The sequence below is a fragment of the Lycorma delicatula genome, chromosome 10 (genome assembly GCF_047948215.1).
Source record: "Lycorma delicatula isolate Av1 chromosome 10, ASM4794821v1, whole genome shotgun sequence".
NCBI classification, from domain to species: Eukaryota; Metazoa; Arthropoda; class Insecta; order Hemiptera; family Fulgoridae; genus Lycorma; species Lycorma delicatula.
In genome coordinates, this window is record NC_134464.1 from 58662356 (window position 1) to 58806534 (window position 144179).

Here is a 144179-nt window from a genome sequence, read left to right on the forward strand (position 1 = left end):
CATTAGCCCACCCGGTCTAGTCTAGCGGTTAACTCATCATTGCAAATATTTGGATACTAGATTTTGGGTACCAGTGATATTTGTGGTTGGGTGTCAATTATCCACATATCTCAGGAATGGTCGACCCGAGTCTGAAGAAGACTATATTTAATTTACATTCATACATATCGTCCTCTGAAGTAATACCTTATGGTAGTTCAGGAGGCTAAACAGAAAAAGAAAGTGATACTGCAGTTACTTTTATTTCTAACTTTTTTTATATTTTTGGTAGATCCATTAAATGTCATGTGAAAAACAGAAATTTTGTGTGGCAAATTACAATAATTAGTATAATAAAGAGAAGAAACTTAGTAGCATTACATATCAAGATATGCCAGTATCTGGTCAATGCCTAAGTTATCTCAGATATATATATATTTTATATGAAATATAAACCACCAAAACACAGTAGTTAGATATGTTAAACTTTATTAATTTCCACTAACTGTTTTTCGCAGTATCCTAAATTCCATTTTTATTACATTAAAACTTACTCTTTTTAATGATTTCACCATAAATTATAATGTTATTTATTGTGAAATTTGAAGTATTATGAACAAAAATGTAGTTGTGAAAATATTTATAATTAAAAAAAAATAATACAAATCAATTAAAAAGAATAAGCTATAATTTACTACAAACTGAAGGTGCAAGATACTGCACAAACCAGTTATTGGAAATAAATAAGCTAAGTATAACTAATCTAATTATTGTTTTAGGTGGTTTATATTTCATATAATGTTAAATTTTATATATATATATATATATATATACATACAAATTTTTATGAATTTTGTTAGTTATTGCAATGAAACTTCTCTTGTACATTTGTTGGCTTATATTTTAAGAAGACTGTGTTAATCATATTTTAAACCTTTCTAATAATATTTTGAGTATTTATCAATTAACAGTACATCACTCGATTTTTCATCGTTGTTAATAAAATTGAAATTTTAGTAAATTATTCTTTTTGTAGACAATAATTATTTGTTTATAATTATTATTTATAAGAATAGCCATGAAAAGCAATTGATTTTGAAAGATTTCATCGTGTAAAATAAATGAAATAATCAAATTATTGTCGTGACATTCTTCTTTTCACCAAGATACTCCAAAACGTTTAATTATAATTATAATAAAAACCATGGCACGCCAATGGGTGGCTGAGCACCAGTTCAGACACTGGACTCATTGAGCCCCGCAATTGAGTGACGAACGGAATGTTTCCCGTGTACCGCCCGGTCAAGTGTGCTTGCCACCGGGTGACTACTGAAAGAAAAAAGCCGTGCATTGCACGCAATTAAAATAATCCGAATCTTATATCGTAGCGTGTCGACAATGCACGACTGAGCCATGGGCTTTTATCTTTCACTGGCAAGCAACAGCTTGTCAGGACCGGTATCATTCTAAGGTATCATTCAAGCCTAAGGTAAAAATAACGGTTGGTTGAGCCGTAGCTCATCAATAGGCGACATATTTTTAAAATAAAGAAATAATTTTATGAATTACTGGAAAGAACAAATGTAATTTCAGTGAAAGCTACGTCATTCTGTGAAAAACCAACGAAATTATATTTTTTATTCGATTCTCGTCGTTTATCATTATCTTCATTCATCTCAAAACAATTTTTTATTTATTTAAGCTTTCAATTTATTTCTATTATCTCTATTTTAAATAAGATATCCACCTTAAAGTTAAGAAAAACTTCAAATTTAATCCATACGACAAGCCCACTTCTTACAATTCCAGCAATATTTTTGTCATCCCTTACCGTAAGGGTTGGTCATATCAAAAATTGCCTCAGACAAAAGTTTTAGGTAATATTTCGAGGATAAGGGCCGCTTTAAACCGATACTCTTCCAATTGAGGCAGGTATAATTTCTTTTGTCTTCGAAACTCCATTTCCCCCCGGACAATGGTTGGTGATATCTCCGCCTTAGAAACATCGTCTATACAACAAAAGAAAGTAATTGCGTTGTCATTTTGCGTAAATGAAGTCGAGGATTCAAATTTATCACTTGCTGCTAAAATACTATTACCAGGTGGCGAATTTAATATGCTGTGAAACAGTTCAGATTGTATTATTTTAGAATTTTATTTAACAGGTAACAAATTTGATATGCTTTTACACAGTTCAGGATGTATTGTTTTAAAATTTGTTTTACAGGTAGCAAATGTAATATGCTCTGCCAGAGTTCAGAGTGTATTATTTTAGGTTCTTACTTAACATGTAGCAAATTTAATGCACTCTTGACACTGATCATGGTGTATTATTCATATATTTCCTTATCAGGTGCCAAATATAATATACTATGTTTTTTTTAAAATTATAACATTTAATTTCATAGTGACATCATAAATAAATATGTTGTATGCAATTATAATACCTCTCAGGAATGCAGGGTATGCAAAGTATTTGTACCCCGCCAACTGCGTGGCGTCCGACTTTCATCATCCTGGTATCGTTGATCGGGTTTCGGGTGCGGGAATTTGTGTATAAACATGTGGGATATAAATTAAATGTGTGCAATGTAAATATTTTAATGCTACAAATAGTTGTATCATCCTATTTATAATTTTTTTCTATATTTTTTCCCTTTGTTGTTTCAGCTCATCACTTCACTGCCACTGGCTGAAGTCCTCCACTCTATCTTATAAATCAATTTTATTTGTATTTATTTTTTTAGTATTACTTAGAGTACTTAAAAATATATTATTATTTTATTTTTTTTAATTTTATTCATTACATTAAATAAATTAATCTTTTAATTCAATGTAAGTTTAAGAAGTTTAAAAAGTAAGTAAAGATATAGTTTCAATTGTTTGATTAAATATATATTTAAACAAAATAAAATCCAGGCTTTAAATCTTGTTCTTATAGAATATAATATATATTTCTTTTTATAGTTTTTATATTAAAGTTTTCATTCCTTTTTTTACTTTGATATTTATTATTTTATGTAAAGGTTATCTTAATTTTTTTTGGTAGATAGCTAACCAAATTAAATGTTAAAGCATACCTATATTTATCTAATTACAATCTTAAAATTCTTCTATTTTATCTTTTTTGAAAATATTTTAAATTTTGAATGCCCCTTCACTTTCCCTAGTCAGCGTTCAGCCATCTCCCATCTACTTCAAAGAAGTTGAATGAATTAAAATCTCATTTTATTCACTAATTTTTTTTTTATTAAAACAAAAAATTAAGTTACTTGCAACTATGTTGCACCATTATTTTATATTGCAAAGAGGCAGGGAGGCCGAGGTATTTGGGATGCAGTTTCAAGCCAGGCCTGTACCGGAGCGGAACTGATCTCAATGCACTGGTTCTAAATTTCAAACAGTTGCTCATTTTCCACCTGTGGAGGAGGCTTTACAGCCTCACGATGGAAGCATGGCAGCAAGAATGGTACACCACAACTAAGGGAAGGTCCTTGTATAGATTTATACAAGATCTGGGGGGATGGTATGCTCTCCGTCGTTTTTAAGGGCAACGTGAGCCTGAGTGCTCTTCAACAATGTAAATTTAAACCAATATTTGTTTCAGTTCCACCTGGCAACTGATGAACTGTGTGTCTATGAGGAGGTCTGGTAGAACAAAGATATGATGTTCAATTGCCCAGCTCTTGGAGGGGGCCAGAACTCAGGCCACGCTAGAACTTAGAGGTCAACGGGAATGTGGCGAGAGCCGCTTTGTCATACCATGTTTGCCTAAGGGAAAAGACTCCTACTGCGCTGCTATAGAAAGCTAACAGAGAGATATGGCTGGCTACCAGCCAGATTAAGACTCCAAACACTTGAATGGTGGACAGAAACTTGCTGGCCTTCAGCGGCCTAGGCATGGCAGCGTTGATAGTCATATGTTTTAGTAGTTGACGGGGTGCGCCTACTCATTTTAGTGATGTATGACAAGTGGGTTGTGGGACACACAAGTGAGTGGTGTATGGTACCATGCTTATTCCGCTCGTGCTTTTACGTTAGCTCTAGGAGGTAGTTAGGAAACTGGTCGCTAAACTGTTTTGAGGCTCAGTAGCCGTTTATGGTACAGACATTCGATCTTATGCTTTAGGGCAACCGAATGGAGTGGTGGCAGGGTAAATGCTAAGCAAACCAAATTACCATTCTTTTTATGTAAAAAGCTTAAGTAAAATCATTATTTGAAAAACTCATCTAGCATAACTGAAATCTAAATTACTTCAAAATTTAATCATTTTTAAAATGTAATATAGTTGTCTTGCATATTATAAAGACATGAACTGATCCTGGTATCTTGTACATATCTTAAAATTGGAGGGGAAATAAAGTGATTGGTATAAATAAAGTATGAAATTGAAGTGTGATCAAGTTCAAAGTGTGTGAATTAACATTATCTTCCTCACTATAAAAATACACAAACTATAAATGAAAATGTGACATGTAAAACTCTGTAGTTTACCTCATTATATTCAGGGTCTAAGCAACATATTAATAATCAATGATTTTGGATTGATCAGGTTAAATTCATGTATATGGGTACGTTTATTAAAATAAAATTTGTTTCAGAAACAAAAGAACTACCTGATAATGAGATCATAAAGGAACCTTACTCCATAAGTTTTTTGTAAGGGGATGGTTGAAATGTGAGGATACAAATAAAAGGTTAGACAAAAATGATGAACTGATCTCTTCCAATGTCAAAGACTTCATCAAGGAACACAGAGACATCATTAGTTTGAAGACAGAAAATGTAAGCAAACGAGTTGAAAACTCCATTGAAGTCAAGGTAAAATTTTTAAACATTTATTGTAAATTTATACAGTATAAATCACAGTAATTTTTTTAAAAGTAAATTGAAATTATTTTAATATTTGAAAGGTGTAAATTTATTATAGTATTACAAACAGCTGTTTTTAATTTTTATAAATTCATAACATTTTGTTATGAATTTTCTTAACATGTTTGTTCTGTTTTCGTGTTAACATTTTTTTTTTTTTTTTGTTTTGGATTTTATTAGATTATTTCTCTCATAATTAAATTGGCTAATTTTTATAATAAAATTGTTACATCTGTTAGTCATTTAACAAATTTATCTTATTTCTTACATAAAGAAATGTGTTTTTTGTTAACCAAATTTTTCTGTTTTTGGATAGATATCATGCAAACTACAGGAGATAAATGTCTGGAACTGTTTTATTCCATTTTTCGGGTCAGAAAATATATGAAATCTTCAAGTTTTTACCCCATTTTTAGAGCCTTACAAGTTTCACTTTGAAGTCATTTCATCTGTGGAAATGAAATCCGGGCGAAAGTTTTCGCTAGTCCATTCAATCAAACGGGGAGATGCACAACTAGATATTACAACAGTCCTAAATCCAAAATTTCAACATTCTACGGCTAATTGTTTTTGAGTTATGTGAGATACATACGTACAGACATCACGCCCAACTAGTCAAAATGGATTCTGGGGTGGATAAAATGCATTTCCGTTGATATCTGTAAACTGAAATCTTTTTGCGATTACAATACTTACAAAGTAAAAATTGGCAAGAACAGTTTAGTAATCTGTGCTTGAGGTCTGTTGCAAAGTTTTTACCAATTATTTTAAATATTTAAATATATAGATGTTTAGAATCCAACCTGAATTAATATGAATTTCTTGCACAAAGTTTTATTTAATTGCCTCCAAGATTTGCAGTTTAATTAATTAAAAATACGTGGATTAATGTGGCTTGACTGTTAAATTATTTTGAGATGTTTCAAAACCACTTAAGACACACTTTATTCTTAAACCAATGTACATTTTAGACTTATGTATGTTAAGCCTTTTTAGCAGATTTCCAAACAATTTGGAAATCGCTACTGCCTCCAATCTTGTTTATTTACATAACACGTATATGTATGTATAACATTTTTTCATCCGCTCTATGGAAGGCAAATCTTAACCGATTTTGAAAAAACTAGATAGGGTGAAGTAAATCTATTGAGAATAGAGCCTCGTTGTTCTTCAAGCGAATTGGTTCACAGGAACTGGAGTTAAAAGAAAAAAAGTATTTTTGGATGTTTTCAAGGTTATGTAAAGCAGGAAATCTGTTGTCATGGAAAGAGTGCTGGAACGAGTTGTCATGTAACGATCACCTAACTACTAACATTTCCATAACAACTGTTTTTATATTTAAATTTTATTATTAATAATATTAAAGGTTGAATCATCAACCTTGCATTTTGTGATTTCACTATCATAAAATATATAAATAATTTATTTAAAAAATAATAATCAGCTATAAAAAGATTAATAATTGAATTTTTTAAGCAGCTTGATATGCGCACTCTTCCAGTTAAGTAAGTAAATAATGATTAATTTAAATTAATACATATACTAATTATAGCATTAATTTAACTAAAACTTCTTTTCAGTATTTGTTCAAAATAATTATCTTTTCCTTTCACTGATGTTTTGTTTTGATATATTATATAATTATTTTGAGCATAACTCAATTTTATTTCTGACCATATGAAATTATGTTATTTTAAACATAACCATTAAACGATTAACGCATTGATTCCCAACGTGGTCCAGGTGGACCCCCAGGGTTCCATGGGAGACTTGTCGGGGGTCTACGTTGGCGTGACAAAAAAATGGGGGTTCACAATTCGTAAGCGGGGGTCCACGAAAATTCATCTGGTTGTGATAGTGAAAAACTAAAATGTTGTCAAAATCAGATTTGATGATATTCTGACGATGGAAATACCACCATGGATCATAAATCCATTTGATGAAATGGAAGTGGAGAATGTGATATTACAAGAGGAGCTACTCGAGCTTAGCACTAATCAGGAGCTGAAGGTGAAATTTAAAAGCGGGTATCAAACATTTTGGCTGCAGGCAGAAATACCAGAAAAATATCCTGGACTGTGGGGAATTGCGAGAAAGCTTTTGATAGCGTTTCCCTCGTCATATCTCGTTGAAAAAAGTTTTAGTGTCGTTACAAATCTTTTATTAAAAAAACAGAGCAGATTCAATATCACAGAACAGGGAGATTATGCTTATTCCTAACAAAACTGAAGCCAAATGTTGATAATTTGCTGTTAATCCATCAAGTACATCCCTCCCATTAAAATTGTAACTATTTTGTGATTTTCATTGTAGAAGTTACATTACGTTATTAATGTTTAATTTTAATTATATTACGACAATTTTATTATATTACATTGCAATATGAATTGATTGCTTTCTTGTGTTGTGAGTAGATGTCAAAAATGTAAAGTTGGATGGAAGCATTTTTTTTTATTGGCCAACTTTACTTTTTTGATATCCACTTACAGCACAGTCAATCAAAAATTAACAAATCAATTCTCACTTTTTTTTCGGAAGCTGTTAGTTCGTAGAACTCAGCCGTAACGCAAATTTTCATAGTTAGATCTAGTCTTCATATTTTCCGTAAACTGGAATTATGGTAGAAATGTAGCTGCAGCGGGTCCACCGGAACAAGGTAAATTTTGAAAGTGGTCTATGAGAAAAATAAGTTTGGGAACCTCTGGATTAAAGAAATGTTTTTAAACATGGAGACGATCCTTTGGTAATGTCTCCATAACATTTGATTTCCAAAGTCTTTGATTTCCTGAGTCTTTTATTTCCAAAGTATACACGTTTAGATTGTAACTCAAATCTTTTATAAATTACACTCCCATTACAATTACAATATAATTAATAATATTCATATGTTAAAAAATAATCATTGCCTCTTTAAGTAGCTGAAAATTAATATTTATTAAAGAAAATCTTAATATTAATCTTTATTAAAGAAAAACAATTTTTATCTGGAAATGATTTGTGTTAATCATTTCCAAGTAATTGGCAGATAAGGGGTAAAGATGAAAGAAATATAAATAATTATTCTTTATTTTCATAATCCAAAATATTTATGTTACTGTGATTTTTGTACCTTATTTCCAGGGGAAGAAGAAGCCGCAGAGCTGTTAATTCTGCACCATATCAGAGGCCAACGCCGTTTGAAAATTTACATTCACTCAGTCCAATCAGGACCAGGTATGTTAATATGTTATCTTTTTCATTGCAGTACTTTAAGCTCAAAATTGTTCATAATTTTCCATAATCTATGTAATACTGACACAAGCTTCTTAAACTTTCAGCAAAGAAATGAAAATGTAACTGACCCATAGATGCCTTTATAGCTGACCTTTATAACTTTATAACTGAATAAATCAGTTTCTAATCTAGCAAAAAATAATTTTAACACAAGTATACCATAAACTACATCAAGAAAATATTTTAATTCATCTAACACACTTTAACTCGTCTTTCTATTCTGTGAAAGTATTCTGTAAAGTATACCTCGACACTACTTTTAATTAACATATTTAAGGAAATTTTAACTTTTCTATTTAATTATTTTTTATTAATGATGATGAATTATTAGACTATAATTAATTATTCATTACCGTATCAGTAAATACTACCTCTTTTTTGTCATTCAATTTAAATTATGTACATTACTCTAATAATTGTCATTCGGAGCTTGTCTTCTCTTTTGCTTTGTTTTTTATTGTTAGTTTTTATAATTGGTATTATTGGATATTGTAATTCATTTTGGTGTCATTAGCTGTGCTATCCACTATTATGTAATATACAGTCCTTTTTTATTCGCGGAATTGTTATTGTTTATTTGGATTTATTTTATTATATTACTTAACATTTTCATTAATTCTAACAAGTAATTCTTTATATAAGTATATTCCTAAATAGTTAGTCGCTGATATAAAGAAACCCTTTTTTCCTTTTAGTTGGAAACGATTTTTGTTAAAAAAAGTTTATAATTAAGCAGATGAGATAAGGCAAAACAAGAAGAATTGTAAATATTTACTTTTTAATTCTGTAATTTAAAAATATATATGATACTATTATTTTTATATAATTTATTTATTTTTAGGGCAAGACCCCACAAAGCTGCTGTTACTTCTACACCAAACCAGACGCCTCAACCAGTTCAAAACTTAGCTTCGGGCTCTCAGCTCATAACCAGGTATATTAACTAATTAAGTGCAGTACTTAAATCTCAAAAATGTTTATCCTTTTTGTAATCTATGTAATACTGACTGATGCTTCATACATGTTCAGCAAGGAAATGACGATGTTATTCAGTTTCTTAGCTTATCCTAAGATAATTTTCAAGACTAAGTGTACTTGAAATTACATGAGAAAAACATTTTCTTTAATCAAATGTTCTTTAAGTCACCTTTCAATTTTATCATGATTACATTTACAGATTCCTGTACTGTAAATATAATTATTATATTATTATAATATTATTATTCACATATTATTCAATATGTGAAACTTTTGACAGTCCCTAACACTGGGGAATATGTAAATTGTTTCCAAGATAAAAGAACAATTTTACTGTAGATCGTTATTTACCAGTTTACTGTTTGTTACATGTTACTATCATAGATTTTGAAGATAAATGATTTAGCTACTCAATTGTCCAATGATATAATGATAGTTTTTTCAACTATTTAACCAATTTGCAGAAAAATGTTTTTGTCGAAATCTAAAATTCTGTTTAGTTCTCCATTTATTTTATGGATAGATTGCCATTAGTTTTTAATTTTATTATGAGCTACATCCTACAAAATAAGTGAAATTTCTAATGCTGTTTGGATATACCTTCACTTGTATTATCTTCTGTGAAGTAATGATTGTATATTGACCTAATCAGTATTGTATTTTATGTTTTTGTATCGGTAAACATAAATACACATTAAGTAATGAAAATATGTAAGCTCTTTTAATTTATAAATTAAGCTTTCTTAATTCTAGCACATCTGTTGAAGCCCTGTACCTAATCTGAATTTTTTCTCTACTTCATTCGAGTATTTATAATATACAGGAAAAAATCTTACTTTTGTGATAAGATTAAATAGTTGTGTTTAGATATTTTACTTCATTAACTGCTTTTTTGTTGAATTGAAAAAATAACTTTTTCAACAAATTTTATATCCATTTGTGTAAATAATCATATTTTATTTTTGAAATTTAAAAATATTTACGTTACTGCTATTTTTATATATTTTTCTTATTTTTATGTATTTTTATTATTTTTAGTGAAAGTGTCAACAAATCATTAGTGAAAGGCTCTCAAATCATTAACAAGTATGTCTACTTTTTAAGTGCAGTATTTTTATTTCTTAAATGTTCATGCTTTACATAATCTTAATAATACTGATTGAAGGTTCATAAGTTTTCAGCAAAATAACTGATCTTTATTCATTTTCTAAGCCCATACTAAGGTAATTGAACAAATATTTACCTTGAAGTACATCAAGAAAATATCTATTACCTGGTTCGGTTGTTGCCAAAATTTTGAAAACATTTTAATGATTCATAAATAAAATGACTGCTTACTATTATTATCTGATATGTTAGTCGAACTGTAATTTGATCGTCATATATTCAAAAATCTTCAGTTGAAGCTATATACAGGCTGGAGTCCTGTAAACATAAGCTCTCTTATTACATGACTTTGTATTCTAAAACTCAATGCAACTCTACCTTACTGTTGACAGGAGAGGTAGTAAGATCAGATAGCAATCTATAACAACCCAGAATTAAAAAGATATAAACTAATGCCCAACGTGCAGCCTAATTGTCAATGGAAATTAGAATTCACTTGCTTTTGCAGTTTAAATCAGTACCATTTCATTACACTGATTTACACGCCTTATATGCAATGCTACAACTCTTAACCTGATAAGCTACTGAAAAGCTATAGAATTCTTATCAAGGCTTAACAATAAAAAACTCCTTATCTTGATACTATATATATTCCCACCCCTGCCTGTCCACTATACTGGGTGGTTAAAATATAATAAGGAGGTTGAAAATTGCTATTATCCATTTTAAGGTTACCTTAGCCCTTAGATTTTTCTTTCATATCAAAGGAACTGCTGCTGACTACTATAGAGTAATCCCTAGTGTCTCTTTCTTGAACTAATATTGGGTGTTGTTTTAAACATTGTTCAACATCTCCAACTTTATACAGACCAACTTCCATTGAACAAGATCAATATGATCGTATGCATAGCATTTTGTGTGAAATCTTGGAAATACTATTATTTTTCTACCATCTTCCGTGGTTGTTCAGTAACACAATGCTCAATCTTTTCTTTTTATTCTGATTAGTAGTTTGGTTTTTAATTAACATTTTCACATCCATGTATGGTTACTACTTACAACACTGAGTATGTATGTGTCTGATGAGTTGCTGTTTAAGAAGTCGTAAATGATCTACAAATTGCAGTTCTGCCTTCAAATCATCTGTGATAGACTTATCATGAAGTTTGTGAAAGGAGGGTCCAAAACAACTCACAAAGCAGCATGAACAAATGCCCTTTGATAACTGACCAAAATTTGACTTGCTGTGATAATGTAGGTGGTGATGATGCTTTATTGGACAGAATCACTGGTAACAAAATATGGGTCAACCATTTCAAGCCAGAGAGAAAACAGCATAAGGTATAGAGCTATCCTCTCTATAATTCTGTTCTACCTCCTTCATACTATCACTTGTTTGCCTGCCTTTGAGGAAGCAGTGCAGGTTGCACTACTACAAAAAACATATATACAAAAACCATGTTAGTTACAAAATACATTTTTTTTAATAAATCATAAAGAAATGTAGTGTTGGCAACTCATGCAGTGCTGGAAAAAAAGCAATAAAAATCAATGGGAACTATATTGAAAAATGAATTTTTTTATTTTTAATAAAATTAAGTTTTTAGCTCCATTATGGATAATTATTCACTCACTTTCGCATATAAATTTTTTAATAGAATGGTACAAGTGTTTTTGAATAGCTGTGTCTAATATAGAGTATACTTTTGTATTAATTTCCGGATAAAAAATTCATTGTTTTACTTATTAAAGCAAGCAAACTGACCAAAGGTCTTGACAAAATTATAATCTACAAAGCTTAAATACTTGAAATCTGAATGAATTTCCAGCAAGTAAAACAAAATGATCCAGAATAAGAATTGAGTCACTAAAAATTTACGTACATCAATAATTATGGTAGCATATATGGTTATCTGGGTTCAAGCTTCGAGTACCACCTGGAAGCCATGTTTAAAACAAATTTCTTTTAAAAACAAAGGTTAATACAGAAGGCAAAAGTTCTTACAAATTTTGTATCATTACTAATTACTATACATTAATAATAAAAAAACATTAATGATTTCGCTATTATATCCCTACAATAGGGCTATATTTTGGGTAACCCTATTATAATCAATTTAATTTATTATTTTTATATTTTCATTCTGTTGTGTATATAATGCTTTATCCTAATTACTAACAATGTGTTTTTTTCTGTTTGCCATTTAGATCACCTGCTATCAATCACAATAATAGTAATGAGACCAATAGTTTCATGATGCATTTATCATTACTATCCGTTGCCAAATTAAATGAAGACGGTTATTTATATTTTGATTTTGAAGAAACCAGCAGAACTGAAGAGGATTTAAATGTAAGTTGGTTATTTTTTTAATTTTATACGTACATTTTTTTTATAAGCATATTATTATTAAATGATCACTAGTAAGAAGAGCTGAAGAAATTTGATTTATAATTGAGTGTTTGTGTAATTTTGTTTGGGCCATTTTTTACTAAAATAATTTATTTATTATCTAAATTATTGTTAATGTAGTTAGAATTCAAATTTAATTATAATTAAAATTATTTTAAGTTCTAATAAAGTGATTTTTTTAAAATATAAGTGAATGAAATTTTATGCATATTTAAGTAGTAATTGGTTGGTTCAGTTTTTTATTTTTTTATTTATCATTATCATACTTATTTTTATTTTAGTAATTTCCTTTCCACTCATTTATATAGGCTGGTAGTATTTCTTCTGATACAACATCTCTATTGTTTATTTGCATATTCGTGGTATATAAATATGTTTAGATGTAATAATTTTTAGGTTATCATTAGTTGTTAACTGTTCATTGTATACTTGCTTAATACTACAAAAGTTCAAAACTTTTAGTTTAATTTATGAACTATCAAATCATTATCTGGTGTGAACAGGATTTTCTCAATCTTAGAAGTGGTACACTCTGCCTAATAGATAACCAGTTGCTGCAAATAACAGAAATTCTGAAATGCTTTTGTCTGTTCTGTTTTGTATTAATTTCATGTATCTGCAAAGTAAGATTCAAAATATTTGATTTTTAACAAAATTTGCTTAATTAAAGATTTTATTTTTACGATTATAAAAAAATATTTTTTAAATTAATATTTTTATGAAAATTAACAAAAAATGAATTGCACACTTATACTAACAATATTCCAGTGTTGGCAATGTATATCTATACAGATGTAATAAACCCACCTGCTGTTCTTTTGTGTTTTGATGTACGTGAGGACTGTGTAAGTCATTCATGCAAGAAGTGTGGCTAGAAAATTGGATCTTGCATTTTCAGATTATGTTGGTAAATTTTCAGTGTGTGTGTGTAGGCTCCTTGTTCAGATTTTACAGTAATCATCATCAGTATTCTTTCGACATAAAAAGCAGTAAATACCATTATGATTGGCATATGTGTGGATTTTAATCATTGAAGTACCATTTTGTAAATTATTACTTATTATTACCATAATCAAATTATTTTGCAAATCTTAGCATCACTAATATTTTAATGTTTTATTAATTCATTAATATAACAATTTTAATATTGTTCTGTTACAGGACCATGTTGACCAGAGTGCAAAAAGATCATATAAATCTCGTCAAGATCATAATAAAAAACATAAAGGTAGATAGATATTTTGATTGGTTTTCTTACACTAGCATTGCAGTTTGTGTTTAAAGATTATAATTCTTTTTTCTTTAGAGACAATTGCTTTATCTGCATTTGGTATTAAATATCTCTGGTAAATAAATATTGAGACTGTGCGGTTGAATGTAATAGGTACTTGGACATACAAAAGTATTAAATACATTATGAAAACCTAAATGTTCACTCTAATCAAGTGAAGGAATCTTAAGTTATATAGAAAGATAAGAAAATCTTTATTGAAAAATCTTAATATACTTTTATGGAAAATAGGGGACTATTTTTCAAATGACTATTGTACATTGGATTTATTTGAAAAAATATTTAAATCTAATTAAAAAATATAATTACTTCTAAACAGACTTGAATTACCACTACTTATTTCATCACAAAATATTAATTCTATCTAATTAAAAAATATATAACAAAATTTTGTTTTTTGTGATTGTTAACAGCTGATAATAATCCATCCAGTTTTTCAGTCTTTTGAAAACATTCAAGTTTTCTGTCATTATTATTATTATTATTATGCTTTTACGGCCAACATGGGACCACTTAAGTCAATTTTAGTTGGATCTTTTCTGAGAAAAGTGTGTTATTTTACTCTTTCGAGCTGCCCAGTATTTCTTCATCCGTTCAGATCTTGCTTTCTTTTCTTCATCCGTAAACACCCTCTTCGTTGTATTTTGTCGTTTGTCTGTCTTTTGTTTAAATCTAATGCTTTTATCTTTTAGCTTTGTAATTTTTCCAGTTTTATTCTGTAGGTCAGTCAGGGAAATTCCCAATTCTTTCATATCTTCTCTAATTTCTTTGACCATCCTACTTCTAGCTTTTGGAACAAGAGCTTTTCAATGATATTTCTTGACAGTCTTGTTTGCGGTGTCCTTATGAGATGACTGAAGAAAGAGATTCTTTTTTTCCGCATAGTATCAGTAACGGGCTCTATTTCTCGATACACCACCTCATTTGGCACAATCCACCATTGGCCTTCTTTTTGGTGTTTTTTATTGATACACGTTCTGACAATTCTCCTCTCTATTTTCAGAATTTTTTCAATTCGGTTTTTCTGAGTGATTTTGAAAAGGGTCTCGCTTCCGTAGGTGACTTCTGGCTGTACTACAGTTTTATAATGTTTAAGTTTTGTTTTAGCAGAAAGGCATTTTTTGTTATATGTTGACCAAGTTAATTTTTGGGATTTAATCATTTTATTTGTCCTGTTTTGCCATGTCACTTTTTCATTTAAATTATAAGTTATTATTTCCCCTAGATATTTAAATTGTTTTACTATTTTAATTTTCTGATTGTTTACCGTAATGTGCTCTATTACCAGAGGATCTATGGCCATTAGTTCAGTTTTTTCGAAAGAGATATGAAGCCCTATCTTTTGTGCTAGGTTTTGAAGGCTCATGATTTGTGTTTTGGCTTCTTGAATATTATTTGCTAAAAGAGCGAGGTCATCTGCAAATCCTAGGCAATTTAGTGTGATGGAGTTTTTCTTAGTACCCATTTTTACATTTTTGGGATTTATTTCATACCATTTTCTCATGACAAATTCAAGGGCGCAGTTAAAAAGGAGTGGTGAGAGGCCGTCTCCTTGCCTCAATCCAGTTTTTATGTAGAAGGGTTGAGAGAGTTCACCTCTGAATTTCACTCTGGACTGGGTATTGGTTAAAGTTAATTTTATCATGTTTACGAGTTTAGGGTGAAGGCCCAGGTTTCTCAGAATATTCAGCATGGATGGTCGGTGTATACAATCATAGGCCCTTTTAAAGTCGACGAAGGTGATTATTAGTTGTTTTTTCCGTCTTTTATATAAGTCCATCATAAGTTTTAGGGATATTATTTGCTCCGGGCAACCTCTCCATGGCCTAAATCCCCCTTGGTATTCCCCAAGTTCCAGTTCAAGTTGGTCTTTGCATCGGTTGTATATGATTCTCGACAGGATTTTGTATGTGCAATCCAGGAGAGATATGCCTCTGTAGTTTTCAGGATTAGTTTTATCCCCTTTTTTATGTAATGGATGGATGAGGGCTGTGGTCCAGTGTTCTGGAAGTTTTTCTTCGTTCCATATTTTCACGAGGCATAGATGTAGGGAAGTTTTGACTGAATAAACTGATGAGTGTTTCCAGAGTTCTGCGAAAAGCTGGTCTTCTCCGCTTGCTTTGTAGTTTTTTATTTCATTTAAGGCTGCGAGAACTTCTTGAATTGTTGGCGGGTTGATATGTACTGGTGAAGTTTTAACTGGAGTTTCAGTGTCAATCTCAAAAAGCTCTGGGGGGTCATCACAGTTGAGGAGTCTATTGAAGGTTTCTGCCAAAATTTCAGCATTTTCTTTATTGGTGTGGGCCATATTTCCTTTTTTTCCTCTCAGCATAAGGGTGGGTGGTTCATATCTTTGAAGAGCCTGACCAAAAATGTTATAATAGTCTCGGAAATTAGTTTTCTTGGAACTTTCTTCTATTTGCTGAATCAGTTTTTTTGGGCTTGTTGTTTGGTTCCTCTTATAATTTTCTGAGTTATTTTCCTTTGTTTGGTGAATTCATGGTTAGATTCTTCAGTTTTCTGGGTTTGGTGGTTGATCCAAGCCCGGTGTCGGCCTTTGACTGCTTTGTCACATTCTTCATTCCACCATTGGTGTTTTTTTCTTGGGTTTATAGGGGCTAGTTCTTCAGCTATTTCTTTCAGTTGGGATGTCAGTTCTTTTAAATTATTAGTTAATTTGATTTTTTTTTTTGTTTCTTCAAAGATGGCATTGTTTATTAATTTATGTGGATCATAAGCTCTTTTGTTTTTAGGTTGGGATTTTTTCTTTTTATGCGAGGTGAATTTTATTTTAACTTTAATTAAGTAATGGTCCGATCCAGTACCTGTTCCTCTCAATCCGGTCCTGTCTTCCGGTCCCAATCTTCCTCTCGATCCGGTCTGTTCCTCTCAAGACTTTTACATTATAAATCTCCTTGTGATAATTCCGGTCCATGCAAACATGATCCAGTTGCCATTCTCCTTTTTTCCAATCTGGGTGTTTCCAAGTCTTCAATTTGTTTGGTTTTCTCATAAAATAGGTGGATTTTGAGATCATATTATGGTTTCTGCAAAATTCGACAAGTCTTTGGCCGTTCTTGTTAGTTTTCTTTTGGGCAGGCCATTTTCCGATAATATCACGATATCTTCGTTCTTTACCAAGTTGGGCATTAAAGTCCCCTATTAAAATCTTCGTGTGGGTCTTATTTATGTTGTTTGCAGTTTGGTCAAGAAGTTCCCAGAATTTGTCCATCTCTTCTCTATCTTTTTTAAGATTGTTTTTGTCATTGGTGGGAGCATGGACATTTATTATGGTGTAGAATTTATTGGCTGATTTTAGGGTTAAGGTTGAAATCCTGGGGGGAGTAAGACTTAAATTCTACGACTGAGTCAATTATTTTAAGTTTGATTGCAAATCCTGTTCCGAACTGTGGGCAATTCTTCATCACACGTTTCCCGGGGATTCCTTTGTAAATTCTGTAACCCTGAGATTCAAACGGCTCTCGATCGGTGTTTCTCATTTCTTGAAGTCCTGCGATTAGGATATTTTGTTAGTCCATTATGTCTGTTAGAGTTTTTAGTTTGCCGGGTTGAGTTAGAGAATTAATGTTGTGAGTGGCAATGTAGTTTATTTGCTTGTGTCTTATCCTCAATTTTGAAGTTGTGTTGTTTTTGGGTGTTTCCAAACGCTCCGATTCATTGTTATCTTTTAAGCAGCTGCCCACCGGATCCGAGTGCAGCCTTCTCTGGTATTTACCAGACGGTGGATTTTTTCTTAAAAGACCTTCCATATTTGACTTTCAAAGGTAAGTCAGCCTTGGGTGGGAATAAATTCCCGAGTTACAACTCTGGATGTGATCCAGAGAGGTGATTCCGATTTAGTTCACCAGTAGAAATCTCCACGTTTCGATTGGTTATCCAGACGAACCAACGTGGAGGCGCAAACCGATTTTTTTTAATTGAGATTTTAAGTATGGAGAAAGTTTAAATCGGTTCCGAAATCATTTCGTCCTTTTCTGTCATTATATCAGTTAAATTTGAAAAAAAATTACAGAAAAATAATTTTTTCCAATATTATTAATATACTAAGGTGTACATTGAAAAATGTTGATAAAAAATAACCCATAAGCGTTTGTTTTAACACACAACAAAAAAAAGCAGCCCAATTTAAAGAAAAATAATGTCCTATATTTAATACGATTCGTTATAAATATTACAATTTATAGCCATATTTACAGCCATAAGCCACCCTGTATTACTCTTTCACCAAAGAAATTTGTCAGAAGGTCCATTGTTGCTCTTGCGTGTGACATATGGCCCCATCTTGTTGAAACCACGAATCTCATTTAAATTTTCAATAACTGTTACAGTTTCTTGGTAGAGGTCTACCTTAAGAGTGTTTTCAAAGAATAAGGAGCCAGTTATACTTCCCCTGTAAATTGCACACCACACACCAGTTTTATGTGGGTGTAGAAGTCATTAATAGATGAGTGAGCATCATCTATCTAAAAATCACAAATCTATCTAAAAATTACATTATTTGTTTAAATTACATTTTGTTTAAATCACATAAAAGGAATTTTATCTTCTAAGAATGAATAGCTCATAATAAAAAATATAATGGATAAACTACCAGTATTTTTATAATTTTTGGAGAAGATTCATTAACATAAGTTTTTTTTTTTAGGTAAACCGTACTCTAGAACATCAAAAAAGTCTTCAAAAAATGCTGGCCAATCTGTACAAACAAATACATTTTATCTTTGCCCTAAAAAGTTGTCTAATACAAGTACTAACAGTGAAGATGATTTTATATTTAAAAAACCTCAAGTACCACCAAAAAGAATCATCAGAAAAAAGAAAAATAGGAAGGAGTAAGAATATACTAGGAGTATGACTAAAGTAAGTAATATGCTAGTTGAATATTTATAAATAAAGTTAATAGCCGAAGCAGGTTCTAATAACTGTATGCATTATATTAATACTACATGACTGTGCACAAATAATGGGATCTTATGTCTAAAAAAAAATCAATTTTCATTGTATGATGGTTTTATTACCTTGTAATCTTTCTCTGTTGAATGCAATTTGTTGCACAATTATCAGTTCAAGATTAAAAACAATACTGCTAATTACAAACAAGTAAGGGTTAAAAATTAAAGAAATCTTTTGTTTAAATATATCTTTAATTGGTTTAAAGATTTTTGTTTCTTTAATATTACTGTCAAGAATTAAATCCATCTGATTATTTAGGTCCCCTCAAAATAAGGTTTTTGTTTGTTTCTTTTTTTGTTTTTCTTTCAAATCTTCATTTAATTATGCTTGTACAACACAATGCAGTACATCCTTATAAGTATCAATATTGGCATTAATGTATTTCTGTTTAATCAACCGTAATATACCATCAGATGCAATTCCATTATGACCGGTAAAGAGAAACTTAAAAAAAAAAATTTCTTATTTCTTCCAGTTTTATTTGCTAGTCAAGGTATCGTAAGATTTTACTGTTTTTGTTTCGGTCCACACAGTTATCAGCAAAGAGCCGTAATTCGTCAACTTTTTTTATTTTCTTAATAATAATGCAATGTACTTGAAGAGAAGAATTCGAATATAATTCCCCTCATCTACAATGACCAAACACTACTGACCTAATCCTTCATTATAGATACTAAAAAGGCTAATTTTTTTCACAGATGTAAAGTATGCAATATCTATCATTTGTGATGATGGATAGCTTAGTTTCTGTCTGTAATCAAATGATAGAACTGATTTTACTATTCACATGTGCTTTTGCAACCTTAATATGATAAATTGAGTTGTGGCTTTGTCCATCTCTAATTTTTTTTTATCAGACAATTATGAGCACAATATATTTGCCTAGTATTCATTTAGCACATTTTAGAAAAATCATATGATTTCATTTTTACTGCAAAGGGCACTGCTGTTTGCCACACCTGATAGAAACTATATTTTCCCATCGGTGTCCACATTACCACAGAACAGGATTGTTGATATTTTCTTTAACCGCCAGCGTTCGTTTCATATGTAGGTAATTGCATCACTAAATAATTTTTGATGCTTGGAAGCCTATCCTGCAAGGGAATTGCATGTTTCTCTGCAAACAACATAGTAATTTTAACTACAGCTATGATATCTTATAAAAAACTGAATAATGAAAAGAAAATGAGTAATGAGTATTATTTGCCATTCTCAAACTTATCTAAAAAAGAATTCTTTGCTAGAAACATAGAGAAATAACATTTTATAAATAAAGTCGTGCAAAAAAATTGAAAAAAGTTACAAATATTCATCCATCATGGAGAGTTGTTTTTTAATGTGTTCATCTACTGATGACTGTCTTCTCTTGTTGTCTTATACATTAGCAAACATTGTTGTTTTTCTTCTTTTGGTGTAAAAAACCAAATACAAGATATTACGTTCTTGTGTAATTTTTAGGTGGATAAAATATCATGATTGGTAATACTTTTTTAAATGATTGCTTTCTCATATAAATGAAAATCATGAATTTATTATTAAAATGCTGAAATAGAAATCTGTTTTTTATAAATGATAGTATATCATACAAAACCGCCATTCAAAACAAGCTACTAAATCATTAAGACCAGCATTTATTTAGTCATATTATTTTGCTATATATTATTGTTTAATTGGAACAAAATATATATATACAGTTTGTGTAAAATAATAAATGATGAAAAAAGAGTAAAAATGATGTAAAAGAGTAAAATCAGTTTGTGCTTAACAAAGCGGTATTATGGATTATGTTAGTGTATAGTTTTAACCTATCATAAGAAGCTTAACTATTACTATAAATAACTCTTGTTTGTCATTTACTTTTCTTTTTTTTAACTCTTGTTTTCTTCTTTTTTTTCAGTTTTAAGTAGAGATTTCATCAAATATAACTAGAAAAATTAAAACCTTAATAATTTTTAAAATCATCAAAATTAAACTCTGTGGCTTCTTCTACTGCTACTACTAATGGATAACTTATTATAATTAGAGGAAAGGCTAAGTGCACTAGGCCTACATGGGATAGCACTATAAAAAAAAACACGCCAAATCCTGTACCTCAAAGGTGTTGTGGAAATCAGCTACCAAAATAGACTAAACACAAATTTTTGTACTTCATATAAAGATGATTAAGATGGTAAAGATGATTCTGGTATAATATTTGAAATAGAGTTCTTTCCAGGAAATTTATTCACTTATTTTGTTGTCATACATTATTGTAAAATCATCACTCAGTGCATGGATTAACATCAAGGAGATTGTGATTTGTAATAAATATTTTACTGTGTATTTCTCTGTTGAAATTGCTTTTTTATTTATTTATAAAATAATCGTAGTGTTTAAATAAAATGGGATAAAATAAAATGGGATATGATAAAGTAACATACAAAAATAGGTTGTCAGGTCATTGATTGATGCAATTATATTATATTCATGAATGTGCAATTGTTTGTTAAAGAGTAATTACTTATCCTTAAAAAATAACAATGTCCACTCCTTGATTTTTTCATCAATATATTTTAAATACAATTGAAAGTTATTTTTTTTTACAGGAGCAATTCTGTCTATTAATTTTAGATAATAATTATTGAAGAATAATCAATCATAAGAATAATAATAATAAAATAATAAAAATCAAAACCTGATTTTTACTCGATCTTGTTCAATGTAATTGTAAGTGTTCAAAATAATTCTCAGTAGCGCGAGGTGTGTGAGAAAAGTAATGAGATTTGTGCTAGACTGGTTTGTTCATCCCTTCCATATGCTCAGTATGAGTTAACACATTATTTTTGACAGCGCCATCAGTGAAGTTTTGTTTTGTTGTGTCTGTAGCAAACTATAGATATAAACCCCCTTGTTTTAGCCTTCCATTGTATGTACCTTATCTTGCCTGCTGGTTATCCACTGTAATTATTAGTTTATTTCTATAAATGTATATGTTTAATAAATCATTTTCCCAATTCGTGAAAAACTAAAATTGAGCACCTTCTCTTTTAAAACCTTATATGTGATTATTATTTGTCATTTAATTGGTACCTGTCACCTGTTATAAATCGTTCTGCACCTCCCACTATTCACATAAATAATTTCTTTCTAATTACGTTTCATATCGTTGTTGAAAAAGTACCTCTTTATCGATTACTGTATAATACGATTTAATTTTTTCTATAATCCTGCAGATAAAGATAACTTCAATATTGAATTTAATATTTATATCCGTTTTCACTTGGATTGTCATCGATCTCAATTTGATTCCATTTGCTATTCATCAACTTTTAATTTACAAAATTTCAATTTAAAAATTTAAAATCATTTTATCAAACATCTTTTTTTTCAATAGAATAATTTGTAGAGCTTTTTTTAATTCCTACCCGGATCGTCTATATTATACTGTGAAAATGCATTCTTAAGGAAATCTTAAAAGGGGTAATTAAGAGGTTTGGATAGTAATGCAAACTTCTGCACAAGTATAAAAGGGGAAAAAAGAAATATGGAAAATATAAGTAAATTCATTATGATTAAGAGTAATTTATTCCTATGAAAAATCTAATTTTTTTTAAATATCAAAATAATAGAAATTTCTCCCAAAGTTATACTTGTTCAAATCTATAATATTTTTCTTTTGACATTATAAAACAATAAAAATCGTCTGGATAACTCATATATTCCTCTAGGTCAATGTTCTAATTGGGTTTAATTTTTAGGATTAAAGTTTTAAATTATGTAATTGTAAAAAGGGTTATGTGTAATATATATTGTATAAATGTATATATATATATATATATATATATTAGGGGTGATATATAAATGTTAAAGTTAGAAGTAGTTGTATCATAGTATTTATAATTATTCTATGTTTATTATTTTTCTTTGACTTTTCAGTTCATCACTTCACTTCACTTCAGTGGCTGAAGTCCTCCATTCTACCATATAAATCAATTTTATTTATTTATATATATATACACTATATTTATTTATACACATACTTTATATATACTTTATATACACATACACATACTTTATATATATATATTTTTTTTGTTTTTTTTTATTAGACCATATAAAAAAACATTTTTTAGTTCAAATTGTTTTTATAAAATTCTCTTTGAAATATTAAGGATCCGGTTTTTAAAATGACACTTTTTTATAAATTATTTAAATTTTATTCGTTTCATTGACAAAATTAATCTTGTTCAAGAAATTTAAAACGCAAGTAATGATATAGTGGCAATTTCTTGATTTAATGTAGCTTTTAAATCTGGTTCAGGTATATGAAGTATATATATTATATATATACTTTTACTTAAATTTTTCTTAAATTTTTTTGCTAGCTAGTTAACACAATTGAAGGTTAGAGTACATCTATACTTATCAAAGAAGATGCATGCTTGCATGTTAGTTTAATTTTTTCAAACCAGGGTCAGCTGATTTTAGAGATTCCATAATAAATTATCCTGTTTTATTCCCTAATTTTTTTATTAAAAAATTAATTTGCTTGCAACATTTACCAATTTTTTTTATCGTAAAAACATGAGAATGATTTTTTAAAAAAAATTCCAAGTAGCATAACAATAATCCAAATTACTTCAAAACTTCATCAATTTTATTTCTAATATATTTGCCTTGTATATTAAAAAGGCATGAACTGAACCTGGTTTTTAGAGTGTAATTATTTTATCTTTTACATATTTTAAAATTGTGGGGGAAATAAAGTGATTGGTGTAAATGAAGTGCGATCAAAATCAAAGTGTGAAATTAACATTATATTCCTCACTACAAAAATATACAAACTGTAAAAAAAATGAGACATGTAAAATTAAACAGTTTACCCGATTATATTCAACATCTCATCAACTTTTCACTTCTTGCTGCATCCTATATCTTCAGAGTACCAGATTGACCGATTTTTTTCAGCTGCTTGATGGATTTGATCTTTGGATTAGCTGTGGTGATAAATGCAATACTGTGTAGCTAAATGGTTAAATATTAAGTTACTACTAATTCTTTACAACATTATATATATTTCATGATAATACTAATATTTATTAAAAGACTCCATCAATTTATGTACTTGATCGCTCTGTGACTTCAACCAACCATTATCACTTACCGTGTACCAGGGGCCAGGGTCAGAGCATTAGCCCACCCAGGCAAGTCTAGCGGTTAACTCATCATTGCAAATATTTGGGTACCAGTGATGTTTGTGGTTGGGTGTCAATTATCCACATATCTCAGGAATGGTCGACCTGAGTCTGAAGAAGACTATATTTAATTTACATTCATACATATCGTCCTCTGAAGTAATTCCTTGTGGTAGTTTGGAGGCTAAACAGAAAAAGAAAGTGATACTGCAGTTACTTTTATTTCTGACTTTTTTAAATATTTTTGATAGATCCATTAAATGTCATATGAAAATCAGAAATTTTGCGTGGCAAATTACAATATAAATGCAACATTAGTATAATAAAGGGAAGAAACTTCGACGAATTACATATCAAGATATGCCAGTATCTGGTCAATGCCTAATTTATCTCAGATATATATATTTTATATGAAATATAAACCACCAAAACACAGTAGTTAAAAATGTTAAACTTGCCATATTAATTTCCACTAACTGTTTTTCGCATATCCTGCATTCTATTCTTATAAATTCTATTTTTATTACATTAAAACTTACTCTTTAATGATTTCCCTTTTTTACCATAAATTATAATGTTATCTATTGTGAAATTTTAAATATTATGAACATAAATGTAGTTGTGAAAATATTAATAATTTAAAACAATAATACAAATCAATTAAAAAGAAAAAGTTTTAATTTAATAAAATAGAATTTAATAACAACTTAAGGTGTGGCGCATACTGTGCAAACTGGTTGTTGGAAATAAATAAGGGATATTATATTTTATATAATGTTAAATTTTATTAGCATGGTGGTAAAAAATGTTACTAAATTATTTGAATAATCAAAAAACAATTTTATATATATATATATAGATACATACACACATACATACACATGCACATAAATTTTTTGAATTTTGTTAGTCAGTGTAATGAAACTATATGCTTATCTTGTACATTTCTGTTATTCATATTTTTAACTTTTCTAATAATATTTTGAGTATTTATCAGTTAACAGTGGTAGATAACTTGGTTTTTTTTCATCATTGTTAATAAAATTGAAAAACAACATATTCTTATAATTTAACTAAGTTATTCTTTTCGTAGACAATTATTTGTTAACAATGTAAAGAATAGCCATGAAACGCAATTAATTTTATGAGATTTCATTGTGCAAAATAAATTAACTAATCAAATTATTGGCGTGACAATCATCTTTTCACCAAGATACCCCAAAACATTTAATTATAATAAAAATTAATTTTCTGTACTTTATAGATTGAGAATGGGTTTTGATAAATGAAGCAAAGCGACATCTACGTTTAACAAGTGGTTTCACAAGCTTTTTTTTTTGATATGGAAATTTTGTTTAGTCCTGTATTGTTTTGTTTGCTTTGGCGATGAATCTGTTGCCTGACAGCAGTTTGAAAGTATAATGAAACCATGCTCATGCCTCATTTTTCAAAAACCGTAGAATATACTTACAAAATAGATGGTACATAAATATTTCATGAATTTTAAATACCATAGCAAACAAAGTTAGTGGAAGCCTATATAAAATTGTAAAAATAATAATAAAATAAATGATTCAGTTCATACTATAAAAAACTCAAGTATGATGCAAAAAAACAGAGTATTGAAAATTACCAAAAGGAAGATCAGGTGGTGTGCCAATATACTGTAAGTTTCGATTTTTGTTACCATTCAACATTATTCTTAGTTGAAAATTTAAGCTCGGCCGAGTTGGTTCATATAACATACATTCCTGGATGCGTTATAGATCTGTTACCATCTATATCAGTGGAGCTTAATTCAGAATGACTATAGGATACTTTAGATACTATAGTATAGGATACCCTTTCACTATAGGATAATTTTCCACTAAAGTTACTTACTTTTGTTATTATTGTTTAATATTATAAATTTGCATGTTACAATTAAGTTGTGTAGTTTTTAAGTTGATAGTATAATATTCAGATAAAATCGCGGTAGGTCCCAAGTCCCAGTAGGGTCCATTGGTAGGAACTTTCCTGTAGGGACTTTTTTATGTGTACTTTTGTGTATGTTTCTGTTTCAGATTCAACATAAATTTTACATTAAAATTAATTACATAAGCAGTTTAAATTAATTCTTATGAATATAGATGTAAAGTTCTGTATATGCTGTGTATGTTTTTTCAGCTTCAATGTAGATATAATTTTATTATTACTTAGTTAAGTCGTGTCCACGATCCCAATCCCTAATAGGGTCCCAGTAGGTTTACCCATTGATAGGATATGATTTTTTCACCATATTTGTGTCGTTTGGCAACTAGGTGCAATTCTTATTTCATAAAGGGGGAGGTTTTTTGGTCGGTGAGAGCCTGACACTACCGTTGTGTGCGCAGACGGTGGCTGGTAGAGCCTTTTCCTTCTCCTAGGCAAAACAAAAAAAAAAAAAAATCAAAAATTGTTTTTGTATTATCTACCTTACTAATATTTTTGCCAAGTGATTTTGAGTTGTAGGTGCTGTGTGGGGAGTACTTTTAAATTCATGGAAGCTGTGGCAAAAAAAATGATTATGTTTACTAAAATGTAATGTTGAATGTGGAATATGATTGTGGAAGTGAAAAGTATTTTAGTCAAAATGACTATCACCGTAGCTTCAAATCTGCATTGAATAAAAACTGAGTATGGTCAGAATATCCTGACTGAAACGGTCTCCCTGTTCATCACTGACAGAACACAAATTTTCAGGAATAAAGTCTAGGTGGTAGTGTAGGAAATGAATTATTAATGACTAAAAAATATACATAACAAGGCCATAATTAATAATAGAGCATTTAGTAGTTGCAACCTGGAATTTTGACAGCTATGCAGCTGTCAGGAAAAATAATTTTAAAAGTTGTACTGATATCTTCCCATGAACTTATAACTTATTTTGGACAACATTGAGGACCCTCATAATCTCCACCTTAGAAGTATCGTCTTTATAACAAAACAAAGTAATTGCGTTGTCATTTTGCGTAAATGAAGTCGAGGATTCAAATGTATCATTTGCTGCTAAAATGCTATTAACAGGTGGTGAATTAATATGTTGTAAAACAGTTCAGATTATATTGTTTTAGAATTTTGTTTAACAGGTAGCAAAGTTGATATGCTTTTACACAGTTCAGGATGTATTGTTTTAAAATTTGTTTTACAGGTAGCAAATGTAATATGCTCTGTCAGAGTTCAGAGTGTATTATTTTAGGTTCTTGCTTAACATATAGCAAATTTAATGTACTCTGACACTGATCATGGTGTATTATTCATATATTTCTTTATCAGGTGCCAAATACAATATACTATGTTTTTTCAAATTATAAAATTTAATTTCATAGTGACAATTTAAATAAATATGTTGTATGGAGTCATAATACCTCTCAGGAATGCAGGGTATGCAAAGTATTTGTACCCCGCCAACAGCATGGTGTCCGTCTTTCATCATCCTGATATCGTTCATCGGGTTTCGGCTAGAAAAATGTGTGTATAAACATGTGGTATATAAATTAAATGTGTGCAATATAAATATTTTAATGCTACAAATAGTTGTATCATTCTATTTATAATTTTTTTCTATATTTTTTGCATTTGGCTATTCAGCTCATCACTTTCAGCTCCTCTACTCTATCTTATAAATAAATTTTATTTATATTTATTTTTTTAGTATTACTTAGAGTACTTAAAAATATTTTTTTAATTTTATTTTTCTAAATTTTATTCATTACATTAAATAAATTAATCTTTTAATTAAATGTAAGTTTAAGAAGTTTAAAAAGTAAGAAAAGATAGTGTCACTTATTTGATTAAATATTGTTTGATGTATATTTAAAACAAGTAAAATCTAGGCTTATAAATCTTGTTCTTATAGAATATAATATATATTTCTTTTTATAGTTTTTATATTAAATTTCATTTCTCTTTTTTACTTTGATATTTATTATTTTATATAAATGCTTTTTTAAATTTTTTTGATAGATAGCTAACCAAATTAAATGTTAGAGCATACATAAATTTATCTAATTACAATATAAAAATTCTTCTATTTTATCTTTTTTGAAAATATTTTAAATTTTGAATGCCCCTTCACTTTCCCTAGTCAGTGTTCAGCCATCTGCCATCTGCTTCAAAGGTGTTGCACGCTTGGATGTTAGTTTAATTTTTTGCAAACCAGGTCACTGATTATAGAGAAATAGCCAAAATGAATTAAAATCTCATTTTATTCACTAATTTTTTTTTTTATTAAAACAAAATAATTAACTTACTTGTATCATATAAACTTTGTTGCACCATTATATTATATTGCAAAGAGGCAGGGAGGCCGAGGCATTTGGGATGCAGTTTCAAGTCGGGTCTGTACCGGAGTGGAACTGATCTCAATGCACCGGTTCTAAATTTCAAACAGTTGCTCATCTTCCACCTGTGGAGGAGGCTTTACAGCCTCACGATGGAAACATGGCAGCAAGAATGGCACACCACAACTAAGGGAAGGTCCTTGTATAGATTTGTACAAGGTCTGGGGGGATGGTATGTTCTCTGTAGTTTTTAAGGACAACGGGAGCCTGAATGCTCTTCAGCAATGTAAATTTAAACCAATATTTATTTCGGTTTTGTTTCAGAAACAAAAGAACTACCTGATAATGAGATCATAAAGGAACCTTACTCCATAAGTTTTTTTTAAGGGGATGGTTGAAATGTGAGGATACAAATAAAAGGTTAGACAAAAACTGATCTCTTCTAATGTCAATGCAGCTGCCTTCATCAAGGATCACAGAGAGATCATTAGTTTGAAGACCGAAAATTTAAGGAAACGAGTTGAAAACTCCATTGAAGTCAAGGTAAAATTTTTAAACATTTATTGTAAATTTATACAGTATAAATCACAGTAAGTAATTTTTTAAAAGTAAATTAAAATTATTTTAATATTTGAAAGGTGTAAATTTATAGTATTACAAACAGCTGTTTTTAATTTTTATAAATTCATAACATTTTGTTATGAATTTTCTTAACATGTTTGTTCCTTTTTGGTGTTAAAATTTTATTTTTTTTTTGTTTTGGATTTTATTAGATTATTTTTCTCATAATTAAATTGGCTACTTATTTTTATAATAAAATTGTTACATTTATTAGTCATTTAACAATTTTATCTTATTTCTAACATAAAGAAATGTGTTTTTTGTTAACCAAATTTTTCTGTTTTTGGATAGATATCATGCAAACTACAGGAGATAAATGTCTGGAACTGTTTTATTCCATTTTTCATTTTATTATTCCATTTTTTCTTTCTTTTTTATTCCATTTTTTTTTTTTTTTTTTTTTTTTTATAACCCTGTATGAATGAATATAAGTACTACTTATGATATATCGTTGAAAAGCTCTCAATGATAGCTTATTACTGCAGTTAAGAAACATATTTTGGACACTTTTGGTCCAGTCGATTCAGTCAAACGGGGAGATGCACAACTAGATATTACAACAGTCCTAAATCCAAAATTTCAAAATTCTATGGCTAATCGTTTTTGAGTTATGTGAGATACATACATACGTACAGACATCACGCCAAATGTGTCAAAATGGATTCAGGGGTGGATAAAATGCATTTCCGTTGAAATCTGAAAACTGAAATCTTTTCGCGATCACAATACTTACAAAGTAAAAATTGGCAAGAACAGTTTAATAATCTGTGCTTGAGGTCTGTTGCAAAGTTTTTACCAATTATTTTAAATGTTTAAATATATAGATGTTTTGAATCCAACTTGAATTAATATGAATTTCTTGCACAAAGTTTTATTAAATTGCCTCCACGATTTGCAGTTTAATTAATTACAAATACATGATTTAATGTGGGTCGACTGTTAAATTATTTTGAGATGATTCGAAACCACTTAAGACACACTTTAGTCTTAAACCAATGTACATTTTAGACTTATGTATGTTAAGCCTTTTTAGCAGATTTCCAAAGAATTTGCAAATCGCTACTGCCCCCAATCTTGTTTATTTACATAACACATATATGTATGTATAAAATTTTTTCATCCGCTCTATGGAAGACAAATCTTAACCGATTTTGAAAAAACTAGATAGGGTGAAGTAAATCTATTGAGAATAGAGCCCCATTGTTCTTCAAGCGAATTGGTTCACAGGAACTGGAGTTAAAAGAAAAAAATTATTTTTGGATTAATCAAGGTTATGTAAAGCAGGAAATCTATTGTCATGGAAAGACTGCTGGAAAGAGTTGTCATGCAATGATGACCTAACTACTAACATTTCCATAACAACTGTTTTTATATTTAAATTTTATTATTATTAATATTAAAGGTTGAATCATCAACGTTGAATTTTGTGATTTCACTAATTTATTTAAAAAATAATAATCAGCTAAAAAAAGATTAATAATTGAATTTTTTAAGCAGCTTGATATGCGTACTCTTCCAGTTAAGTAAGTAAATGATTAATTTAAATTATTACATATACTAATTACAGCATTAATTTAACTAAAACTTCTTTTCAGTATTTGTTCAAAATAATTATGTTATTTTAAACATAACCATTAAACGATTAAAGCATAGATTCCCAAAGTGGTCCAGGTAGACCCCCAGGGGTCCACGGGAGACTTGACGGGGGTCTACATTGGCGTAACAAAAAATGGGGGTTCACAATTTGTAAGCGGGGGTCCACGAAAATTCATCTGGTTGCGATAGTGAAAAACTAAAATGTCAAAATCAGATTTGAAGATATTCTGACGATGGAAATACCACCATGGATCATAAATCCATTTGATGAAACGGATGTGGAGAATGTGATATTACAAGAGGAGCTACTCGAGCTTAGCACTAATGAGGAGCTGAAGATGAAATTTAAAAGAGGGTATCAAACATTTTGGCTGCAGGCAGAAATACCAGAAAAATATCCTGGACTGTGGGGAATTGCGAGAAAGCTTTTGATAGCGTATCCCCCGTCATATCTTGTTGAAAAAAGTTTTAGTGTCTTTACAAACCTTTTATTAAAAAAAAGGAGCAGATTCAATATCACAGAACAGGGAGATTTATGCTTATTTCTAACAAAACTGAAGCCAAATATTGATAATTTGCTGTCAATCCATCAAGTACATCCCTCCCATTAAAATTGTAACTATTTTGTGATTGTCATTGTAGAAGTTACATTACGTTATTAATGTTTAATTTTAATTATATTACGACAATTTTATTATATTACATTGCAATATGAACTGATTGCTTTCTTGTGTTGTGAGTAGATGCCAAAAATGTAAAGTTGGATGGAAGCATTTTTTTTTGATTGGCCAACTTTACTTTTTTGACATCCACTTACAGCACAGTCAATCAAAAATTAACAAATCAATTCTCACTTTTTTTTCGGAAGCTGATAGTTCGTAGAACTCAGCCTTAATGCAAATTTTCATAGTTAGATCTAATCTTCATATTTTCCGTCGACTGGAATTATGGTAGAAATGTAGCCGCAGCGGGTCCACCGGAACATGGTAAATTTTGAAAGTGGTCTGTGAGAAAAATAAGTATGGGAACCTCTGGATTAAAGAAATGTTTTTAAACATGGAGACAATCCTTTGGTAATGTAATGTATGTCTCCATAACATTTTGCCATCTGAGTTTTTTATTCCCAAAGTATACACGTTTAGATTGTAACTCAAATCTTTTATAAATTACACTCCCATTACAATTAGAATATAATTAATAATATTCATATGTTAAAAAATAATCATTGCCTCTTTAAGTAGCTTAAAGGTACATTTGGAAGAATCTATTAAATGCTGAAAATTAATATTTATTAAAGAAAATCTTAATATTAATCTTTATTAAAGAAAAACAATTTTTATCTGGAAATGATTTGTGTTAATCATTTCCAAGTAATTGGCAGATAAGGGGTAAAGATGAAAGAAATATAAATATAAATATAAATATTATTCTTTATTTTCATAATACAAAATATTTGTTACTGTTATTTTTATACCTTATTTGCAGGGGAAGAAGAAGCCACAGAGCTGTTAATTCTGCACCATACCAGAAGCCGACGCCGTTTGAAAATTTACATTCACTCAGTCCAATCAGGACCAGGTATGTTAATATGTTATGTTTTTCAGTGCAGTACTTTTAGCTCAAAAATGTTCATAATTTTCCACAATCTATGTAATACTGACAGACGTTTCTTACACTTTCAGCAAAGAAACGAAAATGTAACTGACCTTTATTCAGTTTCTAATCTTATAAAAGAAAATTTTAACACTAAGTATACCATAAACTACGTCAAGAAAATATTTTAAGAAGTAAAGATGAAAGAAATATTATAATTATTCTTTATTTTCGTAATCCAAAATATTTATGTTACTGTTATTTTTTTAACTTATTTGCAGGGGAAGAAGCCGCAAAACAGTTAATTCTGCACCATACCAGAGGCCGACGCCATTTGAAAATTTACATTCACTCAGTCCAATCAGGACCAGGTATGTTGAAATGTTATCTTTTTCAATGCAGTACTTTAAGCTCAAAATTGTTCATAATTTTCCATAATCTATGTAATTCTGACACAAGCTTCTTAAACTTTCAGCAAAGAAATGAAAATGTAACTGACCAAGAGATGCCTTTATAGTTGACCTTTATAACTGAATAAGTCAGTTTCTAATCTAGCAAAAAATAATTTTAACACTAGGTATACCATAAACTACATCAAGAAAATATTTTAATTCATCTAACACACTTTAACTTGTCTTTCTATTCTGTGAAAGTTTTCTGTAAAGTATCCCTCGACACAACTTTTAATTAACATATTTAAGGAAATTTTAACTTTTCTATTTAATTATTTTTTATTAATGATGATGAATAATTAGACTATAATTAATTATTCATTACCGTATCAGTAAATACTATCTGTTTTTTGTTGTTCAATTTAAATTATGTACATTATTCTCTAATAATTGTCATTCGGAGCTTGTCTTCTCTTTTCCTTTGTTTTTTATTGTTAGTTTTTATAATTGGTATTGTTGGATATTGTAATTCTTTTTTGTGTCATTAGCTGTGATGTCCACTATTATGTAATATACAGTCCTTTTTTTTATTCGCTGAATTGTTATTGTTTATTTTGATTTATTTTATTATATTACTTAACGTTTTCATTAATTCGAACAAGTAATTCTTTATAAAAGTATATTCCTAAATAGTTAGTCACTGAATTAAAGATACCCTTTTTTCCTTTTAGTTGGAAACGATTTTTGTTAAAACATTTTATAAGATTAAGCAGATGAGATAAGGCAAAACAGGAAGAACTATATTAACTTTTTAATTCTGTAATTTAAAAATATATACGATACTATTATTTTTATATAATTTATTTATTTTTAGGGCAAGACCCCACAAAGCTGCTGTTACTTCTACACCAAACCAGACGCCTCAACCAGTTCAAAACTTAGCTTCGGGCTCTCAGCTCATAACCAGGTATATTAACTAATTAAGTGCAGTACTTAAATCTCAAAAATGTTTATACTTTTTGTAATCTATGTAATACTGACTGATGCTTCATACATTTTCAGCAAGGAAATGACAATGTTATTCAGTTTCTTAGCTTATCCTAAGATAATTTTTAAGTGTACTTGAAATTACATCAGAAAAATATTTTCTTTAATCAAATGTTCTTTAAGTCACCTTTCTATTTTATCATGATTGTATTTACAGTACAGGAATAATATGTGAAACTTTTGACAGTCCCTAGCACTGGGGAATATGTAAATTGTTTCCAAGATAAAAGAACAATTTTACTGTAGATCGTTATTTACCAGTTTACTGTTTGTTACATGTTACTATCATAGATTTTGAAGATAAATGATTTTGCTACTCAATTGTCCAATGATATGATAGTTTTTTCAACTATTTAACCAATTTGCAGAAAAATGTTTGTGGAAATCTAAAATTCTGTTATTTTGTTCTCCATTTATTTTATGGATAGATTGCCATTAGTTTTAAATTTTTATTATGAGCTACATTCTACAAAATAAGTGAATTTTCTAATGCTGTCTGGATATACCTTCACTTGTATTATCTTCTGTGAAGTAATGATTGTATATTGACCTATTGTATTTTATGTTTTTGTATCAGTAAACATAAATACACATTAAGTAATGAAAATATGTAAGCTCTTTTAATTTATAAATTAAGCTTTCTTAATTCTAGCACATCTGTTGAAGTCCTATTCCTAATCCGAATTTTTCCTCTACTTCATTCGAGTATTTATAATATGCAGGAAAAAATCTTACTTGTGTGATAAGATTAAATAGTTGTGTTTAGATAACTGCTTTTTTGTTGAATTGAAAAAATAACTTTTTCAACAAATTTTATATCCATCACTGATTCTATTGAATATTATGAGAAAGATACATCAGTAATTGTGTATTGTTCTTTTTATTATATGGAATCCAACACTGTTATCTTAGTATTTCTCTGAATTTCTCTATTATTTGTACGTTATCTGTCCCTTATTATTTAATTTGTCGCTTATTGAAATGATTAGATTCAATAAAGCTAAAATTTTTAATTAATTTAATAATTTAGGTAAATGATAAATTCTAAACTTTGAATATAAACTGTAAAAAGAGCTGGTGCTTTTATGAAAATATAAAATTACTTATTTTCAAAACTTGGATAATAGATGGCAAGTTCAATAACTAAATATACTTTGTGACTTAATAAAAGCTGTTCTAACTATGAATTCAACTTCATTAGTTTATTGTATAGTTGAACATCTTTAGTGAGTTTTAAACTAATGGATTTTAATGTAGAAAAGGAAATAACAGGCAGCATAAAAACTAGAAAAAGGGAACTTTCTTTCTTAGAATAAGAATGTATATGAAAGAAAGATCAAGTATGATTCAATAATAATACATTTGATTTGTTTAAATAATCATATTTTATTTTTGAAATTTAAAAATATTTACGTTACTGCTATTTTTATATATTTTTCTTATTTTTATGTATTTTTATTATTTTTAGTGAAAGTGTCAACACAACTGTTACTTCTACATCAAATCAGACACCACAACCGGATCAAAACTTAGCTTCAGGCTCTCAAATCATTAACAAGTATGTTTACTTTTTAAGTGCAGTATTTTTATTTCTAAAATGTTCATGCTTTACATAATCTTAATAATACTTATTGAAGCTTCATACGTTTTCAGCAAAATAACTGATCTTTATTCATTTTCTCAGCCCATACTAAGGTAATTGAACAAAACATTTACCTTGAAGTACATCAAGAAAATATTTATTACCTGGTTCGGTTGTTGCCAAAATTTTGAAAACATTTTAATGATACATAAATAAAATGACTGCTTACTACTATTATCTGATATGTTAGTCGAACTGTAATTTGAACGTCATATATTCAAAAATCTTCAGTTGAAGCTATACACAGGCTTGAGTCCTGTAAACATAAGCTCTCTTATTATATGACTTGGTGTTCTAAACCTTAATGCAGCTCTACCTTACTGTTGACAGGAAAGGTAGTAAGATCAGATAGCAATCTATAACAATCCAGAATTAAAAAGATATAAACTAATGCCCAACGTGCAGCCTAATTGTCAATGTAAATTAGAATTCACTTGCTTTTGTAGTTTAAATCAGTACCATTTCATTACACTGATTTACATGCCTTATATGCAATGCTACAACTCTTAACCTGATAAGCTACTGAAAAGCTATAGAATTCTTATCAAGGCTTAACAATGAAAAACTCCTTATCTTGATACTATATATATTCCCAACCCTGCCTGTTCACTAACAATGTTTAAATTGTTCACCTCCAAACTTATACAGACTAACTTCCATTGAACAAGATCAACATGATCATATGCATAGAATTTTGTGTGAAATCTTGGAAATACTATTTCCTTCTCTACCATCTTCCGTGGTTGTTCAATAACACAATGCTTAATCTTTTCTTTTTATTCTGATTAGTAGTTTGGTTTTTAATTAACATTTTCACATCCATGTATGGTTACTACTCACAACACTGAGTATGTATGTGTCTGATGAGTTGCTGTTTAAGAAGTCGTAAATGATCTACAAATTGCAGTTCTGCCTTCAAAATCATCTGTGATAGACTTAACATCATGAAGTTTGTGCAAGCAGGGTTGCAAGGAGGATTGTGCTAGGATTGAAGAAAGCAGTACATGCATGGCTTGCGCTAATACAAAAAACATATATACAAAAACCATGTAATTTACAAAAAACATTTTTTTTTAATAAATCATAAAGAAATGTATTGATGCCAACTCATGCAGTGCTGGAAAAAAAGCAATAAAAATCAATGGGAACTATATTGAAAAATGAATTTTTTTATTTTTAATGGAATTAAGTTTTTAGCTCCATTGTGGATAATTATTCACTCACTTTTGTGTATAAATCTTTTAATAGAAAGGTACAAGTGTTTGTGAATAGCTGTGTCTAATATAGAGTATACTTTTGTATTAATTTCCGGATAAAAAATTTGTTGCTTTACTTATTAAAGCAAGCAAACTGACCAAAGGTCTTGACAAAATTATAATCTACAAAGCTTAAATACTTGAAATCTGAATGAATTTCCAGCAAGTAAAACAAAATGATCCAGAATAAGAATTTACGTACATAACGTAATTAAATTACATAATTTACGTAATCCACTAAAAATTTACGTACATCAATAATTATGGTAGCATATATGGTTATCTGGGTTCAAGCTTCGAGTACCACCTGGAAGCCATGTTTAAAACAAATGTCTTTTAAAAACAAAGGTTAATACATAAGGCAAAAGTGCTTACAAATTTTGTATCATTACTAATTACTATACATTAATAATAAAAAAACATTAATGATTTCGCTATTATAACCCTATAATATGGCTATATTTTGGGTAACCCTATTATATTATTTAAATTTATTATTTTTATATTTTCATTTTGTTGTGTGTATAATGCTTTATCCTAATTACTAACAATGTGTTTTTTCTGTTTGCCATTTAGATCACCTGCTATCAATCACAATAACAGTAATGAGACCAATAGTTTCATGATGCATTTATCATTACTATCAGTTGCCAAATTAAATGAAGACGGTTATTTATATTTTGATTTTGAAGAAACCAGCAGGACTGAAGAGGATTTAAATGTAAGTTGGTTATTTTTTTAATTTTATATGTACATTTTTTTTATAAGCATATTATTATTAAATAATCACTTGTAAGAAGAGCTGAAGAAATTTGATATATAATTGAGTGTTTGTGTAATTTTGTTTGATACATTTTTTAATAAAATAATTTATTTATTATCTAAATTATTGTTAATGTAATTAGAATTCAAATTTAATTATAATTAAATTTATTTTAAGTTCTAATAAAGTGATTTTTTAAAAATATAAGTGAATGAAATTTTATGCATATTTAAGTATTAATTGGTTGGTTCAGTTTTTTATTTTTTTATTTATCATTAACATACTTATTTTTATTTTAGTAATTTCCTTTACACTCATTTATATAGGCTGGGTAGTATTTCTTCTGATACAACATCTCTATTGTTTATTTGCATATTCGTGGTATATAAATATGTTTAGATGTAATAATTTTTAGGTTATCATTAGTTAACTTTTCATTGTATACTTGCTTAATACTCCAAACAACGACTCTTGTATCTTTGACTAGTTCAAAACTTTTAATTTAATTTATGAAGTATCAAATCATTATCTGGTGTGAACAGGATTTTCTCAATCTTGGAAGTGGTACACTCTGCCTAATAGATAAATAACAGAAATTCTGAAATGCTTTTGTCTGTTCTGTTTTGTAATAATTTCATGCATCTGTAAAGTAAGATTCAAAATATTTGATTTTTAACAAAATTTGCCTAATTTAAGATTTTATTTTTACGAGATTTAAGATTTTTAGATATTTTTAAGATTTTTTTATTTTATTTTAAAATTTAAAAAAAAATGAATTGCACACTTATACTAACTATATCCAGATTATGTTGGTAAATTTTCAGTGCGTGTGTAGGCTCCTTGTTCAGAGTTTACAGTAATCATCAGTATTCCTTCATACATAAAAAGCAGTAAATTCCAATATTATTGGCATATGTGTGGATTTTAATCGCTGAAGTACCATTTTGTAAATTATTACATATTATTACCATAATCAAATTATTTTGCAAATCTTAGCATCACTAATATTTTAATGTTTTATTAATTCATTAATATAACAATTTTAACATTGTTATGTTACAGGACCATGTTGACCAGAGAGCAAAAAGATCACATAAATCTCGTCAAGATCGTAATAAAAAACATAAAGGTAGATATTTTGATTGGTTTTCTTACACTAGCATTGCAGTTTGTGTTTAAAGATTATAATTATGCTTTATCTGCATTTGGTATTAAATATCTCTGGTAAATAAATATTGAGACTGTGCGGTTGAATGTAATAGGTACTTGGACATACAAAAGTATTAAATACATTATGAAAAGCTAAATGTTCATTCTAATCAAGTGAAGGGATCTTAAGTTATATAGAAAGATAAGAAAATCTTTATTGAAAAATCTTACTTTACTTTTATGGAAAATGGGGTACTACTTTTAAAATGACTATTGTACATTGGATTTATTTGAATAAATATTTAAATCTAATTAAAAAATATAATTACTTCTAAACAGACTTGAATTACCGCTACTTATTTCATCACAAAATATTCATTCTATCTAATTAAAAAATATATAACAAAATTTTTTTTTTGTGATGATGTTAACAGCTGATAATCCATCCAGTTTTTCAGTCTTTTGAAAACATTCAAGTTTTCTGTCTTTATGTCAGTTAAATTTGAAAAAAAATTACAGAAAAATAATTTTTTCCAATATTATTAATATACTAAGGTGTACATTGAAAAATGTTGATAAAAAATAACCCATAAGCGTTTGTTTTAACACACAACAAAAAAAAGCAGCCCAATTTAAAGAAAAATAATGTCCTATATTTAATACGATTCGTTATAAATATTACAATTTATAGCCATATTTATAGCCATAAGCCAGCCTGTATTACTCTTTCACCAAAGAAATTTGTCAGAAGGTCCATTGTTGCTCTTGCGTGTGACATATGGCCCCATCATGTTGAAACCACGAATCTCATTTAAATTTTAAATTTTCAATAACTGTTACAGTTTCTTGGTAGAGGTCTACCTTAAGAGTGTTTTCAAAGAATAATGAGCCAGTTATACTTCCCCTGTAAATTGCACACCACACACCAGTTTTATGTGGGTGTAGAAGTCATTAATAGATGAGTGAGCATCATCTATCTAAAAATCACAAATCTATCTAAAAATTACATTATTTGTTTAAATTACATTTTGTTTAAATCACATAAAAGGAATTTTATCTTCTAAGAATGAATAGCTCATAATAAAAAATATAATGGATAAACTACCAGTATTTTTATAATTTTTGGAGAAGATTCATTAACATAAGTTTTTTTTTTAGGTAAACCGTACTCTAGAACATCAAAAAAGTCTTCAAAAAATGCTGGCCAATCTGGACAAACAAATACATTTTATCTTTGCCCTAAAAAGTTCTCTAATACAAGTACTAACAATGAAGATGATTTTATATTTAAAAAACCTCAAATACCACCAAAAAGAATTATCAGAAAAAAGAAGAATAGGAAGGAGTAAGAATATATTAGGAGTATGACTAAAGTAAGTAATATGCTAGTTGAATATTTATAAATAAAGTTAATAGCAGAAGCAGGTTCTAATAACTGTATGCATTATATTAATTACTACATGACTGTGCACAAATAATGGGATCTTATGTGTAAAAAAAAAATCAATTTTCATTGTATGATGGTTTTATTACCTTGTAATCTTCCTCTCTTGAATGCAATTTGTTGCACAATTTTCAGTTCAAGATTAAAAAAGATACTCCTAATTACAAACAACAAGTAAGGGTTAAAAATTAAAGAAATCTTTTGTTTAAATATATCTTTAATTGGTTTAAAGATTTTTGTTTCTTTAATATTACTGTCAAGAATTAAATCCATCTGATTATTTAGGTCCCCTCAAAATAAGGTTATTGTTTGTTTCTTTTTTTGTTTTTCTTTCAAATCTTCATTTAATTATGCTTGTACAACACAATGCAGTACATGCTTATAAGTATCAATATTGGCATTAATGTATTTCTGTTTAATCAACCGTAATATACCATCAGATGCAATTCCATTATGACTGGTAAAGAGAAACTTAAAAAAAAATTCTTATTTCTCCCCGTTTTATTTGCTAGTCAAGGTATCGTAAGATTTTACTGTTTTTGTTTCGGCTCACACAGTTATCAGCAAAGAGCCGTAATTCGTCAGCTTTTTATGTTTTCTTAATAATAATGCAATGTACTTGAAGAGAAGAATTCGAATATAATTCTCTTCATCTACAATGACCAAACACTACTGACCTAATCCTTAATTATAGATACTAAAGAGGCTAATTTTTTTCACGGATGTAAAGTATGCAATATCTATCATATGTGATGATGGATAGCTTAGTTTCTGTGCGTAATCAAATGATAGAACTGATTTTACTATTCACATGTGCTTTTGCAACCTTAATCTGATAAAGTTGTCTTTGAACCCTCTAAACCTCTCCAATTGAGTTGTGGCTTTGTCCGTCTTTAATTTTTTTTTGTCAGACAATTATGAGCACAATATATTTGCCTAGTATTCATTTAGCACAATTTAGAAAAATCAATATGGTTTCATTTTTACTGTAAAGGGCACTGCTGTTTGCCACACCTGATAGAAACTATATTTTCCCATCGGTGTCCACATTACCACAGAACAGGATTGTTGATATTTTCTTTAACCGCCAGCGTTCGTTTCATATGTAGGTAATTGCATCACTTAATAATTTTTGATGCTTGGAAGCCTATCCTGCAAGGGAATTGCATGTTTCTCTGCAAACAACATAGTAATTTTAACTACAGCTATGGTATCTTATAAAAAACTGAATAATGAAAAGAAAATGAGTAATGAGTATTATTTGCCATTCTCAAACTTATTTAAAAAAAATTCTTTGCCTGAAACACAGAGAAATAACATTTTATAAATGAAGTCGTGCAAAAAAATTGAAAAAAGTTACAAATATTCGTCCATCTTGGAGTTGTTTTTTTAATGTTCCTGATAACTGTCTTCTCCTGTTGTACATTATACATTAGCAAACATTGTTGTTTTTCTTCTTTTGGTGTAAAAAACCAAATACAAGCTATTACGTTCTTGTGTAATTTTTAGGTTCGTAAAATATCATGGTTGGTAATACTTTTTTAAATGATTGCTTTCTCATATAAATGAAAATCATGAACGTATTAAAATGCTGAAATAGAAATCTGTTTTTTATAAATGATAGTATATCATACAAAACCGCCATTCAAAACAAGCTACTAAATCATTAAGACCAGCATTTATTTAGTCATATTATTTTGCTATATATTATTGTTTAATTGGAACAAAATATAACAAACAACTCGTTTGGAAGGACCAAAATTCAAGCACTTTACTCAATGGTTAACAGCGACTCTATTTAGAGTAACATTACTGGGATATTTCATTTAGGGATCAAACGTTTTTCCAAACCACCAGGATCGACCGTTTTCAAAATATTTGGGATTTTTTTTCAGAAAATTGAGATTCGATTGTAAATTTAAAAAAATATTTTTCACATTGTACAATATTTTATCGCTATTGTACATCATAAATGGATTGTGTACACATGCACACACAAAAGTATTTATTTAATTTAATTATTATTTAATTTGTCTTATAAAAAAAAAAAACGAAAACAAAGACTTTCCTATTCTTTAAGAAACTTTTTTCGTGGCTTATGTAGAACAAATCGCATTCTTGACTTGGCAGATGGTGTGGTCGTCAGGCTTAACAGTTTTGATTTCTGAAAAAAGTAAAATGTGCAATTGTAGCCTGCACAATATGATGAAATATTGTTTGTGGTAAAAGAATAAATGATGAAAAAAGAGTAAAAATGATGTAAAAGAGTAAAATCAGTTTGTGCTTAACAAAGCGGTATTATGGATTATGTCAGTGTATAGTTTTAACCTATCATAAGAGGCTTAACTAATACTATAAATAACTCTCGTGTGTCATTTACTTTTCTTTTTTTTAACTCTTGTTTTCTTCTTTTTTTCAGTTTTAAGTAGAGATTTCATCAAATATAACTAGAAAAATTAAAACCTTATAAATTTTTAAAATCATCAAAATTAAACACTGTGGCTTCTTCTACTGCTACTACTAATGGATAACATATTATAATTAGAGAAAAGGCTAAGTGCACTAGGCCTACGTGGGATAGCACTATAAAAAAAACGCGCCAAATCCTGTACCTCAAAATCAGCTACCAAAATAGACTAAACACAAATTTTTGTACTTCATATAAAGATGATTAAGATGGTAAAGATGATTCTGGTATAATATTTTAAATAGAGTTCTTTCCAGGAAATTTATTCACTTATTTTGTTGTCATATATTATTGTAAAATCATCACTCAGTGCATGGATTAACATCAAGGAGATTGTGATTTGTAATAAATATTTTACTGTGTATTTCTCTGTTGAAATTGCTTTTTTATTTATTTATAAAATAATCATAATGTTTGACAAATATATATATATATATATATATATAAGAAAAAGAGTTTTATCATTTCATTGTTATTGTTATCATTATCACTATCATTATTATTTATTATATTTGAAAATTCTTTTTATCATAAATGATACCCCAGTACCGTTTTCACATGATGATTCCCTCTGAATTTTGGCCCTATATTCAAAAAATGTTTTTCTATGAATTTCCACAAACCTACTTGTTCCATATTCTGAATTATAATTATGAATTTCTAAATTAAACAAAATATATATATATATATATATATATATTAGGGGTGATATATAAATGTTTAAGTTAGAAATAGGTGTATCATAGTATTTATAATTATTCTTATTATTTTTCTTTGACTTTTCAGCTCATCACTTCACTTCAGTGGCTGAAGTCCTCCATTCTACCATATAAATCAATTTTATTTATATATATATATATATATATATATATATATATATATATATATATATATATACACACACTATATATATATTTTTTTTTTGTTTTTTTTTATTAGACCATATAAAAAAGCATTTTTTAGTTCAAATTGTTTTTATAAAATTCTATTTGAAATATTACGGATCCGGTTTTTAAAATGACCCTTTTTTATAAATTATTTAAATTTTATTTGTTTCATTGACAAAATTTATCTTGTTCAAGAAATTTAAAACGCAAGTAAAGATATAGTGGCAATTTCTTGATTTAATGTAACTTTTAAATCTGGTTCAGGTAGGATGAAATATATCTATTTATATATATTTATATACTTTTACTTAAATATTCTTAAATTCTTTTTGCTAGGTAGTTAACACAATTGAAGGTTAGAGTACATCTATATTTATCAAAGAAGATGCATGCTTGCATGTTAGTTTAATTTTTTCAAACCAGGGTCAGCTGATTTTAGAGATGCCATAATAAATTATCCCATTTTATTCCCAAATTTTTTTATTCAAAAATTAATTTGCTTGCTACATTTAGCTTTTTTTTTTATCGTAATAACATGAGAATGGTTATTTAAAAAAAATTCCAAGTAGCATAACAATAATCCAAATTATTTCAAAACTTTATCAATTTTATTTCTAATATATTTGCCTTGTATATTATAAAGGCACGAACTGAACCTGGATTTTAGAGTGTAATTATTTTATCTTTTACATATTTTAAAATTGTGGGGGAAATAAAGTGATTGGTGTTAATGATGTGCGATCAAATCAAAGTGTGAAATTAACATTTTATTCCTCACTACAAAAATAAAAATATACAAACTTTAAAAAAAAATGAGACGTAAAATTAAACAGTTTACCCGATTATATGCAACATCGCATCAACTTTTCACTTCTTGCTGCATCCTATATCTTCAGAGTACCAGATTGACCGATTTTTTTCAGCTGCTTGATGGATTTGATCTTTGGATTAGCTGTGGTGATAAATGCAATGCTGTGTAGCTAAATGGTAAAATATTAAGTTCCTACTAATTCTTTACAACATTATATATATTTCATGATAATACTAATATTTATTAAAAGACTCCATCCATTTATGTACTTGATCGCTCTGTGACTTCAACCAACCATTATCACTTACCAGGGGCCAGGGTCAGAGCATTAGCCCACCCAGGCAAGTCTAGCGGTTAACCCATCATTGCAAATATTTGGATACTAGATTTTGGGTACCAGTGATTTTTGTGGTTGGGTGTCAATTATCCACATATCTCAGGAATGGTCGACCTGAGTCTGAAGAAGACTATATTTAATTTACATTCATACATATCGTCTTCTGAAGTAATACCTTATGGTAGTTCTGGAGGCTAAACAGAAAAAGAAAGTGATACTGCAGTTACTTTTATTTCTGACTTTTTAAATATTTTTGATAGATCCATTAAATGTCATATGAAAAACAGAAATTTTGCGTGGCAAATTACAATATAAATACAATAAAGGAAACATTAGTATAATAAAGGGAAGAAACTTCGTAGAGTTACATATCAACATATCAAGATATGCCAGTATCTGGTCAATGCCTAATTTATCTCAGATATATATATTTTATATGAAATATAAACCACCAAAACACAGTACTGTTTTTCGCATATCCTGCATTCTATTCTTATAAAATTCCATTTTTATTACATTAAAACTTACTGTTTAATGATTTCCCTTTTTTACCATAAATTATAATGTTATCTATTGTGAAATTTTAAATATTATGAACATAAATGTAGTTGTGAAAATATTAATAATTTAAAAAAAATAATACAAATCAATCTGAAAGTGTGGCATACTGTGCAAACTGGTTGTTGGAAATAAATAAGGGATATTATATTTTATATAAAATATAATTATATATATTTTATATAATGTTAAATTTTATTAGCATGGTGGTAAAAAATGTTACTGAATTATTTGAATATTCAAAAAACAATTTTATATATATATATATATATATATATATATATATAGATACATACACACATACATACACATGCACACATACACATGCACATAAATTTTTATGAATTTTGTTAGTCAGTGCAATGAAACTATATGCTTATCTTGTACATTTCTTGGCTTATGATATTTCAAGAAGACTGTTATTCATATTTTTAACTTTTCTAATAATATTTTGAGTATTTATCAGTGGTACATTACTTGATTTTTTTTCATCATTGTTAATAAAATTGAAAAACAACATATTCTTATAATTTAACTAAGTTATTCTTTTTGTAGACAATTATTTGTTTACAATGTAAAGAATAGCCATGAAAAGCAATTAATTTTATGAGATTTCATTGTGTAAAATAAATTAACTAATTAATTAATTATTGGCGTGACAATCATCTTTTCACCAAGATACCCCAAAACATTTAATTATAATAAAAATTAATTTTCTGTACTTTATAGATTGAGAATGGGTTTTGATAAATGAAACAAAGCGACATCTACGTTTAACAAGTGGTTTCACAAGCTTTTTTTTTTGATATGGAAATTTTGTTTAGTCCTGTATTGTTTTGTTTGCTTTGGCGATGAATCTGTTGCCTGACAGCAGTTTGAAAGTATAATGAAACCATGCTCATGCCTCATTTTTCAAAAACCGTAGAATATACTTACAAAATAGATGGTACATAAATATTTCATGAATTTTAAATACCATAGCAAACAAAGTTAGTGGAAGCCTATATAAAATTGTAAAAATAATAATAAAATACATGATTCAGTTCATACTATACAAAACTTAAGTATGATGTAAAAAAAACAGAGTATTGAAAATTACTAAAAGGAAGATCAGGTGGTGTACCAATATACTGTAAGTATCGATTTTTGTTACCCTTCAACATTATTCTTAGTTGAAAATTTAATCTCGGCCGAGTTGGTTCATATAACATACATTCCTGGATGCGTTATAGATCTGTTACCATCTATATCAGTGGAACTTAATTCAGAATGACTATAGGATACTTTAGATACTATAGTATAGGATACCCTTTTACTATAGGATAATTTTCCACTAAAGTTACTTACTTTTGTTATTATTGTTTAATATTATAAATTTGCATGTTACAATTAAGTTGATAGTATAATATTCAGATAAAATCGTGGTAGGTCCCAAGTCCCAGTAGGGTCCATTGGTAGAAACTTTCCTGTAGGGATTTTTTTATGTGTACTTTTGTGTATGTTTCTATTTCAAGTTCAACATAAATTTTACATTAAAATTAATTAGATAAGCAGTGTAGATTAATTCTTATGAATATAGATGTAAAGTTCTGTATATGCTGTGTATGTATTTTCAGGTTCAATGTAGATATAATTTTATTATTACTTAGTTAAGTCGTGTCCGCGATCCCAATCCCTAATAGGGTCCCAGTAGGTTTTCCCATTGATAGGATATGATTTTTTCACCATATTTGTGTCTTATGGCAACTAGGTGCAATTCCTATTTCATAAAGGGGGAGGTTTTTTGGTCGGTGAGAGCCTGACACTACCGTTGTGTGCGCAGACGGTGGCTGGTAGAGCCTTTTCCTTCTCCTAGGCTAAACAAAAAAAAAAAAAATTAATAATTGTTTTTGTATTATCTACCTTACTAAAATTTTTGCCAAGTGATTTTGAGTTGTAGGTGCTGTGTGGGGAGTACTTTTAAATTCATGGAAGGTGTGGCAAAAAAAATGATTATGTTTACTAAAATGTAATGTTGAATGTGGAATATGATTGTGGAAGTGAAAAGTATTTTAGTCAAAATGACTATCACCGTAGCTTCAAATCTGCATTGAATAAAAACTGAGTATGGTCAGAATATCCTGACTGAAACGGTCTCCCTGTTCATCACTGACAGAACACAAATTTTCAGGAATAAAGTCTAGGTGGTAGTGTAGGAAATGAATTATTAATGACATAAAAATATACATAACAAGGCCATAATTAATGATAATAGAGCATTTAGTAGTTGCAAGCTGGAATTTTGACAGCTATGCAGCTGTCAGGAAAAATAATTTTAAAAGTTGTACTGATATCTTCTCATGAACTTATAACTTATTTTGGACAACATTGAGGACCCTCATAATCTCCGCCTTAGAAGTATCGTCTTTATAACAAAACAAAGTAATTGCGTTGTCATTTTGCGTAAATGAAGTCGAGGATTCAAATGTATCATTTGCTGCTAAAATGCTATTAACAGGTGGCGAATTTAATATGTTGTAAAACAGTTCAGATTATATTGTTTTAGAATTTTGTTTAACAGGTAGCAAATTTGATATGCTTTTACACAGTTCAGGATGTATTGTTTTAAAATTTGTTTTACAGGTAGCAAATGTAATATGCTCTGTCAGAGTTCAGAGTGTATTATTTTAGGTTCTTGCTTAACATGTAGCAAATTTAATGCCCTGTGACACTGATCATGGTGTATTATTCATATATTTCCTGATCAGGTGCCAAATATAATATACTATGTTTTTTTTTTAAATTATAACATTTAATATCATAGTGACATTGTAAATAAATATATTGTATGCAATTATAATACCTCTCAGGAATGCAGGGTATGCAAAGTATTTGTACCCCGCCAACTGCGCGGCGTCTGACTTTCATAATCCTGGTATCGTTCATCGGGTTTCGGGTGCGGGAATTTGTGTATAAACATGTGGGGTATAAATTAAATGTGTGCAATGTAAATATTTTAATGCTACAAATAGTTGTATCATCCTATTTATAATTTATAATTTTTTTCTATATTTTTTCCCTATGTCGTTTCAGCTCATCACTTCACTGCCACTGGCTGAAGTCCTCCACTCTATATTATAAATCAATTTTATTTGTATTTATTTTTTTAGTATTACTTAGAGTACTTAAAAATATATTTTTATTTTATTTTATTAAATTTTATTCATTACATTAAATAAATTAATCTTTTAATTCAATGTAAGTTTAAGAAGTTTAAAAAGTATGTAATGATATAGTTTCAATTGTTTAATTAAATATATATTTAAACCAAGTAAAATCCAGGCTTTAAATCTTGTTCTTATAGAATATAATATATATTTCTTTTTATAGATTTTATATTAAATTTTTCAGTCCTTTTTTTTACTTTGATATTTATTATTTTATGTAAAGGTTATCTTAATTTTTCTTGGTAGATAGCTAACCAAATTAAATGTTAAAGCATACCTATATTTAACTAATTACAATCTTAAAATTCTTCTATTTTGATAATATTTTAAATTTTGAATGCCCCTTCACTTTCCCTAGTCAGCATTCAGCCATCTGCCATCTACTTCAAAGAAGTTGAATGAATTAAAATCTCATTTTATTCACTAATTTTTTTTTATTAAAACAAAATATTAAGTTACTTGCAACATATAAACTATGTTGCACCATTATTTTATATTGCAAAGAGGCAGGGAGGCCGAGGTACTTGGGATGCAGTTTCAAGCCAGGCCTGTACTGGAGCGGAACTGATCTCAAAGCACCGGTTCTAAATTTCAAACAGTTGCTCATCTTCCACCTGTGGAGGAGGCTTTACAGCCTCACGATGGAAACATGGCAGCAAGAATGGTACACCACAATTAAGGGAAGGTCCTTGTATAGATTTATAGAAGATCTGGGGGATGGTATGCTCTCCGTCGTTTTTAAGGGCAACAGGAGTCTGAGTGCTCTTCAACAATGTAAATTTAAACCAATATTTGTTTCAATTCCACCTGGCAACTGATGAACTGTATGTCTGTGAGGAGGTCTGGTAGAACGAAGACATGATGTTCAATTGCCCAGCTCTTGGAGGGGGCCAGAACTCAGGCCACGCTGGAACATAGAGGTCAACGGGAATGTGGCGAGAGCCGCATTGTCATACCATGTGGCAGTTCCTTGATGAGGTTGCTTTGTTCAACCGACATCAGTAGTTTGCCTAAGGGAAAAGACTCCTACTGCGCTGCTATAGGAAGCTAACAGAGAGATATGGCTGGCTACCAGCCAGATTAACACAACAAGCACTTTAATGGTGGACAGAAACTTGCTGGCATTCAGCGGCCTAGGCATGGCAGCGTTGATAGTCATATGTTTTAGTAGTTGCCTACCCATTTTAGTGATGTATGACAAGTGGGTGGTGGGACACACAAGTGAATGGTGTATGGTACCATGCTTATTCCGCTCGCGCTTTTACATTAGCTCTAGGAGGTAGTTAGGAAACTGGTCGCTAAACTGTTTTGAGGCTCAGTAGTCGTTTATGCGACAGACATTCAATCTTATGCTTTAGGGCAACCGAATGGAGTGGTGGCGGGGTAAATGCTAAGCAAACCAAATTACCATTCTTTTTATGTAAAAAGCTGAAGTAAAATCATTATTTTAAAAAACTCATCTAGCATAACTGAAATCTAAATTACTTCAAAATTTAATCATTTTTTAAATGTAATAAAGTTGTGCATATTATAAAGACATGTACTGATCCTGGTTTTTGTAATGTAATTATTCTATCTTGTACATATCTTAAAATTGGAGGGTAAATAATGTGATTGGTATAAATAAAGTATGAAATTGAAGTGTGATCAAGTTCAAAGTGTGTGAATTAACATTATCTTCCTCACTATAAAAATTCACAAACTATAAATGAAAATGTGACATGTAAAACTCTGTTTACCTCATTATATTCAGGGTCTAAGCAACATATTAATAATCAATGATTTTGGATTGATCAGATTAAATTCATGTATATAGGTACGTTTATTAAAATAAAATTTGTTTCAGAAACAAAAGAACTAGCTGATAATGAGATCATAAAGAAACCTTACTCCATAAGTTTTTTTTAAGGGAATGGTTGAAATGTGAGGATACATATAAAAGGTTAGACAGAAATGATGAACTGATCTCTTACAATGTCAATGACTTCATCAAGGAACACAGAGACATCATTAGTTTGAAGACAGTAAATGTAAGGAAACGAGTTGAAAACACCATTAAAGCCAAGGTAATTTTTTAAACATTTATTGTAAATTTATACAGTATAAATCGCAGTAAGTAATTTTTTTAAAAGTAAATTAAAATTATTTTAATATTTGAAAGGTTTAAATTTTTAGTATTACAAACAGCTGTTTTTAATTTTTATAAATTCATAACAAAATGTTATGTTATGAATTTTCTTAACATGTTTGTTCTTTGTTGGTGTTAAAATTTTATCTTTTTTTTTGGTTTTTTTTGATTTTATTAGATTATTTTTCTCATAATTAAATGGCTACTTATTTTTATAATAAAATTGTTACATCTATTAGTCATTTAACAAATTTATCTTATTACTAACATAAAGAAATGTGTTTTTTGTTAACCAAATTTTTCTGTTTTTGAATAGATATCATGCAAACTACAGGAGATAAATGTCGAACTGTTTTATTCCATTTTTCCTAGTTTTCCGATAGTTTTCCTAGCCGTAACTCGATAACAAAGCGTTTTTAAGCATGTATTTGTGTGAACATAGTTTTCCTTTTAGTTTTACTTTTTTTTAAATCACAGGTTAATTTATTAATAAATCAATATAGTTAAATTAAAAAAAAAGTTAAAAAAAAAAAGGAAATGAAGTTGGATTTTCATTAAACAAACTTTTATTGGGGTATAACCCTGTACGAATGAATATAAGTACCACTCATGATATATCGTTGAAAAGCTCTCAATGAGGGCTTATTACTGCAGTTAAGAAACAATTTTTGGACACTTTTGGTCCAGTCAATCAAACGGGGAAGTCCTGAATCCAAAATTTCAACATTCTACGACTAATCGTTTTTGAGTTATGTGAGATACATACATACGTACAGATATCACGCCCAACTAGTCAAAATGAATCCTATCCCTGAATCCATTTTGACTAGTTAAAATGCAATTGACTAGATAAAATGCAATTTCCGTTGAAATCTGAATACTGAAATTTTTTCGCGATTACAATACTTATGAAGTAAAAATTAGCAAGAACGGTTCAGTAATCTGTGCTGGAAATCTGGTACAAAGTTTTTGCCAATTATTTAAATATTTATATATATTTAAATAAATGTTTTGAATCCAACTTGAATTAATTTGAATTTCTTGCACAAAGTTATATATATTTAATTGCTTCCAAGATTTGTAATTTAATTAATTACAAATACATGGATTAATGTGGGTCTGACTGTTAAAATGAATTTTATTTGAGATTTTTCGAAATCACTTAAGACACACTTTAGTCATAAATCAATGTACATTTTAGACTTATGTATGTTAAGCCTTTTTAGCAGATTTCCAAAGAATTTGGAAATCGCTCCTACCCCTGATCTTGTTTATATACATACGCGTATGTATGTATAAAGTTTTATCATCCATTCTACCAAAGGCAAATCTTAACCGATTTTGAAAAAACTTGATTGGGTGAAGTGAATCTATTGAGAATTAAGCCCCATTGTTCAAGTTAATTGGTTCACAGGAACTGAAGCTAAAAGAAAAAAAAGGATTTTTGTTTGTGTTTTCAAGGTTATGTAAAACAGGAAATCTGCCTTTCTTATGCACTTGATGAAATAGTCATTTTTAGTTATTTTAAATTGAAATATAATTAGTAATTTGAATAAATACAAACAGATAATTAAATAATGAATTTAATGATGCTTGTTATCAACATACCTAAATCTAAGTACTATTACTGACTTATGACCAATTTTCCCATTTCCCTGATTAACAAAACCCTGACAGTTGTATAGTTTTTCCTATAAGGGGTCTTTCATGTGTAAATAAAATAATGAACTGCAAAATAAATGTAGCTTCCAGTATGTATGACTACCAATTTTAATGTTTGCAGTATCATCATCAAAAGAAAATATTATTTATTTTATTTTTATAATATTATCAATCTAATATTAAATTTTTCATTATTATTTTGCATATTAAAAATTCCAATAATCAGACTTTGTTGTGGAGTTGTCATGTAATGATCACCTAACTACTACCATTTCCATAACAACTATTTTTATATTTTAATTTTTATTATTAATAATATTAAAGGTTGAATCATTATCCTTGCATTTTGTGATCTCACTATCATAAAATATATAAGTAATTTATTTAAAAAACAATAATCAACTATAAAAAGCTTAATAATTGAATTTTTTAAGAAGCCTGATATGCGTACTCTTCCAGTTAAGTAAGTAAATAATGATTAATTTAAATTTATACATATACCAATAATTGCATTAATTTAACTAAAACTTCATATATAATTACTTTGAGTATAACTCAATTTTATTTCTGACCATATAAAATTATTTTAAACATAACCAGTAAACGATTAAAGAAATGTTTTTAAACATGGAGACAATCCTTTGGTAATGACATAAAATGCAATCTCTAAATCTGATTCTTTTCATACTTACAGATAATTTAATTAAATACACAAAAACTTTTTGCCATCTGAGTCTTTTATTCCCAAAGTATACACGTTTAGATTGTAACTCAAATCTTTTATAAATTACACTCCCATTACAGTTAGAATATAATTAATAATATTCATATGTTAAAAAATAATCATTGCCTCTTTAAGTAGCTTAAAGGTACATTTGGAAGAATCTATTAAATGCTGAAAATTAATATTTATTAAAGAAAATCTTAATATTAATCTTTATTAAAGAAAAACAATTTTTATCTGAAAATGATTTGTGTTAATCATTTCCAAGTAATTGGCAAGATAAGGGGTAAAGATGAAAGAAATATAAATAATTATTCTTTATTTTCATAATCCAAAATATTTATGTTACTGTTATTTTTATACCTTATTTGCAGGGGAAGAAGAAGCCGCAGAGCTGTTAATTCTGCACCATACCAGAGGCCGACGCCGTTTGAAAATTTACATTCACTCAGTCCAATCAGGACCAGGTATGTTAATATGTTATGTTTTTCAGTGCAGTACTTTAAGCTCAAAAATGTTCATAATTTTCCATAATCTATGTAATACTGAAAGAAGTTTCCTACACTTTCAGCAAAGAAACGAAAATGTAACTGACCTTTATTCAGTTTCTAATCTTATAAAAGAAAATTTTAATACTAAGTATACCATAAACTACGTCAAGAAAATATTTTAAGAGGTAAAGATGAAAGAAATATAAATAATTATTCTTTATTTTCGTAATCCAAAATATTTGTTACTGTTATTTTTATACCTTATTTGCAGGGGAAGAAGCCGCAAAACAGTTAATTCTGCACCATACCAGAGGCCGACGCCATTTGAAAATTTACATTCACTCAGTCCAATCAGGACCAGGTATGTTAATATGTTATCTTTTTCATTGCAGTACTTTAAGCTCAAAATTGTTCATAATTTTCCATAATCTATGTAATACTGACACAAGCTTCTTAAACTTTCAGCAAAGAAATGAAAATGTAACTGACCCAGAGATGCCTTTATAGCTGACCTTTATAACTTTATAACTGAAGAAGTCAATTTCTAATCTTACAAAAATTAATTTTAACACTAGGTATACCATAAACTACATCAAGAAAATATTTTAATTCATATAACACACATTAACATGTATTTCTATTCTGTGATATATTCTGTAAAGTATCCCTCGACACTACTTTTAATTACATATTTAAGGAAAATTTAATTTTTCTATTTAGTTATTTTTTATTAATGATGAATTATTAGATGATGAATTAATTATTCATTACCGGATCAGTAAATACTATGTTTTTTTTGTTGTTCAAATTAAATTATTTACATTAATCTCTAATAATTGTCATTCGGAGCTTGTCTTTTCTTTTGATTTATTTTTTATTGTTAGTTTTCATAATTGGTATTATTGGATATTGTAATTCATTTTTGTGTCATTATCTGTTATACCCACTATTATGTAATATACAGTCCTTTTTTTTATTCGCGGAATTGTTATTGTTTATTTGGATTTATTTTATTATATTACTTAACGTTTTCATTAATTCGAACAAGTAATTCTTTATAAAAGTATATTCCTAAATAGTTAATTACTGAATTAAAGAAACCCTTTTTTCCTTTTAGCTGGAAACGATTTTTGTTAAAAAAGTTTATGATTAAGCCAATGAGATAAGGCAAAACAGGAAGAACTATATTAACTTTTTAATTCTGTAATTTAAAAATATATACGATACTATTATTTTTATATAATTTATTTATTTTTAGGGCAAGACCCCACAAAGCTGCTGTTACTTCTACACCAAACCAGACGCCTCAACCAGTTCAAAACTTAGCTTCGGGCTCTCAGCTCATAACCAGGTATATTAACTAATTAAGTGCAGTACTTAAATCTCAAAAATGTTTATACTTTTTGTAATCTATGTAATACTGACTGATGCTTCATACATTTTCAGCAAGGAAATGACAATGTTATTCAGTTTCTTAGCTTATCCTAAGATAATTTTTAAGTGTACTTGAAATTACATCAGAAAAATATTTTCTTTAATCAAATGTTCTTTAAGTCACCTTTCTATTTTATCATGATTATATTTACAGTACAGGAATAATATGTGAAACTTTTGACAGTCCCTAGCACTGGGGAATATGTAAATTGTTTCCAAGATAAAAGAACAATTTTACTGTAGATCGTTATTTACCAGTTTACTGTTTGTTACATGTTACTATCATAGATTTTGAAGATAAATGATTTAGCTACTCAATTGCCCAATGATATGGTAGTTTTTTCAACTATTTAACCAATTTGCAGAAAAATGTTTGCGGAAATCTAAAATTCTGTTATTTTGTTCTCCATTTATTTTATGGATAGATTGCCATTAGTTTTAAATTTTATTATGAGCTAAATTCTACAAAATAAGTGAATTTTCTAATGCTGTCTGGATATACCTTCACTTGTATTATCTTCTGTGAAGTAATGATTGTATATTGACCTATTGTATTTTATGTTTTTGTATCAGTAAACATAAATACACATTAAGTAATGAAAATATGTAAGCTCTTTTAATTTATAAATTAAGCTTTCTTAATTCTAGCACATCTGTTGAAGCCCTATTCCTAATCCGAATTTTTCCTCTACTTCATTCGAGTATTTATAATATGCAGTAAAAAATCTTACTATGAAAATTAAAAATTACTTATTTTCAAAACTTGTAGAGAATTGGATAATTAGACGGCAGGTTCAGTAACTAAATATACTTTGTGACTAATAAAAGCTGTTCTAACTATAAGAATTCAACTTCATTAGTTTATTGTATGGTTGAATATCTTTAGTGAGTTTTAAACTAATGGATTTTAATGTAGAAAAGGAAATGATAACAGGCAGGATAAAAACTAGAAAAAGGGAACTTTCTTTCTTAAAATAAGAAAACAATTTTAGAATAAGAATGTATATGAAAAAAGAGCAATACATTCAATAGTAATACATTTGATTGTGCAAATAAAAAGAACGAAAAAGGGAAAAAGTGAAAATAATCATATTTTATTTTTGTAATTTAAAAAATATTTACGTTACTGCTCTTTTTATATATTTTCCTTATTTTTATGTATTTTTATTATTTTTAGTGAATGTGCTCACACAACTGTTACTTCTACACCAAATCAGACACCACAACCAGTTCAAAACTTAGCTTCAGGCTCTCAAATCATTAACAAGTATGTTTACTTTTTAAGTGTAGTATTTTTATTTCTAAAATGTTCATACTTTACATAATCTTAATAACACTGAGAAGCTTCATACGTTTTCAGCAAAATAACTAACCGATCTTTATTCATTTTCTAAGCCCATACTAAGGTAATTGAACAATACATTTACCTTGAAGTACGTCAAGAAAATATGTAGTACGTGGTTTGGTTGTTGCCAAAATTTTGAAAACATTTTAATGATACATAAATAAAATGACTGCTTACTATTATTATCTGATATGTTAGTCGAACTGTAATTTGATCGTCATATATTCAAAAATCTTCAGTTGAAGCTATATACAGGCTGGAGTCCTGTAAACATAAGCTCTTCTATTACATGATTTGGTGTTCTAAAACTCAATGCAACTCTACCTTACTGTTGACAGGAGAGGTAGTAAGATCAGATAGCAATCTATAACAATCCAGAATTAAAAAGATATAAACTAATGCCCAACATGCAGCCTAATTGTCAATGTAAATTAGAATTCAGTTGCTTTTGCAGTTTAAATCAGTACCATTTCATTACTCTGATTTACACGCCTTATATGCAGTGCTACAACTATTAACCTGATAAGCTACTGAAAAGCTACAGAATACTTATCAAGGCTTAACAATGAAAAACTCCTTATCTTGATACCATATGTATTCCCATTCCTGCCTGTTCACTATCCTGGGTGGTTAAAATAAAATAAGTGAGTTTGCAAATTGCTATTATCCAGTTTAAGTTTACCTTAGCCCTTAGATTTTTCTTTCTTATCAGAGGAACTGCTGTGGACTACTAAAGGGTAATCCTTATGTCTCTTTCTTGAACTAATGTTGGGTGTTGTTTAAAACATTGTTCAACATCTCCAACTTTATACAGACTAACTTACTCTGAATAAGACAAGATCGAATGCATAGCATTTTGTGTGAAATCTTGGAAATACTATTTATTTCTCTATCATCTTCTGTGATTGTTCCATAACACAACGCTCAATCTTTTCTTTTTATTTTGATTAGTTTGATTTTTAATTAACATTTTCACATCCATGTATGGTTACTACTCACAACACAGAGTAACTATGTGTTATGGTTATGAAAGTCTGATGAGTTGCTGTTTTAAATGATCTACAAATTGTGATTCTGCCATCAAAATCATCTGTGATAGTCTTAACATCATGAAGTTTGTGCAAGGAGGGTCCAAAACAACTCATAAACCAGCATGAACAAATGCCTGTGGATAACTGATCAAAATTTGACCTTCTGTGATAATGTAGGTGATGATGCTTTATTGGACAGAATCACTGGTAACAAAATACGGGTCAACCATTTCAAGCCAGAGAGAAAACAGCATAATATGGAATAAAACCCACAGCCATCTACCAGAAAAAATTAAAAAGTAAGTCATCAGTAAGAAAATTGAGAGAACTTTTTTGAGAATTATTAGATCTAGTATTTGAACATTATCAGGAAAGGGATTTTGCAATGAACAGTAACATGACAGTGTCCACCTGCACTTTACTGCCCACACAGTTGCCTTCCTAATAATCAAAATATTATAGGTATAGAGCTATCCTCTCTATAATTCTGATCTACCTCCTTCAGACTATCACTTGTTTACCTGCCTTAAAGATATATTAGAGGCCACTGATTCACCTTTGACCTAGGATTGAAGGAAGCAGTGCATGCATGGCTTGCACTACTACAAAAAACATATATACAAAAACCATGTTATTTACAAAAAACATTTTTTTTAATAAATCATAAACTAATGTAGTGTTGGCAACTCATGCAGTACTGGAAAAAAGCAATAAAAATCAATGGGAACTATATTGAAAAATGAATTATTTTTTTTTAATGAAGTTTTCCAGCAAGTAAAACAAAATGATCCAGGATAAGAATTAAGTTGCTAAAAATTTTCGTATATCAATAATTATGGTAGCATATATGGTTATCTGGGCTCAAGCTTTGAGTACCACCTGGAAGCCATATTTGTAGCAAATGTCTTTTAAAAACAAAGGTTAATACATAAGGCAAAAGTGCTTACAAATTTTGTATCATTACTAACTACTACACATTAATAATAAAAAACATTAATGATTTTGCTATTATAACCCTATAATAGGGCTATATTTTGGGTAACCAAAAGACTAGCTATTATATTAATTAAATTTATTCTTTTTATATTTCCATTCTGTTGTGTATATAATGCTTTATCCTAATTACTAACAATGTTTTTTTTTTTCTGTTTGGTATTTAGATCACCTACTATAAATTACAATAATCGTAATGACACCAATAGTTTCATGATGCAATTATCATTACAACCAGTTCCCAGAGTAAATCGAAGTGGTTATTTATATTTTAATTTAGAAGAAACCAGCAGAACTAAAGATGATTTCACTAATATTAGTTTAAATGTAAGTTGGTAATTTTTTTTTAAATTTCATTCGTATATTTCTTTTATAAGCTTATTGATTATTATTAAATGATCACTTGTAAGAGCTGAAGAAATTTGATTTATAATGTAGAGTTTGTGTAATTTTGTCTGATACATTTTTTAATAAAATAATTTATTTATTATCTAAATTATGGTTAATATAATTAGAAATCAATTTTAATTATAATTATAATGTTCAAATAAAGTAATTTTTTTAAAATATAAGTGAATGAAATTTTACGCATATTTAAGTAGTAATTGGTTGGTTCAGTTTTTTATTTTTTTATCATTATCATACTTATTGTTATTTTAGTAGTTTCCTTTACACTCATTTATATTTGGCTGGTGGTATTTCTCCTGATACATCTCTATTGTTTATTCGCATATTTGTGGTATATAAATATGTTTAGATGTAATAATTTTTAGGTTATCATTAGTTGGTTAATTGTAATGATTCTGTGTCAATGATGCAATTTGTAAATGTTGATTATTTTACTGTGGACTGCTGTTAACTGTTCATTGTATATTTGCTTAATACTCCAAACATCTTTGAATAGTTCAAAACTTTGTTTAGTTTAATTTATGAACTATCAAATTATTATCTGGTGTGGATAGGATTTTCTCAATCTTGGTAGTGGTACACTCTGTCTAATAGATAACCAGTTACTGTAAATAACAGAAATTCTGAAGTGCTTTTGTCTCTTCTGTTTTGTATTAATTTCATGTATCTGTAAAGTAAGATTCAAAATATTTGATTTTTAATAAAATTTGCTTATTAATTTAAGATTTTTTTTACGATTATAAAAAATATTTTTTAAATTATTAATATTTTTTTGAAAATTAAAAAAAAAAAGAGTTGCACACTTATACTAACAATATCCATTGTTGAAATGTATATCTATATGGATTTCATAAACCCACCTGCTGTTATTTTTTGTTTTGATGTACATGAGGATTGTGGAAGTCATTCATGCAAGAAGTGTGGCCAGAAAATTGGATCTTGCATTTTTGGATTATGTTGGTAAATTTTCAGTGCGTGTGTAGGCTCCTTGTTCAGAGTTTACAGTAATCATCAGTATTCCTTCATACATAAAAAGCAGTAAATTCCAATATTATTGGCATATGTGTGGATTTTAATCGCTGAAGTACCATTTTGTAAATTATTACTTGATTATTACCATAATAAAATTATTTTGCAGTGTAGTTCTTCATAAATTGTTGAAGAATCTTATCATCACTAATATTTTAATGTGTTATTAATTCTTAAATGTAACAATTTTAATATTGTTTTGTTACAGGTCTATGTTGATGAGGATGAAAAAAGATTAATTGATAATTATCGTCGAGATTGTAATAAAGGTAGATATTTTGATTGGTTTTCTATACTAGCATTGCAGTTTATACTAGCATACTAGCATTGCTAGCATTGTAGTTTGTTTAAGATTATAATGTCGAGAGATTATAATTATTTTTTCTTTAGAGACAATTGCTTTATCTGCATTTGGTACTAAACATATCTGGTAAAGAAATATTGAGACTGTGCTGTTGAATGTATTAGGTACAAGGATATAAAAAAGCATTTAATACATTATGAATACCTAAATGTTCACACTAATTAAGTGGAGAAGGGATCTTAAGTTATATAGAAAGATAAGAAAATCTTTATTGAAAAATCTTAATTATATACTTTTATGGAAAATGGGGGACTACTTTTCAAATGACTACTGTACATTGGATTTATTTGAATAAATATTTAAATCTAATTAAAAAATATAATTACTTCTAAACATACTTGAATTACCACTACCTATTTCATCACAAATTATTCATTCTATCTAATTAAAAAATATATAACAAATTTTGTTTTTTGTGAAGTTAACAGCTAATAATAATCCAACCAGTTTTTCAGTCTTTTGAAAATATTTAATGTTTTTGTCATTATTTCAGTCAAATTTAGAAAAAAAAATTACAAAAAAATAATTTTTTTATATATTATTAATATACTAAGGTATAAATTGAAAAATGTTGACATTTGTGTTATTTTTATCAACATTTTTCAAACACAACCAAAAAAAAGTAGCCCAATTTATAATGTCCTACATTTAATGCGATTAGAATAAATATTACAATTATTTATGCAAACAATATTGAAATTAAATTTTTTCATAAGAATTGTGTTTAACTTTACAAAGCAAGCCTTTACCATCTTTTCCAATTTCTCATAATTAAGATGTGCTGGCTTTCAGTTGTTTAATGGTGTGTGGATTATTTTTGAATACACAACCTTTTAGATAGCCCCAGAGAAAAAATTTGGAGGAGAAAGATCAGGTAACCTAGCTAATCATAAGCCAGTCGGTATTACTCTTTCACCAAAGAAATTTCTCAAAAGGTCCATTGTTGCTCTTGCCGTGTGACATGTGGCTCCGTCTTGTTGAAACCATGAATCTCATTTAAATTTGCAATAAACTGTTACAATTTCTTGGTAGAGGTCTACATTAAGAATGTTTTCAAAGAATAAGGGGCCAATTATACTTCCGCTGGAAATTGCACACCACATACCAGTTTTATGTGGGTGTAGAAGACATTAATAGATGATGTGAGCAGTGTTGGAGTTCCAGTAGCGATGATTCTGACTACTAATGTAACCACTCGAATGAAATCAACACTCAATCTGTAAAAAACACATTATCCAACACTTAAAGCTCTCCTGAACAAATAAGGTCATTCTCATCTTATCCAGAATATGAGCTCTAATTTTTTTAAGTTATAAAATTGAGCAGTAATATACAGAATATATCAGAAACATGTTTATGAGTTTTATGTGTCCAAGATATTAATTAAAGTTGAAATTTTATGAAGTGTAATTTTAAGAGTACTTAATAAATTGAACCCTGAAAATACTGATACATGTACCACAGTACAGGAATTTTCAGGTCAGGAAGTAAGTACATGTAAGGGGTCCTGAGGAATTTTACCGTAGTCATCATATTAAAAATTACATTATTTGTTTAAATCTCAGTAAAGGAATTTTATCTTCTAAGAATGAATAGCTCATAATAAAAAATATAATGGATAAACTACCAGTATTTTTATAATTTTTGGAGAAGATTCATTAACATAAGTTTTTTTTTTAGATAAAATGTATTTTACAACTTCAAATAATTCTTCAAGAAATGCTGGCCAATCTGAACAAACAAATACATTTTATCTTTGCCCTAAAAAGTTGTCTAATAAAAGTACTAACAATGAAGATGATTTTATATTTAAAAAACCTCAAATACCACCAAGAAGAATTATCAGAAAAAAGAAAAATTAGGAGTAAGAATAGACTAGGAGTATGACTAAAGTAAGTAATATGCTAGTTGGATATTTATAAAGTTAATAGCAGAAGCAGGTTATTATAAGCAGGTATTATATTAATATAAAATATAATACTACATGATTGTGGACAAATAATGGGATCTTATGTCTAAAAAAAAATCAATTTTCATTGTATTATTGTTTTATTACCTTGTAATCTTCCTCTGTTGAATGCAATTTGTTGCACAATTTTCAGTTCAAGATTAAAAAAGATACTCCTAATTACAAACAACAAGTGAGGGTTAAAAATTAAAGAAATCTTTTGTTTAAATAATTCTTTAATTGGTTTAAAGATTTTTTGTTTCTTTAATATTACTGTCAAGAATTAAATCCATCTGAATATTTAGGTCCCCTCAAAATAAGGTTATTGTTTGTTTCTTTTTTTGTTTTTCTTTCAAATCTTCATTTAATAAAACTTTATTCTTTTTCATTATTGACTTGGTTCTTTCATAAATTAATCTTTTTTGTTGGAATTACTATTTAATGGCTGTACATTCTTTACAAGTACTGCTGGTGGTTAATGGATAGTTCTTCAGGAATAATATGTTCAGGCATTCCTTTTGGATGTTCAATACTAATTCTAAAATTATGGTCTTCCAAAACAGCATATTCACGATATGCCACTGGTCACTGAATCTAAAATGGTGAGTAATTGTAATTTTCAACAAAAATTCGTAAAATTGTGATAGGAACCTGTTCCAGTTATGCTAGGATACTGTCTTGAATTTTCCCCGTGGTACTGCTAAAGTGTATCCACCTGCTGATGCTTGTACAACACAATCCACTATATCCTCATAAGTATCAATAGTAACATTAATGTATTTCTGTTTAATCAACCCTAATATACCATCAGATGCAATTCCATTATGACCAGTAAGGAAAAAAAAATTCTTATGTCTCCCCATTTTATTTGCTAATCAAGGTATCGTAAGATTTTACTGTTTTTGTTTTGGCTCACACAGTTATCAGTAAAGAGCCGTAATTAATCAACTTTTTTTATTTTCTTAATAATAATGCAATGTACTTGCAGCACTACATGGGCCTTTTCCAATGTAATTCTCTTCATTTATAATAAACAAACCTACCTATAATAAACTACTGACCTAATCCTTCATTATAGATCATTTGTGATGATGAAGGATATCTTAGTTTCTGTGCGTAATCAAATGATAGAACTGATTTTACTATTCACATGTGCTTTTGCAACCTTAATCTGATAAGTTGTCTTTGAACCCTCTAGCTCTCATCAAGTGAGTTGTGGTTTTGACCAACTTTAATTTTTTTTTTGTCAGACAATTATGAGCACAATATAATTGCTCTCAACAGTCTCAACAGTTTTGATTTCTGAAAAAAGTAAAATGTGCAATTGTAGCCTACACAGTATGATGAAATATAGTTTGTGGTAAAAGCATAAATGATGAAAAAAGAGTAAAAATGACGTAAAAGAGTAAAGATCAGTTTGTTCTTAACAAAGTGGTATTACAGATTATTATGTTAGTGTATAATTTTAACCTATCATAAGAAGCTTAACTATTACTATAAATAACTCTCGTTTGTCATTTATCTTTCTTTTTTTAACTCTTGTTTTCTTTTTTTTTCAGTTTTAAGTAGAGAATTTCATCAAATATAACTAGAAAAATTAAACCCTACAAATTTTTAAAATCATCAAAATTAAACTCTGTGGCTTCTTCTTCTACTGCTACTAATGGATAACATATTATAATTAGAGAAAAGGCTAAGTGCACTAGGCCTATGTGGGGTAGCACTATAAAAAAAACGCGCCAAATCCTGTACTTAAAAGGTGGTGTGGAAATCAACTACCAACAATGACTTAACACAAATTTTTGTAATTCATATAAAGATGGGTAAGATTGATGGTAAAGATGATTCTGGTAATAATATTAAAGTAATAATATTAGAGTTCTTTCCGGGAAATTTATTCACTTAGGCTGTTATCATACATTATTGTAAAATCATCACTCAGTGCATGGATTAACATCGAGAAGGATGTGATTTGTAATAAATATTTTACTGTGTATTTTTCTGATGAAATTGCTTTTTTATTTATTTATTTATAAAATAATCATAGTGTTTGACAAATATATATTTTTTATATATTTTTTTTTAATTTAGACAAATATATTTTTTTTTAATTTAGAAGTTCATAATTATAATTCAGCTATGGAACAAGTAGGTTTGTGGAAATTCATAAAAAAACATTTTTTGAATGCAGGGCCAAAATTCAGAGGGAATCATCATGTGAAAACGGTACTGGGGTATCATTTATGATAAAAAGAATTTTCAAATATAATAAATAATAATGATAGTGATAATGGTAACAATAACAATGATATGATAAAACACTTTTTCTGAGATATAAAATGGGATATGATAAAGTAACATACAGAAATAGGCTGTCAGGTCATTGATAGATGCCCATAAATATGAATCAAATATACTGATATAAATTAATGTGTATATTTATCCATAAGTTTATATTCATGAATGTGCAATTGTTTGATAAAGAGTAATTACTTATCCTTAAAAAATAACAATGTCCACTCCTTGATTTTGTGTAACACAATACAATACTAATGATTAACAAGAAAATTATGCTTTTATTGCCATTTTTTATAAATTATCAAACTATTTGAAGAATTTTTCCATCAATATATTTTAAATATAATTGAAAGATTTTTTTTACAGGAGCAATTCTGTCTATGAATTTTTTATAATACTTATTGAAGAATAATAATTAAAAAACAAAACCCGATTTTTACTTGATCTTGTTCAATGTTAGTTTTGCAAGTGTGTTCAAAATAATTTTCAGTAGCGCCATCCCAATTGTGAATTTTACAAGGTGTGTGAGAAAAGTAATGAGATTGGTAACACTGCGAGCGATCTGGCAACGCTGTCAACTGGTTTGTGCTAGACCAGTTTGTTCATCCCTTCCACATGGTCAGTACGAGTTTCAACTCCGTTCAGACAACACATTATTTTTGACAGCGCCATCAGTGAAGTTGTGTTTTGTTGTGTGTTATGAAAATGGAGCACTGGAATTTAGAGCAACGTTGTGCAGTCAAGTTTTGTGTTAAACTTGGGGAATCCGCGACTGTGATCTTTGAAAAATTGAAACAGGCCTATGGAGAACATTGCTTATCAAGAGCACAAGTTTTCTGCTGGTGCAAATCATTTTTGAAAGGCCGAGAACACATTGAAGATCAACCTCGCTCAGGGAGACGTTCAACTTTAAAATCTGACGAAACCGTTGAGAGTGTGAGGGTTCTTGTGAGATCAGACCGTCGTTTAACAATAAGGATGAGTGAACGGTTAAATTTAAACAGTCATCGTACATCAAATTTTGACAGATGATTTGGACATGCGAAACGTTTGGACAATTGAAGAAACGCGTGCATAGATCGTCGTGAAAGGGTTGACAATGACCATTCTTCAGTCGTGTGATTACAGGTGATGAATCCCTGAGTATGATCCTGAAACAAAGCAGCAAAGCAAAGAGTGACACACTTCATCTCCTAGACTGAAAAAATGTCGAATAAGCAAATTAAAGATCAAAACCATGCTGATTTGCTTTATTGAGAGTAGGGATAAGAATTTGTTCCTCCAGGACAAACTGTCGACTAAGTGTTTTAGAAAGGCATCCTTGAAAGGCTTAGGAAAAGAGTGATTCACGTGAGACCAGACATTGCATAAACTGTGCAATGCTTTGTTTATATCAGTTATAGTAAATCAGGTATACAAATTATGCTTTGTTTCTTTTGGTGGTGTGTTACTGATGTTTATAGAGAATGAAGAAAATATGTACCCTGCAATGCAAAGCATATTTTTTATGTTGTAGATGGTAATGTATCAATTCCTTTCATGGCTGAAAATGTTACCTTGCAGAGCAGAGAACATGCACTGCTGATAGTGTAATGGCTGGAATAAAAATATAGATTTAGCTTTTTTTGGACTATCTGATTCAACAAATATGGTACAAATAAGAATACTCTACCTACTCGGTGAGCTCTTAAATCACAAATTTATTTATGTTTTCACGTTTCATCATTCTAGAAGTTTCCACATACTGCTTCAAGCATTGCCACTCAAACCCTCTTTATTAACCTACTCCTCAAACGGTACTACATTATGCGTTATTAGAGATTAATGAATTTTAATTAGAATTGTGTAAGTAATAAAATTACACTATAAAAAATTGAAATAAATAACAAATTACAAAGCAAATGAGTTCTCTCAGAAAAACAAAACGCAATCTTTTACAAAACTGGATAAATCTTTTTAAAATCATTTATACAGTTTTTGGTTTGCTAACTCAAGGTAAATTATGTTAAATGATATAACAAAGAAGAATAGCTTTTATATCAAATTCATGGTAAAAGAAAACTGATAAAAATCAAAATACAATTGATTACAGGGAGAAAGGAATAAAACAGAATATAAGATCTAATTTTAAATAAAGTGATGAAGATAGATGTGAATGGTGGAATATTATACCAACATCAGTCAATAAAATAAAAAATAAAAAGTCTCTTAATTCACAGGTGATTTGTACAACTCTCGCAGCAACTCTCGTTCGTGTAATTATATTATAAAAGGAAAAACAACAAAAAAAATCAACAAAATTTCTAAAAAATTAAATACGTTTATTAAAAATTACAAAAAAGGATCGTATAAAAATACACTACTCGGGTAATAAATATTTAAAAGAAATATTTCGTTTTTATGGAGGTCGTTATTTTTAAAGCAATTATCAATACCGTAATTTCAGGTACATATCTTACACTTGTTCTTTTTATTAATTTTCAGCTTCGATAAAGTAGATTTGCTTTTATATTAAATTGTTTAAAAAAAACCTTTGGTAATAATTTATCGATATTCAAAATAATATTTTTCATAAGTTTTTTTTAATCTTGTCACTACGTGGCACAATAATTTTAAATAAAAAGTTTTTTCCTTAATAATGGTGTTCAAAATGTTGAAACGGTACACCGTGGTGTGCATGGTGTGGTGCTGGTGCTGGTGCGGGGTGGTGCGACGGACCGATTTTTTTAACTACTGCGTTAAATCCGTTGTGATCATCTGCTGTATATTCAACGATTCTTATGCTTCCATCGGGTTCGACTAAACTGTATCCTCCCTTAACTTTATCACCATCTCTTTCCTCATACTGTTGTTTGATATCGCCGGTGTGCGGATCGTGGACGCCGTAGTTGAAAGAATATTTTGGATAAGACTGAAACAAAAAAGTTTGTTATTAAGATTAAATTGTATTTATGAAAATAAAATGGCAGATATTTTAAAATAACAATCGGTATTCGAGATAAAATAATAAATTTAATTATCTTATCGCATTATTGCTTTTGACCGACACAAATTAGCTCAGCCAAAATAATCTGTGTTACGAGTTTAAAGAAAGGCTAACTGAAGACCACCTCAAGAGTTGATTTCATAAATTATAGTAAATTAAATTGAAAATTTATTGTTAAAAGGGAAAGTATTGAAACCGGTCCAATTTGGTCATATGCGGTTTTTACCAGATTTTGACGTTTTGACACGTAAGGAATCCAAAAAAACAGTATGGAAATTTTCCGGATGTTAAAATTCGTATGTACGCGTGTGTGTGTGTTCGGTGACGGCCTCTAAATCAGCTTATATCTTCAGAACTACCGGACCAATGTTTAGCAAACTTGGTCAGATTACTTGTATATATGAGGCGTTGATGCCGTTAAATTTTCAACTTAAAAGGTCAAAGGGGTGAGGCTGTAGAGCAAGGTCACCTCAATATCTGAAGATTTCCCCTAAGTAAGGTCATATTTTTCTTAGGCGTTTTTTAACGATTAAAAAATAATTGCAAAATCGCACCACCACCCCAAAAAATGCTGTTCGTCATCTGATATGACGTCACAGGTGAGCGGTAGAATTAAATAAATGAATAATATTTAAAATGTAGAAAAGTAACTCGGTCTGGCTGGGTTTTGAACTCGATTGTTCGGTCGATTCGGTATCTCGTGCGTTAAGGCTCGTCGTCGACAGATCGGTCGACCGTACAAGCGAAATTTGTTTTATCTAAGTTGTGAAATTGCATTACTTTAGTTAGTTCCGACCGTCGCCGCTAGTACTGCCACTCCCAAGCATATTAAATACGGTGGTATGCGCGCGCGCTTTAGTTAGAATCTGTGAATTAAATAAACGAAAAAATATTATATTTAAATAAAATAAGTATTTTAAATTAAGTTATATGAGTATGTGTATGTAAGCCGTGCATCAGAATCTGCCCGTCATGCTGCTAAAGCCGCATTCCGGGAAAGTCCAACAGCTGCGTTGTCAGCATTTTTTTGTAGGCAGACTGTAACGCCGACTAAAATTATTAGTTTTTAACAATATTCCGTATCTGCCTTTTATCCAGAGGTTTCGGTTTCGAATTATTTTAAATTAGCGTGTAATTTTTCACACGTTTCTAAAATTCATTATTCTCTATTGGCAGTATTACAGGACGGTCAGCCTGTTGTTGGAAAGAGTAAATTGTTTCTTTAAAATGAAAGTTTGTAAAGGAGCCAAGAAATAATACTATTCTCATTAGAGGAAAATAAATTTTTGTTACTTATGTTATAAAATGTAGCGTTTTATTAAGAAATTTTAAACCGAAACTGTGTGATTCATCAAAATTTAAAAGGCGGTACACAAATAAATGCGTAGTAGTTGTATCAAGGGTGTCTGAATTGGTGGTGGGAATGTGTCGGTTTAGCCAGTTCTTATCTACGCGTCGTCAATTAACCTTTAAAAAAATCTTCGATTAGTTATCATATTTTACCCGCTAAATCGATTCATCGGTCGCAAAGTTTTTTAGAGAGAAAACAAAATAAGAAAAAGATTTTTTTTAACATTTATATTTAATTTAGTACCTTAAATAGAAGAAAAAAGAAAACAGAAAAAAATGAAAAAAAGTTATTCGAATAGAAGAGAATTTATTAAACCGTTAACGGGAAAGATCCGTGTTCCCCATCTTCTTTTTAGTCTTCGAATAAAATTCGGCGGATTTGCTAGACTTGTGATAGATTGATTTTTTATGGACCGGCAATTTCGAGTGAAACATCGAATAAAAATATCGTATAGCATCCTCCGAGAAAGAACATTTTAAATCATAATATTAAGTAATTGTTACATTAAATTATTTAGAGTAATGCTTTGCACAAAGGAAAAATGACATTGAAAAATTTATCCCGTCGAATCGATAAATCGTAGTTAAAATAATCAAAAACTTTATTTTGCGGTAACCGAGTTCTGCGTAAAATCGGTAAATCGCTATTAAAAATGAAAAATACATTTGTTAAGCGGGGGTAGTCCGGTAAGTAACTATTTTATTTATGTTTATTTGGTTTTGTTTGAGGTCGAAGTATTGCGTTCGGTTCCTTATTAAGGCGTAATTCCTTTCATATACGCGTAGCGTACCGTATCTCCTTTTGTTTGTTGTCGGTTCATACTGGAAAGTTATCATTCGCGGTTGATTTTATATTTTAAAAGTAACTGAATTTCTTTATTTAAAGTATTTTAATCGAATCGTCTTTTGATGTTCATCATCGTTCTGTAAAATAAATTTTCTTTTCGCACATGAGACAAAAATACGCACGCACATATACACGATATAGCAGTACGGGTTAATAAAAAATTAAAAAAAATATAACTTTTATATAATTTCCTTATATACTAGCACTAGTAGCTAGGCCTCTTAAATTAAACGCACTAAAATGTAAACAAATTTTTATTATTCAGTGGGATGCTAGTAGCACCCCCCCCCCCTCTTTAGGCCATTCATCACGCGTATGAAACAATGGCAAAAACACCAAATCTTTAATTTTGAGCTATGTCTATTACATATCACCATCAAAGTTTTTGTCAAATCCATTCTGAGATACCGTCCTAAAATTATATTTTACATTTTAGTGCGTTTAATTTAAGAGTGTTTAAGATTTTTAATATTTTTTATTTTCTACTTTTTATTACATTTAATATAAGTACATTTATTACATTTTATATTTTATACTTTTTAGTCTTCGTAAGTTTATACTTTACAGCCGCGTTAGCGCACAGAAATCAAAACATTTAATTTCCGGATAACCAAGATCCGGTTGATCAAGAGTGTACCCGATGCATTAAACAATTAGCGTTCGACCTCCTGATACATACGCCGTTTGAATCGTGAAAATCGGACGAGCGGTTGCCGAGATATTATGGTAACACCCCATTGCACCCCTACCCCAATTTCCGAACGGCGCCCCGGGGGCACTTGAAAAAGCGGAGTCGAAAAAAAATTTTCAGAGCGCTAGGACCGTTTTCGAGATATTTGCGATTTTCGTCCGAAAATTCGGATCCGGTTAAAAAGTAACTAAATTTTCCCAAAACTTCGATATATATTTCGCATAAATATCGATATATTTACGGTATATCGATAAATAATATAACAACGAGACATGTACTAACGAATCGGGATTTTCCCCTAGTGATCGGTACATCCGACGCTAAGCTAAGGGGACACACATACACATACAAATGCCGCTTAGTAGGGTAGGATATACTTTTTTTTTACATTTTAGAAAAAAGCACTCAAGCACGACGTGTCAAGAATTCAAATTTTTTTTCTCATCGTACAACATTCTTTTTTTATGACTTTTTTTTAATCATGAGAAAAATATTATGACCTAATGAAATAATAATATTGTACTCATGATGAATTCTGAAGGTCTAAAATCCTTTTAAATTGTCATATAGAAGGTTTTTCTTGTATTATTTACTTGTCAACATTAAATAAAATTGTTCTTGGAGGAATTATTTTGAAATAAATTACATTACACGAATATATTTTTTTTACTCGTTTACATTTCATAACAGTATTTTTGAAATGAATACGTTTCTCTTACTCACATGACGTGTTTGTAAGAGTGTTAATAGCGTAAAATTCTTTATTTTATAATTTAACGAAAATTACTTTCTTAAAGTTTACTAAAAACAGTATTTAAAAATTTTAAATAAATTTCAACGTTTTAACTCCGTGAATTCGCATTCTATTTGTAAGTAATAATATATTATTAACCGATAACGTTTAGTAAGCGATTTATTGAAATTACTGAAAATAAAATATTTAAAAAATTTCTGATACCCGATTAAAATTTTTATACTCGGTGTACGTACGAAAATACGATACAGAATATTATATGCTTCATTGATAAATAACTGAAATACCGATTGTATTTTTTCTCTATTATTATTTTTCTTCTCGCTCGCGTGATTGCGAACTTAATCTGTGCTGACGGCTGTGCCAACTCGGTACAAATACTATAATGAATCCGTATTAAAGAAAGATCTGACAATGTTGCATATTTTGAGTACGACTGATTTCTGGAAGTCTCTGTGGGTTTATCGAGTCCCAGTTGTACTAGGTGTGGTGTATGAGGTTTAAGGCCTGTAAGTGACGTAATAACGGGGACTATGGTTGCTTTTCTTGTTTTCAGAGCCTTTTTATTTTTATCGCTAGATTGGTATATGTGGTTTTGGTATCTGTGCCGTTGGGAACGGCAGTGTCGATTAGGTAGGTGATTTTTTTTTATTTTTTGGTTCGGAAAATGGATGTCTGGTCTATCGACGGTGATTGTTTAATCCGTATAAACGTCGTTGTGTATTTTTAGTAGGGATCTGTGTTTTCTATTGGTTTTTATGTTGCGGCATAAACCTTTAAACCTCGGTATAAACCTTTAAACGCTGCGTTTGACTGTGTATTCGGTTCCGGCTAGAGCTCTGCATCCACCTGTGATGTATTCATCCGTTTCTTTTTGTCGATGGCATCTCCTGTACGGATGAGTCACAGATTATGTACATTTAAAATTTCTGGTCGGTATGACTTTGTTTTGAATGGAAAGAAGGAAATCCTCTGTTTTGGGAAAGAGCTGACCATCCTGTAACTGGGTGTATGATTCTGTTGATGTAGTCTTGTGTAACGTGGTATCGGTCGTGGAGTGTTTTTTGTGACCAGACGTTCATCTTTTCTTGTTGTGATTGTGCGTGTATGCTGCACATGGCTTGTGTGAAGTTTTTGTCTGATTTTACTATCGCTGTATGTAGGCGGTTTTTCTTCGTATGATAGGAATTCCGGATTGTCTGTATTTGTTTTGTGTGTAGAGACTGTACGTCTATGAATCCTCACCCCGCTTCTTTTATTTTCTTCCTTCTTTTACAGTGTCTTTATTTTCATGCGTTGGGCGCATGAAAATTTTCCTCTATCCTAATATTTCAAGTAAGATTGTTGAATTAATAATTGTATAAATATTTATTTTAATAAAAACTAATATTTTAGCAATTGTGTAACTATCCACTTTATTAAAGAATTGGAGGATCATATTTCAATTTCAAGTGAAACAAGTTTAAATGAAGTGCAGTAAAAAATGTGTGTGTATATGAAATTTAATAGGCTTACAAGGAAGTTATGTGGTGTCCACATCAGATTGTTTTGTTTTCAAACGGCGTAAAATACTGTTCTTTGAAACGTATTCGCGGTGCGATGTTCCTTGCCGAAGGTTAAATTTGCGGTCAATTTTTTACCGGTTTAATAGATGAATCTGACATTTTTTAATTTATTTTTCATATTTTGAATAAAAAAATTATTACATAGGTCGTGACAGTAAAAATATTTTTCTCTTCACAAAAGGAATTAATTTTTAAGCTGTATGAAAGCATCAGAAAAATTCGGCGAAATCGTCGCTAGCTGTTATTTAGTGTAAATATTCGGCTAATTTTTTAATCGTGTAACAAAAATGAAAAAATTACGTCGTACAATTTATGTATTTAAAATTTGTAGCTAGTTTATAAATTTATGTTTCATAAATTTATTGCAATTTCTTACAACTTAAAGTGTTACATTTTATTAAGAAATCACGAATTATAGATTTAAAATAATAACTGGAAATAACTTTTAATTGTTCTAATAAATATAGTGGAAATATTCTACGAATAAAGTAAATGAGTGAAAGGAAAAAAATTTTGTTACGATGGTTTTATGTTCGTACGTTTAAGAAAGTTGTTAAACTGTACTAGTAATAGAAATCGCAATATATATTATTTTCTGTTAGACAAAAGACCGACGTAAAAATCGATCGATTTAAATTTACTCTGATTTAGATTCTTTTTAAAAGAGAAATAATCGATTATATACCACCTTACGAAATATCTAAACAAACCATTAATGAGATGTCGCCTATCTTTTCGATTTATCACCGTAAGCTACGAAAACTAATGAACTACTAGAAATTATGTAAATATTTTATTGTAATTTGAATTCGCGGTTATTTAAATGTATAACAAGGTAATAATTTATTAAACAAATTTTATTAAAAATTTATTTAGATAGAAAGGCGAATACCTCTTTAAAATTTCGTTTCGTTCATTTTTACTTTTCCGGCTCCGAGTGTATAGTATTTACTATACAGCTATACCGGTAAATTGGACGTATACTAATAGTTTAATTTTGCACGTCAATGTTTTTCACGATCTCCTCTGACTAAAACACAATTTGATTGAAATATTCCGAAGATATATATATATATATATATATATAAGATATATATATATATATAAGATATATATATATATATATATATATATATATATATATATATATATATATATATATATATATATATATATACACACGTAAGAATGAATATATAATGACCTGTTTTGCTAAATAACCGGACTGGATTGACCGATTTGGATGAAATTCGGCACGATGATTTCTGGGTACAGGGCGATGGTGCCATTTAAATTTGGTCACAATCTGTAGAAGGGACAGGAAGACGCGTACCTTATGAGAATTGTATCTAGAAATTTTATTCGAAGGACGGGTTACGTTTTTACCTAATTTTTTTTCCTCTGTAACTAAAATACTTTCTGATCTCGTTTGGTCTTATTCAAATCCCTATAAAGGGATAGGGTCTGAAAACAGTTTTTTCTTTTTTCGTTTCTAAACTCAAAATTTTCGGTTTTTGTACTAATTAGATGATTCCATTACATTAGTATGTCGTTTTGTTTATGTATTCGAGCGAGTTCATTCAGAGGTGGAAGGTTAATAAAAACCTCTTTTTGGGATTTTTTCATTTTTCATCCGTTATAGTTTTACTTGATGTCTTCAGACTGGATAAACCAATTTTTATTCAGTTTTACGATGAATAAGGTTGGGTTCCCTTATTAGGTGGCCTAAATTGTTCGTTTTATTTTAGGCGAATATCTGAATTTCTATGTTGCGTAAGACATAATTTTGATTGGTATGAGTGTAGCACTGATTTAACTTTAAATTCGTCCGTTTTCTGAGGCATTCAGAGTTAGTTTAAGGGAATCATGTTAAGTTGTATGTGAAGATGTCAGTTTGAGGCCTACGTGAAGGCGAAATTTGATATGTATTTTACTGATCATGTCTGCCGAGGAATTTACATCGGTGATATTCCGACCGAAGCCTGGCTGATGACTGTCAGATGTAGTCAGTTAGAGAGCCTAAAGACGACCTCCTCCGGTAAAGCCCCTCAGGGCTCGGAACGGAGGGGTGGTATGGCGATTGGTGACGTCACAAGGTGGATGTCTTCCTCCTATGGGATTGGGATGTCACTCGAAGTTGTAGAGTTTTTTTTTTAATTATTGCGATACTGGGTGGAATCGCTGACTGAAAGTTCCGTATTTTTATTAATTTTTACTTAATTTTATTATCATTAATTTTCTTTCAGTTTTATCTAGGATTAATTTAATTTCAAATTTTATCACTGCATTCTTGTATTGTATTTATGATTTTGAGTTCCGTAATCTCCGTGTATAAATAATTTCGTTACTAGTATGATTTTTTAGTGCTGCAAGACTTGTATCGTGTAATTAATTTTGTAATCGCTTGGAAATCTACACTCGACCATTTTTCAGTAATAAACGGTCAGTTAATTATCTTACTTGTCGAAAAATAATGGATGGTAACCTCCGATAGTTATTTCTATAGTTCCACATATAAAAAATGTATACTTTTATTATTTTATTTTTATTTTATATTATCGTTTGTTTGTGTTTTAAGAATTTATAATTGTAAATAATTTTATTTTAACTTGTAATCTGTTTATATTTTATGGAATAAAGATTATTATATTACTTCTGAATACGGGCCATTAATAACATTTAAATTTGGTTGCTATCGGTTAAGGGAGTGGGAGATCGGTCGCCGTGAGTCCAGAGATCTCAAATTCTTGTTCAGAGTAAATTAATTTTTTTTACATAATTTTTACTTGCATTCAGTATATGTTTTAATATTCCCCTAATTTTCCTTCTAAGTAGTAATCTATCGAGGACAAGAGCCTCAATAGTGGATATTTTAATAAAAAAAAACTGTTCGATTTTTTTATATTTACTAAAATCAATAACATTTTATAATCAACCTCACGGTCAAAATTGCTTTAAAAAAATCGACTAAACCGCGTACAACACTTCAATTGGTTATAAATTTACTTTCAAAATCGAAATCTATTTACTATAAAAATTATTTAAAATGTATTATTAATTTTACGTTTAATACTTGAGCTTTTTTCCAGTTTAATAAAGCGCTTCTATGTTATATCTTCGGCCTCATTTTTATAGCGATCGAATAAGCGATCGCATCGCTTAACAAAAATAAATTGTGTACCGTATATTAAGTACTATCATTGAACCGGTTATAGGCAACCTTACTTACAATTAATTCCTAAAACGGTTCTCGATGGATAGTAAGTATTCCATTCCCCAATTTTTTTAGGAAAAGTAAGAAGTGAGGTGAAGCTGTATGTATGACACTTCTCTTGATGGGTCAAAAGATGTTTCTTATGGAATGCGATCCAGTCGACGATTCAAGATATACTACACGAAAAATTAGCTGCAAAATATAATACGTTGTACGTTTTACTGTACACCTAATTTTGGCGTTATATGAATAAATTTACGCGCAAAATAATTTGAGTAAAATTGGTGATAAAGTAGTTATTTAATTCGGTCCGGCAATTCTTGAGCATTTAAAGCAAATACTGATACTTATTCGCATACGTAGGTTCTTATTATATACGTAATACGAATATTCCGTTTTTTTTATGTAATAAAATATACACGTTTGCTCAATCTGCTCTCTAAATGGTCAACTTAGTTTTTAGTTTTGTTTTATTTCAAATAAGTTTTATTTATTTTATTTTTAGTTTAAATAATTCTCACTTTTAATCATGTACATTTTTATCAGTCTTTTTATAGCTATCGATGATGATGGTAGTTGAACGATCGAATTGCGTATTTAAATCTAAAGATTTACTTCGCGTAAATGATGGTTAAAAATTCTTTTTGTTATTTTATTAATATGCTTTTCTTTAGTTTTTTAAATAATTTTCAAAAACATTTAAATATAAAATTATAATACACGACTTGATGTAGAATTATTTGGTATAAATAAGCTCCAGTTATTATAACGTAATGGTTTTTTTAAAATTTAATCTATAAAATGTGCGCGCGCTCGGTGTGTGTAAAAATCACTCTGAATTTGTTTAATTATTTTAAATAAGTACTAAAGTACATGTAGTAATTCGTTGTGTTATTTTACTACCTTATTACGTACATACAATAGTAATAACAGCAGTCAATAATAATAATTATAAAACTATAATAAACGTGCGTGACTGCGGAAGTTATCGTATTAAATTTCAAGGAACCTTAACTATTCTATTACGGTGGTACACAAGTCAACGCCACCACACACGTATACAGTACATACTCATGTATAGCCGAGATACTTGGGAACTCGCTAGAGACGTTATTTCATCGTTAACAATCATGAAGCCTGTTCATCGATTATTTATTGTAATCATCGTGTATCTCTATTTATTTATTTTTAAATTTTGTACACACTTATTTTGCAACCGTATTTTAATCTCTTTTATATGAATTTGATTACATATTATTTAATAATGCAGACAACACGACGTGTTCTATTTAAAGGAAAGTTAAAAAAAATATATATATGTATTTTAAGGATATATATATATATATATATAATAAATTATTATTATACTTCAAACAAATATGTTATTTTAAATATCGTAAGCCTGTAATAATTACACAATCGTTTTTCTATTGTTGATATTAGTCTATTATTATTGTTGTTATTGTTATTATATATTCAAACAATGAAAATTTATAGCGTATAAAATATAATTTTTTTAATATTCTGCATATTATGCATATCAAATCGATATATATTTAGATCTCGTGAAATATATCGAGAAGTCTATAAAAGATCTAACGTTAACAAAAATTAATAAATAATAACTAAATAAATATTTTCTTGTATTTTTGATTTGATACTATGATATTCTGGAAGTTTCCAGATGTGTAATGCAACTTTGTCGATTAGAAGTCCCGTAAACAGCTACAACTCTGTCTCTTGAAATAAATGTACATCTATAGCTTGTTAAAAGCACCGTTCGTCATCCGGAAATAACGTGATCTTAGAACCTACGACGAATTTGTGGTCAGAGATATCGAGAAGCCTTTAAATAGTGTTAAATAAGCGGTCAGGCTGGGTTTTGATATTTACCCACCTAGTAGTCTAGGGTCTAGTAGTGAACGCGTCTTCCCAAATCAACTGATTTGGAAGTAGAGAGTTCCAGCGTTCAAGTCCTAGTAAAGGCAGTTACTTTTATACGGATTTGCATACTAGATCATGGATACAGGTGTTCTTTGGTGGTTGGGTTTCAATTAGCACACATCTCAGGAATGGTCGAACTGAGAATGTACAAGACTAATACTTCATTTACACTCATATCATCCTCATTCATCCTCTGAAGAATTATGTAAACGGTAGTTACCGGAGGCTAAACAGAAAAAAGAAAGAAAGAAATAAAGGGTCTAGTAGTGAACGCGTCTTCCCAAATCAACTGATTTGGAAGTAGAGAGTTCCAGCGTTCAAGTCCTAGTAAAGGCAGTTACTTTTATACGGATTTGCATACTAGATCGTGGATACAGGTGTTCTTTGGTGGTTGAGTTTCAATTAGCACACATCTCAGGAATGGTCAACCTGAGACTGTACAAAACTATACTTCATTTACACTCAAACATATCATCCTCATTCATCCTTTGAAGCAATACTTGAACGGTAATTCCCGGAGGCTAAACAGAAAAAGAAAAAAATCTTGAACGTTTGATGCCGTAGTTATACTGCATTTGTTATTACTCTGTTCTGTTTGTTAATTTCCTCTACGCTCTAAATTTTGTTGATTTAAGCGTAATATCAAACGTAATTTTTATTCATAAATTAAAAAATTTACTAATATATATTAACGGTAAGTTAAAACAAGTAAATCATTTTTTTTTACAGTGTATGTCCCTTTAAATAACGACAAAATATACCATTAACTAATGCTAGTAGAAATACATTTACGCTATCTGGCGTACCTCCCTTCCACTTATTTATTATTGAAGCGCCCATTTAAAATATACTAAACAAATCTACTTTTTTCTTTTCTTTTTTTATGACTACCTTTGGGTATATTTCATAATATAAAAAACGCTTAATTTTTGTTCATAATGTTTGGAAATATACCTAATAAATTAAAATGTCGCAAAAAACAATAGCTATAAATTAATTTATGAACACGTATATATCTGTAATAAATACGGTATGCTACGCGATTGAAATGTCGAACAAGAACTACTTTTAAACAAGTTAAGTAATAACATCGTCGATATCCTGTTGTAATTAATGTAACTGAATTATCAGTATAGAATTAGGTTTAGCGTGATTTAATTCAATCGATCATATTAAAACAGGAAAATCCAGATATAAGAATTAACAATTGTTAGTGTATAAATATATCCGTTAACTTTTTTTGTTACGTCTATTTATTTATTAATTCGTACAACATATAAACAACAATGGATTAACACAGATGAAATCGTCCGCTTTGTTTTGTTTGCATTCGGCAGTAGAACTGGTGAATAAATCTTAATGAAACTGTTATTTGAAAATTGGATTAAAAATATCTAAATTGTTTTTTTTTTGGTTGTAAAATTATTTTTATCGGTGAAAAATTATTTTGTTTCTTCTTACGTAACTTAAAAAAGAATAAATAAATGAAATCTAAAACAAAAGTTAATAAAAATAAATTTTTGAGTTCATAATTTAAATATGGAAAAGGGAACATTCATTTTACCGTTTTACGCGATCTGCCCAAGTCATTCTTACAACTGCAAAGAACAAGATGAATCGGTCAGTGAAATTTTCTTTTCGCAATTATTTTGATTTACGAACAGAATGAAGTTCGTGAAGTCTACTACTAACGAAGTCTTTACTAATGAAGACTTTACGAAGTCGTGAAGTTCTACTATTCTTTGAATAAGGTCCTAAAACTTATATAAGTAAATTGTTTTGATATCACCAACCATTGGTCCAGGGGGTGGAAAAAATGGGGTTTCGAAGACAAAAAAAATCATACCTCCCTTAATAAGCACAGTATCGAATCGGTTTAAAATGGTCATTAGTTCTCTAAACATCACCTTAAACTTTTATCTTAAACAATTTTTGATGTGACCAACTTTTACAGCAAGATATGACCAAAATTTTACTGGAATTGTAAGATGGGGCTTGTCGTATGCTAAACATGTGAAACTTTTTTCACATGCAAACTTTGTCGTATTTAGTAAATTTGAAGTTTTTCTTAACTTTAAGGTGGAAATCTTTTTTATCCCTACTTAGCACCGGTGAAATCTAGCTCCGCCTTCCGGCGTGCCGAAAGGAATTTTTAAAAAGACTTATTATACTCACGAATCAATAAACAGATATAGAACGTAAATGACAAGTTGATGTTCAACAAAAAGAGAAAACTAAATTAGAATATTCACAAAAAATAATTCCAAGGATATCTGATTACGGGGAATAAAGTTAACGAGTTACAATCATAAAAACCAAATAAAATTTTTTTATAGTTTTAAATTTTAAAAAAAATAATTATAAAAAGTGATTTGTTTGTCGCTTAATTTGATATTTAGTCCGTACTTTTTTAAAAATATCCTACGTAAAATATTTCACAACTAAATTCCAATTAATAGATTAAATCACCACCATATATGAACGGTATTCTACTATGGTATTCTTGCGTTTACAATGTAACGTACCAGTATATCGTATTGCAAACGCGTGTAAATTTTAGGATCGTGAAAAAATTATACATAGGGTACAATTATCTTTAATAAATTTTGCCAACATAATAAGGTTAAAAAGTTTTAATTTAATGAAATTCATTCAATTAAGTTCTTGTTTTCCTTTTAAAAATTTATAAGAATTTTAACATAAAAACGTTGTATGCGATATATAAATCGCTCCACTTTTTTTAATCTTGTGCAGCAACTTATTTGTCAATAATATTGATTTCAAGACAAGACAACGCCCTAGAGAGCATCGGACCGAATATTATTTGAATTAAAAAGTGGGATGTATAAAAGCGAATCGATTCAATTTTTTTTTTTAAATTATATACGATAATTTACTTTTAATTTTATTACAGCTATTAGGTCGATAATAATTTGAATATTTACCTATTAATATATATATATTTAGAAAAATAATTTGTTATGCAAAATGGCAGATATATTTACATATATTACATAATATGTAAGTCAACGGTTTAATTTATTTATGTTACCGCTAATTCTTTCTTGTGAGAATAAATATGTTTTTAAATATGATTCACTTATTTTTTCAATGATTTCGAATATAATTTATTGCAGCTTAGCTGTTTAAAAGCTTAGATTTAAAAGGTTAAATTTTGTTATTTTTTTTGATTAATAAATTATTTTCATATAAATTAATTCGTTAATTTTTTTATATTTATCTATATAAAAAGCAATTTAGATGCAAATAACATTAATTAGTGTTGCGTTATTGAACGTATCGATGTTAATTACATAATCCATTACTTTAATGCAGTGAGTAAAATCACCGGTCCCTTATAAGGCTGATTATCAGCTGTATTTCGGGGAGGTGGGGTGGCTTGGAGTGCCGATACGTAAACGTATACTCACTCGATGAAAAAGCAATGGGAAGTCGCTTCACTTCTTATTTCTCTTATACGCATACGGTACGCTTGTTATTTGCGAGGTTGGTTACTTTTTACCGTTTTTGTGAGCGAATTTTGTCTTACGTTAAATCGCTTATAACCTTCAGGCGATATTAACCGGCGTATATGTAAAAGTATTCTATATATATATTTGCCGGATTATTTCTTAATATCTTAAATATCTGTAAAAATTTCTTTCTACCATTTCTTTTGTCTGTCCGTAGAAAAGTAAAAGTGAGTAAAACTAGCCGAGTAAAGTAAAATGGTAATAGGAAATTTGTGTTACTCCAATCCAATATTTTCAACTAACCGTAATTAATTTCTTGTAACCATTTTATTTGAATAACGTATAATAAAATTTGAATAAAAATATCTATTGTTACCGCTTACTTAACGTTATGGCTTTATTAAATAAACTGCAATTTTTTATTGTAACTAGTTTGTAGTTCCAATTTATAAAGTAGCAATTTTTTTAATTAGAAGGTATTTTTTCAAATTTAGTAAAAACACATCTAAATTTGATCTTATTTAAGTGATCCTTCTTATTATTTATTAATATATACGAGGAATATATATATATATATATATATATATAAAATACTACTCCAATATATTAACCATTTGTGTTTTCTATATACTACAAACAGAAGTTTTATGCGTTTATTTAAGAACGGAATTTTTGATTGATAAAAAAGGCAGCATAAAAATAATTTCAGAAAATTTGTGGACAGATCACACGAATTAGTACTTTTAATGATCCAGTCAAACTTGAAGGTTAGCAAATGATTTCATAACATGTAAGAAATAAAGTAAAACAGGCTGAAAACCGAGTAAAATTTAATATTAGAAAAATAATGGATCGATAAAAAATATTTTAAAAATTAATTACAATTTTTTGTTATGAAAGATCGGTTGGCCATCAACAGCTACGATTATTAGCCCTGTGGAAATTATTAACGTATGCAAAGATGCCATCCGTTCCTGACCGGAATTCCAAGCCGGGACCTCTGTACGAAATGCCGAAACGCTACCTACTCGGCCATTGCAAAAAAATACATTGAACTATATTTGTATTAGTCTAAAATTTTGAAAAGTAAATTTTGACAGTATTCAGTCCGTTTTTTTTTCTTCTTGAATGGGCCACCTTAGGACCACAATAAATATCTTAATAATTTTTTCTCTTTTGACTTTTCTTCCCAATATTTCTTCATTCTTTCTCCGTGTTTTCGGTTTCTCTTTTCACTCCATACGTAGTCGTATTTCTTCGTCGGTTTTTCTAGGAACTCTTGTTTTCTAAAATAATATTTCTAAATTTATTTCTATTTAAGATTATTTTTTCTGTGATAATTGTTCTCTCATATCCTTTAAATTTTCATTAAACCAGGTGTTTTTAGTTTTTTGATTATATACAAAATTAAAAATTCGTGTAATCTTCTTTCTTTTCCTTATAAATCTGAAAGTCTATCATTAAATTTACAAAAATATATGTAAAATGTATATGTACATAAATGTATATTTATATATATTTGTAAAAATATATGTATTTAAATTTATTCGCTTTATTAATTTTCCCATATTCGGTCTTTAAAGTCTTTGGGGTATTATTAATATTTCTCATAAATTCAGTTTTTTTAAAATAAATTTTGAAATCTATTTTTTTCAGCTAACAACTTTAAAAGATTAATTTGAATTTCTGCAGTTAATTATCCGGGGACAAAAATCCCTGTGATCGTCTGAAAAGTTCAAATACCAAGATTTTGAGATTCTTGCCCGTATCTTAGATTTTATTTATTATAATAAAAAAAAAAGAAAAGATCCTCCAATATTTGGTTGCTATTCTTGGTTGGAGAATTTTGTTTTTAGATAAATATCCATGTGCTATTTCTGTCACCCGAGAAAACGATAGAATTAATACTTGAATGTTCCTTAATTTCTTATCGTATGAAAAGCATAACGCCAAACATTCTTTTCAGGATTGCAGAGTCATCATGCTAATTATTCCGATCAGCATTACGTTTTTAATTTGTATTAACGGTGACTATTAGTTTGATAAAAATACGAACCTTTTGAAAAGCATTTATTATTTTTTTTGAAGAAGTTTTATTCATGTTCTTGGCTTGATATTTTAGAATAGAATTATTTGTAGTATACATTTATTAAAAAAAGTTAAAAAGGTAAATATATTCTTAAATAAACACGTAAATTGAAATTAAATAACTCGTTAGACACGATGGGGTAAAATAATTAATTTTTCCAATCTATCATTTTTCGTTGTCATTGGTACGAGAACTAGATAAAGGTAACTTTACCGCGAAGCTATCTTGGTTGTGTGTATGTATTTATAAATTAAGTTTTTTTTTTTAATAATTTATTTTAAATTTATTCTTATTTTTTTATCTAATTTTAATTGATCTGCGTCCAATCGAATTTCAATTTTAGAGATATGTGCGTATAACCACGTAAAATGTACTATTTTCTCCAAAATTAGTAATTGTAATATTTTTAATGTCTACACCGCACACTTACGTGACCGTTACGCGGCAATAAGGAAAAATAAATAGAAAAATATTACTTTAAAGTTGCGGTGATTGCTTGTTAGATTAAAGTATTTATACTAATTAAAAAGTTATTTTTAAAATTTACTGTAATTATAATTCTAATTAAATTAATTATTACAGTCCTACTTTTTTAAATGATGTCATTTTAGTTTTATGTTACTTATGCAATGAATATCATGTACTAACACGTCAACTGGTTATTTTTACTTGTTTACATTCTGCAACGACTTTTAATGTTGTTTTATTCTAATAATTATTTTTTTTTATTATTATTATTAAAATATCTTGAAATCGCTCAATTTAATGATAGAATTTCATTATATTATTTATTATAAATGTAGTCCATAATCTAAGTATAACGTCTGAAATAACTTTCTCATAAACGAATTAAGTATATAAATCTGGTAAATTTTATAAATCACTCATATATATGAGTAATAATATAAAGGTATGTGTTTAAATCAGGCTATTTGTTTTGATTATCTTAACTTAAATAGAATAACGACGTTTTATAAGTTATTCAACGAAAAAAAAACTGGCAACTGTAGGTCGATTCTGATGGACGGACACACACACACACAAAATAATTTAAAATATTTATAATTTTATTTAAGTAAAATATTTTTCCGTTTATTTAATTCAATGATTCTAACTAAAGCAGGCAATTCTAACAAACTACAAAAACATTTTTTAGGATAGGAGTGCGAATTTGCAAAACTTTTTTGTAAATATTGTTATTTTTTAATTATTAACAAATATGCCTAACAAAAATATGACCTTAATTAGGTTAAATTTCTTGATACTGAGGGTGACCTTGCTCTACAGCCTCACCCCGTTGAACTTTTAAGTTGAAAATTTAATGGCATCAATTATAATTAAAAAAAGAAGATATCTGCCAATATTTAGGCTGAAGTTCTGAATATTTAAAATATATAGATGTGAACTAACCAAGTTTGGTCAAAATCGGTCTAGTAGTTCTGGAGATATAAAGTGATTTAGAGTCCGACATCGAACACACGTACATACGAACATTAATATCCGGAAAATTTCCATTCGGTTTTTTTAATTTTTTGGGTTCTTTAGGTGTCAAAACGTCCTGTGAAAACCGCATATACCCAAATCGGACCGATTACAATACCCTCCCTTCTAGAGCTATAGCTCTATTATAGCGCTACCTAGACGGAAAAATAAAAAACAGAATTTTGTATTTAGATTGTACATTTACGTAATCTGTTAATTTCCCGGCTATAAATTGTTAAACTTTATAGCTATATAGTATATGTAAGGAGGTGAAGAGCATACTAATCGGGTCAAACTTTGTACGTCGGGAGTTTTGCAGAGCTCAACGTTTTATGACTTTCTCTAATCAAAAAATACAATCTTAGTTTTGAAAAATTCTGGAAGGATGTATTTTATATATTACATATATATCTGTTAGTCTTTTTTTTATTGGAATTTCGAGACCGGATAGACCGATTTGGATGAAATTTGGGTTGATAATTTCTGTATATATGGCATCGACGCTATTTAATTTTGATCAAAATCGGTGAAGGGGCTATGAAATACGGATCTCATGAATCGCGTGCTTTCAAAATTTTATTTAAGGGTAAGTAAATTTTTTCAGATTAAACCGACCACAAATGATATCACGTTTTATTACAGGCCGCTATTCTAAGCGCTTGGCATTTACAAATTTTATAACTGTAAAAAAGACAATGGATGATTTGGATATTTTTAATTAAAAAAAATTTAATATAAATTTTCGGATAAAAGAAAATTACCCTATATTTGAATTAAATCTGCTTATTTTTTCTTAAAATTACTGAATGTTTTTGGTTTAATTATTAAAGAAAACTGTTGGCTGTATTTTTAATTATTTTTTATTTATTTTGGAATCTATTTTAATTCAGAATTATTTTATGGAATTTCTTATTTTGACATTAAGTATTATACTGAACTTTGTGCTGGTGTATACATCCAAATGTATACATTCATATTATTTCGGTAAACAGTAGCCAGCTATATCAGTTTTATCGAATTACTTGAAACATCTGTTATTTCTTTTTAAATTTATCGGTTTTAATACTACTCCATTTTTATTTTATCAAAATTAAAAGCAGTAGCGCTTACCTATAGAATTATGATTAATTATTTATACGGAATTGTACGTACGTATAAAAACTCTGGACCGGAAGACTGAATGAACGTTTATAGTACACTAGGATACAACCAGCTGTAGCACAGTTCAAGTGATACGTATTAGTTTTCGTTAGGGAAGCTTGACCCGTTCTCTGACGTTTAACTTTTGAAGGAGAATAAATTTTTGTTTCACATAAAATATATATATTTATATTTTAATCGGCCGACAAAAAAAATTATTACGGATTGGAGATCTGTTGTTTGGAGACGGTACGGATTAGATTTTGTTATCATGATGATGATTTTTGTTTTGGCTTCTGCGAATATTGATCAGATCCTACTGGATCTATGCTGAAGATTCTGGGGCATATAGAGCCCAGTATTTCCTTAGGTTTTGATCTATTGAAGGGGGTAGCCTGTATATTGATCCAGGGCCCTTATCTGTCGTTGCAGTGTAAGCCAAATATTTAAAGGGATAATCGAGTAAATCCCGTGTTTTTTTCTTTTTAATTCTTCTAAAATAAAAATATGTTTGTACAGTATATTAATTTTTTATCTATCGATCATAAATACTTAAATATTATATACCTACTGGTCTTAAATTTAGAAGTTTTACTTTAAAATCTGTTGATTTATTTTAATAGATTTTTGAATCTATTGTCAAAATTTAGTCAGAAATGAATTCGTTTCTAGACTGTAAATTATTGAACAGAATCGATTTATCAAATATTTTTCGTGGGAAACATCTGATTTAAAAGACGACGATATGTATCGAAAAATTATTTTGATTTAAATACTTACATAATGTTCGTGATCGTAGTGTGGCGCATAATTGGCGTACTCCAAACCGTCGTAAGGTCCATGATGGATCTCAGGGTGGGGTCCCAAAGGTACGTATTCGTGTCCGTGTCCTAAAAGCGGTATTTCGTGAACGTTTTCGTGGTGTTCTGCATGCGGTAACGGTAAAATTGGGATTTCATGTGGAATATGGGGATTTTCGTGATGTTCTTCGATAATTTCATGGTGTACTAACGGTGCTTTTTGTATGATCGGTACTTCATGATGTTCAGGGTGTTCTAATAATGGTATCTGATGCACGTACGGTATCTCATTATGTAATGGTAATTCGTGGTGTAACGGAACTTCGTGGCTGTGATGACTGTATTCCTCGTGTGGTGGTGGATGGTGTACTTGTACGCCGTAACCGAAATGTGGAGTTACTCCGGCTTCATTTATACCAATAAGTGTAGCTAACGCCGCTAATAACTGCAACAAATAGAAAAAAAAAACATGAATATTTATGATCATAAATAGTTTGTATTAATATATGATTAATATTTCATGACGTATTCATCAAGCATTACAATGCAGTAATCAAACCAGAAGGTCTATATGCATCAGCGTTCATCTTCATTTTGAAATCGGGTGGAATAAATACTGTAGACAAAAAGGAAAGTTTTGAGAAAATTCTAGGTTCAATAATTATAGGTGAAAACGAACTATTCATGAGTAATGAAGATCTTTACAGATATAATGAAACTACGAAAATGTCACATTCTATCAAAAAAGAAGAGCAAAATTCATCAGCCACTTTATGAGAACGAATGAGATAATAGGCTCAAAAAGCAGATCTTTAACCATATTTACAAAAATAGAACAGAGATCAATGGACCTCATCGGTTCAAAAAGATCTAAAAGAAATTAAATTATCTGAAGAAATAATACAAGATAGAACGATGTTCACAAAATTGTTTTCGAGTATTTCCAAAAGAAGAAGATAAAAGAAACGACAACGTGTCCGGTCAGAAGAGAGAAATCAAACACGAAACGAAAGAATGAAAGAACGATTGAAAGACCAGCAAAAAAAATTCCCAGAAGAAAGAGAAAAGACCAAAAAATATTGTTTCACAAGGTGTTTAGTTGCTCCACATGGCCTCACTCGGTCAAACGACAAAAAGGTACTGATATAATACAAATAAAATTATTGATATCAAATCAAACCCAATGAAAACGGGTTTTTTTCATTTTTTTGCTTATAATTTTTTCCAATTCTGGTATATTTTGATAAAAGAATTATAATATTTGTTTAAAAGATTTGTTTTTATTTCTTAAGTCAATTAAAAGGATTCAGTCCATCATTTGCAGCGTTTTTTTATAGAAAAAAATCTGATGTGGGCACAACATGACTTCTTTGTACGCCTATTAAATTACATATACACAATTTAAACAAATTAAAAGTACATAAAACTTTATTTCATTTATAAATTCTGATATTTTTAATTTTTTATTATTATTGAATTATTATTTATCGTAAAACTTTTTTCACAAGAGATTAATAATTATTAATAAATCAATATATTTAAATTTAAAAAAAAAAGTTAAAAAAAAGGAGCTGAAGTCTAATTCGAACCGATGTTCGAATTAGAAACGAATTAGGAAGTGCCTTCCCTTTCTAAAATCCAAATATTTAATTAATTAAAATTTCATTTGGCTATAAATCTAGAACCATTGTAAATAAGTAGTACTTATGATATATCGTTGAAAATCTCTCAATGAGGACATATTACTGCAATTAAGAAAAAGGAAAAATCCAAATTTGTTTGGATTTTGGGATTTTTTGGACACTTTTGGTTCAGTCGATTACAATCAAAAAGGGAGGTGCACAACTAGATGTTACAACAGTCCTAAGTTAAAAATTTCAGCGCCGAAAATAGTCAAAATGGATTCAGAGATGGCCAAATGGATATATTTCCGTTGAAATCTGAAAACCGGAATTTTTCGTGATTTTCGAATTTTTTATAAGAGAATATTATTACACTAATTGTTATTTAACGTAGGTAGGATATCTCCACTAAATCTATAATTTATTGTTATAGTAAGTATTGTTATAGTAAGGTCGATCACATTTATCACTGTTATTTTTTGATAATTTATACTCTAATCAAACTCTTCATCTCGCTTTATGGAAAAATAACTTAATTTTATATGGTTGATAAAACATATCAAGATCTGTTCTAACTGAGATTCTAGTATATATTTAATTTATTATCATTATAAATACATTAGCAAATGGAGCAAACGCCGAATAATTTAATTATTAAAGAACACTTTCATTAAATGTCCTTTTTTTAAAAAATCTCTCTCTCTCTCTCTCTCTCTCTGTGTGTGTGTGTGTGTTTATTAAATAACTACCATATTATTTTTTAAGATCTAATTAATAATATTTCATAAATATATAAATTTAAATTTTGTTACCTGTTATTTGATATTAAATCAGATCAGTTGCACAATAAATTTTTAAATCAAGGTTATTTATGATCACGATTATATTTTTAGTAACAGTTGTAATGCACCTTTCTATTTGAAAGTGACAAATAAATATTGTCCTGTTATAATTTAAGCACTGTAATTATTTATTTATATTATTCATAGTTTTAATTTATTGACTTAATGCAAAATAATTATACATAAATTATATTATTACAAAAAATAATAATTATAAAAACGAATGTTGAAAGTCGATTATGAATTTTTTAAATATCGTAGTAATATAAGATTTGATCAGAAAACGGAAAAAATTAAAAGTAACTTGTTTTTTAACGGATGGTAATTCATTTATCAGGTGGTAAAAATCAACTATTTAACAGCTGATCCTTGAAGTCGAAGGTTGAGAGGTTCAAATCCTAGTAAAGATAAGGTACTTTTATACGGATCTCAATAGTAAACAGTACATCTTGTTGGTTTTTTGTGGTTGCGGTTTAATCACACATCTCAGGAACGGTCAGCCTGAGTCTAAAATAAAAGATATTAAGACCACCGTTTAATGCGATCGACGTATTCGTGACGGTGACCTTAATCGTTGTTTGTTATATACAACAATAAAAGGCCGTCGCCTTATACACGTTGAACCAAAAAATAGATAGAGAGTTTTGACTTAGAAACCGCGTTTACGAGTATATTACTAACCCAGGTTTCCAAAATACTTTATTTTTAAAAGTATTTATTTGACTTAATGACCACGTAAACTATATAAGATCTGTTAACCTCTCAGACAATGGGAAAGATGTAAGACGATTAAAGCGGGTACATTTATTAGACCTAGGAACCTAAAAGCGATATTCAGGAAGAGGCCTCTCTTCTTAAGTTATGTGTCGTCAAAGTTTACGAATATTTATGTTTCTAATGTTATTTGTTCATATGTTCTATTATTTTTTTATGTTGTGGTTTTATTCATAGTACTGTACATTATTGTGATTTATAATTCATTAATGGCTGGACTTTACCGGCGCGCTTATGCTACCTTTGATTTATTTGTATTTAATTTGGAAGTCGAAAGTTCCAGCGTTCAAGTCCTAGTAAAGACAGTTGCTTTTATACGGATTTGAATACTAAATCGTGGATACCGGTGTTCTTTTGTGGTTGGGTTTCCATTAACCACACATCTCAAGAATGGTCGAACTGAGACTGTACAAGACTACACTTCATTTACACTCATACATATCATCCTCATTCATCCTCTGAAGTAATGCCTGAACGGTAATTCCCGGAGGGTAAACAGGAAAAAAAAGAAGAACATATTTAATTTAAGGTGTTTCAAGGGAAACTCCTTTATAACTTTTGATTATTGTGATGAAATTTACTTATGGTTTCTGGTTTCTAATTTACGAATCCGATTGTAAATATAATTTGAGATTCAAAAAAAATCTATTTGTTAATTTTTATAAGTTTCAGAATTAGTACTTTTTAAAAGAATTATTTGGACTGAAAACAGTACTGATAAACTTAGAAATCGCATGAAAAGGTCAATGTTTTCAGTCTGCAGTCTTTTGCAGTCGATTCAGTGCTGCAGAAGGCTTCAGTGTGACTACTTTATGTTTTAACTCTAGGGCGGTTACCTATAGAATATGTGTGCTTTTTTATACGTCAAGAATAATATTTTTAATAATGTATTTTTTTGTATATGTATGTTTTTTAATAAATGTACATTATTAGATTTTTTTTATTTATTAATTTATTAGGCTTAAGTCATGGTTATATTTTATTTATATCGTCTGTGGATGAAAGCGGAATTTGAGTTAAGGGGTTTACTAAGGGGTAACTAAGGGAACTACGACAACATTTTTCGTTGTTGTTTTTCGTTCTTATTTGGTGGTATATTGTGTTCTTTTGCCTTACATTACGAGACATTCACGAAACTGGATCATAATAAGTAGAATTAGGCGCGGGGTACGCGCTTCCGCGAGCTCGGTTCAGAGGGATACGATGTAGGAGATTCAAGATGTCCGGACGAGGCCTACAGCGATGGCAATAATCTGAGTTATTAAATCACCGATGCAAATTTCTACCGAGGCATTTACATCTGTGGCATCCTAATGAGACCAGGCTTATTACTATGAGATGTAAAAAGTTACGAGGGCGATAGACGACTCCCGTTAAAGCCCAAAAGGGCAAGGAACGGGGGGGTGGCGACTGGAACGTCACTAGGCGGGTGTCTTCCCTACGGGGTTGGAATGTAAATGAAGGCGGGAGTATTCGTTCAATCGCTCTAAGCGATTCACTGAGCAAGATAAGTGTGTTCCCACCCTTCAGCGCTTATCTATAAATAAATATTTTATCGCGATCGATACACAATAATACACTATATAGGATGTCTCATGAAAAAACTTAAGTATTTCCAGATATGAGTGACAATAAAGGAAAAAATTTATATTAAAATGGGTTCGGAAATTATTTGTTTTCTAGCTACAGTTTGCGAAAAATATCGCCCTGATTTCTGTCCTAAAATTTAAATAAAATTTTACTGAAATTTGTAGAATTTAAAAATTAAATTAGACGGTTTCGTATAGCTCTTTAACTTAAAACCTTGAATAAAAATTCCAGAACTGCATCTCTAGTAATTTTTGAAATATTTTATTGTAAAACACAAAAAAATTGGTCCCGCGAAACACAACTTTTTTTTGGGTTTATAACTTCTTTAAATCGCCAGTAGTACATAAATAAAATTTTGCGACAAAATTTGTGAAGAATTAATCAAATAAATGTAACTAACCTCAACTGAATATGAATAAATGTAATAAATTTTTACTTTTGTTAAAAATAAACAGATCAAAACGCAGCAGAAAAATCTGTATTTTAAATTTAAACCCCTTAAAATCATTTCAATATTGAAAAATATCTAAAAATAAAATCAATTATTAGAAATACATTAAGAAAACCGTATTTCAAAGTTATTACGATAATTGTTCATAATTTTCTTCTTTATTGTTTACACATTACTCCGCTCGATCTAAAATTCCTTGGCTGGCTGTTTTTAATATCAGATTTGTTTGTTTCAACTGATGTGATTTGTAGGGTATTAGGGGAAAAATTGAAAATTATTAAAAGCTTTATCCTTATCCATTAAAAAAAAATCTACAAATGAAGTAGGGAAAAATAACACACCAAACACGCACGCCCATTTTAAGCTAAAATTTTACTAGTATTTATTCAAAAGTATAGATTTTATTTAATGTATTTTATTACATTGGTAATTTTACTGTTACTGTATCGCCGAAAAAATTAGTAGATAAAAATGAAATTCTATTTGGTTTACCAATTTCTTTTGCGTAAAATATATTAAAAAAATTTCATGACATTTCCTTTTTCTTTTTATTAGCGTAAGAAAAAAAAAACAGTTTTCAAGAATTTCTCGATAAAGTAAAATTTACAGTTATAAAGAAATCTGATGTGGACATCTCACATGATTTCTTTGTACGCCAATTAACTACATATACACATGTTTTTAAAATGAAAAGTACATGAAATTTTATTTCATTAATAATTTCTGATATTTTTTATTTTTTTTATTATTGAATTATTATTTATCGTAAAATGTTTTTTACAATCAGAGGTTAATAAACCAATATATTAAATAAACCAATATATTTAAATTTAAAAAAAATTAAAAAAAGGAGATGAAGTCTGATTCGAACCGATATGCCTTCCCCTTATAAGATCCAAATATTTCATTAATTAAAATTTTATGTCGCTATAACTCTGGAACCAATGAGAATAAGTACCACTTATGATATATCGTTGAAAAGCTTTCCTCAATGAGGGCTTATTACTGCAGTGTAGAAAAAGTCAAAAATCTTCTTTTTTGGGGATTTTGGGCTTTTGGGGCACTTTTGGTCTATTCGATTGCAATTAAAAAGGGAGGTGCACAACTAGATTTTATAACATAGTCATAAATCTAACATTTCAACATCATATACGACTAATCGTTTTTGAGTTATGCGAGATATATACGTACGTACGTACAGACGTCACGCCGAAACTAGTCAAAATGGATTCAGGGATTGTCAAAATGGATATTTCTGTTGAAAACCGAAATGTTTCGTGATCACAATACTTCGTACAAGGAAGTAAAAATAACAGACAGATGTAAAAACGTGTTCAACGTTTTTACATTGTTCAATTAAAATTTATTATTGTGCCGAGCGCCAGTTTGATTAAACTATTTTTCAAACCCCCATAATTTTTTTGGCAAAATTAACGCATTCAAGGACCAGGCGGACGTTTTGTGATAAATTTAATATTAATGGAATCATCAATCCAACCGAAATTTGTTTATAATAATTTGAGATCGAAGTAAAATAATGGAGAAACGTTATTTGAAACTACTTTATGAATTAAAAAGGCAGGCGTAGATCGACAGTTCTCTTGTTCAAGTACAGTTTGGTTGTTTAGCTTTTTATCGCTGCAGTTTATTATTATTCACTTTTCAAATTTGTCACGATGTACTGTAATGTTCAATGGAAACAATACGTGTGTATTCGAACGATATGCACAAAAATGTAAATACTGTATTGCCATTTGCCTACCTACTATTTATACTAAGATATGGTGTAAAATACTATTTAAATTCTTTAAACTACAGTAAAATCGAATTCAAGTTATCTGTGGAATGCACGATTCGTTTTATTACGTGTACTGCTAGATCGTAGTTCATATCTTATAAAAGATAGAGCTGTCTTTTAATTAATTTCAGGTGACTCGTGTTACCGGTGTATTTGGTCGTTTGGTTTCACTTAAAAGTATTTCTCATTAACAGTTGGTCTGAGACCGGTAAGATTACTATAGAATAATAATTAATCTCGCGAAATATGAAATCATTATTGTAAACGACTTAAAAAGAATGTATTTCGATTAAATCTATAGAAAACTGTTAAAAAGTAATTTATAAGTTAATTAAATATTTAGAAAAAAATTATTAAATGATGTATGTATGATCGATTCGATGTTTTAAACTGTTAAAAGTGTATTTAAAAAAAATAATTTTTATTTGATCTATTTCAAATCTAAGATATCAAGTATAACGAAAAAACGGTAATATTTGCAAAATAAAAACTCCTAATTCTATAAAATAGAATTTATTTAAAACAAGAATTTAATCTTAATTAATTATTCTCTATTATATCCTACGTATATAAATCTATTTCGTAATTTATTTTGTTTTTTTCGAAATGTATTTGTTATTCTTCCCATCTATTTTGTATTATAAAAATAAACGCGAAAGAACCTTAAGTATGTGGGAAAGGAACTGTACTGATCTCTAACCTATAAATATTACTAAAAAGCTTCTTTAATTTTTTATAGTTTGGATCGATCAAGCTAATTTTGGTTTTGAGGATTAGATAAAGTCAATCTAATCCTCAAAAACGGTGATGAAATTCGTATCGATTTTCAAATATTTAGTATTAAATATATCGTCTAATATTGGACGTACGTATTTTTATTACTTTTGATGAAATATGCGATTTAAATTTATAGTGATTTATATAAATTTTAATGTAAATAAATACAGTTGAAGAAACTGGTGGGTCAGAAGGATTAATTCTCTTTAGTGTCACTAAAACATTATCCAGTAAAATTAAAACAGCACAATATAGAGTAAAACGATAGCCTACAAATTAGAGTGTGAAATATTCTCATATTATTCTTTATAAAAAATTTACAAATTAATTGCTTGCAGTTTTTTACTTAAATTTTATTTGAAAATTAAATGTAAATTATATAGATGAAAAAACAAAAGTTTTAGTCTAAAAATAATAATGTTACCTACCAGTTACGTCATTATTTTTTTTTTCTGTTTAGCCTCCGGAACCACAGTAAGGTATTACTTCAGAGAATGAATGAGGATGTTATGTATGAATACGTTATGTCACTAAAAATAATATAAAATAGTCTTTGTATTTTATATATATATATATATATATATATATATATATATGTGTGTGTGTGTGTGTGTGTAAATTTACTTTGATAAATGTCGATTATGTGAAAATCGTCGCCAAATTAAAATATAATAGTCCCCAATAATTTACTGATTTCTAATCTCGGGCCGATTTTCAAAATGTAGAAATTTTTATAGAAAAATTGAAAAAAACCGTTTTTTTTTTTTAATTCTTAGTACTATTTTAATTGTTTTTATTATTATTTTTGACGATTATTATATTAAAGTTTATTATTTCTATTGTTACTCTAAATAAACGTTCTAAAAAACCAGCTACCTGAATGAAACAATCTCTTTGAAAGAAAAATAAAATATGACTTGATAAAAAAATAACTTTTGCAGAAATGTAAAAGGCAAATCGTGTAATGGGGCATCATCTAATGTTAATTACATGTTTTTTTAAAATAAAGTAATATGTATTATTATTATTGTTAACTTAAATTTGAACTTTTACGTTCAAAAAATATATAACGTCATATTAATTTTTTCGGATCTGTTTCTAAAACATTTCTTTATGTTTAAAAACAAATTTTCAAACTAATTTTGTTGAAGTTTTTCTCGTTACAATATTTTTGAAATGAGAATTACGTCTGATTGTTCATCTCATTACTCTACATTTTTTCAATATAAGGTAATGATAATTACTTATATAATAATAATTTTTCAATAACTATAAATATAATTTAAAATAATTAAAAAATAATAATTTTTTTTACTGTTATATATGAGAAAAAATTACTGCCGAAAAAATCGAAATCGGTTCATTCGCTTACGAGTATGGATTGAACATAGCTTTCGCATAAATAAATAAAAATTATACGTTAATATTGAGAACTGAAAGTGTTAAAATCTGTTAAAGATAAAATTCATTTTTTTATACGTTTTAATTTAGTAAAAAAAAAAGTTATAGAAATCCTTATATTATATGTTTAATTTAATGTATTAATAAAATTTCATATTTAGAAAACTATGGATCTATCAAGACAAAAAGTAACAATTATTTATAAATGTCCAAGTGAAAAATGGAATTTTAAATGTTTATTTATTTTTTTAGCTAATAATACAGTTAAGAATGCGAAAGCGCAAATTCTTGTTAGATACTCCTTTCTGACTGAATTTTGATTGTTTTTAAAATATATTTATAAATATATAGTAATTAATAATTATCACACACAAATTTTTAGGTAGCGTTATTATTAAACCGACGTTGTTTTTTTTTTAAATCCATCTAATTATATAAACACTTAAAAATTCACTTTAAATTTATTACACTATTTTTTTTTTTTTTAATATTAAATTGTAACGAAAAAACACTCCGAAGACCTATTTGTAGTTGTAATATATTTATGAAAATATTTTCAAATAATAATAATTAACGTAAAAAAAAAAAAAAAATAATACCTTAAGACAAGTCATGATGTCAACTGTTCACTGTACGGTAGAATATTAAAGACTGATCCTTACGAACGGCTTTTCCCTTTTATATAAGAACGACTAGAAGAACAGTCATTCCGAAAGAAACCCTTGGCTTCAAGGTCGTCTCAGTCGACATCTTGCGCTAGTACAACAGCGTAGATAACCGAACAACATAAGTGTCCAGTCGTTGTTTTGTTACGGTCATACGGAGGGGGTTATTAATAAATATATACAGTAAGTTTATCCTTATGCAAAGAATAAAATGTACTATATTTAACAATTCGTAAATAATGCTGTTTAATCCGGTCGGTTGTACTATAGGCTATAGTTTATATTCTATTGTAGCGAAAATGATATGATGATAGCCACAAAGGACGAAAATTTCTTGTTTTTTCTTCTCTCCATTCTTTTATTTTTATTATTTTTTTTTATAGCGTATTTTATTTATCCGGTAAAGGACAATCCATTTTTTTAAATACAATATTATTATTGTTTATTTTGTGAAATATAGACTGCGTACGTTACGCTAAATTAATACTTAACCTGCTTTAAAGAATCAACGTAATCGTATACATTTTTCATTTTTACTTTTAATTACCAAACTTTAAAGTTTTGAATATCTTATTTTATGATTCCCAACGTTTTTATCAGTATTTTTTTTTTGTTTTAATCCCTTCACAAAAATGTTTATTAGAAAATAAAATTTTATTTACATTTCAATTTTTTACTATTCAAATGTTTTAAAGAAGAAATTGTTTTTGTTTTACTCCTAGAATCGCAATACTATATTAGATTCCTGATTACAATCTTTAACAATAAAAAGAGTGCATCACTTGTAATCCGCATTATATCGTAGAACTACATTTACTGATTGGGAGCTCTTTCTTTAATGATTATCAAAGAAGTTTTTTTTTAAAGCGGAATTTAAAAAAAAAAATGTTGTCAATTGTATGTATAATTTTTTTAAGTATCTTCAAGGCTTAATACACAGATTTCCATGTTTTTTTTATTAATTTTTAAGAGAAAATTTCCTAGTAATAAGTTTTATCCGGATAACGTAAATTGAGGATTTATTTAATGAAAAATTTCGTATGTCAAATTCTGCATGTCGGAAGTTTTGAGGATTTACACGTTTCAAAAAAATACTTTCTTATCAAAAAATATAATTTAGCATTTAAAATTTCCGTAAGGATGATTGTTCGTAATTATGTATTTTTTAAGTCTGGCTGAATTTGGGATGTACAATATACCCAATTATTTGTGCCCGAATTTAAGTTTTTTGGTTAATGAATTTTCAAGATGAAAAAACTGTTTAGAAATAATATTGATTATATTACCACCGCTAATTCCAATCGCTTAAAATTTTAATAATTATAAATAACTTAATAATTACTTAAAACTCAGCTTTCTGCGACCGCTAAACGAAAAATTAAAAATAAAAATCGTTCAAAGTTACTCAGTTTTTCTTTTTACTTCCTTGTATGAAGTAAAGGAAATATTGTGGTTGCGAAAAATTTCGATCTTAGATTTCATCTCCTATTTCCTTTAACTTTTTTTTACTTCCTTGTACGAATTAAAGGAAGTATTGCAATCACGAAACATTTCGATTTTCATATTTTAACGAAAATATTCATTTTGATCATCCCTGAATCCATTTTGACTAGTTTCGGCGTGACGTCTGTACGTACGTATGTGCGTGCGTATGTATGTATGTATGTATGTGCGTATGTATCTCGCACAACCCAAAAACGATTAGCCGTAGGATGTTGAAATTTTGGATTTAGGACTGTTGTAACATCTATTTGTGCACTTACCTTTTTGATTGCAATCGAAATTAAAATTAAAATTTTAATTAATGAAATATTTTGATCTTAAACGGAAGGCACTCGGTTCAAATCAGATTTCATCTCCTTTTGTTTTTTTAAATTTAAATATATTGATTTAATAATTGTTAACCCGTGATTGTAAAAAAAAATTACTATACCGAATAATTCAATGATTAAAAAAAATGAAAAAAAAATATTAGTGAAATTAAAATTTTATGTACTTTTAAAAATGTGTAAATGTAATTTAATAGTTATTACATATTTTTTTATATGTATTATATTTGTTGAAATATCTGATTATTTAATATTAATTGAAAATTATAATTGCATTATTTTTAGATTTTCTTAGCAAATTTTTATAAAAAAATGTGTATTAATTTAAAAAAAATCATATTATTTAATTATCTGACAAAAAAATAAAATATATTTTTGAATTATATTCAATTTAAAGTGATGTTGAAAATTTTTTTTCACTTGTGCGTAATATGCACAAGATTTCTGTTTTATCGTATAAATAAAAGTGAATAATAATTAAAGTATTCCGTTTAGTGAACTCCTGTATACTGGTTACAAATATTAATTTTGACCTTACGGTGTAGAATTATCAGTTTTTATTATTGGATTATTTGGTAAACAATTTTTTTAATGAGTAATCAAGGGGATTTTACCCTAACCTAATATTTCAGGTAAGACTGTTGAATTAATAATTGTATAAATATTTCATGTTAATAAAAACTAATATTTTAGCAATTGTGTAACTGTCCACTTTTATTAAAGAATTGGAGGATTCGTATCTCACTTTGAAATGAAATAAATTTAAATGAAGTGCAGCAAATATATGTTCATGTAATTTAATAGACGTACAAGGAAGTCATGTGGTGTTCACATCAGATTTTTTAATTTCGTCCAAAATTGAATACACCATGAATAAAATTTTTTTGACCCAATATAGAACAAATTATGACGAGCAGTCCGGATATATAATCAAAGTACAGGCTAACATGTATTTACGTACACTTTCCGAAGTACATATATCTTCTAGAAATTCCTCTTTGTTTTCTCACGATTCTGATTTCATTAGATAAAATTAATAAAATCTCTCTAAATGTCGGGAAAATTTTCACAGTCTGGCAAAAATTGGGCGGCCGTTCCTCTTATAAACTTTAGAAGCGTATTGATCCTCCGAGTTACGACCTCATTTACAGATCGCCCCTTACGTGAAGGGTTCCATCCGTTCTATTGTGTTTCCAAAGGAAGGGCTTGTATCCGATTTTTTGGGCTGTATGGAGCAACGCAATGAAATTTCGAACGGAGACTGTATAGGCTTCACGTTCCTCAAGTTGTATTTCTCCGATTTGGCGTCGGTAACCCAATATTTTCAGATCTTTATGGTAGGTAGAAAAATGTACAGTTATTTATCTTGTAAAATAGTTTTTTTTTATTAAAAACCAATATTTTTTCGATTAATAATCAGGTAAAAAATTTTTTCGTATAATTCAGCCTATTAATTTCAGTTTTTATTTTTAATTAAATATCTAAAAATCCGACAAAGACCTCTCTATCAATCCATTTAAAATTAAATTATAAGATATAATGTTTGATTCAAGTGACAGAAATAGATGGAAAGGTCAATTTAGCGTTATTCTAGAGAAAATTAAGGAGAATTGCAAAAAAGTGTGGTTTGAGAGTGCCAGTCGGGTGCGGTGGAACCATCCTATGTGGAAAAAGACCCGAGTCCCGGTGGGGATGTCTCCGTTTGAGGCATTGGGCATCAAGACCGAGTCCCGGCTTCTGGGATGGGGCCCAGGAACGATATAGTCGAACCTGATTACCCCACTCCGGCTTGAGGTAGGCAAGAGGATAAGATCCAACCGGCGGGTCGACCTGTCATGCCGGTAGGCGGGAGGGCCCGTTATAATTTTATGAACGCTACCGTGGGCTGAGTTATACTTGATTGTAGGTCCGACTCAGAGGAGCAGGGGTAAAAAAAAGTCGGGCGCGGTACGATATGAATATATATAAATTAAATTAAAATTCGATTGAAAGGGACTACATAAATAATTTAAATAACAGAAATTTTATTAAATCGGTGTTCGCAACAAGACCTTTGAACAGTGTGCCGTATGGGAAGCTGTAAGTCACACAAGCACCCTAGGTACCGCTCTGAAGTTCTTCTGGATCAGAAGAGATGAATTAAGAGAGCAGGATGTCGTTTGTAAATTGAATGGAGATGACTGGACTTAATTGGTTGATTATATGGCCGGGGCGCACTAAAATTTAGAGAGCAGTCGGTCGAGGAATTTAATTATTAATTAGGAAAAGTGTGTTATTTTGCGTAGTCATTTTTTTGTTTTATAAGTTTTTAGCGTAACTAATTTTGAACATTATTAAAGATTTTTTTTCTTTACAATCTTTAACCCAACAAGAATTGGCCTCACGGTCGGCTTCGCGGTCAGTCAAAGGTGTTGTATTATTATCGTGAATTTCTGAACATTTTGTTTTGTTAGTTATTTCCGTTTTGACCGATTCATTTTGTTGTAATTCTATTTTACGTTAATAAACACCAGTTTTATTATTATCATTAGATTAAAAGATTTCTTTTTATAGAAAAATATCCCCCATTAATAATTGAATTGGTGCGGGAGTTTTTAAATAATATTAATTAGGTAAAGCTGATTTTCTAGCATACTTCTTTAACGCGAACTTTTTTATTTATTTTTATCTTCATTTAGTATGTCAGTATTTCATATAATTATTTATTTATGTACGAATAATTACTTCACTTTTATATTAATTAATCTCATAAATTTTATTGTTACTCTGATCGAGACTTTTCTACGGTTTACCTTAATCCTTCTAAGCAACTGCTGAAGCATTTCTAGTGAATGGTCTCGGGAATAAAAAACCGTGTAGCGCGTATATCGTATAATTGTGACTCGGGTAAAGGGTTTATTTACTTATTTTTATGCAAGTTTAAATTTATTATCCAACTTTTGAATAGAAAAAATTTGTAAGTTGATTTGAATATAACCCGGAGGTCCTGGATTCGAATCCCGGTTAGGCATGGCATTTTCACACTCGCTACAAATCATTCATCTCAAAAAAATTTATTTGAATAATAATAATAACGATGATAAAGAGAGAGAATTAGAGGGAAGGAAGAATGAAAACGAGAGGAAAGTGCGTGTCATAGAAAGAAAAAGATAAAAATAGTAAAAGAAGGTGAAACGAAACGTAAATGAGGTTAGACTTAATATAGTCATCAGTCCTTCCACCTGTCATAATAACAGATTCGTAATTCGTTTTTTAGTGTAGAAGGAATCGCATTCCTTTCTCCCGGTACGATGCAGAAGCAGGATTTATGGCATATTGCACTCAGTTTCAAATAACCTGCATTTTTAAAATTGCAAAGAAAAAGGAATTTCTTTCTTATAAGAACTACTTTTTAATAGCACTGCTAATTCTTATTGACTAAATGTAAATATAAAATAGGTTGTTTATAATCTACACAAATTATTTTTAAATTAAACATACAAATCTTTTTCATCATAATATTAGTGCTTAAAATAAACTTATATGTAAATAATAAAATAAATTCGAAATTCATTTTTATAAATTCAGAATTTTTTTTTTTTTTTTTAATTAGCTCATTTATTTTTAAGATGAGTGAAATTTTATACGCTAACAAATAAAATAAAACGAGAATTAGAAAAGGGAATAAAGAGGGAACGGTCCATATATACATGGAGTAAAAAAAACTACTTTCCACCAGCTTGACAGGGTCGGCACTGCGGGATCAACAGTAGTCTCTCTCCTTTGCAGCCTCACGTACAACTTCCTACATGCGCATGTGTACAACATCTAAAAACCATGCTGTTGGAACTGTGAAGCGCACAGTGCAGTACATACATTTTTGTATCTTTTTCATAAACTGGGGGATGTTTACTGACATTAAGCTTAAGCATAAAGAAAGAATTAAAGAAAAATGACTCGTTATATTAAATATTATCGATAATATCAAGTAGAAATAGGAGGTGCTGCAGTTCCACAGTGCCTATCCGCGAGCCGCTTCTGAATCTTTCTAGGGGCTCCAAAATTGGAAGAAATTAAAGATTAGAAAACTTTTCGAGCGATCGATCGTATTTTTGGTATACCTATTAAGTAAGACCTAAAGTCTTGACTTTTACCGTCATATTTCCAAGCCACAAAAGTAGGAGGGGGTGATAAAAATTTAAAAACTATGATTGCTTCAATATTATGAATAAATTACATTCAAATAAAATACACAATTTTTTTAATTTATCTTAATTACGGTATGAAATATATTTCTAGTCCAGGCTAGTTGCGGTTTCTGTCATTTTTTTGCAGGTATAAATTGCTGTAAAAAAAAACTTTTGGCATGAATTAGATAGTCGAATCCAGTTTTCATGTTATCTATATGTGTATTAAATAAATAATGTATGCTAGCTTACAAATCACATTTTTCGCGTAAGCAAATTAACAATTCAAATATTTTTATGAGAGAGAGAGTTTGAGAGTGGGCGGGGGGAGAGAGAGATGTTGTTTGTTAATTGACTTTTTGATTTTCAGACTTGAAAGTACACTCAATTTGCTATTCCATTGGGATTAACTATCCTAAGTGAGATAATTATGCCAAGAATCAACTTCAGACCAGTTTTAACTAGATAATATGTATGAATTCATAGCAATGTTTTGGATAGAAATGAAAGACAACCGTGGCAAAACCTGATATACAGCTAGTATCAAATAAAATTAAAAAAATTCATTGATTATGTATATGACGGTGCCTTTCTTAGATAATTTAACCGAGTATCCTTTATTTTATATTTCCAACCTCTGTTATTTCTGCCATCGTTTCAGTTCTTGTTCTTTACTGAAATATTGATGCCTCAGTATTTTATATATTTAATATGGGTGTTTCAAAAAGGACTTCACAACTTCAAAAGCATAAAAAAACTAATTTAGATAACTTACGATTCGGTTGAGTCTCATTTCATAAAAAAACACATCAAGTTTTGATTCAACGAATTCGGCCGCCAGTGTTGTTAAAAATGGATACGTTTAGTGGTGCGGAACGTGCTTACAGTTTGGTTTTGGTTTCACGATTTGCAGTCGGTAACTACAGTTCAACATAATTTTTGTACAGAGTACGTAGGGAGCCTCCCAGTAGGCGTACAATTTTCTCTTGGCATCACACTTTCGTTGAGAAAGGTTGGTTTGTTAAACATATAAAATCACCAGGACATCCACGAGTCCCTGAAGCTGATGCGGAACAACTCAGAAAAAGCTTTGCACGTAGTCCGAAGAAATCAGCTCGGTGTGCGTCACGTGAGACTGGCATTCCACAAAGACTGTTTGTTTCGTATTACGTAAGTGATTGAACTTAAAACAGCATAAAATAACCGTGGTTTAACACATTACGGATTACGACAAAGTTGCTTGGCTATAGGTTTGAGTGGAAATGATGGATACAATTGGAGATAACGATACATTTTTAGACAATGTAATTTTTAGCAACGAGTCAACGTTTCACATCAGTGGAAATGTGAACATCCATAATTACCGAATATGGGGTAGCGGAAACCACATGAAACTTTGCAGCACGTTCGCGATAACCCTAAGGTCAATGTTTTTTGTTCCATAAGCAAACAAAGACTGTAAGGCCCGTTCTTCTTCCAGGAGGCAACCATAAATGGTATCGTTCATCTGAACTCGCTTCAAAATTTTCTAATTTCTCAGTTAGACGATGATGACATAGGTGAACACCATTACTATCAGAAAAACGGGGCACCACCTCATTATCGCCTAGAAGTCCGAGATTTTCTTGATACTCGATTCCCAAATCGGTGGATCGGTCTGAAGGTCCAATCACACGGCCACCTCGCTCCACAGATTTGACCCTGCTAGATTTTTTTCTTGTGGGGTTTCATTAAAGATCGGATTTATGTTACCTTTTTGCCTGCTTGTTGAACTAAGACTTTGAATTAACATCGCAGCTGCAGAGGTAACGCTTGACTTGCTGGCTACAGTCTGGAATGAAGTAGATTTCAGTAGGGATTTATGTTGCATTACAAAGGAAACCGTACTGAACCAAAGTGAATGTTGGGTGATAAATATGAAGTATTTTACTATGAAATGAGACCTTAACCGAATCTTAAGTTATCTCAATAATTTTTTATATACTTTTAAATTTGTGAAGTCCTTTTCCAATCACCATTATAATAAGAAAAAAAAACTCTTTTAAACTATAACATTAAAAGTTATGAATTAATAAATCTTTTTTTACATCGGTAACGAGAATTTGGTAAAGTTAAGGTTAGTGACGTGGATATTTAAAATGGAATATTTTTAACCGGTTTGAATGTGTTTTCAGTATTAGTAAGCGAGTTTATTAATTACTGTGCGAGATGAAATACATAGAATAACCAGATGAACGTTGGATAGGAGAATAATGTAATCTGTGTGTTACAATTGTGATCACACTATATAAACTCGCATTCTATTCAGTACAAATAGAATATTTAAATTAGTTATAAAAGCATCAATCTACAGATTATTGAACATTATATCCTCCGAAAAATAAATGCTTTTAGATATCGATGCGTTATTTCAATATCGCCTAAAAAATATTACTTTTTATTTGTTACGAAAGTTTCTATTAAAATTTTATGATATATATTTTTTACTTTGTGTTATCATCTGGTTGATATTGCGGCACTTTTTTATCGGAAGACATCATACAACAGTAAAAGTTAGCATATTTTCAAAGTTATTCTTATTAACAAAAATGCAGAACGGTGAGGACATAGAACGTCGTTTTATACAACCGTTCCGGTCCCACCATCCCCTCTTTAACACAATTAGGGGTTATTAATCAAAATATTTTTTTTAGAATCAAAAGAGATTTTTGTTCATTTTTCGCAAATGTTTGTCAAGAATAACTTTGCTGTACTTCAGCTTTCTGGATCTTCAAAAAATGAAAAAATAGTGTGTTAAGTGAGTCCTAATTTTTTTTTCCAATTATTTGATGGTTTAACATCAAATTAAATTTTTTATTAACTGTAAACAGTTAACAAAAAAATTATTTTTATAAGCAATGAAAAACAGTAATAATAAAAATAATAATGTATTCTATTGTATATTTTTATAATATTTTTGTACGTCTAGTAAGTTGAGTGTTTTCACTTCCTGTTATGTGAAATACAGGTGGTTTTGTCATAATGTAAAAGAATATGTATAAACGGATGGACATTCCGTTGTTTGTTCAATACGAGGATGAAAATTATCTTCTCATAAATAAGTACTGCGGTTATATAGTTATTTCAACGAGATAAGTTATTCTAAGTGTAACAGTGATTGTTATATCATATGAACATTGATAATTATTTTGTGTATGTGTGTGTACGAGTGCGCGTGCGTGAGATATTAATTTAAACTTTAGAAATTTACGTGCTCTACAAGCAGTCTACCTTGCAAATTAAAAATTCATTTCTTATTATTTTTTTTTTTACGTTGTTAGAAGAATTTCGTGTGTCGCGTGCTACACATTTTCCTTTCTAAAACATATATGCACACGTACACACACACAAATAATGACGACCCTATTATAAACATACATTAATATAATTTTGTATTACTCGTACTTCCTTATAACCGATATAATTTATAGAAATATGTGACGTACAAATTTACATTAAATTACGTAATTTAAATGGCATAATTATCTTTTATTGCACGTACAAAAAATAATTCTGCTAATATGTTTTATATTTACATTTATCTTTAATTACAGTAAGTTTAAAGCAAAATAACTTGTTTGCGTTAAATAAATATAATACACCCAACAAAAAATAATAATCGATGAATAAAAAAATCGAATATCACCCGTATTCATTTCGAAAGTGTATACTTTCATAAATCTGATTATCGATTGTAACCCGTCTAGATAGCGCTATAGCAGTCTATAGCTCTAGAAGGGAAACTATTGTAATCGGTCCAATTTGGGCATATGCTTTTTTCACTGGATATTAACGTTTTGACACCTAAGGAACCCAAAAAACCAGATGGAAGTTTTCCGGATGTTACGTATTTGTGTTCGGGGTTGGCCTCTAAATCAGCTTATATTTCCAGAACTACCAAACCAATTTTGACCAAACTTGATCAAATTACTTCTTGATGCCATTACATTTTCAATTTAAAAGGTCAAGGGGGAGATGCTGTAAAGCAAGATCACCCTCAGTATATCGATATATAATAATATAACAAGTATACACCTGACCACCACGAGACATGTACTAACGAATCGGGATTTTCCGCTAGTGATCGGTACATTCCGGTGCTAAGCTAAAGGGGACGCACACATACAAATGCCGTTTAGTGGGATAGGATTATTGAGATTACTGCTCAGTAATGAAACTAGCTGCGGAAAATAATGGCCACAATTCGGTTAGAGTTGTAGCCAATGGTTTTTACTCAAAAGTTTTGTTTATCGATGCTTTTTATAATGGCGAGTCACAATCCTACTCTTACACGTGTCGTTTTCTACGGGAGTCCTCTGGATGTTGAGGGTGTCGTGATCTCGAATAGAAAAATAAATCGACTCGGTGTAGGAGCATATGCTGAATTTTATTTTTGTATTTTTAATTGTCAAAATGTTACTTCAGAGTCCATACTTATCGAACACTCTGTACGCACACCGATGGTGTATGTTATATCACGTTGTTTCCTTTAGAAAGCAGCACATTAATTCATCTCTTTAAACTCTTTTTTTTTTTTCAGTTTTTCTTATAGTTTTGATATATTTAAACCTTCTCAGGTACAAATGGCAATGATAAGAGTCGCTTTGTCGTCGAGTAACAGTACGAGGTCTGTTCAAAAAATAACCAGACTTTTTTAATTACGCGGCAACGGTGATATTTAGTGACGTGCGGTTGGCAACATTGTGTTCCGCATAACCTCCTCAGTAACCAAATGTTCTTGGACTGTTTATATCTCGTTTAGTTTTTGTTGTTTGAGTACAACGTGTTTAAGTGTTAGTAGCGATTTTTGTAATGTGTAATTTTTTGATGATTGAACTTTTATTTCGATGTCGTAGCCGTAAACCCAGCTTACGTCTTCCGTTACGATCCTTTGAATATCTCATCGTCATCGGCTTGTTCAAGAAATTGCCGGCAATTGCCATTCGATCTTCTTTCTGCTATTCGGTCATCAAACGAGGAATAAACTTTGCTGAAACTCGATGCGTGTTCAATTTTTTAGTCAAAATGTCATGGAATTATTCAATCGAGATCCTAACACTTTCTATAAGTTTTCTGACAGCGATCGACGATTTTCACACACCAGAATGTTGATTTTCTGAACTTGTGTGTAATCGGTTGAAGTGTTAAGGCCTTCTTGGTCTAGGGTCATCTTCGATTGACTGATGACCACTTTTAAATCGTTTAAACCATTCGCGGCATTGCGTACTACCGAGAGCAATCATATACGTAAGCTTGTTTGAAAACTTGAAAAGTTTCTTTGAAAGTAAAAATCGCTACTAACACATAAACACGTCGCACTTAAATAATAATAACACCAAAACTAAAGGAGATATCAACAATCAAAGAGCATGTGGTTACAGAGGAGGTTATGCGGAAAAAATGATGTACGTTATTTAGTATCTCCGATGTCGCGTAATTAAAAATGTTCGATTATTCTTTGAATAGACCACGTATTTATTACACATCCAGTTTTTGCGGAGTAAAGAGTGAATATGTCACGTATAGGGGTGAAAATCACCGCTGTAATTCGATACTGATACGGAAAAACATTTCGGCTGGGTGAAAAAAAAAAACAAAGAAAAACGACTTCGTTTTTCATTTTACTTAGCATACTCAGAATGGAAAGCTTATTTTTCTCCGGAATCGATGAGCCATTTCTTCGAATGACTTTATCTCGTTTCAGGTCCCGTGTAAGCCGGCCTCCGTAGCGTGAGTGGTGGCCTTTCATCCGGAGGTCCTGGTTCGAATTCCGATCAGATATGGCATTTTCACGCGCTAAAAAAAAATCGTCATTCATCACATCCTCTGAAGCAATACCTTACGGTGGTTCAGGAGGTTAAAAAAAAGTCCCATATAAGGGTTATAATTATCTATATCTAACATGTACATTAAATCGTTTCACTAAAACAATCTGTTACCAATCAGTGTTAGGTATAAACAGATTAAAATTATTGTAAAATTGTTGTTTACATAACAATATAACTTTTGAGTTTTAAAGTATTTCAACGATATTAATCGGAAGAACTTACCGGTGGAATCTCCTCTACGAAAGTAAATACAGTATGAATCTTCGAAATACATTTGATCTTGAGGAATTGATCATTAAAAAAAAAAAAATTGTACAGGTAGAGTCGAGAACCTTCTCATATTTTTTGAACTAAATTAATTATTAAAATAAATCAGTTTTTTAATTATTCTTTTTTTATGCAATATTTTAACAAATAATTTTTCTTCAAAGAGAAAAAATACTTCAATACCGTTTCCTAGGTGCGCCCATGATCGAAAATATGTTTTGCTGATGTAATCTTTCTAATAATACAACTAAATTAATTATAATGAAATCTATTCTGTGAATGTTTTCCTAGATTTTTAAACGTAAGTAAATTTAATACTAATTATCTATCAAAAAAATCTATTCTAGTTTTATGATCGTTAAAACTGATACTTCTTTTTTATTCTTTTTAATTAATTAAAAGCTTTATTACTTACTATTATTCATTTTTAGTAAAGCGTTACACTATATCTACGTCCCGTTCAGTCAGCACATTTAAGTTAACAGATTTTTGGAATTCTTATTTAATTAATGACTTATTGCAAAAGCGAGTCGAAGAAAAAATAACAATCCAAGTAATGCGTTTAGTTCCGTACGAAGGACAGTATTTCTACATTAAATGCCTAACTTCTTACGATGTTTGTTATTTCAAAACCGTTAATTAATATATCAAAAATAAACTTTTTCATCGCATGTTAAAAAATATTGAATTTGATTTAACAGAAAAAAATGATTAGTAATTGAATTTAATTAATAAATAAACTATTTTAATTAATTTATCACGTAACACTCAGCCTTCTTATTATGCTTTGACGATTGAAATATTATTCGATTTGAGAGGTCATAAGTATGATTCTGTTCAACGACTTTTTAACGTTATTAATTTGATGATGAAATCGTTTAATTTTTTGTTAACCGTTTTATGAGAGCCGTTCTGAAAATTCTCAATGTAATAAAAACACAAGACTTAAAAATTTACAACGTAGTCGCCTTGTAATTCAATGCATTTAGATCAATGAATTAAAAACCTTCAGTACATTGTGATTTTACCAGCTCTTCAAAATAAGTGGCTCTCTCAGATTTGACCTGAACATTTGAAGTTAATCTGAGTCCATCGAGCCGTTTCTTCGAGTTTGTGAAGAGGAAATAATAGCGAGGAGATAAATCCGACAAATTCGGTGCACGCAGATGCACTTCAAAGCGTAGATAATGGAGTTTTGCAGCGACAACCCGAGATGTATATACAGGCGCATTATCGTGGTAAAAAAGAGCACATTTTTTTTGGTCAGATGCAGTCGTTTAGCCTGAATAGTACCCTTCAATCGGTCCAGTGGTGAAACTTAATATTCCCGGGTGATTGTCCTATTTTTTCCTATGTAGTCTCTGAACACCTCACCATTAGAATCTCAAAAAAAAAAAAAACAGTAGCCATGCCTTTTTCTGCAAATGTTTTTGCTTTCTTTGACGCAGTTTCACCTGTTTCCCCGCTGTTTATATTTTGGCTTGTAACGGTGAATCTTTGTTTCATCTACTGTAATAAAACGTCGAAGGAACTCAACAGAATTTTAAATAAGTCAAAAACCGTCGAGAAGTATTTTGTAAAATGGCTTTTTGGTCACTGTTAACAAACGCGACACCCATCGAGCGTAATTCTTTTCTGCACTCAAAACACCATAAAATGTAGTGGACACGGTCTGTCGAAATATTTGCGATGTCAGCGGGCTCGCGTACACCTTCAGTCGGCAATCAATTAATGCGGCATTACGAATTTTTTGAGGTTTTTGTTGGTCGTAGCGGTTTTTGGACGTTCCAAGGATTTTTTATCTTGGAAGGAAGTTTTAAATTCAGCAACCTACCTTTTTCCTTCGAAAACGAAGAATCCTTTAAAGTGAAATCTATGTCTTTATGTAGGCCGATTAATCCAGCCCTACATATATTATCTCCTTGATTGTATATCTGTCGGGAGTTAAACCTTATTAAAACAAAGTACTTTATAACAGCTCGAATTTCAATCTTATAAATTTCTTAGAGAATGGCAAAACTTGTTTGCTTTATTCGAGCACCACAAAAAGCAACTAAACGCACGCGTCTGAAATTCCAACTAGCTACTAAAAGGACCACACTTCACAAATATTATAATCATTTGATCATCCTTGCGCCGTTTCTGTATCAGGCAAAAAATTTACCGAACCACTGGGATTTACTATATTAAGGCCGAATAACTTGGCGACGAGTTTGCTGTGTTATCTTATCATAAAAATTTCATAAAAAAATGTAATCGCCCCATTAGAATCATCAGTATTTTTGGGTAAAATATTTTAAACAACACTTTCGTTTTCTGTTTTCTTTTTATTGGCATGAAAATTAAAAAAAAACATGGTTTTCAGGAAATTTTCGAAAAAGTAAAATCAAGACAGAATAAGAATATAACCCGATGAGGGAAAAAAGTGTATTCTAACGTGTTTAATCGAACTCTTACGTATCAATCTGTCGAGTACCGGTTCGATTAAATGATTTTTAAAACTCCTAAGACGCTTTTTTCTGTAAAATAAACATATTGCGAGATCTAACGTGAATTTTTGCTATATATTTAGTTAGGTATAGTCAGTCCAAAAGTAATTCGACGAAACTAACTTGAAATCAAAATAAAATGATGAAGACGAATAGCAGACATAAATTTAAAACTATTTTATCAATTAAGAAGGCACATGAAACGGTAATTCGGAATATGATTATCTTATATTATATTGTTTGTTGCTCTTGAAGGAATAAAAAAATGTATTGTGAAATTAAAATTAAAAAATAATAACCGACTAAACGTTTATAAAAGTTAAATTAAAGAATAAATTATATAAAATGATAATTACCTTTTTTTTTGAATACATTTTTTAATAATATATCGTTATTTTCAGGAACAAGATTTTTTTAATGAGGATTGTTGGCTACGTAATTGATATAAGATTTGTAATGTACTTCTGAAACTGTAGACACAACAGAAACCCATCTCATCGAAGATTCTTCAACAGATATTTTAGAATGTATTCCGTGATAAGGTATGTATTAAAAAATAAATAAGAAGAAATTATAAAGTTCTTTTATGAGGCGCTCAAAAAATGGAAATCTGAAACCAGTTCACCAAATTAATTTTTTTAGAGAACACAGATTTTCATGAAAATAAAGAGAAGACAAATTAGAACGTTCTTAAGATCATTTTCATTTAGATAATTAGATATTTAAATAAAAACAGTATTTAATACAATAAAATTAATATTTGATTAATTTTTTCTCTTTTATAAAAAAGAGTATACAAGATAAATCATTTTTAAATATCTAAAAGTATTACTACATTTAATCGCTTTTTTTTTGTAGGTCTTTAATTTTTAAATACCATGTCATTTAAAGTTTAAATGGAATCTTCTTCAACATTTCCTTGAGATATAATAAAATACTTATTTTAATTTATTTTAAACGTGTATATTTTCATGTTATATTTATCTTGTTTTATAAAACAATAATAAATTAATTAATTTTTTTCGTAAAACCGTTCAAGGATTGAACATTTACGTTAAAGGTAGAACAATTTTGTTTAATTATTGTTTCGCTATAATTTTTTTATTAATAAATAGGGGGTGTGTAAAGATGCTGAACAAATTTTAGTGATCGAAATAATATATTAATTCGTTCTTTACAGTATCTGTTATTGATTTTATGCACACACACACACACACACACACACATATATATATATATAAAACTTCAGATTTTTTTATATATGCCTCAGCTTTTCTGAGAATAATATTTACTATGCAAGGGATATCAGTGATGAATATAATAAAGTCAAATTCAGATTCAAATTTTTTAAATTCAAATTCTTCTATTTCTTTCACTTTTACAAAATTAATAATTAATGGAGTAATCCTAATACTAATTATAATTGTACTCTAGGTTATTTATTGATAGTCTAGAACCAATATTAAAATTGTTTTATAATACAATTTAATATTTATTAGTTAACTTAATCATACTTAATTTATATGATTTATAACAGGAATTGAGTTTTATAAAAGATGAAAGATTAGGTGTCCACAAGGATCCGTTTTGTGGCACCATCCCTTTTTTATTAATCTGTTTAGTTAGAGTAAGGGGACAAAAGGAAATAGTTTTATCTTATGTAGGAGAATTAGGTTTGGTTCAATTCATGATTTACTCTAGCGGAAACTTATCTTTTCTGCAGTTAAGTATAGAGAAGATCAATCGTCGTTAAATATTTATGTATACCAATAAAACTTTCATCCAGTGCTACCCATTAAGTTATATATGTAAAAAATCTATTACTGTGTTAAGATCAATAATATGAAGCATTATAATTAATTATATATATAATCATAAATTATGTAATTACATGGAACATACTTTCAGAATCATCAATATTAATTAGCCATCGTTTTAATAGCTTTAAGAAAGTGTTTAGGTTCCTACTCGTCTTTAAACCATTAGGACGTATGTTATATAATCTAGGAGCAGTACTTGAAAAGAACGTCATGTAACTCGTTTTATTTACTCTGGGGACAGATACATATACATAAAGGGTTCAATTTTAGGATTTAGTATTGCTATTTTGGTGTATTTGGCATGCCGATGTCCGATAAAGATAAAGGTCATCTCGATAAAGAAGTCACCTGAAACCATTTTACTCCTCATTTTTCTTACGTAATCAGTATTACAACATTTTATGTAATAAAAACTTTAAAAATAAGTAATAAAATTAATAACTTATTTCAAATTCCCCGCTTTACGGTTTCTAAATATATAATCTGGTTAAATTTAAAAAAATAAACATACGCTTTCAATTAAAAAATAAAAATAAAAATAAAAAAAGTCTTTGTCGCCATATTTATTCTATTTTCTTAATGTGTACGTTGCAGTCTGTTCAACTGAACATTCCAACCCCGTAGGTGGAAGACATCCACCTTGTGACGTTACCGGTCGCCATACCACCCCCTCCGTTCCAAGCCCTGAGGGGCTTTACCGGAGGTCGTCTTTAGACCCTCTAACTGATTACATCTTACAGTCATCAGCCAGGCCTCGGTCGGGATGCCACCGATGTAAATGCCTCGGCAGACATCAGTAAAATACATATCAAATTTCGCCTTCACGTAGACATCTTCACATCCAACCTAACATGATTCCCTCAAACTAACTGATAGATGAGAATGATAGGCATGACATGCAAAATGAGGTGTAGTCTTGTACAGACTCAGGCCGAACACTATCTCTGATGATAAAACCTTCAAAAAAGGTTAAGTTCATATGTGTGACTACTCATTCGAATGTCAAATTTTGTAATCTTTTCATTGGCCGGGTCAAAAATAGGTCATTCCATTTGAAGAAATCGTGTTAACCTTGAAATAACAGTCAAAGTCAAGTTCAAGATCAAATCCAAGGTCATTGTAAGATATCCCTCTCCAATCAGAGTAACTTTTGTTTTGATAATCTTTTTGTATTGAGCGTATTTTACTAGAAAATCGCCTTTTTTTCTTTTTCCTGTTCAGCCTCTGGGAATTACCGTTCAGGTATTACTTCAGAGGATGAATGAGGATGGTATGTATGAGTGTAAATGAAATGTAGCTGTGAAATCTCAGTTCGATCAATCCTGAGATGTGTGGTTAATTGAAACCCAGCCACCAAAGAACACCGGTATCTATGATCTAGCGCATCCAAATCCGTATAAAAGTAACTGTCTTTACTAGGACTTGAATGGCTGGAACTCTGGACTTCTAAATCCGCTGATTTGGGAAGACGCGTTCACCACTAGACCAACCCGGTGGTCTAGAAAATCACCTGGGGTGATTAAAGTGAAACACCTATATATATAATCTTAATCTTATATATATATATATATATATATATATATATATATTATAGCAAAATATATTAAAAAAATATAACAAATATATGTTTTGCATAAATGGTAAAAGCTAGTTTCTTTTATACAGATTTCAATACTGGATAGTGAATACCAGTATATTTGGTGGTTGGGGTTCAATTAACCACGGGTCAAGTTCAAGGTCAAATCCAAGGTTACTGTGAGGTGTGCCTCATCAAACTGAGTAACTTTTGTTTAGGTAATTTTTTTTTATTGTGCGGTATTTACGAGAAATCGCCTGGGGGCGATTAAAATGAAATATCTTATATATATATATATATATATATATATATATATATATATATATATAAAAGATACAACATGAAACGAATCCTATTAAAAAATAATAGTAATATTTTTAAATTTTTTGAAAAGAAAGATGTAAAATTTTCTATTATACGGAACGTGAAAAAAAATTTAATTAATCTTTATTGTTAAACTGATGATGCAGAATGGAAACTGCGAAACGCGTGGATTATTTTTTTCTTTTTAAAGTAGTGATCGGTTTGATTTTTTCACGCCTAATTTTTACCGCGATAGACCACCTTAAATATGTTTTATAATCTATTATTATATAGGTCTATATACATTTTATCGTTACATCGTTTTTTCCGGTTTAGTATATTTGTACGTTCGTCCCGTTCTGCGCTAATGTTTAGTTTTCGACATAATTGCTTCAACCGATATTTTCAATTATATCAATCTTGATTCGTTCATCGTTACCCTTATACAGCTACATATTTATATCAGAGTATAATTATTTAAAAGGACTCGGAAATTTTACGTGCAAACTATTATTCACGGTATAAATTAAGTTTCCACTTACCAACAGTTTAAAAGGTGTAAATCCTAGTTCTTTCGGAGCTGTTACTTCATCTTCAAGGATTTTCTAAAAGATGTTAATTTAAATTCAAATCAGTAATCGTTTTTAAATTAAACTGTTATGTTCATAATAGCCGGTCGTCAAGAATAAAATAAATTTGTACGTCAATAAGACAGTAACGTCATGGTTGTAAGATGTTTGCAACTATTACTATTAGACTACTATAACACACTACTAGATTTAACATACTAGATTAGATGTAACATACTCACTATTAGATTTTTATATAGTATTACTATTAGACTATTATTATTAGATAATAGTCGCAAACATCATATAAACCATGACGTTAGTGCCTTATTGATGTACGAACAAATTTTATTCTTGACGACCGACTATTATGAACATTAAATTTAAATTAACATCTTTTAGAAAATCTCTGAAGATGGAGTAACATCTCCGAAAGTACTAGAATTTACACTTTTTAAGTTGTTGGTAAGTGTAAACTTAATTTATACGATTGTATTATTACCAACGGTCCCAAATTGTAACCGTTTAACTTCAAGTCGAATAAATCCATCGCGTTGTGCTTTTAGAGTAGATATAAAATTGCTGATGGCAGAGTTAGAATTACCGTTAATTAGATGAAAAATTCTCTTCGGATGATTTCTTTTCATTTGCAACAAAACCAAACCGTATTGCTTCGCTTTGAAGCACCTTAATAAGTCATTATAATTAAGTCGTCATAATTACTCGTATTAAATATTTTTTAATTTTAACGTATATTACAGTATAAAGTGCATATCATCTCTTGGAGCTTCCTGAAAAAATCAAATCAGTTTTTAAGATAGAAATGGGCTGTTAGATCATATCGTTGGCGTCGTATAGTTCGGTGTCCAAAGTACATCGTGTTCATTTTAGAAAATTAATGTTTTAACTTGTTTAATATTTATGAACGTACAATCTTTGCTGAATAAAATTGTCGCGTATTTTTAAAACATAAAAATATTCATCTCTACTAAAGCAGGCGACAGAAATGTTTTCGTTAACTCGTTACAATATATTCAGCTTGCGAGAAAGGGTCTCATATTTCGTTACCTTTTTTAATAAATTACGAACCATCTATAAAACCGTCTTTCCAATAATTTATTATAATATTATTTTTTGAGTTTATATTTGAATTAATTAATATGAACTTTAATATGTTGCTCTGATTAAGATTATCGTTTACGATTACGATTTCCGTTGATCGTCTAGGCAAATACTGGGTAATTGCTTTTTTCATCCGTGATGTAATATTTACCGTTCCTTACGTGAAATACAGAATTATATAGTAATTTATATTGATCTGCATAATTATGTAACGAACAGAATAAAAAAATTATCTATTTATCTGTTCTATAAATATACAGAACAGATAAATAAAAAGTAAAATAATAAATAAAAAATCTATAATAATAGATTTTTTCTTCTCTACATCGTTTGTCCTGTGAATTTACACCATTAAATGTTTATAAAGAAAATATCAATTTGTTTAATTATATACTTGTTAGAATTTTTTCTAATTACTTAATTTTTTAATTCGTCTGGTAAAAAATATTATTTAATTTATTAAAAATGTTTTTTTTTTCTTTTAATATGTACAAGAAGATGGTATAACTAACTGGTAGCTTCCGTTCTGTATTTTTTTCATATAATTTTCATCATAATTATGTTAAGGTCTTTGTTATAAATTTTATTTAAGATAATTTTTAAAAATAATTTTAATTTGTGTTTTTATTAAAATGTTTAAATCTACTTGAAATACAAAATAATTGTTTGATCACGAAAAAATTTGTATTTTTATCTGTTCAAGGTTGTGGGAAAGTGTTTGATAAGTAAGCTATTTTTTATAAAACAATATTGACTATTTTTTAGTATTTATCTAATAATGAAATCGATTTAAATTGGTTAATATTTTTACTGTTTTATATATATATTTACATTGAACTAATTAGCACAATAGGCCTATTTTCAATTTATCCTATTCACGTATTAAATGATTACCTTTACTTTTACTTTATATTTGATGCAGCGCAAAAGATTTTATACACTAAAAATTATGATTATACATTACTGTATTCACAAAGTTAACAAAATATAGAGAAAAATTAGTCTGTTTAATTATTTACTTCTATAGAATTTTTTCTAATTACTTAATTTTTTAACTCGTCCGGTAAAAAAGATATTTAATTGATTAGATTTCATATACTAAGATTATGAATATACATTACTGCATCATCACAAAGTTAATAAAATATAGGAAAAAAAAATTATATGTATATTTATATAAAGACTATTATAAAAGTACGGGAACCCTTAAATTACTTTACAATATTTGACTTTGGCGGGATTTGCGGCTTGTTTAGAAAATGATTTAAGGAAAATTATAGCATTTTCTTCTTTAAGACAATTAAGATTTATGTTTTTTATTCTTTCCTTAGGTTCTTTGATTTCTTACGTAAATAGAAAAATTGCATTTAACAAATGCTTCTTCCTCGAAACGATCTATTTTCGGTGCGAAACCCTCGAGGCTCCCGTGGGAGGCAACTTGTATATTTTAAATGGAAATGGTAGTATTGTCACACGTCATTTTAAAGAGTATGAAAAAACAAACAAAAAAACAAAAATTGACAAAAAATCGCTATGACAGCCCTTACTGAAATAGCCAAAATTTCCACATTAGTTTCAGAAATGGTTTTCAGTATATTCCAAGTAACTAACTCGTACCGAAAAATAGATCGTTTTGAGAAAGTAGAATTTGCTAATTTTTTTAACAACTTTTCAAAGAAAAGTACGGTATTTCACTTTCGGTCCCACGGTGGAATTTTGAGGGTGAAAACGGATTTCTAGGTTTTGAAAACTTTTGTGGCTTAAAACTCTCAAAAACTCTTTTATCAATTTCATTGAAATATAGATATGTTTTAGTAGTGTATCTGAAGTTGTGCTTGTGAAAATCTGATGAAGAATGGTCGAGCCGTTCTTAAGTTACGCTCAGTTTAAGGTTGAAAATAATTTGAGCGAGGCAGAAGCGTGGTTTGTTATGATGCTCCAAAATAGAACTTTGACGTTTCTTTATCTGTGATATCTATTGTTAGCAATAATCGTTCGGCGTATTCAGGTAGCGTTACTTACTTTCAGGAAAAAAAATGAAATAACGAAAAGTCGGTATTCTTGCGCAGAAATGCGCAAGCATTTTTTTTGTAGCGTTTCATTGTTGAATAGTTATTTAAGAGGTATTTTGATCAGTTTGAAACGAACCATGAAAAATTCTGAACAACTTCAAGTTTGTCGTGTAGCCCAAAATACGTCAAAATTGTTATTTTTCCACGCCCTTTAAAATGATATGTTTCAATCTTATCCTTTCAATTTAAGATTTTTGACTTACTTCCCCTGGATTTTTGGTGTGTAATGATCTAATACCGAAAAATAAATTTTTTGAGGTAGGAGCGTTTGTAATAAATTTCATTATTCGATGTTTATCGGAAGAACGGTTATTTAAGAGGTCATACACTTTATTAACACTGAATAAGCATCATATAATCAGAGGTCAGTAATAATTTTCTGAATGGAAAAGTTAACTTGAAATACCTTAAAAATTTAATTCTTTTGCTCCTACGCAGCCGAACGTTCACGTAACTGCCGGAATAGGAATTTGATTTATTTAGTTTAATACGTTTGAAGTGTAACGACATTAACCGGTATAATAATTATGCACTGTCAGTTCTATAATGGTACACAATGTAGAAATGGCTTTTCACTGAACGGCCGATGACCTCCATATTTTTATGCTACAGGTAAGTTGAGCGTTCATTCTTTGTATCTCGTCATTAGTAATAAATTTTATTCAGGAATTACATCCATCCACGTTTCTTTTTTATGTGTTTTTTACTCTCATCATCTCGGATGTCTTATCCTCCTCTGATCACCGCGCGGCTCAGCGACTGTTAAATCTTCTTTCTCCTGGCCATCTCCTTTGTTGAGTTGTAAATCCTACTGTTTAGCCGTTTTTGTCCCCCTCATTTCCTCTACTAACAGCCGTTTAAAAAAAAGGAGAAAAAATATAATTAAGTCGTTAGAATCATCAATCTTTTCTGCGTGAAATACATGAGAACTGTCGTTCTACGCACGTCTTTTTAATTCATAGAACAGTTTAAAATCTACGTTCATCAAGCGTTTCCATTATTTTATTTCGATTTCAAATCGTTACAGTCGAATTCATGTTGCACTGACCGATTCCAACGATATTTGTCACAAAACGCCCATCATATCCCGGAGTTCTGTTCTGCAAAAAAACACGATGAGAGTTTTAAAAATCGTTTAATCGAACTGTTACTCAGCATAGTGATTAATAAGGGTTAGATAACACGTTAGAATCTTTATTTCCGATTGTTATTTTTTTATAACTGCCAAAATTTTACCTTTTTGAAAATTTCCTGAAAAAAAACTTTTTTATTTTTCAACTTTCACCCCAATAAAGAAAAAACCAAAAACCTAAAGCAAGCAATACATACATTTTATGCAAAAGAGATTGCAAATTGTAATGGTGTAATTCAATTTTTAGACGACTTTTACTTTCCCGTCTATAGCATTATAGTAGAGCTGTAGCTCTCGAAGGGAAAGTATTGTAATCGGCCCAATTTTGGTATATGCGGTTTTCACCGTATCTTTACGTTTTGACAGCTAACGAACCCTAAAAATGGGTGGAAATTTTCCGGATGCTAATGTTCGTATGTACGCGCGCGCGCGCGTGCGTGTTCGGTGTCGGCCTATAAATCAGCTTATACTTCCATAACTACTGGACCGAGTTTGACCAAAGTCGGTCAGATTACTTCTATATATGGGGCATTAATGCCATCAGATTTTCAACTTTCAAGGTCAAGGGGATGAGGCTGTAGAGCAAGATCACCTTCAGTATCTCTAGATTTTGTCTAATTAAACTCATATTTTTCTTAAGCGCATTTTTTAACGATTGAAAAGTAACAATATTTGCAAAAAAAGAGTTTTGTGAAATCCCACCTCATCCTAAAAAATTCTCTGTGGTATATTGTGCTATGTTTACAGGTGAGCGGTAGAGTTAAATAATTAAAAAAATATTTAAAGAGTATAAAAAGTAACTCGATCTGACCGGCTCTCGAACTCGATCGCCCGGTCGACTCGGTACCTGGTGCGTTAAGTCACGAAACTTGTTCTATATGGTTGTATACTTGTTCTATTGGCGAAATTTGTTCTATATAAGTTGTGAAGTTATATTACCGCCACAGCCTCGCGAATTAAATACGGTATGCGCGCGCGCTTTAGTTTGAATAATTGAATTAAACAACCGAAAAAATATTTATTTAAATAAAATGTTAAATATTTTAATTTAAGTTGTGTGTGAAAGCCGTGCATCAGAAATAAGTTTGCTGCTAGCTTTTGACTTTCTTGTACGAAGTATTGTGATCGCGAAAAATTTCGGTTTTCAAATTTCAACGGAAATATCCATTTTGACCATCCCTGAATCAATTTCGACTAGTTTCGGCGTGATGTCTGTACATACGTAATTTTATGTACGTACATATGTATCTCGCATAACTCAAAAACAATTAGCCGTAGAATGTTGAAATTTTGGATTTATAACTGTTGTAACATCTAGTTGAGCACCTCCCTTTTTAATTGCAATCGACTGGACCAAAAGTGCCCAAAAAAGCTCTAATCCAAAAAAATTGGATTTTGGACTTTTTCTTAACTGCAGTAATAAGCTCTCATTGAGAGCTTTTCAACGATGTATCATAAGTAGTACTTATTTTCAGAGTTCCAGAGTTACAGTCAAATAAAATTTTAATTAATGTAATATCCGGATCTTACAACGGGAGAGCACATCGGTTCGAATCGGACTTAATTTTCTTTTTTTTAACTTTTTTTTTAAATTTAAATATTATTCATTTATTAATAATTATTAACCTTTGATTTTAAAAAGGTTTTACAATTAATGATAATTCAATAATAACAATGAAAAAAAAAAAATATCAGAAGGTATTAATGAAAATAAAATTTTATGTACTTGTAATTTAATTGGCGTACAAGGAAGTCATGTAGTGACCACATCAGATTTTTTCTTTGTCAACACAATAACGTGGGAAATTCATCCGCCCTAAGTTTATGTGGTACTTAGTAATACTTTATAATACAGTACTCTGCCAATCTTTATTCCTACTCTTATATACAAAGAAGTATTACACTGTATTTTGGCCGATGATTTTTTTGGATGGAGATTAAGAAAAAAGAAAAAAACGACATTAATCAAGTTTTCTTTTTTGACGAAATTTCAACTCTTTGGCGTTGAAATTTCCAAAAATGTATTTTCAATCAATCATTTTAAATACTTGACCGTATCTAAAAGTTCAAGACGTCAAGCTTATATGCGAATTCAACATTTTCCACTTAAATCCACTTAATGCATTGTCCATGTTTACAAAAGTTATTCGTTTCTGTATGAATGTATGCCGTATGAATTTACGATTATAGAAATATCGTTATCGTGCCCATATTATCAGTTCTCAAGATTAATTTGAACTTTCTGTCAACTAAAATTCTGTTGCAGATATCTACGTAAAATTAATTTTCAATGATTCCTTGGTATTTTCCTTATACAGATTGTGTCATAGTTTAAAGGAAATCATTACGTAATATAATTTCAAGCAAGTTTTATTGTTTTTTCAAATTATCATTTTTCACATAATTTTTTTACACACATTGTTTTTAATGAATTAATTTTAAAGGTCTTCAGTTAATCGTCGCATTGTTATTATTAACAATAATGATTTACGTCGAATGGTCATCGATATTTCCACAGGTTTTTAAATAATAACGGGTTAATTATTGCAAAACTTATAAAAATAATCTAAAACAATCGATCTTATTAACATTTTTGTAAGAAATATGTAAGCGTAAACCGGAAAATTATAACATTTTACTGAAGTACAATAATATCCGTTAAAATAACTGCAAGAATTATAAAAATGTTGTGTTATTTGTTACAAAATAAAAGAATTAATAATAATAAAATAATAGTAATAACAATTATAATTAAAACAGAAGAGGTAAGCTGTACATAAATTCTAATAAGGTTTTGTAATAGGTTCAGAAAATATTTTTAAACAATGTGATATTAAAACTTTTACTCGTTCTGTACATCGGTATTCGTTTCGAGGTAAACTTAGTACCGAAGAAAATAACCTTAATTTCGATATTAAAAAAGTTTCAGAAAGGGATACGTTTACGTTACTTTTACTACTTCTTATCCGGCCTCTTATGCATGTATGCGTTTAGGTGCATGTACGCGTGCGGGATTTAAAAATAATTAATACTTTTCTGGTTTCCTTTTCATTATCTGATGTTCCTTCGATTATCATCAGTTCTAGTTTTTTTATAAGATGGAAAATCTCGATCACGATATGTATATTTTAGGTAACAAGGACTTTGTAATATGTTACCTTAATACATATTTATAATTTATGTATCTATCTAATCTAACCGTAGTGAGTTTTTATACGTTCATGTTACTAAATTAATTTCTTGTTTAAAAAAAAATACATTTTTACTTCCTTGTAAGAAGTAAAGGAGGTATTGTGATCCCGAAAAATCTCGCATTTAAACCAATATATTTAAATTAAAAAAAAAAAAAAAGGTTAAAAAAACAAGAGATGAAGTCTGATTCGAACCGATGTGCCTTCCCCTTGTAAGATCAAATATTTCATTAATTAAAATTTTATTTGTTTATAACTCTGGAACCAATGAAAGTAAGTACCACTTGTGATATATCGTTGAAAAGCTCTCAATGACAGCTCATTACTGCAGTTAAGAAAGACCAAAATTAAAATTTGGTTGGATTTTGGGATTTTTTGGACACTTCTGGTCCAGTCGATTGCAATCAAAAGGGGAGGTGCACAACAAGATGTTACAACAGTACTAAATCCAAAATTTCAACATCTTAACGCTAATCGTCTTTTAGTTATGCGAGATACATACGCACAGACGTCACGCCGAAACTAATAAAAATGGATTCAGGGATGGTCAAAACGGATATTTCCATTGAAATCAGAAAACCGAAATTTTTCGCGATCACATTACTTCCTTTACTTCGTAGAAGGAAGTAAAAATGTATTTTTTTTTTAAACAAGAAAATAATTTAGTAACAATAATGTATAAAAACTCAGAACGGATAGATTAGATAGATACATAAATTATAAATATGTATTAAGGTAAATATATTACAAAGTCCTTCGTATCTAAAATATACATATTTTGATCGAGATTTTCCATCTTATAATAAAACTAGAACTGATGATAATCGAAGAAACATCAGATGATGAAAAGAAAACAAAAAAAGAATTAATTATTTTTATATCCAACGCGTACATGCACTTAAGCGCATATATGTGCTTAAGTCCATTTGATTGTACAGTCGATTGCAATCAAAAGGGGAAGTGCATATCAAGATGTTACAACACTCCTAAATCCAAAATTTCAACATCCTACGACTAATCGTTTTTGAGTTATGCGAGATACGTACGTACAGACGTCACGCCGAAATTAATCAAAATGGATATTTCCGTTGAAATCTGAAAACCGAAATTTTTCGCGATCACAATACTTTCTTTACTTCGTACAAGGAATTAAAAAATGCATCTTCAAACGCGTTTGGGCGTACATACAAAAATAAAAGAAAAAACTGATGTCTACTATGAATTAAGTTATAAAATTAACTTTTTAAAAAAAAAATAATAAATATGCTGATAATCTACTATTATACATCTGTTTATTATTGTGTAAACACTAGAATGTAGGTACGAGTATGGTGTATAAACTTGTAATATATACAACGAGCATATCATAAAGACACAGTTATTCAGTACCCATTCATAAATGACAGTCTTAGGCTATATTTCATCTGACCTCACTGTATAGTACACTATAAATATAATAATAATAATAATATCTCATATTACATGTGAACTATTAATAACATAGAAATGGTGGAGGCTTACGCTATGTTGTTAGTTATCACGTGATACAATTCCATAATATGCAGCAAGTAACAGCTTTTATATATATATATGAATATATAAAATGTATATAATATTTAATTATTTAATAGAAAAACATACATGAACTGTGTAATGAATTCATCTATTGGCAAGTAATATAAATTGTATTTTATGCTATCCATTTATAAAATTAAATTAATATACTTTGTTCGATTATTGAAGTTTTTTTTTAATAACTTGATTTAAGAGAGAAATAAATTATTATATAACTTATCTAATAATCCGTTACAAAAGTTTATTCATTTATTATAAATAAAATAAAATATTTTCCCAATTTTTTTCATTCGTATTTATATTTTATCTACTATTTAGCAAGGAAAGATCCCTACCGTTAAAGATGGTTGTACTCCGACAATTCTTACCGGATCAAACTCGCAGGCCATAATATAGATTTTTCTTCCTTGGATATATTATCTTTCAATAATAAATCATATAGGCGGTTATAGGTAGAGCCCCTTCCCGTAACAAGGGACGAGCTTAAAATTCATTGCGATAAAGAAGAAAAGATAATGAAAGATTGGATTCGATACGGGCGGATCGAGATTTCCTATCTGTATTTTACACGATACAATCGCAGTAACAAATCTGTTACGTTTAGACAAAATTATAATCACGTCCCGCTGTAGTTCTTCCTATTCGTAGATCTGACGAATTGTACCATAAAAAAAAAAACCATTTTCAGGCATGTAGCTGAAAATTTATGAAATCAGATCAAATTTTGACTATATCTCTGTTTTTTTCTTTTTCGTGTTTAGCCTCTGGTAATTACCTTTCAGATAATACTTGAGAGGATGAATGAGGATGATATGTATGAATGTAAATGAAGTGGTCTTGTACAGTCTCAGTTCGACCATTCCTGAGATGTGTGGTTAATTTAAACTCAACCACCAAAGAACACCGGTATCCACGATCTAGTATTCAAATCCGTGAAAAAAAAATTGATTTTACTAGGACTTGAACGCTGGAACTCTCGACTTCCAAATCAGCTGATTTGGGAAGACACGTTCACCACTAAACCAACCCGGTGGGTTTGATTATATCTCTGCTACTAAAATTTTCAATTGAAATTTCAATAGCACAATTGAAATTTTATTTGAGAATATAAGCGGATATGTCGAAATATTTTCTTCTACGTAAATTCTCGTGATGCGTAGGTCCAAGGAACATAGTAAACTTATACAGAAATGGCCTGACGATCTTCACATAAACTGTTGTAAGTATATTATTCGGACTTATTCAAGTTTTTTTTTTGTTGAATAGAGATACATATAACGTATAATGTTAGTTAAAAAAAAGTTGCTGATTTAATAAAAAATAATTGTTTCAGACGTTCGTTAGGTACTGCAACTGTAAAGATTGTAGGTGATCTAAAGCGAGATAGTAGTTATTTCTGGTTACTTCACGGCTATTTTAAAGATAACCCGCGTTCCATACCATGGTTACTAGGGAATGCGACAAGTGAAGAGGTTTCAAGTGACAAGTGAAGAGGCACACTTGTCACAAATGTGACAAGTGAAGAGGCCTTTTATCTTCCCAATAGTAAATCTGTATTCCCAATATAAATATTTATGTATATTTAATAAATATACCTGACAATTTTTTACAACCTGAAAACGGATTAAATAAGGTTGTAAAAAAAATATATAGTTTCATAAAGTAGTTTTATAAAGCACGAACCTCTAATAAGTTTTCAACCGTTAGACATAAAAAAATTTAATTTACCAAACGTTCTACCTCAAAATGGATTTATTTTGAGGTATGAAGCACCGTACCCAAAACCCAGGAGGAACTACTACAAAGTTTTTAAATGAAAAGGGTAGGATTGGGGTATACTATTTTAAACAGAATTGAGGAATAAAACCTTTGGCGTATAAAAATTTGGACAAGACTCCTAACCAAAATGTTGGCCGTATAATATTTTTCACAACTAATTTTAAAAGTGGTCCATGCTATCTTAAATAACTGCTCAACAGAGAAACACAAAAAAAAATTATTTTTTAAATCATTAATACTGGTATGTGACCCCAGTATTTCGTGTGTAATGTAATTCATCTTTTTGAAAGTACTCGTAGATGGTGGTTATGAAACCTGGCACATCTTCGCAGAAAGTTTATTCTTATAGACTAATAAGCGTAGATGTGAAAAATATTAAATGGTGGAAATACTGGTTAGAGTTGTCGCAGCCTGAGATTTTTTTTAAGGTAAAATTTTCTTTTCAACCTCATTAAAATAATAACGCGATTTTATTATTTCCATTTAACGCTTTTTAGCTCCTCCCAACTAGGGCTTGAAAATGCGATGATAAATAAACGTTCATTGAGATATTCCTTTTAGGCTGATACCTTCTGGTAGAAGAAAATTAAAAAAGGTTCATGAATACGAATATTAGTTTTATTATTTCTAACAATATAACGTGATAAATAATCATGAATCTGACCGGTTTAGAAATTACAAAACCTATGACGTCGGGTGGAACAATTCTCTAGAATTAGACCTTGCAATAAAAAAGTGGGAAAATAAATAGTTTTGTAATTCAAATGAAGGTCCACCTTGAATGAAAAGATCGATAGCAATTATCTTATTACATGGAATTAAATTCTATGATTAAACAGAACTGATACTTTGGTTTCATAAAAAGAGTGAACTTATTTATTTTCTACTGGAGAAATTCATTCTCTTGTTAATATCTTTATTATTCTATAAGCTGACTCAACCAAGATTATTTTAATTAAAATTAAAACAAACGTAGTTTTTAAATATCTTTAAGAACAGCATTTTATCGGTAGTTTAATTGTTTTTAAATTTTTCCCGATGATCGGTTTTATTGGCTAGGGAAAAAAGCTGTTAATTTAGATAATATAGAATGGTAGAGTGGTTGTAGATGTGAAAAATATTAAATGGTGGAAATACTGGTTAGAGTTGTCGCAGCCTGAGATTTTTTTTAAGGTAAAATTTTCTTTTCAACCTCATTAAAATAATAACGCGATTTTATTATTTCCATTTAACGCTTTTTAGCTCCTCCCAACTAGGGCTTGAAAATGCGATGATAAATAAACGTTCATTGAGATATTCCTTTTAGGCTGATACCTTCTGGTAGAAGAAAATTAAAAAAGGTTCATGAATACGAATATTAGTTTTATTATTTCTAACAATATAACGTGATAAATAATCATGAATCTGACCGGTTTAGAAATTACAAAACCTATGACGTCGGGTGGAACAATTCTCTAGAATTAGACCTTGCAATAAAAAAGTGGGAAAATAAATAGTTTTGTAATTCAAATGAAGGTCCACCTTGAATGAAAAGATCGATAGCAATTATCTTATTACATGGAATTAAATTCTATGATTAAACAGAACTGATACTTTGGTTTCATAAAAAGAGTGAACTTATTTATTTTCTACTGGAGAAATTCATTCTCTTGTTAATATCTTTATTATTCTATAAGCTGACTCAACCAAGATTATTTTAATTAAAATTAAAACAAACGTAGTTTTTAAATATCTTTAAGAACAGCATTTTATCGGTAGTTTAATTGTTTTTAAATTTTTCCCGATGATCGGTTTTATTGGCTAGGGAAAAAAGCTGTTAATTTAGATAATATAGAATGGTAGAGTGGTTGTAAAGAAAATAAATTTCCATTGAAACGAATACGTATCTTAACAATCGATTAAGAATGAGTTTAATGTTTTAATAAAAGTCATGCATAGTTTAACAAGATCCGTACTATATTCCACGCTTCTGTAATCATTTATAATGAAGGGGATAGATTCTTACCTCTTCTAGTGTAATATTTCCTTCGATAACTACTACTTAGGAATTAAATTAAGTGGAAAATTAAAGCTAGTAAGTAAATAATTATGTACGCAAGATTACTCTACATTTTCAAAACCTTTTGAGAAAAGGCACTTTGGTGACCGTGTCACACTTGACCTAAACGTATCAAACTAAAGATAATTAATGAAAAAAAGAAAAAAAAGGCTTATTATCGCACACCCCTGAACGAAATTATCCAAATACATAACTAACATAAAGATGTAATCATCTACTTACAACAAGAATGCGACTTCAATCTAGCAACTAAAAAAAAGAGGCCTTTCTTGTCTTACCACCTTTTTATGATATTCGGTTTGAATAATACCGAATACCACAACAGACTTAGCTATCTAAGGGGAATTAAATTACGTGAAAAAATGTTCCAATATGGGTACTTAAAGTAAAATTATAAGTATAAGATTCATATCCCCCTGCCTGTTTGGCCGATCGTCACAAAACTTAAATCCTGACCCCCGTAGCGGAAGATATCCGCCTTTTGACGATCCCGGTCGCCACACCAACCCCTCCGTTCTTAGCCCTGATGGAATTTACCGCAGGTCGTCTTTTAGATCCTCTAAACTTGATAACTCAACACTGTCATCGGTTTGGCCTCTGTAAGGATGCCACTGATGCAAATACCTCGGCAGGCATTTCCATCAGTGTATTTACACATTCTACTATGGTCTCTTTCAGTTACGAGCACCTACCGTAATTTTACAACTTTCTAACCGATTCGCGGAAGCACGATCCCAGCGCCTTCCGCTATCACTGAAGGTTTCACGCAAAAATTGTCGTATCTAACTTCATTTAGACTATGCAGTCAATCATTTCTTGATTGAATCTTTAAACACCAAAATACTATCCTCGTACCAAGAAAACAAATGTTGGTCGCAACAACACAAAATTTAAATTAGATCAATGGTCCATTTACAAAAACTCGTGAGAAAATTCATCCGAATCGGTCCGCCCAGTCTGGAAATATCAAGCAAAAAACAGGCTGACGTAAATACATTCATACATCCTTCCGGGATTTTTCAATGCTAAAATTATGTAATTTTTGTTGTGTGAGAGGCCATGAAATGTCAATATCTGCAAAAATCCAGGCATTAAAATTTTGATCCAATCCGCATACTTTCCCTTATAGCTGTATAATATATAAGTATATATCCGTGAGAGTAAAAATTGGTAGACTTTAAAATACCATTCGTCTAGCTACTTAGTAACAAAGGCAGTTACTTTTATATGGATTTAGATACAAGATCGTGCCGGCCTCCGTAGCGCGAGTGGTAGCGTCTCGGCCTTTCACCCGGAGGTTCTGGGTTCGAATCCCGGTCAGGCATGGCATTTTCCACACACGCTACAAAACATTCAGCTCATCCTCTGCGGAATGAATTGCTTGACTATGGACACGAGGTAAAAAAAAAAATACAAGATAGTGGTGTTCTTTGGTGGTTGGGTTTCAATTAACCACACATCTTGGGAATGGTTAACTTGAGGCTGTACAAGACTTTACTTCATTTACATAATAATAATAATAATCTTTATTCCACAAAATAAACAGAGTACAAATGAAAATAAAATTATTTACAGTTATAGATTCTTAATACATAAGCTTATTAAACATAAACCAAATTATATAATATAAAAAAAGTAAACAATTATTACATAATGTGGAACTAGGTACCTCCTATAGTAAAAGTTTTATTGGAGGTTACCATCCATTATTTTTCATTGAGCAAAATAATAAACTAACCATTTATTGAATAATGGTCAAGTGTGGATTTCCAAGTGGATTTAAAAAATAATTACACGATGCAAGTCTTGCCGTACTAAAATTTCAGCTAGTGACAAGATTATACAGTATATACATACGTACAGATTAAATAAATCAGAACCATAAATACAATACAAAAATATAATGATAAAATTAAACATGAAATTAATCCTAAACAAAAAATTGAAAGAAAAATAATGATAACAAAAATAAAAATTAATAAAAATATGAAACTTTTAGAGTCATCAATTCCATCCACAATGACAAGCCAATCAATTAATAAAACTCTCTACACCTTCAATTGGTAACAACCAATCATAAATTGATAGCGAAAACCTTTTAGAATCTTCTATGGATTTAAATTCCCTTACGTTCATACATATCATCCTCTGAAGTAGTACATTACGGCGGTTCCGGAGGCTAAACAGAAAAAGAGAGAGCTACTTAGTAACAAAGTAAAAATAATTGTAAATTACGTTAATGCGGAAGAAGGGTAAGCCGTTTGAAAATGTTTAATGTATGTATACATCAAATGCATACATGAATTCTAATATTGAGATCTGAAATATCTAATATCATTAATAAACGATATTATGCGTTGTGATGTTGTTACTCCAAAATGATAGGACCGATTTTAATGAAACATTTATTCAGTTCTCTACTTAATTTCAATACGCGATGCTGGGTGTAGTATTATTTTAACATTCCTTAGTGTAAATATGCATTTGCTAATAAATTCCCAATAGAAAATGAGTTCTGAATGAAGAATTGTTAGCATTATTTATCTATTTTATAGTAATTTATAAATAGCGTGTTGTTTTAAAAATGAAAAAAAATTAATAAAAAGCTCAGTATATATTTATTATGTGCATTGCATATTTCATAAGGGTAACAGTTTTAATTTTTTTTAAAGTTGAAGACTAGCCGATCTTATGGGAAAATTAATAAAAAATATTCAAAATGTTTTTGTTAATTTTAACATCCTGATTGTTACTTAAAAAAATTGATGTGGACAGTATATGACTTCCTTGTACGCCTATTAATCTGCATATACACATTTTTTTAAATTAAAAAGTACGTAAAGTTTTATTTCATTAATAACTTCTGATATATTTTTTTAATTGTTATTATTGAATTATTATTTATTGTAGTTTTTTTTTACAATCAGAGGTTAATAATTATTAATAAATCAATATATTTAAATTAAAAAAGAAAGTTAAATAAAAGGAGATGAAGTCTGATTCGAACCAATGTGTCTTCTCCTTGTAAGATCCAAATATTTCATTAATTAAACTTTTATTGGGCTATAACTCTAGAAACAATGAAAATAAATACCACTTATGATCATCGTTGAAAAGCTCTCAATGAGGGCTTATTACTGCAGTTAAAAAAGTCAAAAATCCAAATGTTTATGTTGGGCTTTTTTGGACACTTTTGGTCTATTCGATTGCAGTAAAAAGAGGAGGTGCACAACCAGATATTACAACAGTCCTAAATCCCAAATTTCAACATCGGTTCATCGTTTTTGAGTTATGCGAGATATATACGTAGGTAAAGACGTCACGCCGAAACTAGTCAAAATGGATCAGGGATGGTCAAAATGGATATTTCCGTTAAAATCTGAAAACTTACATTTTTCGCGATCATAATACTTCCTTTACTTCGTACAAGGAAGTAAAAATATGTGGATACCGTAATACCATCTTGTCTGATGCGGTCGATAATTAGACCAAGAGTGGAATATGTATAGACTAATATTTTCGTTGAATTTCAGATTTTCTGTTCTAACGTTTTTAAAATATGACGCCAAAACGATTCAGAAATAATGTTGAATATCTCCCACCCCTAAATCCGATCGAAAATAATCCCCTATACAAAATAATCAAAAATTAAAAGTGATGAAAATTACTTCCCCCTTTTTAAATTTTTTCTAAGATTTAAGGCCATCGATACTCAGTATATAGAAAATGTTTGACCCTTTTCCGAAGAATTTGTCACACCAGTGCGAAGATATTTATGAAATACAGGCCAATATAAATAAACTTCCGGAAATTTCTGTAACATTTTTGTAAATTTTTTTTTAGACTTAGGGGATTTTGAAACGTCAACACTTGTAAAAATCCTGATACCCAATATTTTGATTGTTCGCGACGCTTTTCTTCATAGTTATTCTGCTGCGGTAGCAACAAGACTATAAGCTGCGAAAGTAAAAAAATAATCTTTGTTATATGATTTAGAGACTGAAATTTGTTCATGCGTTATTTTATGTATAAACTCAATTTCTCAATTTTCTCAGATTTATTTTTTTATTTTTTGTTTTAACTTTTGAGTAAATAGAAAAGAATAAAGGTTGTTTCTTTCTTTTTAAATTTAATGTAATTTTAAAAGTAATAATATCAACTATATTTTATGTTACTGATACAATTTCATTTAAGTGAACTGAATTTACAAATTATTCAAATATATTTTTTTAGTCAGAATTATGAATTTACGAATAATGGGGTATTATCTAATAATAGTCGAAGGTAGTAGATATATATATATATATTTTTTTTTTCATTAACATTTTTTTTTCAGTTACAAATATATACTCGTAGTTGCATAGATGGGAAGAATATTGCGTTCACTGTTAACTTGCTTTTGCAAGTCATAACCTTCTGGTTTTTTGTTGTAAAACTACGCTTATACATATACAACAACACAACGAAATGAAATGTATAAGATAAAGTTGATGAAAACCAATGGACCGTCAAATACGTGAAAATAAAAAAAGTACATCATTCTCTCTTTTTTATTTATTTTTTTTCATTTATGATTTTCTTTTATTTGAAATTATTCTTTCCGTTTAATCACGTTTCCGGTTATAATAATCTGGTGTATAACACTTTATCTTTTAACCAAGTTAAAGTCTCCAGAATTCAAAAATCTCTTATGGAAAGATCAGAACTGAGAAATAAAGTTTAGATTATTATTTACAGTTTTATGTAGGGTTTTAAGTTTTTTTAAATATTCTGAGTATAAGTTATTCTTTTATTTGTTGAATAATATATCAGTTATAGGGAACTTCGCATATTTACTTGAAAATGACTCGATCGTATTTTAATGTATAACAAGAATCGTATACACTCTTACTAAGGAGTCCAAAGAATGAAGTAGTTTCCGTTGTCTTTTGCCTAACAGTTTATAATTTTGTACGCGGCTTAAACTTACCGAAGAACAATCGATTTAAGAGGACAATCGATCTTTATTTGTGCGTCAGCCGAACAGGTTGCACACCGATTATAATTTTATTCGTAAAAGCAAATTTCACTAATAATTTTAGCACTTTTAAGAGGTTAAAAATATAATTAAAGAGATAATGTAAAGTCTAAAATTATTGTAAACTCATTTTTGTGGAAAGATAATGTACTATACATATCTCTCTGTTCAGTATAGATTCAATCTGAGGGATATTTTACAATACCCATTGGTAAACTATTATCAATAAAGAGGACCCAACTCCGACAGTTGTAAGGAAGCGGCCTCACGCCGTACTGGACGAACCACCGTGATGGTGCGGTGCGGTAGCCGAAAATCGACAAACCAGGCTTAGGGGCCTCCATATCGCATGAGCCATAAACGGAATAGTGCGTCAGACGCGTTTCCGGGGTCGCGAGTGAAAAGTTTTCGCGAGTTATACAGTTTGAAGACCTCAAACACGGTAAGTCGCGCATAAAACAAAAACGCGGTCTAAATTTAAAAAAAAACTTACAGTAAGACAAAATATCCCAGCAATTGCGACTCCTCCGGAAAAGGGGACGCATTGCTCCCTCCTTATAGCTAGTGCCCCGTTGTGGCGTATTCCTGCTAGCCTATTAAAGAGTTAGCACCGAAAGGACTTCAGTGGACGGTCTGAAGGGGAATTACGTCGGGAGGACAGGCTTTATAAGCCTAGCCTTCCGCGGTCGGCCCATGAAATGGGTTCGATAACGCTGGTTTAACAACGGATTGGAATGCAATTAAATCCGTCTTAAATTCACTAAAATAATAATAGACAAAACTTGAAAAATTAGATCCGAGATTAAAAAATAACCCTTTTAAAAACAAGCCCGATTAGAATGATCCAGCAGCAAGGGACTCTGTCCAGGTTCTGCGATAAAGTAGGGAGTAATAGACTCCTGCCAACTTTGCATTCCATTCCATTCCATTATCAATAAGTAGAGCTTATTATTCAAAATTAATATCGTATATCGTTAGTATTAGGAAGGATTAGTTGTTCCAATTACGACGCAAAACTGCGTCCCTTTTAGATCGGTGGTTTCAAAAGAACTGAAACGTTCCAGGAAGTACCGGGGTTACAAAAATCTGGAAATTGAAATAGCAGGTGCGTAGGCGTAACAGGTAGTTTCTTTACTGTGCTATCCTGACGTTGTGCTGATTTCTTACACGGGAAAATTTGAGCGGTCCGAAACGTTATAAGAAGTCTCGGAACGGATCGAAAGTTAAGTGGACAGGTGGAAGAGATGGACCGGGTTTACCGACACTATGATGACGCAAGGAAAGAAAAAATAAAGAAGGAAGGATTACAAATTCCGAATTTAACCGATAAAATCTCAACCCCGGTTTACCTTTTTTTTTTTATGCAGATATCCGATCGGTATAGGATTTCTTCGGGCGGGTGCACATCCCAACCTTCGTAGGGGAAGACGCCCACCTTGTGACGATTCTGGTTGCCACACCAGCCCCATCCCATTCATTGCCCTGATGGGGTTTAACCTCTTTCGCTCTCTAACTTTTTACTTCTCATAGTAATAAGTCAGGCCTCGTAGGGATGCCACTGACGGATGTAAATGCCTCGGTAGACATTTACAGCCGGGTGCACCGGAGCCAACTCCTTCAAACCGTACTAATAAGAACACAGTAACTCTTATAGGCCCTCGTATCCTCGGCACCGATTCAGTTGCCGCCACCTAAAATTCAAAGAGTAATCGGGGAATAAAAGAAACAGGGATAACGGAAAGAAGCGAACGGTAGCAAGGGATGATCGACTCATTAAGGAACAAAAAAATGAGACTAGCAGTACTCGTTCCAATGTGTATACCGAGATCCTTTGGGTAGAAGATGCTCATTACACCGATGAATTAGAAAATTAGGGATCTTTATCGATGATAATGTTACCTTATTACCGTTCGCTAAAGATTTCTTTATTTTGCAGAAAATACACATCTTTAAACCTTTAGATACTTACGAAAACCATCTGAAACAGGGTTCATAGGAATACCGTGTGTTGAAGTATTAGATCGCATTGTTTACCGTTTAGCAAGACGCTCTATAAACGAAACTTAAAAAAAATATTTTTCCTAGTTTAGAGGCTTGTCGGTAACGGCCGACGTTTACGTACCAAAAAATTATTCTTTCAAAAGGAAAGATTTGCGATTTGATTTTCGTAAAGAATAAACCTACCTCGATGGTAATTAAAAATGTTTTTTGTTGCCTTACATCCGTAGTTGGGAAATTAAATTTTCAAAGCAAGTGGGGGGAAATACGAAGGTGGACGTTTCTGAATCTCTATGACGACTCTAAGATTGATATTAAGATATTGTTTAAAGAGGGTTTACATCCGAGATTGTTGTATATAATCGATGGACAAAGAAACGAGATGATTGTGATTCCATATATCCCCCTACATCTTTTATTATATGTTTCCTACATTCTTAACAGCTGTTTTTCTGTTTTCTAGAACTAAATTCAATTAATATAGATCCCTTAATATATGGCCCGTTATTGGTCTTGGCTTTTTTTTTTTAATGAGATTCTGATACAAATTTCTATCTTTTATACTTCATCTTATAACTTTGTGATTTAAAATTTGATTAGTCTACTTTATTTTCAGTATTCGTAATATGCCTTAAAACTTTCATTTTTGTTTTTCTTGTTTCCTTATCTTTTATGTTTCTTATTATAAAGCGCTAAAACTCATAAAATATTTTTAAGTATATTTTTGTAATTCCTAAGTCTTCTTCTGTCTTCCTCTGTTTAGCCTCCGGGAATCTCCGTCAAGTATTACTTCAGTGGATGAATGAGAACATGTATGAGTGTAAGTGATGTATAGTTTTGTACAGCCTCAGGTCGAATATTTTTGAGATGTGTAGTTAATTGAAATCCAACCACCAAAGAACACAGTATCCACGATCTAGTATTCAAATCCGTTTAAAACCTACCTTTACTAGGATTTGAATGTTGGAACTCTCGACTAATTCCTAAGTCTGCCATTAGTAAACTTGTTTTCCGTATAAAAAGTTTCCCGATTTGTGCAATTCTGCATTCGATAATTATTTTCCGTTGCTCATTTCTTTTGTAGGTATATTAACTAAATAATTAAATTCTGCGACTTTTCACATAAATGTTGCTTATCTTAATATTTAAATTTGCATTATTCATTTTTTTTTTAGTCTGTTTTCTTTTATTTTCTATCGTTTGATTTCATTGAATTCCTTACTCCATAAATGAAATACCTCACCTTTCATTTCTTACAATTCATTCATAATTTCAGCAAAAAAAAACTTTATTTTTATCAAAGACTGCATATTTTTAACAGTTCTTAATTGTTACTTCGCTCTCAAAATTTTCTTTTATTTTTCTTTCTTACGTAAATAAAAAAAAGAGGACGAGGTATTTTTTTGCATATTGTTATTTGTTTTTCCTCATTTCTGACGTGAAACGTATTTAAAATCACACCGAAACATGGACCAGAACAGAAATTTGTACCGTAACGAAAAGGTTTACATCGTCCTGCCTTAATAACTCCCTAACTATTAGTCTCAGAGACATTTTTTGCGGTATCATTATAACTTACATGTTCAGTTCGCCGATACGACTTTGAGTTTGCGTCACTGTCGAGCGGGTTGGCGGAGATGAGGCACAGCGCAGATCGGCCAAAACTGCCTCTCTCGCTCATTTCCATTCAGTATAGCTCACGACTTAGACATGATAGCGCGATGATTCGTGTCGAGATAAATCGATTTAAGTAATAATAAGTGTATTTTGGTCAATATTTATGTGTTAAAAATTAAATTAAACATGTAAAAACGTTTAAAAATTCAATATGTCAACCTTAGCCCGGGTAAAAGCCAGCTGGAAATGTAAATTATGCATATTGTTGGAAAGGAGAGGTCACGCACAGGTACCCCGATGTCCGATCCCGAGGGAATGAGACTTTCAGGAGTGTCACAAAGATGTCACAGCGCGCTCAGTGAACGACACCGACGGCGCGAGCACCTCTACCGTTACTTATTATGCCTTATGTCTCTTACTTTTCATAACACAGACCAATCTTGAACAAATTTGTCATCGAAAATTAGTTGAAATAAATATCACGTACCATTTACTGTCTGTTTTATGTTAAAATTAAATTTAGTACGCCATCAATGTCTCGTCTTTATTTCAATTCAATACACTAAAAGTGGCCCGCGGACATACAGACCGACCGATTTATCTGTAGAGTTGGCCAAATAAAGGAACTAAAATTTTCCATTGAAGACTTTCAGTTTTGTTTAAAAAAAATACGATGGTGGCTCTCCCATTTAATTCTACAGATAAGTTGGTCGTTCTGTAGTTCGGAGGAACTTCATCCATGGTCTGTAACGTTTCACGTTTAACCAACGGCCGTTGGTTAAACGGATGAAGCTGTGTCCCGACACAGCTTCATCCCAGTTTTTGCTATTATTTTAGCTAATTCATTTCTGTAAAAATTATTCTTTAATTACTTTTTTATTCCTTTTTTTAATTTTAAGTATTCTGCTTTATTCTCTATCTTCAAATACGTTTTCGAAATTTAGAAAGTGTAGACCATGCGTTCGTTATTAAGAAAATATTTCTTATTAAGACTTTGTCCTCATCTTAATTAAATTCTTCTTTTTTTTGTATTTATTTTTAGTTATGATAGAATATTTCTATATCCTTCGGAATTTAAAAACCAATTTTAAAAAAACCTATTTATTTTATCATAGAATAAGGTGTTTATATTCATTAAACACGTTAGATGAGGTGTATCGACCGCATCGATGACTGTTGCGTAATAGAATCTATTTAGGCTTCATTTCACTGATAAATAATTTGACTAGATAGTTAAGAAGTTTAAATAAATAAGAAAAAGGTTGTGTCTAACCGTCCGTTTCCTCTTAACATTGTGACTGTGACTGAGAGACCGTAACAGAATACGATTGTATTTATTATTACTATTATTATGAATCAGCGGCTACATTTAAACACAGTTAACTAGGCGAAGGTGAAGTGATCGTATCAAAATCGTTCAAACTCTATTAAAGTATTGTTACGTATTTATTACTGAATATATCGCTTAATAAATTTAATAATAACAATTTCGGTGTAAAAATATGAAGGAAAAAAGTCCTTAATGTGTGTAAAATGTGCGCAATTTTACGGTAACATTATAATTATCAGATTGAAGGCTGGCATGTACCTCCTTGATTATAACATGAGCCGTTATAGAAGAAAGTTTAGATAGTACCGAGAAGTGTTTTGTTTTACGTAACCGGTTAATAATTATTTTACCAATTTAACCGGTTAAATAATATTCAGTTCATTTCTTCCTTTATTCATATAAAAGTAAAACTGATGTGTTTGCTGGATCCCGAACGCGATCGTACTTAATTAGTATATTTTTATTATTTATTAATATGACTTCCAATGGTGTGAGGAAAGATTTGGCCGAATGGCTTTCAGTTCACTCGGCTTCTTACTCATTCTACACGATTCTGCGGGACGGCGAAGTTTTTTCCGATAGGAGCTCTGCTTCTGTAGTCAGAAAGTTCTTTAATTAGTAGATAAATTTTATTGCGGCTAATATTTAACCCGATGGCGAAACTTATGATGGGCAACCTGCTCCTCCTTTTGGGTAAAAATAACCGTATCTTTCTTAGAGTTATCGACGGGACGGGCGCCCACTACTTTAGAGGTGATACTGCACCTTCCTCTGGGCTCAAACGTTTATTTCATATCGCGATATTTCCGCCGGTACAATTTCGTTTCTCAATATTCATTCCTTATTGTTTCGTTTTCCTTATTTTTTATATTTTATCGTTTCAACGGTGGACTAATTTTACGAGATTCGTGCTGAGGACGGAGAGACCTGTAGAGCATTTCTATGCAGGCGGGTTGATTCAGGGACTCCGTTTCCTGTCCGGCGGCCGGATGTACTAGACAGCTTTAAATTGTAAAATGATAAATGCGGAAAAACAACGTACAGTTATGGGGCAGTTCGTTAAATTCAAATAAAGAATTAATTCAGAATTTTTTGCAGTCAAAAGTATACTTATCTTAACACATTAAAAAATAAATTATTCGTACAGCTAAATATTTCTATACCGTGAAAAAAGAAATTAGAAAATTCATCATACGAAAAAAGACTTGAACCCCATGAAGATCAATCGGTAATAAATCTATTATACGACGGAAAATTGGTGCAAAGTCTGAAATATAAGCAGTCGACGAATTTAATCGGATAAACTAATACTCTTGAACTTTTTAAAAAAAAAACTAGAAAAAGTGAATCATCTTTTCTTTAGATATGTTTCTTAAAAAACTGGTCACACATTGCATTATTTGGACCGCGATTATAATCGAATTGCGTCTGCATTAGGTATACCGTTGGTAAAATCATCACTTATAAGATATAATTTAATTTTTGCTATAAAATTATTAACAATCATATTGATGGTCCAGAATTGCTTTCAAAATTTGATTTTTTTGTTCATGGTCGGACACTTAGAAACAATAATTATTACTTTTATGTAGATATTTATAAAGACTTTCGATCAATTGTTCATCGATTGTCATTAAAATGTAATGATAACCGGTTTGATTTGTATAATTTTAGTTTGTATCGAATTAAATTTAAATCTAGATGTTTATTAAAATATGGATGAGATAATTGTATGTGACAGTGTAATGTTGTCCATTTATTTTGTATCATGGGATTTATTCCGTTTGTTTTAATAAATAAATAACTTTTAAAGCTTAATTTTACTGATTAAGATGATCGCAATGTGCTTGACTAAATTTAAATGCATTAAATTGCAAGTCGAGGTCGTTTTAATGAGCGTTGCTTTTTTATATCAGTGTTTCTATGTAAAAAAAATCCCTTTCGGCATCCCGGAAGGCGGAAGTAGATTTTACCGGTACTAAGTAGGGGATAAAAAAGATTACCTTAAACTCAATAAAAATTTTTAATTTACTCAATACGACAATGGTTGCATGTGAAAAAAGTTTCACGTGTTTAGCATAAAAGCCGCATGTTATTACAATTCCAGCAACATTTTGGTCATCCTTTACCATAAGGGTTGGTCATATCAAAACTTTTTCAGATGAAAATTTTATGTAATGTTTAAAGGACTAATGACCACTTTAAACAGATTCGATCCTGTGCCTATTAAGGGAGGTATGATTTTTTTTTTGTCTTCGGAGCCCCATTTTTTCCACTCCTTGGGCCAATGGGGTTGGTGATATCAAAAAACTTCACTTAGGTAAGTTTTAGGCACTTATCCGAAGAATAGTAGGAACTTTAAACGAATTCGATATTTTACTTAATAAAAACATTATAGCAATATTTAGTTTTTTTTTCGAAACAGCCTCCTCATTTCCATCCCTATGGTCCGATTTTTTCCATTAACGAACTTTACCGAGATTTTGGGTCGTTATATTTTATGTATCAATTTGAAAGTGATTGGCGCAAAATTATGGAATTGACGCTATCACTTTCAAATTGATTCATAAGATATAACGATCCAAAATCTCTGTCTGTATTAAATAGATCATCTATATATATATACGAGTATATATATACATAAAATTTTGAACTGACAGCGGTTTTGGAGTCGGGGGAGGTGAAACGTGAATTTTCCGAAATTTTCCGGAAGTTGAATTATGGTACCCATTACAATAGGTAGCTTTCTTATGAAATGTACCTAATATATAGAATGCTCAGTTGTCGAATAGTTTGTAAATTCTATCAATTAATTGTAATAATAAAAAAAGTAAATAAGTACTGCTCTAACAAAAACACGCTCTCATAATTACGATCGGGATTAGAATAAAATAAAAATAAGCAGATACAAAAATAATTTCATAATTTTACAATCCCGATTATAATGATACTGAACAATAAGTATTAATAAATAATTAGTCTAATTAAATATTAAGTAGATTAAAGAATAAATTTTAATCAATTTTTAAGTTGTAATTAAATTATTATAAATAATTTTTATTTAAACTTTTTTTCCATGTTTAAACTAGTAAAATCATGTTTGATTTTTTTTTACACCACAGAGAGAAAGTCAAGGTTAAAATGATTTTCAACCGTGGTATAATTATTATTTACAAGTAGAGGGGAAGGAAGAATTGTTATAGGCTTAAAACTATTGTGTCATTCATTATTACAACTATTTCTTATTTAATTATTATTTACGTCACTAAGAATAATATTCTAGTAGTATTTTTTTATAACAATTATTTTATTATTACACCATATCCTATTTTAATTAAATAAAAAAAATAATAAAAAATTAATAGTTTTTTAAATAATATAATTTATTATTTTTCTTTTTTTTCAATATAATATTTTATTATTCAAAAAAAAAAAATAAATAAACTTCCTGTTTTATCGCATCCGTACATAATCATGAAAAATTTGATTGCAATGTTAAGATTTTACATAAAAATGAATTCATTAATTCGGTTTTTATCATTATAATCACATTCTGCCACCAACAGTTTACATACAGAAGGTGCGCGCACGCAAACACAAACACACACACACACACGCGCGCGCGCACACACACACACACACATAATAAATAAGTGTATAAATAAATAATCTTACCGATCTCGTCATTGATAAACGATTGTTATAATCGAGTATGTCTTAGAATGACTCTGATAATTGGGAACACGTGGATTAATAATCAGCAAATGTTGACAGTTATGTTTCGTCTCAAACTGGTTGATTGCAAGAATAAAAAAATTGTAGAGTTGCGACGAGAGCTTAGTTCGATCCGATCTAAATATCATCGATGTTAAATTTTCAATGTTTATAATAAAATTAATATTAACTATTAAAAACCTATCTTCAAAATTAAGTATGTTTATAGTTTACTAGATTTGGTCCGGCTTTCCCTCCGTAGATTTTCGATTTGCCCTAGATAGAATAAGTTTCAAAAAACGAAATTACAGTTTTGTTAAAATTCTATTATAATTAAAAGGTCATAGATATTTTAAGTATGTTTTATTACGCATAGTTTAAAACTATGCGTATGGTGCAGGGCGTGCCTACTGCACGCCTCCGCACCTAGGCTCTCCTAGCGGGTTTCCCTGACGAGCGGCGTCTCGGAATCGAATTATTAGATGTACAAAATTATATCAAATTTTATTGAATATTGGTCATACACCAATCAGTGGTATGGTTGGTGCGCTATTCGTGTTGCTCTCTACAGGGTATCCAGCAATAGATAAAAAGAAAATTTGAGTCTGGAGTACATGATGCGGTTCAGTATTTATTAATGGAAATATTAGCGAGTGTGAACCTCAGCTACATCTTGCAATCGATCCGATTGTTAATACCGTAAAAATTTTAAAAAAGATTGACCAGAAACAGGTAACCAAGGCGGAAAAAATAGTTCAACAAATGCAAAAAAGCCAAGACAGACAAGCAAAAATAAAAAGCTAAAGCTTGTAACTTAAAAAAAACTTGTTTATGTAATTTTTAAATTCTTTTTTCCAAAAATCATATTTTTCTATATTTTTTAACCATCTTAGGAACTACAGAAGATAACAACTTGAATTTTTTGTCACTATTCTATATATATATATGTATCTTTCAATACATCTAGATTATGTATATATGTGAACAATTATCCGTTAAAAAAATTAAAAAAATTATTATTATTATTAATTTATATTTCATTAGGGAAGTGGTTTATAGTCGTAATTCTAGATGAATCTAATCTATTTACAATACCAACTATCCAGAAGCCTATATCATTAATAGGTCTGATAATAGGTCTTCAATGTAGCTAAAATTAATATAGAAAAGGATAAATGTTTACAAGTGCCCTTAGTAGAATGGTATTATACTCGTAATAAAAAATAGATTCTTCGTGGCAGGAGCATTTGCTAAATTTAACTTTGTTTAATGCTTTTCTGTCTCAAGCAGTTATTTAAAAAAGACCGTAGACTGCTTTTGAAACTTGCTGCGAAAAATATTAAATAACCACCATTATGGTTATGCTTGACGTAGACCGAAGCTTTTTACGTCGAAATATTTGGTTTTGATCGCTCTTTAAAATAATTTTTCACAACCCTATCTTTTCCATTTAAAATATTAGAATTTTCCTTTGGATATAGTGGTCTCATACCGAATAAATAGATAGTTTCAAAAGCATTTGCTAAATTTCATTTTTCTATGTTTGACTATTGAAAGTTTATTTACTATTGAAAGGGTTCCAGTATTTTATTAACACTGTATATTAAAATCTGCATATACTTATTACCAATTGCAGGATTAGGATGAATTCTTTTGTGCGACTAGCATGAATACCCTGCGATAGCATAGAGTTGCTATTCCGCGTACCTAATTGAATTCATAAGAAGTTTGCGTTTTTATAATTACCCTTCCGCAATTGAGTAATTAAAAAGAAAAACATCCACATAGTTTTTAAGATGAAAAGATGGTAGTTAAGTTAATTGCAAGGTTATGTGATTAATTATTAAATATTCATATAAATAAATACTTTTTAATCGCATTGTACAATAAATAATAAAATGTATTCAACTGGCTTGTCTACATATTTACTGATTTAAATTATTAGGTTGTATCTCCCAAAAGTCTAGGTACCCAGAGTTTTTATTACTTTTCTTAATTCTAATTTTATCTAGTAAAAATACGTTACAGTTAAAATATGAGATGAAGTTATTAACATTTATATTTGCAGAAAATTTAATTTTTACCTCTGTAAATTTCAAAATATTCTTATTTCAGTTTGTTTGGGAGTAGGACCAAAATTACTTGGGCGTTCAGAAACGTCGTTTTATGTGCGATTAGAATACGGAATTAATTATACAGTACGGTAATTTAGAAAAGGTTGTTTCTTTGTACCCTTGTAACTCCAGAACAGTTTGTAATGATTTTCATGAAATTGGTAGATTGTATTAATCGCTTGACTAACATTAAATTGTTTATCTATAAAGAGCGTTCCGTTGTTTATCTATAAAGAGCAACCTAGTGGATCGACGCAATCTAGAGCCGACAATGTGGAATGTTACATTTGATAGTATATTGAGGCAGGATTATCCGGAGTGGGTTACG

The 144179-nt window shown here is 29.6% G+C and overlaps 4 protein-coding genes and 1 long non-coding RNA gene across 5 annotated transcripts; 4 read left to right on the forward strand and 1 right to left on the reverse strand.

Annotated features, from left to right (window-relative positions):
* Window positions 1–4677: 4677 nt before the first annotated feature.
* Window positions 4678–9059, forward strand: LOC142331409 (uncharacterized). The gene is made up of 3 exons (XR_012757990.1): window positions 4678–4801; window positions 7973–8065; window positions 8967–9059. It is a non-coding gene; the product is annotated as an uncharacterized LOC142331409 (long non-coding RNA).
* A 3396-nt stretch (window positions 9060–12455) lies between these two features.
* Window positions 12456–21101, forward strand: LOC142331771 (uncharacterized). The gene is made up of 4 exons (XM_075377860.1): window positions 12456–12563; window positions 13785–13851; window positions 18581–18795; window positions 20789–21101. Exons 1-3 carry the CDS (start codon window positions 12465–12467, stop codon window positions 18769–18771), a joined length of 357 nt encoding a protein of 118 aa, XP_075233975.1. The 5' UTR covers window positions 12456–12464; the 3' UTR covers window positions 18772–18795; window positions 20789–21101.
* A 5542-nt stretch (window positions 21102–26643) lies between these two features.
* On the forward strand, window positions 26644–42562 carry LOC142330873 (uncharacterized). The gene is made up of 10 exons (XM_075376337.1): window positions 26644–26662; window positions 28879–28909; window positions 32069–32161; window positions 32458–32547; window positions 33443–33535; window positions 35084–35173; window positions 37090–37234; window positions 38339–38405; window positions 39584–39798; window positions 42289–42562. The coding sequence occupies exons 1-9, from the start codon at window positions 26644–26646 to the stop codon at window positions 39772–39774; spliced, it is 819 nt and encodes a 272-aa protein (XP_075232452.1). The 3' UTR covers window positions 39775–39798; window positions 42289–42562.
* LOC142330874 (uncharacterized) lies at window positions 39790–63631 on the forward strand. The gene is made up of 11 exons (XM_075376338.1): window positions 39790–39798; window positions 43560–43578; window positions 50171–50201; window positions 53024–53116; window positions 53412–53501; window positions 54399–54491; window positions 55752–55841; window positions 58111–58270; window positions 59589–59649; window positions 61425–61636; window positions 63252–63631. The coding sequence occupies exons 1-10, from the start codon at window positions 39790–39792 to the stop codon at window positions 61604–61606; spliced, it is 828 nt and encodes a 275-aa protein (XP_075232453.1). The 3' UTR covers window positions 61607–61636; window positions 63252–63631.
* A 2727-nt stretch (window positions 63632–66358) lies between these two features.
* On the reverse strand, window positions 66359–96222 carry LOC142331478 (uncharacterized). The gene is made up of 3 exons (XM_075377419.1): window positions 96180–96222; window positions 86306–86770; window positions 66359–66901 (listed from the first exon to the last, which is right to left on the reverse strand). Exons 1-3 carry the CDS (start codon window positions 96192–96194, stop codon window positions 66623–66625), a joined length of 759 nt encoding a protein of 252 aa, XP_075233534.1. The 5' UTR covers window positions 96195–96222; the 3' UTR covers window positions 66359–66622.
* Window positions 96223–144179: the final 47957 nt, after the last annotated feature.

Coding starts and splice junctions, on each gene's coding strand:
- LOC142331771 (XM_075377860.1), top strand. CDS start 12,465: ATGATGCATTTATCATTACTATCCGTTGCCAAATTAAATGAAGACGGT. Junction 12,564..13,784: donor GAACTGAAGAGGATTTAAAT/GTAAGTTGGTTA, acceptor GTTCTGTTACAG/GACCATGTTGACCAGAGTGC. Junction 13,852..18,580: donor TCATAATAAAAAACATAAAG/GTAGATAGATAT, acceptor TTTTTTTTTTAG/GTAAACCGTACTCTAGAACA.
- LOC142330873 (XM_075376337.1), top strand. Junction 33,536..35,083: donor GGCTCTCAGCTCATAACCAG/GTATATTAACTA, acceptor TATTATTTTTAG/TGAAAGTGTCAACACAACTG. Junction 35,174..37,089: donor GGCTCTCAAATCATTAACAA/GTATGTTTACTT, acceptor TTTGCCATTTAG/ATCACCTGCTATCAATCACA.
- LOC142330874 (XM_075376338.1), top strand. Junction 54,492..55,751: donor GGCTCTCAGCTCATAACCAG/GTATATTAACTA, acceptor TATTATTTTTAG/TGAATGTGCTCACACAACTG. Junction 55,842..58,110: donor GGCTCTCAAATCATTAACAA/GTATGTTTACTT, acceptor TTTGGTATTTAG/ATCACCTACTATAAATTACA.
- LOC142331478 (XM_075377419.1), bottom strand. Junction 66,902..86,305: donor ACTACGATCACGAACATTAT/GTAAGTATTTAA, acceptor TTTTTGTTTCAG/TCTTATCCAAAATATTCTTT.